Genomic DNA, 142,957 nt, shown 5'->3' with positions numbered 1-142,957 from the left:
ACCCCCTCCCGCCCCCAGGCCTGGTGCAAACTTAGGGGGATTGCCAGGCCCGGTCCTCTTTGGTGAACGGAATGGGCACTTACTGCGGTTCCCGCAGCCCGGAGGGGCGCCCTTAGGGGAAGAAGTGCTAACAGGCGAGCAGAGCGTGAAAGGTGGTATTATGTTCAGTGTTTTCTTCTTTATAACATAAGAGCAGTAAAGAAAAAAAGCAAGATTTATCTACACCATCCAAAAACACCACTTACCGCTTTGGTCTACCATTGTCCCTTTAAAAAAATGTTTTTCTGAACAGTTTGGTTTTCCTATAATTTAATTTTAACAAATCACATATTGCATCTTCAGACTGTGGTTTTTAACAGCAAACTGTTTCGTAGAGAGAAACTCCATTCCACTGGTTGGCTCTCTTATGGGACATTGGGCTAGTTTCAGGTGGAATGGCGTCGTTCAAGCCCTCATTAGTAGGTATGTGGATGGTCTTTACTAGAAATACATAATATTAAGTGGGAGGTTTTATCTTTTATCCAATTTGTGTTCTCTCCAGTGTTTTATTTACTTTTGTTTTGCACTCAGATCAAAGGGTATGATAGTCACTCCACAGCCTTAGGGAGACGTCCTGTTCGCCTGAGAGTCCCTCAGGGAGACTCACAGTGCAGGACGCTGCGTGTGGAACGCGCGTCACCCTGCGTCTCCTGAGTGCCAGCGCCTGGACGCTCGTAGGTCCCCCTCATCACGCCCCGGTCCTCCTCTGCCAGGTCAAGCTAGGCTCCGCGCTGGGGGGCCCTTACCTCGGCGTCCACCTGAGAAGGAAAGATTTCATCTGGGGCCACAGGGAGGACGTGCCCAGCCTGGACGGAGCTGTGAAGAAGATCCGCAGCCTCATGAAGACCCACGGGCTGGACAAAGTGTTTGTGGCCACAGACGCCGTCAGGACAGGTAAGCAGCCCTGGCAAGCAGCCCTGGCTTCTGTCCGTCTCTTCTTGCCCTGGGTGCGCTCTGGGCAGACCTGGGTGTGGACACGGACCCTCGGCCGCGCCGCTAGGAGGGGAACCCTGAGCTTTGTGGTTTTGTCTTCTTTGCCTCTTTAGTCAGTTCCTGAAGAATTAACGTGCCGCAGAGTATGCTTGCAAGCCTGGTAGGCAGGCGCCCGTTGGCACCTGCATATGCTGCCACTCAACGTCCTCTCCTTTTAACTTGCAGAATATGAGGAGCTGAAAAGGCTGTTACCCGAGATGGTGAGGTTTGAGCCCACGTGGGAGGAGCTGGAGCTCTACAAAGACGGGGGCGTGGCCATCATTGACCAGTGGATCTGCGCGCACGCCAGGTGCTCCGAGCTGAGGGCGCGCTTGGTTGTGTTTCACAAGGTTCATGAGTACCTGACAGTCAAAGCAGATAGAGTTCTGTGTACCTTTGGCCACTGCCCAGCATCCACTCCACTGTTAAGTCCCATGTGGCTTTGGGCTCGGTGGTCCTTGGGCGAGTTCAGTTCTTCATTTCATTCCTTTGGTCCGGGGTGTGCTGTCGCCATTGCTTCACCCAGAACCTCTGCTCCGCCGAATGTTGTCAAAGCTGGGCAAGCGTGGGCCAGTGAGGGCCCCTCCGTTCCCAGGCCCGCCTTCCAGCGGCAGCCCCCACCCTGGGTTCTGTCCTTGAAGAGTGGGCCTGGGGCGGGCTGAGTCTCAAAGCACGGGCCCTCTGTCTTGTCATTGTCCTGGCATTGCCCTTGTAGGAGGTGCCCAAGAAAGTGGGCCCTGGGCCCCCCGTGGGTCTCTCTCAGGACTCCTCTGCCCGTTGGTGCTGGGAGGAGATCAGGGAGAACACGCCAAGTAAAATGGAAAAGAAGAGTGGAGCGGGGCATTTCCCCTCTGTCCTCGGGACTCTCAGATTGCAGACCCCTGGGTGGCTGCGCGTGTTCGGCTTGCATGGGCCAGCATGTGCGTTTGTCTTTGTGTGCGCTGGCTGCTGTAGGAAAGGCCCAGGGGACAGCCTCCTCCTGGGTGAGAGGCCCTCCCCCGCAACAGCAGGCGGAGTTGGGGGCGAGCTCAGCCCCAGCAGCACGCAGGTGGGTTGGGGCTGAGAGGCTCCGCCAGTACCTTGGCTGGCCCCCTCCCCTTGGGCATCTCAGCCAGAGTCAGACAGCTCTGTCCCCTCAGCCCCCAGAGCTGTGTGGATGTTTAGAGCTTAGTGCTTCTGCCACCTGCATTCCACCGTCCCAAACCTGGCAGGCGTCTTGCGTGGGGTGGGAGGGGGCGGGGGGGGCCTCTGTGCCTTTATTCTAAGACCACCATCCTGGAGGGGGCTGGAGGCTGCAGGTGATTTCCTTCCCCACCACGGCCTTGTGTGCGGCCTTGCTTCAGGCTCCGAGCCCTTGCCTCTTGGAGCCAGAATCTGGCAGGCATCCGGAGTCTGCCCCCTGCAGGGCCGTCTGCCTCCTGAGCTCCCGACCCTCTCAGCCAGGCCCCAGCAGCCTGGCCTTTGGGCCCCTCCGGTTTCTGCTCCACCCCGCCAGCCTTGGCCATTCAGCCGTGATGGTGGCCACGGAGTGCCGGGCCCGGGGGGCTGGGCAGGCGTCTGGGGGCGTTTGAGCATGCCGCCGGTTCTGTGCGACTCTGGTGACCTCTGCTGTTGCTTTGCAGGTTCTTCATTGGCACTTCTGTCTCCACGTTCTCTTTCCGGATTCATGAAGAAAGAGAGATTCTAGGGTTGGACCCCAAGACTACATATAACCGATTTTGTGGGGACCAGGAGAAAGTGTGCGAGCAGCCCACGCACTGGAAGATTGCGTACTAAGCTGGCGTCTTGGGGGCCCCGTGCCCTGCAGCCATTTTACACGCAGTGGACTTGCTGGCTTCCCCCAATGACACATGTCACCACGGGGTCGTTCCTGCCCCTGGCCAGCAGCTAGACAGACACACCACCCTGTTTCAGGGCCTCGGGCCTGGAGGCCACACATGTGGGCATGGTGCGTCACCACGTGAGCCGCGGCGTGAGCCACGCTGCCCCTGGAGCTGGGCCTGCCCTCGGTGTCTCCTCCAGCTGTCACCGCCCACGAAAAGGCGCTGCCACTTTCTAGGGGCTCTCGTGTGCTTTCTGCCAGGACCCGAGGCCCTGTCTCAGCCGCCAGCAAGGCCCGTGGCATGTTCTCCTCAGCCGGGAGGGCTGTCCCCGGTGAGTGGGGCAGGCGCAGCGCGGGAGCAGCTCCCATTCTGGGGGGCGCTGCAGAGCTGGTGGGGCCCGCGGATCTGGTGCCATTTGGGCCTGTGGGTCACTCATTGTAACTCCTGCGTCGGCCCCAGAGCAGAGCCCTTGGTTCTGCCCTGTCGCCCTGAGGGAGCCCTCGTGCGACCTGGAGCAGAGGAGGACCATTGCCTCACAGAGCCAGGTCGGAGGGGGCCTCTGAAGCAGTCGCTCTCCTCTCTGGGTCAGAATGCCAGAAAGTTCCACTGCCGGTCTTCAGTGCTTAGGCCTGTTCCCATGGAAACTGGTCCATCCTCACACCAGTGTCCGGGTGGCTGCCTCTGCATTTGTGACTCGCTGCAGCGTGCCAGAGGCTCTGGCTGCAAGGGCCCGGCCGGCAAGCTGGAGCCCGGTGGCCGGGATGTGGCGGGGTCGAGGTCCAGGGCCCCGGGTGCTCCATCTCCTTCCCAAGCTTCTGAAACCCGCCCTGAACGCGCGCAGGGGTCTAGGGGTGTCACAGCTGTGCAGAATGAAATGATGAAATATTTATTCTATTTCCATTTGTACATTGAGATATTAATAAAATAAATTTTCTAGAAAGCTGGAATCCTGAGATACTCTGTCTGGGCTGCTCGAAGGACCCCATAATCTGTCCCCTTTTTCCTCTCCCATCTGCACCTTGCAACAACATCCCCTCTGGGCACCCTGCTCCCGTCCTCCCACCTGGGTGCTGGGTGCCAGGTGGGTCGCCCGCCGCGCTAGCAGAGGATTAACTTGTGGGAGCCTGGGAGCGAGCCTCCTGAGGGTGGGGACGTGAGGAAGCAAGTTAGAACCGAGAGCAGGGCCCCTGTGGGGGAAACCTGCGCTGCGGGGAGAAGCGGTCGCGAGCGCCGCTCTTCAGGCGGCGTCAGGGGGGACGTTTACGCACAAAGGACCAACTGCCTGCAGGGCCACCTGGTACAGGATGAAGGGCTGGTAGGGGGTGAGCGCATAGGCCCCTGCTCCGGGGTGGGGTGGGTGGTCAGAACTCCAAGGGGTTGGATGTGGTGGGTCACCGTGCACCTGTGTTGTGAGGTCGGCGGCAAGACAGCTGTGCCTGGGTCTGGCGGAGGAGCTTTGGAGAAGGAACAGCTGGGCAAACGCACACCTGACTGGTTCAAGCAACAGCATGGGGCAGGGGGCGGGGGGCGCGCGGGGCAGGGAGCCAGGACCCAAGATCATAGATCCTCAGGCCAACAGAAAGGGGGCCGGGCAGGAAGCAGAGGGAGGGGCCAGCAAGGGACAGGAAGGTCACCCAGGGCCCAGGCCAGGCTGGGCTCCGGTGAGAGACATTTGGCGAGATGAGCTGCTCCCTCTGCTGGAGGCTGTAGGAGGGGACGGCGGAGGCTCAGCTGCCCCCGGGTCCTAGGTCTTACCCGGGAGGGGGGCGGTTCCTGAGCTGGGGGTTGGGGGAGGAGCACACTGAGGGGCCATGTGAGACTCCAGCCCACAACCCCAGGTCCGCCCCTTCTCCTGGGGGACTTGGAGGCTGTGACTCAACACTGTGAGGAGGAGGCCTGGCCAAAGCGGCAGAGCCCTCCCCAGCTCCCCAGCGGCCCTCAGCAATGCCGCTGCCTCCAGCTGATTCTGATAAACCCACTAATCATCCATTTTCAGCCTTTTCCACTGAATCTTTTAAAATCAAAAGGGGGCCGTTGACTGCAGACATTCGGACTTTGGAGGACACATCTCCGCTGCCTTGGACCTGCTCCTGCTCCTGCTCCTGGGTGGAGTGACGTCACAGAGATGGGCCTGCACTTTGGGGTTTGCTGCTCCAATTATTTCATGACGCCGAAGGAAGGCAGGCGGCAGTTCTAGCCAGGGAACCTGAGCTCAGAGGTGAACGTTCCCTCTGCTCAGTGAGTGCCCCACCCTCCCCTCCAGGTTCTCTGTGATTAAACCAGGTCCTTTTTCGGGGAGGTGGTGACACACTTAGTTAACTCTGGATGCACCGTGACCAGCAATGAAAGAACCGCTGGCCCTCAGTCATCTGTACAAACAAGTAGGGGGCCAACGACTGAAGCTCACAGCCCTGGACCCTGAGGAGCCTCCTGTGTGCACAAGGACACAGTGCCCGGGCTGGGAGCTCCGGTCCTAGTGCCACCCCCACTAGACCTCCAGAAGCTCCATGGCAAGTGAAAGGGCTCTGCGGAAAGATTAAGACTCCGGCCCTCAAGATGCCCAAGAGGAGGCAAGACAACCACTCAGTTGGGGCTCTGGGCACCCATGCTGGGCCCTCTCCAGCGACAGCTTCTCTGGTTTTGAAAACCCAGCTCTTCTCAAAGCTGGGTGTCTGTCAAGAGAACAGAAACCCGACCAAGCCACTCAACAGTCAATGAGCACACATAGCTCCCACCGCTCAAAAGGCCGGGGTGACCGCCTTCAGGCACCGCTGGATCTAGGGGCACGCGCTGCATTGCTGGGATCGGCTCCATCCTCACCCTCTGCTCTGCTGTCTCCTGGTGACCCCTATTCTTTGAAGGTCCCTCATCCCAGTGACAAGGTGGACATCCTCAGCAAGAGCGATACCCTCTCATGTCGCATCTCTAAGTCCTGTAGGTGAGACTGTCACCTTCTGGACAAATAGTAGGAGTTGATCCAAACATGTCCTGGCCAGTGTCTGTGGATGAGCTTGGCCCCCATGTGTGGGCGAGGACCCCTCTCAGGCCAGGCAGGAGAGCGGGGGAGGGGAGCTCCCCCACCTGAGCACCTGAGCTCTATACCTCAGAATGTGGCACTCAGTTCTGTGCTCGCCTGTGGGGTCCCGATGACGTGTGTGATAATTCTGGCAGCTGTTTCCATGCCTCTGCACCCCACACAGGCACATTTGGGCTCTAACCAGACTGGAGAACTTTCAGGACCAAAATAACCCTTACACCCTATTTCCTACCTTCAACATCATTAAGGTGGGAATCATCCAGGCTTCAGTCCATGCTGACATCAAGCTGGGAGCAATTTAAAACAGTTTTGTGTCCCAAGCACTTCTGTTGGCATTAGGTACTCTCATGAGAAGTGTGAGAGCCCGCGGTATGCAAATCACCAGCAGAAAGGGAGGGCTGATTCAGGTACTGCTGTTTTAAAGAGCCAGCGATCCCCAAGACCATGGAAACATTCACCCCTTCCACCTCAAAACGCACCCTGGAACCTGCCCCGCGGGGTCAGTGGCGCCAGGAGCCTACAGCACCGTCTGGCCCACCGCCTCTCCCTGCACCTGCTCATGCACACGGGTTATTTGCTTTGCTTTCTCGTTTGGGAAAACAGGCTTTGAGAACTAAAATTAGATCGGTAATCCGTGTGCCTGGGTGAATAAGCTCACGCGGTATGACTCTGAGAAGCCACCTGAGGTCAGAGCACGCGGGCAGGTGCAGGACAGGTGCAAGGCCTTTGCACGCAGCTTGTGCGGCTGCAGGTAGTGCAGCAGATGGCACAGGCGGAGGGCAAGGCCTGAGCAAAGTCCGGCCAGGGTCTCAGCGTCTCCTGGCTGAGTGCCTTAGAGGGAAAATGCAGACCCCTGCGAGTAAACAGTGGCAAGAAAAACCTAACCAAGCAGGAGGTTACTCAGGTGACATTGTTTTCCTTTCCTTATTTCTGACGATGCATTTACAATGTAAGTAGTGCAGTAGATAACACAAAGAAGGAAAACAATGTCTTCTTGTGCATCAGAACAGGCCCTCCTGCTGGTGGACCCCGCCCCGCACAGTGGGCCAGTTGGCCTGGGCCCCCAGCCCCGTGGCTGGGCTCCCTTGCGCAGCGCATGGCCTGCTAAGGGCCCGTGGCCATCCTTCAGCACCGCGTGCTCAGGGCCGGGCCCAGGCTGCTGAAGCTGCATTTGAGTTCTTGTGGCTCCTACACTAACACTACAGATTATTTAAGATTTGTTTTATTTTTAGTTATACGACTTCATGTGCTTTAAAGACCTCAAAGAAGAGAAAGCAGCAGCTTTCCTGGTGTGTTCGCGACTCAGGTGGCACTTCTAAGGGGGGAGGAGGGGCAGGAGAAGTCTGCGTCACACCCCATGTGGGTTTGGTGACTGAGGTGTGGGCTTTGGGCCTCTGGCCAGGCCGTTGATGTTGTGTGAGGTGGGGACCTCAGATGACCCGTGACTGCTCTGCGGCCCAGCTGGCTTGGCAGCAACGAGATTCACGAGACTGCCCCCTGCCCACCGTGCTCAGCGGGGGAGCACTCAGGAAGGTGGCTTCACATTTTTGCATTACTTCTGAATGAGCTGATAGTCCCTTCTGCTGTCTCCCTGCTTCATGCGTCCCCTGCACTTGAGAGCGGGCTGGGTTGGGCCTCCCGCTGACAACAGGACCTTGTAAAAGACTTGGATCCCCAGCAACATCCACTGAGGGAACTGGGGCCAGATCCTGCCTTGGGGACCCTTGAGCTGAGGCAGCCCAGCCAAATGGACACCTCAAAGGCAGGCCCGATGCCCAGGTCCTGCCCTACAGACGCTGGGGTGACAAATGTTGGCTTGACTCCTAAATTTTTGGGGTGTGCAGCAATAGATACCAAACATACTGTGCTCACATTGCTGGACAAGAACAGTGACAGAATGTGAAAAAATGTGGGCGTCCTAGGCGACTGTGCCCAGGGCACTTCGGGGGTCCAGATCCGAGGGACATGCCAGCAGCAGGCCTCCAGCCTCTTCCCCGGCGCTCAGGTTGGGGTGCATAGGAGGCTGTGGGTGCAACCCCAGCGCTGCTGCTGGCCAACCAGCATGACCTGGGACCTATGTCCTGAGCCAGGTGACCATCCTCCGCCCCTCCCCCAAAAGCATGCATGAGGCTTGAGTTCACTGGGCTTGACCTGGAGATAAACAAGCTCCCTCCTGCAGGAGCGACAGCTGGCAGCCCTGCAGGCCTCGCCACGGGGAGCACAGTGTCATCCACCCTGGAGCCCAGAACATTCTCGGTGCCCCCACCCCAGTGAGCCGCAGGGAGCCCTCAGGAGCCCCAGGGGACCCCACTGCCCCGCGGCCAGAATCAGCCTGGGCCTGGCCAGCCTGGTGCTGTCCAGTTTGCTCATACTGTGCCCTGTCCCCTGTCCTGGGTGAGGCGGTGGGAGCCCTGGCTATGGAGCCTGAGGGTGACACAGAGGCCACTCTCATGGAGCAGAGTTTGGGCCACATGTGGAGGTATGTGAGAGAAACCACGGGAGGGAACAGAGGAGGGCCCACTGCCCACAAGGAGGAGGGACGGGGTCCCCTGGGAGGGCTGGCACCGCGCCCCCCAGAAGTCAGCAGACGGCCTGCGGACTCAGTAACCCGGTTTCTGTGTCCCGGGGGTGCGTAGCTGTGCAGTCACACTGCGCTGCTGGCTCCCGGCGCCATCTGCTCCCCAGGCCGCCCCAGTGCTCCTCGCGGCCACATTAGCTGCCTAATGAAGGCTGGTGCTGTGAGAAATGGCCCGTGACAAATTAAATCTCTCATTTCTATTAAGAGGCCTTTTTAGGACAAACCAGGGCGGCTTCGTGTCCCTCACGGCTGGGCCCTGGGCAGCCGAGGCTGTGTGCCCGGCGGACAAGTGCATGAACACCGCGGCGGCAGCGATGCCTTCTCCCGAGCGAGCAGGAGAGAGGCCCTGAAACAACCTCGCCCCCACTCTGGGCGGAGGCAGTGAGTCCTCATGTGTCCAGCGGCCGGCAGAGCAGGCCCCCCGATGGCAAACAGGCACCATGTCCCCTCACCAAGTCCCACAGTGGCTGGCACAGGCTGGACCAGGGGTCAGGGGCTGGCTTGAGTGCCCATCCCACTGCCCTCCTGGACCCTCAGCTTCCTGGGTGTGTCGAGGACCAACAAGGAAGCACAGGAGCGATGCAGCGTCGGCAACATGACACTAAGTCAGAGAAGCACTCAGAGGCCTCTGGGGACCGGGGTTTGCAGAACAAGTGATATTTTGCTGCCAGGACAATTGCAGAGTGGGGAAGACATCCCAGGGAGGAGATGGCTGTTTTGGGGGGACAATGGGGACACGGTCCATGCTGGGGGAGAAGAGGGTGGGCTTGGAAAGGGACGGCCACGCTGTTTGTGGTCAGCTGTGAGCACTGGGGGATGGGCTGGAAAGGGCCGGGGGTGAGGGGGGCTGTCCAAGACAGCTGCCAAAACCTGAGGGTGCCCAGCAACGGTCTGGGGGCTCTTCTGGACACAGGCCGAGGCTGGGAGAGGTTAAGGGGAACCCCAGAGGCCAGGGGTGGCAGAGAAGGATGAATCACGCAGGAATCATGCAGGAATCGCGCAGGACGCAGCTCTAATCCCTGTCGGCCAAGCCCTGGGCTTTACCGGGACAAAGTGCAGGCAGGGAGTCAAGACAGAAGCCCCAAGATGAGGTGCCCTGGTGTGAGCCAGGTCACCAGAAGGGGATAGGGGTGTGCATTCTGTGAGCCTTGCTCTGGGTGACGGGGCAAAGAGAAGAAAAACTCCACCCCACCCTGTCCTGCAGAATGTCTAACTGCGAGCCGCCCTCGTGCAGGTTTAGTTTTGAGCACACACACACCCTGTTTGCCCAGTGGTGCCTCAGGTCCTGGCAAAAGCACAGGCAGGCCCTCTGGGGGAACCCACCCATCTGCCCTCGGCCCTCCCAGAATTCCCACCCAGGGAGCCTGGGCTCATGCCTGGGATTCCATGGATGGGTGAGGAAGCAGCGCACGCGTGTGAGAGAGGCAGAAATGCCTCGGGCAGCACCACACTCTGCGGAGAAATGGAATCAGGCAATCTGAATAGAAAGCGACTCGACTGACATAGTTACAGAAATGAAAGAGGGTACTGAAGTATGACAAAGGACCAAGATACCATCAAAAGCGAAATACAACTTCTAGAAATGAAAAAATGATTGAAATTAGAAACGCACTACTTAGCAGATTCAACACACCTCAGAACACCACTGGTGAACTGAATGGTGAATGAGACGATATTACCGGCCTGGAGCACAGGAAACCAGAGAGCACAGGAAGGAACCATGAGGGACGTGGATGAGAGAACACTTGGGCCTCATCTCCACCTTGCAGATGCTCTAGAGGGACCAGGGAGCGCAGGCAGGTCACGCTGCAGACCGTGTTAGTGCTGGGGATTTTCCAGGGGTTGATCCTTGTATTCAGACAGCCCAGTGAGCCCCCACAGACTAAATCACAAGAGACCCTGAAGAGTGACAGGAAACTGCCGGAACACAAAGACAGAGGCAGTCCCGAGTCCCCGGGAGTCAGGGTGACTTTCCTGATGACCCACAGAAGCGCCTAAACAGGGCGGTAGCTGGCGTCTTCACAGCTGCAGAGGGTGGAGCGTGAGTGTGATCGTGATGAACCTGGAGACAATGACTCTTGGCCTGGACTTCTGTCACCAACAGAACTCTCTCTCAAAAATCAGAGCAAAGTATAGATTTTTCGAGGTAAAGGAAAACTGTAAGCGGATTTCACTGCAGGAGGTGGCAAACTTTATACAGACTGAAGACAAAATAATTGCAAAGATGCAGAAAGAGAAACAGAGGTGAGGAAACCATAAGCAATAGTGATGTTAAACAAACTAAGTAATAACAACATCTACTTTGAGGGGGTTGAAACGGGATGGGACAAGCAGGGGGCAGGGGTCGCCGGGCAGCCCGGGCAGGTGTGAGCAGAGACAAGGGCCGCAGGACATTAGGGAAGAATCAGGAAACTGAACTTCAGACCTTTTAAGGTAGATAGTGGATTAAAGATTTAGATCCCTCCCAAAATGATAGCAATAGAATCTAACTCTCCAAGTAGTTTGAAGGGCAGACAGTGGGATGAGAAAAAAAGAGTAAATTAAGCAAAAAAAAAAAGCAAAAAAGAAGAAAACACAGAAAAAAGACATGTGAGCAAACATAATATGGAAAGGTATAAGAAAACCAAAGTCTATCAGATCCCCATAAATGTGAGTAGACGAAGCTTCTGATTAAAAGACATGATTAGACTGATTTCCTAAAGTAGAGTCAGATGCTGCTCGGAGAGACTGAAAGCCAGCCGGGCAGAGTGAGCGCAGGGGGCCTGTCCTGCCCTGTCCTGCGTGGGAGCCCCCTTCTAGTCTCCAGGTCCCTCTGTGGACGGTGCCGTGAGCCCAGCACAGGGACACCTGTTTTCAGAAAAGGGGCTCCCTCAGGGCCCTCATGATGAGGGTGGAACCCCGGGCGCTGTGGACCATCACACAAGCAGGGCTGTAAGCAGCGTGGTTTCTGCAGGTCAGAAGCCCTCGTCACGGTGTCCACGGTGCTCACATCTTCCCGGCGACGGCGGGTGGGTCCCTGCGGTGTGTCGACTCTCCACCTCTCCTCCTGCCTCTGCGCTTAGGGACCCACGTGACTGCCCCAGGCCCACCCAGAGAACCCAGGACAGCCTCCTATTTTAGATCAGGTGCTTGCCTACTTACCTCTGCTCTGTCCCTTTTGCCACATAGGTCACATATTCACGGACATCTCACTCTGAGCCACAGATCTCGGACTGGACGCTGCCGGCCACACCTGGGAACCGAGGGGACGAGGGGTCCCTGTCGGTTTCCGGAGGACAGAGCTGGACCGTTGCCCAGTGTCAGCTTCTCACCCACAGGAGGAGTCATGGGCCTTCCCTGACAGGGGGGGGTGACACCAGGTTGGGGGTTTCGTCCTAAATATGTAGGGAAACAAGATTTCCAAGCAGAGTTACCCCTTCTGTCATTAAAGGTCACCCTGCTCAGAGGCACATGTTCTCGGGGCCACGCTGGTGGCCGGGGCCCTGAGGGGAGTGCGGCCCTCCTGCCCGTCTCCTGTTGCTGCTCCAGCGTCGCGTGCACACCACGGAAAAGTGGCTCCAGACGCCCGCCTGTCAGGCGAATGTCGGGCGATTTTCCGATGTCTGTCACAGCTCCCCGATGAAGAGACTAGCGCCGGACATGCTGCATGGGGTGCAGGGAACACCGGTGTCACCCCGATGGGGCACCCTGCTCGTGCCACCTGCACACCGGGGCTGCACGTGTCTCTTGGTTGTCACGAGGATGAGAAAGTGTGTAAGGCTCTTCCTTCGGTGCCAGGAGCTTAAGCAAGAGTTCAATAAATGCCAGCTAGTGGGTATTATCATCACGAATAATCAGGCACCTGAAGCTAAGCTTTGTAACAAGTCTGCTATGGTGAAAGGAAACACCGTGGTAACGTAGTGACTAAGGTGGCAGACCCAACAGATGACATTCGTCCTGTTCATCAGCACACGGATCTGTTCCTTTCTCTTATAAGATCTGTAATCCACCTATGAGGGGGGAATCTGTGTGGCTCCAAAGTCCTGATTCTTTTTGAACCAACTTGAACACAACCCCTTGGCAAATAGTACTTAATATTATTGTTACTATCAGTTTTGCTAAAATACCGCCAAAGTCACGAAGAGGCGACCCAGCTGTCCTGCAGGCAGGGACTTAGCTCAGGAAAACATCTTGCCCTAAATGAAGCCACGAACATGTTCGCGGCAGCGTCATCTACATAAAAAAGAGGGTTCGACTGAATGTGGGAGAATGGGGAGGTGTTGGGTAAATTACGGTGCTTCTCTTACCTAGACAGGTGGGCAGCATTGAAAATGTGATACGATTATGAGGCACAGAGACAAGAGTTTGACTTGAAATAAAGTGAAAGGGAACATGTCAGAATAGTGTAAACCATCTTCATAACGTGAGTCAGTGTGTGTAACACGTGGGTGGGTTATGAAAATGAGCTTATTTTTAGCTTGGTCTTCAATATTTCTGGTTTCTTATTTCGAAAAACTTCACGCTTTCCCACGATTCCATCATCATTTGTGGCGATACATCTGTGAGATAATTCTCAGCCCTAAAAAGCCTCACCCAGTCAGAGGGGCGAGGACTCTCCAGGACCCTGACTCTGACCACCACGACCCCAGGGGGCTCACCCGTAAGGGTCTGTGTGGCACAGGTGTCCCCTCCCCCAACAGCATGCTGGCTCCTGCCCACGCAGAGCAGGAGACTCGAGAAAGGCAAACTCGCAGCGTCGGCCTGAAAAAAAGCAGGAAGGCAGAAACGCTGCCACCTGCAGGGTCACACAATTAACTCCGGCTGCAGAGAGCAATAAGCGGGGCGCAGCCGCCCTGTCCGCCCCATTACCCTCACCATTAGGACTCACAGCCCATCCCAAGTCCCTTAAATAACAGATTCCCCCACAGCTAATCCACCGCGGGGTCCACTGAGCGCTGCAAGGAGTTTTCTCTGTGGTTTCACTCCCCCAAATTTCCTCTTGTCGGCCGGGCAGGACACCAAGGATGCCCACCTCACCCTGTTGACTTGTCATCTCAAAACGTCTCTGCAGTGAGGGTCAGCGGGTGCACGTGGGGCCTGAGGAGGAGCCTGGTTTTCTCCAGTTCCCACATCTCTGGCCGTCCCTCCTGCCCTCCGCACTCCAGCACACACACCTGAAGGGCATGTTGCTTCACCTGGACGCGGTCCTCCCGGGCCAGGGGAGGGGCAACCATCTGGCCACGCCGACCAAGTTCCGGTCCACGGGATGCTGGTTCCATGGCCCAGTGTGACCTCTTCGGCAACAGGCGTTATGAATACAGTGTGTGGGTGCCCTTTCTCCTGCTAACGACTGCTTGGTGTATTAGAGTGTTGGTGACCGGGTTGTGATGCAGGGAGGTCTGTGCAGGACTCGAGCAGGTTCCTGTGGCCCTTCACGGGCAGGGAGGGCACGCCCAGGGACGCCACCGAGTGCTACTGTGGAGGCCTGAGTTTTGCCCTGGAAGAACCAGGGTCAGGGAAGGTCTGAAAACCTGCTGAGAAGGTGCTGGTGTCGGGGCACTCATACGCCTGCCACCAAAGCCAGCTTCCTGCTGCTTCCTCTGAACTAAACGTACCCATCAGACCACAGGCTGTGGCTGAGGGCCGAGGGCCCCTACTCTCCAAGGGACAGAGCCTATTACCCCTCCTCTGCCCCATGACCTCCACCCAGAGCTTCACACGACTTGATCCTGGGATGCAGGGCCGGGGCTGGGAGGATGGGTGGGAGACTTCGGGGGAAGTAGGGGCCTGGCAGTTGGGAATGTAATCAGTTTATGCTGCTTCTAAAGATGTGAGGTTTTAGATCATCCAGAAATCAAGGACCCATAACGACATTGACCCCCAGTCCAGCAGCCGTGGCGTTGCGGTGGACAGGGCCAGCGCACAGCTCGGCATCAGCATGACTCCCCTGCACCGCCTGCTCCTCCTGCCCCTCTTCAGCCACCGTGGCTGCCAGGCAGACCAGCGTATGTCCCCCCTACCACGGCTGGAACTGAGTGAGACACCGCTCTGCGACACAGAGGACGTGGAACCCAGAGTGGCTGAGAAGAGGCCAGGCACACAACACAGGGCAGCCGATTCCGCGGGGCAAACTTTGGTCAGTGGCAAGTGGGCAGCAGGAAGGGGCCAGGCAGGCACATTTGCCCTCCCACACCCCCTGCTGGGCTGCCCCAGGGTGGTTTTCTCCAAGCAGCCTGTGCTGAGAAGTCTTATGTGCCCAGTGGATGTAGCCACCAGTCTGGGTTATTCCAGCTCCGCGAGGCCCCCTCTGCACCGAGCACATCTCTCCCGTGTGGCTTCCCCGTCCCTCGCTCTCTCATCCTGGCCTCAGGCTCTGTTTCCTAGGGAACCCTGGGTGAGATGCACTTCTACACCATAGGGACAGCGGACGTGAGGAGCAGCCGTGGGACTTCTGTTTCTTATGTGTGGCAGATTAGGTGCTCTGGACGACTCTTCTGAAGAAAATAATTGGGTAGCTGAATTAAAAGAAAACATAAAATACATCTCTGATCCATCATGAAAACAAAGGAATTGCAAAGCACTAAAAAGAGGAAAATCAGAACCCCGGGGTCAAAACCCACTTGCAGATGAGGGGTTTCTCCAGTGCCCTGCAGACCCGGAGCAACTCCGACAGCGCACAGCCTTGGAGAGAGGAAATGAGGGCAACGATCGTCCCAAGGTGGGAAACACACTTCAAAAAGCTGAGACGTCAAATAACGAAAGACAACCAGCACACGGAAGTTCACGGACGCATGCAAAATGTTCCTACCTCAGCCCTGACATAGAGGAAGGGAAAAAAACTCCTCAGAGAATTCATAAACTGAGGACAGACCTCAATGACGTTGATGATTTAAACTTGTGCTAACCATATGGTCCAAATTTCAAACTGATTGTTTACAAAAGCTGTCCCATATTGATGGCATCCCCCAGGTGACAGAAGCAAATGCAAATATTTTTGAGGAAAAAAAAATCAAGTCAAAAACTCAGAGAATTTCAACTCAAATACAATTCCAAAGCAAAAATGCTGTTGATGTTCAAAAGTCATATGAACAAAGACAACCAGTCACCATAAAATCCAATATCTAAACAATAGATTGGATATGGCTGAAGAGAGACACAGTGAACTGGAAAACAGATCCAAAGACATTATACCAGATCACAATCCTGAGAAACAAAGATATGGAAAACTTAAAAGAAGATTATAAACCATAGAGGATAGAAATAGAGGATCAACCATGTATATAATAATATTGTTGAAGGGAGTGATAGAACAGAGGAGAGTATTTCAAGAGACAATGGCTGAGAATTGTTCAGATAAAGATATCTGAAAGATCCAGTAAGCTCAATATATCCAAAGGAAAATAAATAAAAATAAATTTATATCTACATATATGATAGTGAAACCGAAGAAACCAAGGAAAAGAGGAGATCTTTTCAAAAAGCTAAAAAGAAAAAATACATTATTTACAAAGGAGTGACTGTCAACATCTCATCCATGTCAATAGAAGCCAGAAAATGGTATAATCATAGCATTCCAATGTGAGAAAAACCACAACCTAGAATTCTAGAATATCTTGCTCTAATGAGGGTACATTTTTTCAAATAAAACAGGAAATTTAAGAGTTTTATACCAAAATATGTTTATTAAATGTGAAAAGTACGCTTTAGAGCTGTATTGAGCTGTATTTAGAGCTGTAGCCATTAGCTACATGTTGTTCTTTAAATTTAAATTTGATTTAAGTAGAATAAAACATTCAGTTCCTCAGTGACACTAGCCACGTTTCGGCTGCTCCCTAGTCACGCATGGCTGGTAGCCACCTCCTTGGACAGCATAGGTAGGAACATGTTCATTGTCACTGAACGTTCTGTTGGACGAGTGCTACTTTAATAGAAGGGAAGTTATTCTGAATGGTAGGCTTGGTGGGTAAGGACAGCGGAAACTGTTGGGGAGGAAACAAATATCGGCTGTGTTAACAGCCAAAAAATGTCTAATTTCTGCTAAAATCTCATACAGGATAAGAGACCCCTAAACTGAGTGGTAGTGATTAGAGTTTCAGTGTTCTGTTTCTTGTGCTGTTCTGGAAGAGAAAAAGGTGTCCGTTTACTGTGGATTTTGTTAACTAAATACGTATTTATGATGAGGCAATTGCTGCAAGAATGGTCACAGAGAACACAACGTGCAAGTGGAGGAAAGAAAGAAATGACATAAAGGATCTCAAAGGCTTGTCAATCAATAGGGAAAAAAAGGCAAGAAAGAAGGGAGGGAAAAGCTATGAAGTGGACAAATTAGAAGCTTCTATGTCAGATCTGAAATGTTGTCTACTGTGAATCTTGCCATAATTTTGTGTACAATTAAGGAAGAAAAAGCACTGACAATTAAACCCTGATAATATTTTCTTATCATTTGTAAGACACATCCTGACTTCACATCTTTTAATATGTGAAAAGGTACAATTTGAATTGATGGAATAGGCAATAATATGAGAAAAATAAATCAAACTTGGTCAGCGGTTACAATGTATAAAAGTGGACTAAATAACACCATTAAAAGACAAATAGTCTCAGATTGGATAGCTTTAGAATTCCAGATATCTACTGTTCGTGAGCAGGGGAGTCGCATGCTCTATAATCCAAACCAGGGTGCTTTGGAGAGTAAAAGGAGTGTGAACCAGATAGCGTGCATAGGAGGCCGCATAAACCGTGGCTGTCCAGGGTAAACCAAGAGATACATTTTTTTTATAAGAGATTAATCTTATGAAGAAAGGCATGGAAAGATTGAAGGGCAAAAGTTAGAAAAAGACTAACCAATTGCTGCTGACCAGTAGAAGGTTGAACTTGCTAACAGTAATATCAGGTGAAATAGACTTAGGACTAAGACTATTAGTGGAAAAGAAGGTTACCACCAAGTGACCTTTTAAAAGTTCAATTCATCAGAAAATTTTGAATTTTGCATCATCATCATATAAACTTAAAATACATAAAGCAAAAATCTATAGATACGCAAAGAGAAATCTACCAAATCGTCAAAATAATAGAACTTTCTTCCTTTTTAATACAGGCATTTATAGCTATAAATTTCCACCTAAGAACAGTATTTTAGCAGCATCTCATGTTTCAGTATGTTGTGCCCACATTTTAATTCATCACAAAGTATTTTCTAATTTCCTCTTTAATTTCTTATTTGAATCATTGGTTATTTAGGAGCATATTATATAATTTTCACATACTTGTGAATCTCCCAAATTTCCTTCTGTTGTTAATTCCTTTTTTTTTTTTTAAAGATTTTATTTATTTATTTTTAGAGAGCGGGGAGAGAGAGGGAGAGAAACATCGATGTGTGAGAGAAACATGGATCCATTGCCTCTCGCACGCCCTCAGCTGGGGCCCCGGCCCACAACCCAGGCGCGTGCCCTGACTGGGAATCAAGTAGGTGACCCTTTTGCTTTCAGGCCAGCGCTCAACCCACTGAGCCACACCAGCCAGGGCTGTTCTTAATTCCTAATGTCATTCCTTTGTCACCCAAGAGCATATGTCAATATGCATTATGTCAATACTTGTACATTTGCTGTCTTATTTTATGGCCCAGCATATAATCTATCCTGAGAAATGATCCTCGTGCCTTTGGGGAGAATGTGTATTCGGCTTTCATGGGTAGAGTGTTCTATAGGTGAGTGTGGTAGGTTCAGTTAGTTTCAATGTTGTTCACATCTCTGATGTACTTGTGGGTGTTTGGTCCATTTGTTCTATCCAGTTTTGAAAGTAGCGTATTGAAGTCTCCCACTGTTACTGTTGAATTACCTGTTTCTTCCTTCAGCTCTGTCCTTTCCCGCTCATGTATCTGGGTGCTCTGTGGTTAGGTACATGTGTGTGACTGTAACGATCGTATCTTCCTAGTGTACTGGCCTGTTTCCATGATCTCTTTTTCCATCTTTATTTTCAGTCCCTTTGTGTCTTTGACCCTATAGTGTATCTCCTGTAGGCAGTGTATAGCAAAATTTTTTCGTCCGGATAATATATGCCTTTTGATTGTATTTAATCCATTCCTATTTTACGTTATTATTGATATAGCTGGATATTCATCTGCCATGTGACCTTTTACTTCTTTTATCCATTCCTACTTTGCTACTTTCTTTTGCACTTAGTGAATATTTTCTGAAGTTAACATTTTAATTTCTTTAATTACTTCTTCCCTATGTTTGGTTTTTTGTTTTTTGGTTATTTTCATCCTAGCGACTCTCAGGTTTACCAAATACATTGTATCAGAATCTACTTCAGATTTATACTAATTACTTCCAGTGAGAAACAGAGACACCACTCCTGCATGGCACTAGTCTCTCTTTCCCTTTTATGCTATTGTATGTGTGTGTGCATATGTATGTGTGTGTGTATATATATATCTCATATGTTACAAACTGATAATACATTGTTATCATTTTACTTGGTATAATTTTATGTTCTTTAAAGAACCTGAGATATGAAAACAGAGGAAGTGAACTGCCTCCCTGCAGTATGAAGCCTCTGGTGTCACTGCTCGAGGACATAGCCACCTGTGTCCCTCCCTTCTGCCCCCTTCCCTGAATTCCTGTCACTATCCAAGAGGCCGGTGGCCGGGCGGGTCCGGGGGCACGGCGCCTGGCATGACAGCACAGTCTTCAGGACAACCACCCCTGCTTGTCGGGGCGGGGGCCCCACCCAAGGGTCGCCGGAGGGCCCCTGGATTGGCAACGAATGGGGTGGGAGAGACAGTGATGAGGCAGGGAAAACGGGGGGCTCCTGGTGGCTGCAGTCACACCCACTGGTTGCTTCAGACACGCGACTGATTTAAGAGCAAAGTAGCCAGGGTTTTGACCTTTGCGATACAAACCAGTCCTGCTGTTCTTTTAACACGCAGGCAGGTCCGGCCCACTGAACAGTGTCTTCAGCAGAGCCCCCCCGCCCCACCCAGCACACTCTCTCTATATTTTCTAGTTTTATTGTGGGGAGGGGTGATGGCAGAATTGAGCACAGCAAACTGAGTGACAATAATGGATTTTGAAATGCAGCCTTATTCCTTTAATCGTCACGGGCCAGGCCACTCTTTGTCACCAGGAATGAGCTTTGGCCATACGACATTTCCAGTTTACCCACAGACAGGTAACCCTAAAGAGCTTACCGTCCCCTCGCTGCACCCAGCACAGGTGACGGGAGCTGATAGGGGCTGGCACGCCCCCAACACCAGTCGCCGGGCACGGTGGCAACGGGAGGGCTGGGGCTGGCAGCTCTGCCTGGCAGGTGACAATGTCCCACCCACAGTCAGCATTTCTGCTGAGAATAGTTAAGTATAAGACAACCTGACAACTCCAGCAGAGTGTCCCTACTTCAACTGTTTTGTGTCCAAGCGCAAGCTGTCTGCGAGGGAAGCTCTAGAATAAACAACAAGCACAAGTGAGAATGGACTTTTTTTTAAATATTAAAAAAAAATTATTTTAGATTTTTATTTATTTATTTTTAGAGCGAGGGGAAAGGAGGGAGAAAGAGAGGGAGAGAAACATCAGTGTGTGGTTGCCTCTCGTGCACCCCCAACTGGGGACCTGGCCTGCAACCCAGGCATGTGCCCTAAGAATCGAACTTTGTGACCTTTTGCTTCACAGGCTGGCGTTCAACGCACTGAGCCACACCAGCCAGGGCTGGACTGTTCCTTTAATAAAGAGTAAACTGGAGTGTCACGGATCCCAGCTTCCCGGGTCACCCAGGTACCTGCGCAAAGCAGATTAGTTCCGGGCAAAAGCAGAAAGACAAACACTGGTTTGAAGGTCACTCATCTGAATTCGCTTAAAAATATTCCAGCTCCATGTAAGCCTGTCCCGCTCAACTGCTCAGTTCTCTTGCTGAGAAGACACAGTTCTTTCTCCCCAAAATGAGGCCATGGGGAGTGGACCTGGCACACACAGCAGGGTGCCCCACCGACCCTGACAGAGGGCAGCCCAGGGAGGGCCCAGTGCCGGCCACATCCAGTGGCCTCTTAGTGCCCCACGGGCCTGCATGAGCCGGGGCAGGGGGCCCGGGGTCACTGGATTTGGTGGAAAGCCCACACCGGCCTCTCAGGTTTGAGGTGACCAACCTCTCTGCAGACAGAGCCTGAGCAAAGGCCCTGGGGCACCAGGAGAAGGCACAGGGCTGCCAAGGTCCCCAGCATCCCCATGCACCCGGGTCCCATGCCCCCCAAGATACATGTCCCCTATTACCACTCATACCACCTCCTCCTCTGCCCCCCCAAGCCCAGTGCCCTTGCACCCCACATGTCCTTCAAGCCTTCCAGCCCGTTTCTCTGGCTCCCCACCACACCCCCAACACTGGAGCCTCCTGAGCCTCCTCCTCAGGCTCTGTCATGTCAGGTCACCTGCTACCCGAGCATCCACTCCCTTGTTGCTTTTACCGTCTGAAACTCTCAGAGAAAATGAGAGCCAAGCCTCTCAAGGTGGGGTCGGGAAAGCCTCCAGAGACCAGTGCGGCCACAATCACGACCTACGCAGCAGTGTGGCCACGTGTGGCAGGGAGGAGCTGGGAACTCGCCGGGGTCTAGATGCGGAAGAGATGGTACCTCCACCATCCTCCTTCCACCGTCCGCCCCGTCTCCCGCCCTCCGCCCCCGCCCCTGTCTTCCGCCTTCCACCCCCAGCCTCCCCATTCACTCTGCACCTGGTACCATCGTCTGTCTCCCCACACCCCTCCCCCAGCGTTTCCCGTGAACAAAAGGCTTTAGCTGTTTTTAATAGTCTCTGGATTACATTAGTGTCTCAAATACTCTCAGGTCACAATTTCTGAAACAACATAAACGTGTTACAAACATGGATCGATATCTATCACACATGAAAGTGAAATCTTTGGGTAAACGCATCTTAATGAGACGAAGGGCTGTTTTCCAGCTGGATGGCCCGGTGTCAGGCAGGGACCGGGAGCTTCTGCTCCCCACAGGTGACACCAGCACCATGTTACAGGCATGAATGTTAGGACATGCTGCAGGGACACTGGAGAAGGGTGCATTATAGACTATCCCTGAATAGTTTTAGAATGCCTAAGTAATATCCCCCAAATCAGAGGTGATCTGAAATAATTGTAAAAATTGTAAAACTTATTTTAATGCTTTATCAACTGTCAACTCATTGAAGCTTTCATTCAAATGTTTTCAATGCAAAGGACTGGAAACTAGTTGACTATGAAAGTGTTTGCTAACTTGCCATTCTCAGTTTTTGGAACATTTACAGGACAGGCCTCATCTGGGCCTATCAAAGATTGTCCCTTATCCATGATTCTGTCACTTAGTGGTACCTTGTTTAACCTGATGTATTCTGAGGGGGTTAGGAACATTAAAAATGTTAATTTCATTGATTTTTTTTTTCACCAATTCAACATTTTCCAACAAAAGGCTTTGACTACATTGTTATTTCCAATGTATCTTCATCAAACCTTGAAGTTGCAGGTTTAGTCCATCCTGTTTATGGCCAAGGTCCTCCCTGTCATGGGAGTCTCCTCATCAAGCCAGTGAGTCACAGTGGACTTTTTCTGTCAGAAAAGGTCTGACTTGCTTTTTCAATTCAAATAAAAGTGTTAACATGCTTTTTAGGACATTCAAAAAGAAAACCCCTAAGAAATAAAATTATAGAACACAGCTGATAAGTAGAGGCAAGACTTAAACCATGTAGATTTAACATAACTAATAGACCCTCTTTATAATATGTCACTTTCCTCACTGTGTAACAATAGTGAAATATGCGGGTAAACTTTTAGGTTCATTGCTAAGTGAGGAGAATGATAAGGAATTTGTATATATGTGTGTATTGAACATTATTTCCAGCAGCTAAAGGTTAAATATGAAATTCATCTTACAAAATCCTCCTTCATTAACTCTGTTAAGCTTCATATTCAAAGTTTCCTTTGTGTTTAATGAAAAAGAAATGTATATATTGCTAAAAGCTAAGCAGCCTGTTAGTTGACACATTGCAATGTGTTTGCAATATTATTTAAGAATATTGACTCTATCTATAAAACATTAGAAATGGGTAGAGAAGCACGTAGCTTGTTTGATGCATGAAATTAAATGTCAGTCAGCTGACTTGGAGGGGCGTTCCAGGCAGGCACTCAATATTCATGAGGCGCTCAATATTCATGAGGCCAGAAACTGTCCACCAGTTCTTGGCATCCGTTTCTGCCTTACTGTTTTCTGCCAGAGACAAGCAGATAAAAGGTCAAATTCATTTAACCTAACAGAGTCAAATTCTCTATGGAATGGGTTTTAACATATTGCTACTCTCCTCATTAACTAGAATCAAATAAAATTTTTAACAGTGTTTATTATAAAAATAATGGATGCCTCTGTTTCCACCGCGATGAGACAAAAGCCTAAATATACTCTCAGATCCATCGAGTTCGCATCCCTGCAGCTTTCGCCACGCTGACGTTTCCCAGACTGCACATTCTGTGTTATTACGGGCGTGGGTTTTCTTTTACTTGGAGCTTCGCTTTTTAAAAGCCGCCACAGACTTGCCAACATACTGATTAGCAAACGTTGTTTCTCCACTGAAGCATCTCATCCAAGCTGCTTCCAGTGTGGGCCTCGGTGTGGCAAAGCTCCGAGGCGATGGGCTGATTTTATTTGTTCAGGACCCTTATTCGGAAACTGTCTGCAGCCGGGCGGGACCAGCCCTGAACAAACCAATGTCTCCGACCCCACGGAGTTTACATTTCACGAGGGACCGGTAAAAAAAAAATGCCAGTTATGTCAGAGTGACTAACACAGCGGGCAAAACCAGGCAGGGGAGCAAGGGCAGAAGTCAGCCGCTGCATGCGTGGCTCACCTGCACGAAGACCTGTTTCAGGTGACTCTCTAGGGAAGTAAACGATTGCAATTTAAAAACCTGCTGGATACTTCCTTTATTTTTTAAATTGGAAAGTTTACACTTCACAGCATTATATTGTGTGTGTGTGTGTGTGTGTGTGTGTGTGTGTACATTACCTGCTTTTGTGCTTTTAAAAAATCCCTGGGCACTTAGCATAACATAAAAATGATGTTTTAAAAAGTCTATGCTCGGACTTTTAAAATTCCTCATGAAAAGTTTTAAACACTTCAAAGTAGAGAGAACAGTATAATGAATTCCCATGTACCAGCTGCAACGATTATCTACAATTGGCCAAGACTGTCTTCTAGCCCTTTTCTCCATTTATCAAGGTTTTGTTTTTTTTTTTCTCTTAAGGAGTCCCAGGCTGGTCGTTCCACCCTCGAAGTCATGCGTTCTCGGTGCACGGATTTAACAGCGCCTGGGCGGGGGCCACAGTCATCCGGACACCCTCTTTCCAGGTGTCAGCTCTTCCGCGTCAGCGTCCAAATATTTGGGTATTTCTAGTAATTCCTTTTCCTCTGTCCCCTCCTTTTCCATCTGGCCTTCTGATTGTAAGTTCATTCTGTCATTCAGCTCACATATTGTGCTCATTATTTCAACTTCTGCCTGGTTCTCTTGTTTTCTTGCCTCTTAGAATGGGAGCCTCATTTTAAAATCTTAGACTGTCCTAAAATATTAGACTATGTTCTGATGGAATCGCTAATTCAATATTACCACTCTTTATTCCCATACCTGTACTCTCCAAATGTCTTATTTCTCGTTAGGAGGATTTTTCCCTGGTGTGTTGGCTACTTGCCCAGGTGGTGTGTCGGGGGAGGGTGAGACTTCAGTGCCCAGGGCTCCCAGCGTGGGAGCTCAGTCACTCCTCGTCCTTCAGGTCCGCGTTGCTCTCTGCCACTGTTGGAGGAGATGCATTCGCGCATCCTGGGTGGTGGGGACAGGTGGGGGCAGCAACTGCCAGAGGTCGACTAACCCCCAGACTCAGCCCCGCAGGGCCTTGGCAGTGCCCCGATCTTGCTCGGGAGGACACCCGCACCCAGTGGGTGCTGGTACCTGCTTAACCCCAGGTCCCCATCCCCCCATACGCATATGTCTGAGTACGCAAGGTTCTTGTCAATTTTACAGGTATGAAGGCGCAGAGCACACTTTATAAATAACAGTAAAACATACGATGTGCTATATCGCCAGTCCCACAGAGCTGCCAGGTCTCCGGGAGGCTTTGTAGTTCTGTGGGATGCAGCCAGTGCAGGGCCGAGCCCAATGAACCAGCGCGGCTCTCACAGCAATGCTGGGGCACGTTTCACCTGACGCAGGTGCTGGTGAAGCCACAGGACACATGTCAGAGCTGAGCTGGGTCCACGGGGGCTCTTTTCTCACAGGGGTGGTAGTTTTCAGATGTTGCAGGAACATCATCAAGTTTTTGTGCCATTCACGATGTCATCGGGGCATTTCAAATGTAATCTGTATTTTCTGCATCACTTCTTAGGTCAAGAGACAATCACAGCAACAGATCAGGCCCAAGTGGGCATCTGAAGGGTGCGGGGGCGGGTTCCCGGGCGCTGCCATGAGGGTGCCTCCGATTGGGGGGATCCAGCGTCGTGTGTCCCGCGCACAACTAGGGCACAGGTGGCAGGGAAATGCAGCAGACTAAGCAGAAGTGATGAGTTCTGAGCACTAACATTAACACTAACATTAACATTAGTTGTTAATATAATTGTGAGTTTATATAATGTGATTTTAAGCAATGGCTATGCCCAACTACAGTTCCCAAATTCCTGGAACTTCAGCCTCAGTGCCCGACGCCGCTGCTGGACAAAGCCCACAGCCCGCCAGCTCCCTCAACTGTTCCCTCTGCCTTTACTGATGCTTTTTAAAAATCTTCACCTGAGGACATGCTTATTGACTTTCAAGAGAGGGGAAGGGAAGGAGAGAAAGAGAGGGAAAGAAATATCAATGTAAGAAAGATTCATTGGCTGCCTCTCGCATGCACCCTGACTGGGGACCGAACCCGCAATGCAGGCATGTGCCCTGACAGGGAATCAAACCCACAACCTTTCAGTTTACAGGATGCGCTCAACCCGCTGAGCCTCACCAGCCGGGGCTGACATTATTAAATAATTAAAATTCACTGTTTAATTTTACATTTTAGTTAACAATTATTAAATAATTTAATGATTTATCATGCAATTGCTCTTTCAGCTCCAAACCTTCCCAGAGAAGCTGTTTCTTCTTTCCTGAGGTCCCACTGGGCATCAGTCTGTCCAGTGTGTTTATTTCAGTCCCTTCCCAGGAGAACAAGAGCTCCTTGAGGGCGGTGGTCTTTGTCGAGCTCAGAGGTCTGCTCCGGCACTGGATGGTTGCACCCCAGACATGTGGCCTTGATGCCACGCGATGCCACAGAGAACACCACGGGAACCTGGGCTGAGCTTGTAAGAAGATGCTGCCCTGCCCCCCCTGCTGCCGCCGTCTCTTCTCTGAAGCTTGTTTTTTTTAAAATGCAACATGTTTTCATTATACTGCTGCTTTTATTGTATGAGAAGGAAGAACAGGTTCAAAATCGATGCAATAGAGAGAATGATTTGTCTCTAACACGGCTGCTTTTTATTTGCATGGGGCTTTTGACTTCTCTAAACATTTCATGCTTGTTTTTCACTTAATTGTAGAAACACTGACAAATGTGTAAGAAAAAAAGAAAAAGAAACTAAAAATCACCTCAAACCCTGTCTTCCACACACTGTGAGCAGACTTGGTCCCTCCCACCCTCCCTGGCCAGAGCGCTTGCCCGGTGCCCCTGGGCTTCCGCATGACCACAGATGCTCTACACGGTTTGCCATGAATGTCTTTCTGGGATGTTAGTCCTAACTTAGTTCTACCTCGTCACTTGGTAGCTGTGTTGTCTCACTGGGCCCGAGCGTCCCATCTATCTGGGCCCCCCTGGACCCAAAGACCTTGTCTGTCTGGTCCTTGCTGAGTCCGAACAGCCTGTCTACATGGTTCATGGCCTGTTTTTGGTGTCCACGTTTTTCCTGTGCCCCCCTCCCCCATCCATGTCACCCTCACATGTCCTATAGGTAACTGGGCTTATGTCATCATCCCTCTTTGTGGAGGGGACCCAGAGGGGGCAGCTCAAGCTGTTCTCCGCACACCTTATATGTGGAAGCTGCTAACATGCTCAGGAAAATGGTGAAAAAGCCAAGAATGTGAGGGGGGCAGGTGCCCAGAGAGCCTGTCCCCACATGGGGAGGAACCGGGCGCAGCACAGCTCACTTGCACCAGACGGTGACTGACCCCGGACCTGGCCTGTCAGCGGACCAAGGAGAGAAAGGACTGGGAAGGAAACTCTCAGCAACACTGTGGTAGTGAAACGCTTTGTTTTATTGAGGACATTGCAAATCCTTTGTCTACGTGACAGCGTCTCATGCTCGGTCCCACTGGTCTTGGTGCGTGAGGAGCTCATGCAGGTGGTAACGTGTGGTATATACATCAATATACATACGAGAACACTGAAGAGTGTATCTTAGAGACGGTTTCTTGGCTGAATGGTGTTCATATAAAGTGTCCAAATTCTAAAGTCAAATTAAAAGCATACAACTTCAAGTCTGGAGAAGCTTTCAGGGCTCTCTCCATGAACATTCCACGGATCGTGCCTTTAGCTGCTCACGGTCATGTCCAGAAGGACGCCCCAGTCCCTCATGCACTATCAGCCCACACTGGAGCCCAAACAGGTGTTCTTGGGGCTGGGGGCTTGACCCCCCAAATGGTGAACAGGGAAGTATAGCCAACGTTGCCAGAACAGGCTGCCAAGTCACGATTGGGTCAGACCCTGACCCCTCCCCACCCTCCCATTGTGTGGACATACTGTGTGCTGCGGGCCGGCCTCGGGCCACGGAGAGGTGGTCACAGGACACGCCAGGGACAAGGACACACAAAGCTGGACATGCATGATCACAAGGACTCTGCCCTTCCCCATTTATACAGTTGGGGCGGTAAAAAGACATCTTTTGAGAAATTTCACAGAATTTAGAGGTGGAAAAGCCAGCTGATTTTATTTCTCTTCCTTGGTCAAATGTATGCCCAGGGCAGACCTTATATTTGGTGTATTTTAGGATTGAGAAGATCCGCCTGTGTTGCATTTTTGGGTTTGGTTCTCGTGAGGAAAGGAGCACGCGGCCTCCACACAGCAGCCACCGTCCCATTCTCAGACCTCACGGGGGGAGTGGGGGACGAGAGCCGGGGCTGCTTGGTGAGACGACTTGACGTTACTGTACAAGGAGCACTGTCTTTACAAAGTGATTCTAGAGTCTGGAGACCAATGAAAGTACTTGAGTAAAAAGATTCCAGAGAAATCAATACCTTGTGAGATGTTGGCTTGGACGTTTTAAAACAATTGTTTTTGATTACAATAAAAATCTTCAAAATAGGAAAAGATGATGAAAAGTTAAATTAAGACCCAGAATCAAAACTGCAGTTCTTTGGTGTCCCTTGCCTGAGAGGAGGCGGAAGCTGACCCTGAGCGGGGGGGCAGGGCTGAGCCGTGTGGCGAGGACGACCTGGCCTCGGCCGGACCTGGCGGCGCCTGGCTCATGTCACGCCCGTGCCCCCCACCCCCGAGACTTCTCTTCACCCAACCTTCCCGCCAGCAGGATGGCTGCCCGGCAGCCTGGAGCGGATGACGACCAGGGCCCTCGCAGAGCCAGCACTTCAGGTGCCGCTAACAGAGCAGGACAGGAGCCCTCCTGGCCCCCTCTCATCAGGAGTCCTCAGAACCTAACATGTTTCTCAAAAAACGAAGTCCTTGGTTATTGCAACTTTACTGTGAAGTCTCTAAGGTCCAGGCTGAGGACATTGGATGCAAATTAACGCCTCAAGGAAACCGCTGAGTGTCTGCTGCACTGTGGGCTCAGGAGGGAGGGGCGATTTAAAGTGCTAAGTTTCCTGCTTTGTCTCAGGCTTTGTTCACCGCCCCCCCCATCCTGCTCACAGATGAGTGGCTCCGGCTGTCTGTCCTAGAGGATGCCCGGCAGGCCTCCTGACTCCCCACCCCCCAACCTCCCACCTTTCTCCCCGGCAACCGCGGGTCAGGCCTGAGGGCTCTCAGAGCCGAGCCCTGCATGGGGCCTGCCCTGGAGGGTCACACAACCCGGCCCGGGAGAGGTGCACAGCTCGGGTGCCACGGGGACCGCACACAGTAGGGCATCGTTCACCTGGGGCTGGAGGGAGACTCACACTGACTTCAACCATCACCTGATGCGAGGGAAGGCCAGACACACGGGACAGTGCATGTCTATGGAATGTATTTCCTCTGGGCTTTGTCGTCAAAATCCACATCTTTTTTAAAAACTAAGTCCATCTCCCAACCCCCATTAGAAAAAATACCACTTTCAGAGAGAAGAATAAAAACGCAGGGCCTCTCAGGATGTTCTTCTGGGCCAGGGGAGCCTGCGCTGCGGAGGGCCCAGCACCCCCAGACCCTGTCCTGTAACAGGGGCCCGAGCCCGCCCTCTGACGGACTCAGGATGAGCAACCGCCCTACACAAGGCAGAGGCCGGTGTGGGCGACGCTCATCCCGGAACCTGGGCAGTTCTGGCCCTGTGTGTCCTGGGCGGCAGCTCCCCTGGACATGACCACTACAGGGCTCCATGCTCTGCTCCTGTTCCTCACGTTCTCAGCCAGCAAGGACGCAGGACATCGGGCGCACAGGTCGATGCCACACAGGTGACGCTCTGGATTCCGCTGCAGGGTGGGGAGTGCCCGTCTCCGCCCCTGGCACCACAGGAGCCCCCGGCACTACAAGCCGGCCAAGGGCAGGGGGCGGCGCTCCCTCCGTCCACTCCGCTCTGACCCTGATGGCAGCCACGGGTGGCTGGCGTGGGCCTCCGAGCACAGGTCGGGGCGCCGGGCCTTGACCTGCCCAACCCCCTCGCTCAGCTGCCCTGGGCCATCCTGGGTGCCATACGGTGTTGGGCAAAGCCCCTGGCTCCCCACAGATGCCAGCAGCACCCCCGTCCCTGCCACGACTATGCGTGCGGCCCGCTGTGTGGCCAGCTATCATCCTGAATACTTATTTTTCAAACATGTCTTTGATAAACCTGGAAAGAATAGTTTAAAAATATGCCTTAAGTGGTGTTTTTCAAAATGAACATCTACGACCTTAATTCTCCTTCGGTCCCACGAGGCCCTCTGGCTGGCCGCCTGCCCCATGGGCCCCGAGGAAGGAGCGGGGTCAGGCTGGTTACAGTGCGGCAGCCCTGAAGCACACCGCTCGTCCTAACGGCTAAACACTGTTTCAAACCCCACAGGGATGGCCACGTTTACATCTGGTTGATTAGAAGTAAACCAAGAAAAGTTTTCTGTGATGTGATCCTGCGAGGAGCACAGGAGCTTCTGGAGGAGCTGAGGCTGCAGGGACGTGGCCGGACGCTGCGGGCCCTCTCGGCCGCAGGCCGGGCGCCGCCTGCGGGCAGCTGGTGTGGGGACATGTGGGCGCGGGAACTCTCTTTAGGCTACTACTTCCTACCTCTACTTTCTCTTTTCCTGCATATATATATATATATATATATAATGCTTTTTTTTGCAATTAAAATAATGTGGCATAAGAGTGACCTGACATAATTACTTCTTATTTTATAAACCACATTCCTAGCTCTGAATAAATTATTTATTCAAGAATTTCACACGAAGTAACCGCTAAGTCCTAAGCTTAAGGAAGCCCTACTCAGTAGAACTCAATTTCTATCGTAAACTGAGATGGAAAGCAGTCGCTGGGCAACTGGGCGGGGAGAGGGCGCTGCAGAGGCGCCAGAGGTCGGCACCAGACCCAGCCACCCCACCCCGCCTTCCGCTGCATGCTGTCCCCAGGGCAGATGGGGGGTTCTGGGGACACGGCCGGACACCAGGCACCTCCACGTCCCCACCGACGGTCAGGGTGTGAGAGCAAACTGGTCCTGCTCAGTGGGCTTCTCCACCCAGGCGCCCAGCCCCGCCTTGATGAACGCGCGGAACAGGCAGGCCTTGGCTGCCTGGTATTCCTTCGCCACCAGCTTGGACTCATGGTACATGTTGGGCTTGGTGATCTTGGAGCGCAGTAAGTGGGAGGGAACCTGTGTGAAGATAAAAAACAAGTACGACCATTTAAGAAGTAACAGGAGAAGCTAAAACCCAAGATGATGTTCAAAAAATGATATTTAGTACTGTGCTGACTTAGGGGGGGTCGCCAAGTGCAGGGGCTTCCCACAGAAGGACTATTCTCCCATAGAACGGAGCCTGGGAGCCCCGTCCCGGGGTCCGCACTGCCCACCCAGGGCAGCCTGCGGGGAAACAGGCAGTGCTATTGGCCACCCCTGGACAGTGGGTCCAAATGTCCATTTTCAACATCGTAGCTGTTCAGAAACCACGGTGACACTACGCTTGACCACTGGAGCCCCACCCCCACCCCGGCTGGCTACCTCCTGTGTGAGCTGCTGCAAACTCTGCTCCTCCACATCAGGGTCAACGCCAGCTCCGTAACAAACACACACTACTGACTTGCGAATCAATGAAAAATAGTGACACACTGATTTACTCTGTAAGGGTTTATTTGGTGGAAAAAGGGCCCTGCTGCTGCTACTGCAGAAAAAGGGTCCAAAACCCTTCCCGGCAGGGGTAACTGAGCCCAGCAATGCTGGTCCTTCCGGGCGCCTGCTCCTTCCTCTGAGGTGACAGAAGGTTCCTGGCGGGAGGGGTGGGGAAGGAAAAGCTGCCTCTGAGGCTGAGCTGCTTTAAATTTGAAGAGCCCGGGCCAGGGTTTAGGCTGAGTGCCACCAGCCGGGACAGGTTGGGAAGGGCCGTGAGGATGGTGGCGGGCTGCAACAGGGAGGAGCGGTGGGGAGAGGGGCGGGCGTTGCCATGGGAGCGCCTCAGTACCTTGCCGTGCACACGCATCCAGCGACAGTACAACGCGTGCTTACACAGGCGCGACGCTCGGCCCAGCTCGTCCTTGCCGGTCGTGGCGTTGATGACCTCGATGGCCGAGTCGCCCACTGTCCAGTTGACGCTGAAGTTGGGTGCCTTCCCCGGCTGCCGCGCTTCTGCGTTGCTGATGCCTGCAGGGGAGAGACAGGCGAGGTGACATAGAGCCCCTCAGGGCAGGTGTGGGGGGCCTGGTGGACTCACACCAGTGCAGCGCCACCTCCTGCTGCCCAGAAATGCACTGTCCGCTGGGGGTGGGCAGAAGGGCCACAGCACCGAAAATCACGTGACCTCACAGCGCTTCGGAGCCGCTCGGGCAGCAGAGCTGGAAGGTGGGGCAGCCCGTGCGTGGACAGCAAACCCCGTCTTATCTCAGGTCCTGATACTGGGCCACCCCGCCTCATGTGCCCAATGCCAAGATAAAAACAAGTACGACCAAGATCCGACTTCTTAACATGTTTTCTTCCTACATTTGAACAGTTTCTGGGACCAAATGCTTCATTCATTTTCACACATCTGCTCAAGACCATGATTCTGCTAAGTGTACCTGTGGCTCCGCTTGTCTCTTCTGACGCGTGTATTCTAAGAAACCAGCTTAGCCTGGTTCCCTCTCTCCTCTGAGAGTTACTGATGAGTCCCGCTTCACGTGGCCAAGGCACCTGGCCTTTTATACTCTCCCTTTGTAGCCAATGTTCAGTTTTAGTGCAGTGCAGGCAAAGTACCCTGTACAGGTGACGAGTTTGGATTCAACTACTCAGGACCACGTGATGCACTTCAGAGCCGAGTCGCGTGACAGACTTGAGAGAACAAAGTGTTCATTCATTATCAAGTCTGTCACTGAAGGGAGACCACTGAGAGACCCCGCAGCGAATGGAGTCTCTGTCTCAACTTTCAGCAACTGCTCTAAATCACATCTGTAATCAGGCAGGGCCCCCTGCGAGACAGAACCGTAGGGTGTGTGGAGAGTTCCGATGAGGGACGGGCTCCCAAGGTGGCGGAGGCTGAGAGGTCCCACAACCTGCCACCTGCGAGCTGCAGACACAGGACAGCTGGTGGTGGAGCGCCGTCTGAGCCCAGAGGCAGAGACCCAGCGGGCCAATGGTGTGAGTCCCAGCCAACCGGGGACGGTGAGACGAGATGGCCCAGCTCCATCAGCCAGGCAGGAAAAAGGGACGAGCGCCTTGCATGCAGGCCTCGGTGGATCCACTGTGGCTGGGCCCCGCCCTGGGGGGGCGGTTTGCTTACTGAGTCCACTCATCAATGCTGACCCCCCGCAAACACCCTCCCCGAGTGCCCCAGAAAGAAAGCATATTCTAGGTGTCCGTGGCCAGTCAGGGCGACGCAGAAAACTAACCATCATGGACCCTAGGCTTCCGTGGTTTACACTGAACCTCTGCTTTCCCGAACAGCTCTTTGGGTGTCCAGGAGTTTCCGTCTCCTTGGTGTTTTGTTGTGCTTTCACCGTTTAAAGACCAGCAGCTTCTCAGGTTACTTGTGAGAACACACTCACTCTCTCCCGAGTTGTCCTGTCATCAGGCTGCTGACACGCAAGGTATTGTTCCTGGGATCCCCAGGCTTGCTTCCTGAGGCATTGCTAGAGTATGCAGACTCCTTTTGTTTTTTTCCTCCAAAAATAAACACTGGAGATAGAGCCTCTGAATCCTTGAATAAAACCTGATCATTATCACTTTATCCAAATGCCTGATTACTATTTGATTAAATAAAAAATGCTACAATAAACGTATTTTCTCCTCAGAACTGGAAGGCATTTCATCACTCAGGGTGGCCCCTGGTGCATGGACGAGTGTCATGTTCTGAGATCCCGTAAGATGGGCCAGGGATGGACCCTCGGAAAGTTAATTCTGCTCAGTACTTAGTGCTCCTTCTCAGTTTCAGGGCTTGTGGCTCCCTCAGTAGCAAGACATTTTCTCCTAGTATTGCTTCCAGCTTCTCTTCTGAAAGGCTGCTGGGCAGACGTCAGGTCCGTTGCATGAGTGCCGTGCCCTTCCCAACGCTTTTGGGTTTTACATCTTTCTGCTCGAGCTGCTGGAGAGTCACTTGACTCACTGCCCCTCCCCTCACGGGAACGGGGCTCCGTGAGGAGGGTGGCGTCTTCCATCCCAACACCCAGCGCTGCGCCAACGGCTTGCTCAGGTGACATGAGCCGAGCTATTTTCTAGACCTTCAAACTGGTATTTGATTTCTGCTCTTACTAAATGCTCTACACATATTAATAAGGTTTATTATTGATAGACCATTCTTTTCTCTGAATTATTTTTATTTTCTCTCAGTTGTTCTGTTTTCTCATATAGATCATTCTCTTTTCTGTTTATTTTCCTGAAGAGTTTGATGAAGGTTATTCATTCATGTTTGAGAGTAAAAATCTCAGTGGATGAATAGAGGCAGCTGACACGGTTTCTTCTGCTGCAATGGATTTCGGGGAGAGCCTGGAGGGAAGGTCACACCCAGCCAGGACCCACGTCCCCTTCTAGACAGAGTCCAGAGGTCCCGCCAGGTCCTTGCCTGGCTGTTGGGACAGTCGGGGGCCTTAACCACACAGGGTGAGACTCCCGCCAAGGGAGCGGCTGGCCTCTCCCCAGGGTCACGAGGCCCTGAGACGCCACCACACAGTTAGGGGTCAGTCACAGTCTTGACGTCACCATCTCCCCACTTCGTTGATTCTTTGTGGCCAGTATACTCTCCCTTGTGCTATGGTTTCTGTCAGTGCGGTTAGTCCAGGGCGGGGGGAGTCTTCAGTGGCTGCTTCCTCATCCGCTCCATCTCCAACACCTGCCTGGCCTGCAGGGAGTTCCCACAGGTCACCATGCTGTCACTGAGCTTATTTAAGCCACAGCCTCTCAAGGAGTCAGGGAGGAGTTTTGGGGGGTAGGCAGGTGGGGGTCTGTGAGGGCACAACTGGCAGGGAATCTTGAGCACGGCGGAACTGCATCACTCGTGAGTAAGTGGGCAGTGCTTGTACTGTGTCATTGTCCTCCCACGTCTGCTACTCCTGTGCGATCAGGTTCCAGTCAAGGGCTACTACTGAACGATACTTAAACCTCAGAGCTACAACATTTTGCATTAAAACTAGAAATGGTCAATTAACTACCTAATTAGTAAGTAAAAGTAAGAAAAAGAAAGACCGTAACAGTACAAATATTTTTTATGTTTTAAGCTAAACAAACAAACAAAAAAAGAAAAAAGAAAATGAGGCAAAAGGAAAACAGCTAGCTTGAGCTTCCAATTCTAACCATATGCTTTTTCTGGGACAGAATATCCCCAAAGGTCACGAGGACACGGTTCTCCAAGTCCCAGGGGCCAACACTCGCGAGAGGCCCGACACCAGGGAGAGCTGATCTTTCTGGGGCTGCAAAGCGGGAACCAGGGTCGTGAGTTAATCACAGGCTGCTCTGCAGAAACCGGGGACAGCAGGACCCGCCAGGCTGGAAACGAGAGTCTCTGTTATAAATTACGTGAGTCAAAACTTCTAGAACAAAAATACAGAGAAACTAAACTGGCCTAGTAACAAATACAAAACCCAAAGAGCTGACATTTATTCGTTCTTCCCTCTTACAGGTATTCTCTGAGTTCCTCATCTACTGATGAGTGATCAAAGAGAATGACATGCATAATGGTTACCCACAGGTATTTAGGTCACTGTGGGTTTCTGCTCCCGAAGCTCTCTGTCATGTGGTAATCGACTTGGAAAATGTGTCGTTTACAATCTCGATTGAAAGTGACCCTTACTCTGCAGAGAGAGACCTGGGAGGGAGTGAAGTGTAAGGAACCTGGCGTGCAGCGCCTGACAGTGACAGTGACACCGGCCACCTACCTGGGGTCCCAGCCCCTCCGTGTCGCTGACCCCTAGGGTCCCAAAAGCTGTGAAACAACATGTCATTGAAGCCAGGAGCAGAGCACCTTCCAGACTTCCATCCTGGTTTTCACTAAAATCGGCATGCCCGGGGCTGAAGGGAAAAGTGACGGAACCCAGGCCAGCGGTGAGCAGCTGCCGGACCCGGCGGCAGGCGCCTGCCGCTCTCACGGCCTCCCCACCGGGCTTCTCTTTCCAGACCAGACGCTCAGCTCCTTCCCGACACTGCGTTTCAGAACCCTGGGCTTCCCACCCGGAAGGCAGTCTCATTGGGCCAGTGGTCCTCTGTGCAGAGCCCTCCGCACCTGGCTGGGCCTAGTGAAGCAGCGAGACGGGGTGGCGATCTGGGGGTGCCAAATGTGGTTTTAACATACAGAATGTTAAAAAAAACAACCACCCAAAAGACAGGCCAAGCACATCTCATAGAATCTGGAGTCTACAGGCAGTTTAAGGTCATTTGGGTCAGTCTGTCACACAGAACCCATGTGGCCACATCCACAAGAGGCGCTGGCCATCCTCCCCAGGTGGACCGCTTCCTTCTGCTCATGATGCTCAGTCCCTCTCAGGAAACTACTGGGCTGGTCACAAAGTCCATTTAGTTTTTTTCAAAGAAGCATTTTTCATTTTCACCAATAAGTTGAGTGATTTGGGTATTCTGAGGACGTCGGCTGTCTCCATGTCTCAATTTGATCGCCAACTTCAACTGGTCTACCCGACCGTGGAGCATTGTCCAGTGAGAAATCTCCAGCATGAAACTTTGTAAACCACTTTTGACACATTCAGTCAGCCATAGTACCTTCTCCAGACACTGCACAAATCTTTTTTTTTTTGCCTTTCAGTTGCGTTTTTACCTTTCTTGAAATAATAAAGCATAATATGCCAAAAATTTTCTTCCACCTTCAATATTAAAATGGCTACACAAAAATTCACCAATTTTGATAATTTTTTAAAAAATGCACACTGATATAACAGCTGTCACAACACAATCTACTATATATATATTTTTTAATAAAGTTGAGTCACCTTACAGAAAAAAACAAACAAACTTTTTGGCCAACTCAATATATTCTAGAGAGTTCCAGTCACCAGGAAGTTTTTCACTTGGGCACAGAAGGAGACGTGAAAGCCCAGATGGCGGGTTCTTGCAGAACAGAGACGCCCGAGCAGGTGGGGACTGAGAATGTGTGGCCGTGGGACACACCCGGAGGGCAGGTCTTGGACACTGGCTAACCCCGTATGGCAACTCGTCCCTGTGAGCAGAACGCCTCTGCACACCTGTGACTGGGCAAGCCAGGTTCCTCAGAGGGCAGGGCAGACAGAAGGGACAGCGAAGGACAGCGAAGGACAGCGTGCCACAGGAGGAACTGGACCAAGACTTTCAGAGAAGATGGTGCAAAAGCAACAGCACGAGACAAAAATGGGAGAATGTCTCTCAGCCTAGAGACGTCTGGGCAGAAGTGTTCAGAGGAGTAAGGCGGCGGGGTCGGGGGGGGTGGGGAAGAAACATAGCCATACTCCTGCGGCAATGTCTGAGTTTTAAGGGGAAAAAATAAATGTAATGCTACCAGAGAGAAAACAAAACCGGAACCTCTAGGAAGGTGAGAAAATTGAGGTGGCTCTGATCCCAGGAGGCCACGGAGGGTGCCGGCAGCGTTTGGGGAGCACCTGGCCCAAGTGCTGCAGACTCTGAGGCGGTGCCGGACGAGGGCAGAGCAGCGGTGGAGGCACCACCCGGCGGGCACCTTCCCGAGTCCTCCAAAGCCGTGCAACCCCACCCTGTCCCAGCAAAACAGACTAGGCCTGAACAAACAGTGGCCAGAGGAGGGACTGTGGCCCCTGTATGTCTGTCCCACGATCGCCGTTAATACGGCTGAGGGACCTCCGAGGAAAGGCTTCTGGAAAGACTGTCTAAACCTCAGGTTGACACCATCACAGTCTACAAGGATGAGGGTGGAAAGGAAGTAGAGTGGAACCTGCCTGTGCTTCCAGCTCCTCTCGGGCTGGGATCGTAAGGAATACCAGTTAATTCTTGATGCTGATTTTCTTAAGTGCTCATTTGTTTAAAAATTAAGGGGCAACACTGAGTAAAAAAAGGAGTAAGATTTAGAACTTCCAAACCACCAGTACAGAAAAAGAGAAAAAGCCACTGTAATCCAGCCAGCAAAAGGGCAGGGGAAAATTAACAGGAAGGTAACACAGAAGACAGGCGCGCTGAACGGAGGGACGGTTTCGCAGTGTGGGCCGGCCCCAGTCCGCCCGCCCGCCCGCCCGCCCGCCCGCGGGGCCGCTCTGTTCAGCAAGGGCCCGTGGCATGGCTCCCACTTCTAGACACAGGAGAAGAAGGGCCTCTGCCATTCGGGGTCCCACTGCTGCCTGGAAAACACACACCCTCTGTCACCCTCATTCACAGTTACAGTCTCTCCCTCCCATGCCAGGTGTTGTGATCCGGACACAGAGCCCGCTTGTTACCAACTACTGTGAGTGGAGGCACGGCTTTGCCTGGCAGGGGGCTTGCGGCTTTCTCTCTGGCATGTCAGCAGCATCCCCCACCCCGCCCCGTCTTCCCAGCGATCCCCCAACTCAGACTGCACCATCGGTGCTCGTCCCCCGTGCTGCCTTGCTGGTTAGGGTTTTGTGACCACAGTTAGCAGTAAAACCAGCACTGAGGGGGCCACCCCCTGTGGCCTCAGGGCAGCCTGCCTGTCACCAGGCCCTGGAGCCCTGGCACTAGGACAGGCGAGACCACTGGTCTTCCTCCTGGTCTTCACTCCAGGGCCTGGACAGCAGACAGGGCCAGTCCAGAAACAGGCTCAGGGGGCCAATGGAGGGAACAGTTTGGATTCAGTGTGCACTTCAAAACAGGCTGTGAAGCCAGGAGGCCGCTGCCCTGGCTCAGCGATTGAGAAACACTCTGCTTCCTGGAACCTGAGTGCTGTCCCTGTCCCTGTCCTTTACAGAATTCTAATACTCGTCTGGAGGCCCATGGAGGGCGCCTGGTCTGTCCCCATCACTAGGCGCAGGGAGAAACCGAGGCACAAATCTGTTGGCTCTGGCTTAGGCTCTGGCTGCCCGCCAGGTGGGCTCAGTGTGGCCCAAAGAGTAGGGCTGGGGGCTCAGGCTTTGGGGTTTGAGGTGATACAGGGGACAGGGGAATGAAGAGCGGATTCTTCTATTTTGTTATTTACTTTCTATTTTTAACAAACTCGAAGAATGCATCAATGACTTTGAGGTCTCTGTCTTGCAAAGGCTACTTTTCAGTATCTTTTTATAGCCATCTGTGCACTTCGTGTGCATTGGGATATGATAAAAATAATCTGACTTTTATAAATGGACTCGCGTTCCAGTGTCTTAGAAAATTCCCTTAGCAAGACGGTCCTGTCTTCTCAGCTTCCATTATGGACGTGGTCCTGCTTAGACAACACTCATCAGGGTGCGAACAGCTACTCTGAGCGGCTCCTGTGCGCAATGTTTTAAGTGACTATGAACCGAAGAGACAAGTGACAGCTGAAATTAACAAAGCACGCACGTGTAGAAAACTAAGAGTGAACAGGGAAAACCATTTTCTGACTCACGAGACAACCCTACGCCAACACACAATGGAACACGGACACTCGCTCCGTGGCTTCCAGGAGGTTCGGTGGGTGTGGGCACTACAGTTTCAACTTGCCCACAATCAAGTTTTATTGGACCCTGTTCTTCTTAGAAAAGCGGTTAAGGTTAGGGAGCTGTAAGATTTCACCCGAGACGCCCTCTGTTTTCTCCACATGAGTGCCACTGAGGTGCTCGCAGGGCCATGCGTTCAGCAACCCCACCCTGCCCCGTCGGGCTGCGCCGCACTGCAGCCGGAGCACACGTGTGCCGGCGCATGCTGTTAGCGTGGGGTTATGGGTTTAGCTCTGAGCTTAAAAAATAAGGGAAACGATATTTTCAACAGGATAAAAATACTTCACTTGTGTCTTTTAAAATATGGGTGAACTGAGAAGTTAGGACCCTTGAATTCAAAAGCTCTTCTTCGCTTTGCTGTTAGCCACTAAAATTCTTAAAGAAAAACAACAAACTAGTAACAATGGGTGCACAGGGCAAGTGCAAGACACACGGCTTGTCACGGTCCACACGGTTGTCACGGTCCACAAGGTCACATCCCTGACACACAGCTTGTCACGGTCCACACGGTCACATTCGACACATGGCTTCTCATGGTCCACACGGTCACATCCCTGGCACACAGCTTGTCACGGTCCACACGGTCACATCTGACACGCAGCTTCTCATGGTCCACACGGTCACATCCCTGACCCACGGCTTGTCATGGTCCACACGGTCACAGCCCTGACACATGGCTTGTCACGGTCCACACGGTCACATCCCTGACACACCCACTTGTCAAGTGCATATTTCATTTACATGACCAACCTCCTAAGAGCAAACTGGGTGCAAGGACCCAGGGCAGGCCGCCACCTGCACAGGGGCTGGCTCTGCAGTGGCAGTTTGTTACTGCGCCCACATATCCTGGTGGCCCGGCCCGGCTTGACGTCAGACAGCTGATGCGTGTATACAATTTCCACGGTATCTGTTAGTCTCTCCGCAGAGACAGGGCTTGAATACACATGCATGAAAGGCACACCCAGGCTGCCGACCCTTGACGAATGATGAGCGATGGGCCTTGCAGCGTGACTCACACAGCAGCCCTCACAGGCCCTGGAACAGGCCCCCTCCCCGCCCCCCCCGCCCCCGCAGTGGGCCTGGCTGTCCCCTGAGGGAAAGCTCCTGCACAAGCAGCCTCCCTGGGGTGTTTTTATTCAGTCATGGACACTGCACAAGAGGTTTATCTGAAAGAGAAGAGCTCGCACTCTGGGGATACTTGCCGCTGAGCAGAGGCTTGTTGAGGGTGTACAGAGGGGGCAGGTCTTCTATGTTTGAGATCCGCTGGTACATGGCTCTGGAGAGGTGGTCCCCGTGGTAGAGGCTGCCCAAGATGATGCTCGAGAAGTAAATCGGCTCCACGAAGATGCTGAGCAGGGAGCCCTGGACGCCCACCACGTTCCACCTGCAGGCAGAGGGACGCCTCAGCAGGAGCTCCGCGCCTGTCGCGGCCTTGGCACCCACCTGCCAGATGCCCCGTTAATTCTGCACAAGTGCTGGCCAATGACAATGAGAGCAGCTAGGAATACCTGACTTGGCAGCTCAGAATTTTAAAGAGAAAAATCGACTTAAACATCACTTTAGGTGTGGAGTGACCTTTTGCCGGAACACACTTCCTGAAGGTTAGTTTTAACAGTATCCCTGAGGCACATTTTTTTGTGAGAAAAATCAACAGGTAAAGTTAAATATTTTAGTACTTCCAATAAAAACGATCGCGCTGGAGCCCTTGAAAACATTAAACCGTCATTTTCCTGTTCCTTGGTGACAACTGGGAGTCAGGCTCCCTTTAACACTCACAGGCAAGAGTCAGCCACGCCCAGGAGGGCAGGGCACACTCCCCACCACCAGCCAGTCACCAGACCTGGCCTGCCAGGCACAGCAGCAGCGACCCTCCAGGCGGCACTGGGAGAGGGAGCGGCTGCGTAGCTTCTGTTAAAGCGGTCATTCCTGTCGCTGACAATCCAGGTGTCCATCTGAGCTCCACATGCACCACCCCCCAAACACGCTGCTGCTCTCTGAGCCCCACAAACAGAGGAGAAACACCACATGGCCTGGGGAGCCTGCGTCCCAGCACCCTTGGTGCTGGGCACTAAGTCCACAGGGGCACAGATGACACAGCCCGCGTGTTCCTGGAACCCGTGGGCTGCCTCGATGGGGACAAGTGGTAAAGAGGTAAACACGTGAACCAAGAAATAAAAGTTGAGATGAAATCAACTCGAGGGAGAGCAGGGTTCCACGAAAAAGCAGAAGAGGGGGCTCATTTCAGGGAAGGCTCTGCGAGGGTGGCCCTGGACTCAGCACCAGAGGAGGACAGGGGGCAGAGGGAGGAAGGCACACCCAGACCCAGCGCAGCGGGTGGGCCGGGGACAGGGCGGGGACAGGCCGGGGAGCGGGCAGGGCCAGGCTGCCCCTCGGGGCACACGAGTCCCTGAAGGCCCTTCAGGGAGGCAGTGGCACCACCTGATTTAAGGGAAGGGTTTTCCTGAGAGGCTCTGACCCAGTGTGTTTGGGGAAGTGACCTGCCAGCAGTGTGGGGCAGGTTTGGTGGGACGTCAGGTGGGTGGCCGCAGGGAGCCGCCCCTGCAGCGCAGGTTGGAGGGGAGCGAGGGCAGTGCAACGGGGCCGATTCACGAACATTCGCGCTCCCCCCTCGGTCCTGCCCTCCCTGTGTCCCCCGGCGCTGGCCACCAGCTCTGCCCAACCCCCGGCCTGCGTGGGCAGTGGGAGGCGGTGCCGGGTGGTCAGAGCTGTGAATGAACAGCGTCCACAGGAGCCCTGCCTGAACTCCCAGCCCACCCAGCTCAAGTCCGACTCAGTCACACTTGCTTCCTCGTCCCTGCCACCAGCCAGTGGCCAGCAAACCTGCAAGAAACCTCCTTTCGGAACAGTCCCAGGGGCCATCTGCTGCTTCATCTTCTCCTACAGCGCCCACCCTGACCCCTCCCCGACAGCAGCTGCCTGACCTGTAAAAACGCAGGCCAGACAAGGCCGCTCCTTTGCACAGTACCCCCCAACACTTCCCCCTTCGTTCCCACAGCTGCCAACCTGCCTGACCCTGCCCCTCCTCCCTTCCCCCCCGCCTCCCCCTTTGGGCCTCCCACGCCAGGGCCACCAGGGTCTTTGATGCTCCTGTGAGTCATATCCTCAGGTCCTTCATCCCAGAACACAGTCCCCTGACAGCCCCCGACCACAGTCTCCCTGTCTTTGTCTTGGCAGAAGGTCCCTCTTGGTGCCCTGTCCCAGCCCCCTCCTACGCTAACTTCCTGCATTCCTTGTGGGTCTACTTTTGATTATCTGTTGCTCCAACCACCCGGCCAGCACGCTAGCTCCCCGAGGGGCAGACTGTTGGTTTTACACGCGGATCTGCTCCAGCACTTACGCCATGTACCTCGTACATACAGGTCAATAAACATGTGCTGAGCCGACACGCCCTCTGAAACAAAAACGAAAATGCAGCTTTCCTGTCTTACAAGAAAAAGCCCGACATGGTTAGACGCCTACCAAATCCACATGGCACCCTTTCTATGTAAATTCGGAGAGTGTGTGTGTGGATGTAGGCCACCTTTAGGCTGAGTTTGGCCTCCTGGGGCCCCCTTCAAAACAGTGATTTTGCAGAAAGCTCCGTTTGTTTCAAGTCGTTAGTTCTGAACACATGCTCCGTAAGAGAATCCCAGGAGCTACTGCGTGCTCTGCAGAGGCCCGGGTGGGCAGTGGAGTGCACACCGGCCACTTCGGCTGACGCCCTCCCGCCAAAAGGCCTGACAAAGGACAACGAGGACTGGGCTTCACCAGGAGTAAAAATGCCCAGCGATGGCCAGGGGCTCTGGCATGGCTGGGGGACAAGTATCGCTGCAGCCAGCCTCCAAGCTGTCAAATGGCCCCAGCGAACCTGTGCGAAGACAGGAAATTTGGCACAGACGGCTGCCAAGTGGTGAGGCCTCCTCCCTGCTGGCCCCCACCCCGGGGGGGATGCAAGGTCCACAGCAGTCTGCCAGTGACACTTTCTGGGGTGACACTGAAAAGAACTGCACAGGCACCGGGAAGGGCTCCCTCGGCCCCGCTGGGCCAGCTGTCCGGGCTGCTTCCTCCTTCACCTTCCTTCCGTCGTCTCTTACAGGAACAGGGCTCAGAGTGCTGCCAGGAGGGTATGTCCCTGGATCCGTAAAGAGCTCTGACCCACCACAGCCTCCACAGCCACCGGCCCAGGACAGTCAGGACTTGGTCAGCGCCCTAACTGTCGCTCCTGCCCCCAACCTGGGACCACCCAGAGAAAGCCCGGCCCCCCACCCCCCTGCTACCTGAGGAGGCCTCACTGCTAGCCGGACGACCCACGGCCTCAGTGGAACATGCCTGAGCCACACCCTGTCCACCAGAGCTGCCCGCCCCTCCCCAACCTGGGCTGCCGCAGAGAAGGGGCGGACCCCCTGCCACAGCAGCTCTGAATAAACAAGCCGCCTGCCCTCTGGCGGGGGTGATCTCCGCTTCCTCTCTCCCAGACAAGGGAGCCAAGGTCATCAAGTCCGAGACCCTGGCGCCTTCCCACAGCCCAGCTGACGCAACTCACCACGAGAGGATCAACCCACTCTCATCACTGTGACCCGTGAAGCCCTGAGGGGCTGGTGGCTGCCTTCAGCCAAACTGCCCACCGACCCGTGGACGGACAGCACCCGGGGACCCCAGCAGCAGTGCTGCCCCTCCCCGAGCCCATCCTGCCCTCTGCCCTGCCCATTTCCTGCCCCTCAGGCCAGGCCATACGGGACACTGCTCTGTCCCTCTGTAAGAGACACAGGACGCCTTGCCTCGCACCTGCCCACCAGCTCTCATCCATGACGGCCACGCAGGAGGCCATCCATTTCACTCCCGCAGGACAGGACAGGAGGACCGCAGCCAGTGGGCAGCGTTGTGGCCGCCAGCGCTGTCCCTGGGCCCGGCTGTTCTGTCTGCCGCGGCCATCTGTCGGCGTGGTGGTGAGTGTTAAGCCCTTTCAACCACACCTGAGTTCATGCAAATGAGGTGACTCCAGGAGGATGGGGGTCCGTTGCCAGGGGAACTGACCATATTATTAGTGGAGGGGGAGAGGAACTGGGGATCAAGTTAATCATTAATGACCGATGATTTAATCAGTCGTGGCTACGTGAGGGAAATCTGCGTAAAACCTGACCCTGGGGGCTCGGGGAGCTCCCGGGCGGGCGAACACCCCCGGCGCTGGAGCAGACGGAGGGCTCTGCCCCCGGCCCCCACCAGGCCTCTCCTCCAGGGGCCTGTTCCTCACCCGCATCCTTTACGATAAAATGGCAAATTAAGTAACTATATTCCCTGAGTCCTATGAGCTAGTCTAGCAAGTTATTGAGCCTGGAGAGGGGGACAAGGGAACCCCAACTTGCAGCCAAGTCAGACAGACTGTCCTGTAGCCCATGGAGCTGCACTGACCAAGCCCATCAGAATCGGCGTGGCTTGTAGGACTGGGGAGCTGCGTGGTGCGGGACCCACACGCCAGGTGACAGAGCTGCTGGGCGGCGCAGGCTGCGGCCGTGGTCCCTTGTTGTCTCTTCCAGGAGCATCTCTCCTCCTTCCCTCCTGGCTTGTCCTGGCTTCTTCCTGTGATGAGGCGCCATCAGTACAGTGGGAGGCGCAGCTCGCAGAGGTGCCCGTCTGTGAGTTTTGACTCTTACATGCACATGTGTGACTCTCGTTTCCAAAGCGACATAAGACATTCACGTGACCCCCAGCCAAGACCCTTCCAGCAACACCCATACCACTGAGCTGTGGGGTTTGCTTTATAATCTGGGTTCTCACTCACTGCTTATGGAAATCCAAAACTCTTCCCAACACATGACTTTTCTTTCAACTGTATCTACAGGGGTTTTGGTAAATAAGTTTTAAAATTTCAGTCAAATTTTCAATTTTCAAATTTTCAATTCAGTCAAATTTACTCATGTTTTCTGTATAGCTTGGGCTTTCTGTGCCTGCAAAGCGGAAGCCATGAACACTGCCAGGCGCCGGCCCTCAGCCCAGGCCCTTACTGACTGGGAGCGCGCCTTTGCGTCCGCATGGAGGGCTTCTTGCTGTTCAGACGGACAGGCTGTTGGCCCGCTCATCTCCGAGCCCCGCCTGCAGCAGAGGCTGCAGCTGCCACTCCACAGCCTGGGTCCCTTCTTCTGAGCAAGGGCCTTGATCCCCCATTCCAGATGACACCCTGGGCGCAGGCTGGGGCCCGCCCAGCTGCCTCTCAGCCCCCCGCCACCTGTCCTGTTTTATAATAGAAGACAGCTCATCACCTTATCTTTTTTACCGTCTTTGTCTGGTTCGGAGATAGATGTGTTAGTGACCCCACCACTTGAGCACCTTTCCCTGCCGTTCTAACCTTTAGAAAAGACGAGAGAAAGCGGGATGACTGGCCCCCAAGGACGTGGAGACCTCACGTAAGGCCCACCTGGGCAACAGGTTCCCCCCTACACCTGCCTCCTTTCTCCGGAGTCCTTCAACATTTCCTGGGGCTGTGGGGTGACCGGTTTAATTTTTTAATGACTATAATTCTATTCCAAATTTCTATCTACGCTTGAGTAAGTTTCAGAAATGGACGCTTTTCTTTAAACTTAAAATTTCATCTCAGTGTTGTGCTATTGGCGATGAAGTCGTCTGACCCTCCATTGCAAGCGCCTGCAGCACGTTTCGGCCTCCGCCGGTCTGGCCGTCCTCCTACGGCTCTTCTTGGTCAAAGCTGCCAGGGCTCTGCTGATTTCACTTTCCTGTTGAGACCTGACCCTGGGTGGTCGCTACCTGCTGGGTAACTGTTTCCTTCTCTCTCCTCAGTTGGGTTTGTTCTGATGTTCTCTTTCTAACCCACTGCTGTGGTGCTTTTGTCATTAACTTATGGTCATTTTCTAGTTGCCACTGTGATTTCTTCTTCTGTGAGCTCCTGAGGTATAACCGACATGCAATATATTGCACATACTGAAGCACAGAATTCGGTAAGTCTGACATTTGTATATGCCCGGGGGACCATCACCCCCCAAGCTTTCCTCACACCTTGAAGATTCCTCCGTTATTGTCCCTTCTTACTCTGGTCCCCGCCCTCACCCTGGGCAATCACCGATCTGTTTTCTGCACACTGGATGCACAGTTTGCATTTTCTGGAAATTTACACAAATGGAATCACAGAGTGAGCACTTCTTTTTTAGCCTGGTTTCTTTTACTCTGAATAATGATTTCGAGATTTGTCCATGTTGTATGTGTATCAGACGATGAGGAGGAGGAGGAGGAGGAGGAGGAGGAAGATGCGCCTGAGCGCGGTGCCACTGCATGGAGAAACCCTCGTCTGTTCATCCCCGCTCTAGTGGTGCCACTGGGATTGCTTCCAGTTTTTGACAATTACAAAGAAAGTCAGACACATGTCATTCTACATTTGTCCAAATCCACAGAATGTACACCACCAACGGTGCTCCTAATGTAAACTGAGGATTTGGGGTGATCATCATGCGTCAGTGTAAGTTCATCAACTGTAACCAACGGACCATCGGTGGGGGCGGGCAGCTGGGGGAGGTTGTGCGTGGGGCCGGGTGGAGAGCGTACGTGAATCCCTGTGCCTGCGTCTGAATTGTGTTGTGAATCTCAAACTGGTCATAAGAAAAGAAATCTTAAAAAAAAATGTGTAACGTGGTAATTTTATATCATGTTTTACCACAATAAAAAGAAATCAATGGTGTTTGTCTACACCAACAATAATTACACAGACTACATAGCAGATAACAAGATAATCATCACATTAACACAGAAAGTATAAAGTTCTAGGAATTAATCTGTTAAAAATTGCCTAACATCTTTGTGACAAACTACAGATGACATAAAGGAAAATTTAAATATGGAGAGAGATACACAATAGTCATGGATGGACTGATTTAACTTTATGTCAATTCTTTCCAAATCAATCCATAATTTCCATGCAATTCCATATAAAATCTCAGCTAGACATCTGGAGACATCTGACAAGCTGATTCTAAAACACGTACAGAAGAACAGAGGTTCACAAAAATCTACCAAAAGTTTGAAAAAACAAAAAAAAAAGAGTAAAGAATGAGAGTCTTATCTGACCAGAACTTTAAATATATTAAAATGTCAGAAAAATAACTATAAAATTTGTGCACTCACAGCTAACTATAGACGAAGGCAGAGTTGAGAGTCTGGAAGGAGACCCATCCTCATGAGGGAGCTCAGTACGTCAGAGAGGGGCCTGCGCAGGTCAGGGGGACAATACAGGTTATTCGACAGAAGGTACTGGGAGAACTGGCCCACTAAAGCTAAATGTGGTAAAGGTCTACATGTGAGAGTAAAATGATAAAGGCCTTTGAAAGAAGTACAGGAGAATATTTTTATGCCCTTAATTTCAGAGGGTATGTCTTAAGTAAGATCCTAAAAGTAAAAATCACAAGGTGACAAATTAATGGATAAATTTACATCAGAATTAGCGGTTTCTATTCCATAAGAGATGGCACGAAGTTAAGAAAGACTTGGAGAAGACACTGCGTCACCTCCAACTGTTAAGGATTATGGCACAAACTATAAAAGGAACTTCTGCAAATAAGGGTGAAATGGGTATGAGATCTGAAAGGCAGAAGGCAGGGTGTTCACAGGAAGTTTACAGGAGCAAGACGGGCGGCTGCGGGGACGCCCAGCGTTCCCAGTGGGGAGAGAGACTCACACTGAAACTGTGAGAGTCCAGCTAGAGACGTGGGGGCGCTGGCCTCCCGACCGCCTGGGCACGCCCGATAGCGCTGTGTGAGGTCGCCGTGTGTGACGGTCCACCCGCGTACGACCCCTGGGGAGCGAGGCCTCCAATAAGCTGCGTTTTCGGGACTTCCAGGCTGCACCGGGAAGGGGGTTTGAGGAGATCCATGTTTCCATCGGGAGGGAACGGACGTGATGTGGCCGTGGCTGTGATGTATTAGTGATCCACGGCCGCATATGACAGCATCGGCAAGAGTCCCCCAAACACTGGGGCGAGTGAAAATGCAAGGTGCAGAATGGGATCTGAAGCACACTATGATTTCTGTCAAATAACCATATACACATAAATGCCCCCAAATAACACTACTGCATATTTTTCAAGGACACGCACACACATGGAAAATGAACGCAAAGGGCATGTAATAAATGAACACACAATGTGGGCACCTGTGTTGGGTGGGAGTGGGCTCTGTGGTCCCCTGACAAGACCCACGAGAGAAAGTGAAGACAAAGGCTTCCAAACAGCTGACGAGGTGTGCGGCACACACATGTGCCAGCTCTGACCGCGGCCGGGAGGGCGGCCAGGGGCCCGTTCCCAACGGGCCACGGAGAACTCGGACGCAGGGGAGATTGTCATTTTATGTGCTTTTCTACCATAAAACTTTTTGCCATTTGCCCACGTTAGTTTTTTTCCAATAAACGTTTGTTAAAAGATAAAGAACTGCTGGAACGGAGGCCGGCATCTGAAGAAACAGTGCTCTCTAAACAGGGGGTAAAGGCCCCTGAAAGAACAGCACTTCGGGGGAGGCAAGCACGATGCGCGTTTGCAGCACCCCACCCTCAGCCTGCTCACCAGCAGGTGCTCTCCGTGTTCACGGCGAAACCCCTGGGCTGGGTGTCACATTATTACTAACATGTAAATACCACCTCCTCCAATACTAACTGAGCAGTGAGTGTGGCCATTAAAGCTGCATCTATGAGGCGTGAGGAGCTGCGTATCTATCTATATGCGTCCGAAGCCACATACAGAAGTAACAACAAAGGGCAATGGATAGCCTGGAGCCTCCCGGTTAAAGGCCCCCCTTCATCCCCTCCAAGGGCCCCGGATCCCCTCCAGAGCCTCAGTCATTCTGAGAATGCGGGGACCACTGGGGTGGGGAGTGGGGACAGACCTGACTGTTTTGAGCGCCAGCAGGGGTGGCTGGCGCAGCGGGGAGGGGTGAGGGAGCCCGGGGCCCCTACCGTGCCATCTTGTCACTGCAGGACATGGTGAGCAGCCTCTCCCCCTGCAGCACGCCGTCCCACGTCTGGATGCTCGCGTTCGAGCGCACCGGGATGGTCCCCTCCCCAGACTCTATTTTTGTCCGCAGCTGCCCTCGGGCTTTGCGATTCGGGTGCCTGTCCGCGGGTTCTGAGAAAGAGATGGGAGAAGGAGACCGTCTATTTCACTCACGGAGAAACACACCCAACTACAGCCTATAAATTTACACACAGTGTATGCCTGTATGTGCAGTGGTTATAGTCTGTACCTATAGGACACACGTAAGTAAAAGCACATTAAATTGGATAGGAAGGATATAATACAAGCGGAATTCACGGCAGGGGCCTCCTTAGGGGTTGGGGACAAAGAGGGCTTCTTTTTTAACCAAAGTGATCGATTTCTATCATTAAAAAGAAGTTAAAGTAAATAGGACAAAATGTTAATATTTGTTAATGCTAGGTGTTGGATATTGGAGTGTTTATTATATTTCCCCCATATATTTTTTAAATTTATTAAGTTATTAAATTTACTAAATTAAAAAAAAAATCCCCAGGGAGGCAGAAATAAGCACGCAGGAAGCATGTGCAAATGTCCACAGTGTCCACAGTGACCACCTCTGGGTCACGTGAACCAGGTGACTTAGATTTTCTTTCTTATTTTAAAAATATTTAGGAATTTCCCACAGTGGGTATGTGTTGCTTTCATAATCAAGGAGCATAATATAATCAAATGTTCTATTCAGAATAAGTAATGTTTAAGCTTGGGAGAAGAGACGTGGATACAAATTCATATAAAACAAAAGAACTAGAACTAGTAGACAGAGAAGAGCAGAAAAATACAATAGAACAATTCCTCCTTTTTCATTCGTCTGGACCTGCTTCTGGAATTTCAGCCAAATACTCGAAGTACACATTGATTAAGTTAAAATTCATCAGAAATATGGAAGAGGATGTACATCTCTGATTTAGAGACACATAATATCCAAATTTAAGTGCCAAAAGCAATTCCTATCTGACATCCTCTCTCTATGCCAATTACTTAGGTTATTAGAATCAACACTTTCATTCATTCAAGTTTTCTAACTAGTTATTCATTAAAAAGTAAAACCTCATGCTTTTATACATTCCTCAAATATACAATCAAGGCTGACACTAAAAAAAAAAAAGGATATTAATATAAGTTTATTCTTTTGTCTGTTACTATGTGGCCATAAATTTTGAAAAGCTGCTCACTGTCAAGAACCTTGTCGTACCTTCCAGGATTGGTTCATGTGGTGAGAAAATTCTGGCGTCCCCACAGGGAGAGGTGCTGATGTAAAGATGGAACTGGACACTGTCCTTCAGCTTAAAGCCTCCCCGCTCAGACTTCTGGAAGATGGACTTTTTTTGATCGTCTTTGTTACTGAAAGGAAACAAGTCGCAATATAAACTTTCTGGCTGCATGCAGTCAAAATCCAGTGTATCCCAGCTCATTGCGGTTTCAAAGGCCCGTGCTTTCAATGGGGTAAAGAGAGGCTTGAGCTGGGCTCTTTATTTTACATGTTTACAGTAATTCGCACAGTTCCTGTCCATTCAACAATGGACATGTCATTGACATTGTGAATATATCTTCTTTCCTTCTCATTGCTGACTTCGAACAGAATGACCATGTGTAGAGATGGCTTTATAAAAAAAGCAGTATAGACACATGGTGGGTTGAGTTTAGGCCCAGTGACCAGAATAAAATGACCATGTGTACCAGGCAGTAGAGCTCTATGGATATCAGGCTGTGTGAAACAAAAGCACAGGGTCATACACAGACCTGACATCTGCAGTGCTTCTATGTATGTGTGCATATGTGTACGTTTGTATATACGCATGTGAGCTGTAATTTAGCCAACTCTATCTGTAGCTGGAGCATCATGGGAAAATGGGATCCAAGCTTGCTGTTGCTGACAAAGTTACTATTTTGAGAATTTTCTCCGTGAAAGTTTTGCACTGTTGTCTGACGGGAGGGGGGTGAATACTTTTTAAAACAGCTTCCTTTACTTACTTACTTACTAGACTTACTTTAGGTAAAGCTCAAGCTGTGTATAAAGGAATCTAAGCAAGGACCTCCGAGATATGATCTCTGCGTGGCAGTCATTCAAAGCAAGGCCACGGTCACTCATGTACTCGCCGTTAATACATTTCGTTCCTGTGGAAACACATATCACCTTGGCATCTTTAACATCGGTGCCTGGAAAACAAGAGAGACCATTCCTCTAAGTCACAGCCATGTGCCTACCTGTGCCCCCAAGGGCTGACCGCGTATAACCTTGCAGAGCGCTCAGCTCGTGCTCACGTCCCCCGGGCCCCACCCCCGCCGACCGCCGGCCTCCCAGGGTCTAGCTCTGCAGAGACCCCCGGAAGTGAACTCTCCTCACGATTCAGTGTGAAGGCTCTAAACTCGGAAGTTGTTTCCTTCGGAATGTAACAGTTTTTTCTTGAACAGTCCGTGTTGGATACAAATAGGAAGTACCACGTGAAAGTAGACTAAGGGGTGTAGTTATTAATATTGAAAGTAATATCAGAGCACTAAAGAGGCAATAAGGAAGGGGCAAGAAGGAAAACAAGCCACTCACAGTGGGCCGTTTGGAGTCCCTGTCCCCATCTAACTGTGCTGCAGGGAAGCCCTCAGCCCCCGGGAACCTCCAGAAGAGTGACCACCACCCTGATGGTAAATCTGTTGGCGGACCACGTACTGCAGACTCGCTGAGAAGGCCCTGAACTGGGTATAAACTGTGTCACCATGAGCTACAGAATGGCGGCCACCCCGAGGCGGGCACTGAGCTGGTCTACCAGGTAAGGTATTCACGCTTCGCTCTCATGAGCTTAAGGTACATACGACCGCGGCCTCCATTTTACAGACCAGGACACTGAGGCACAGAAGGGTCAATAACCCTCCCAAGGTCATTCAACGGGTGGAGGCCACCTGAGGCCAGAACCACGAGCCCCCGGCTGCGCAGTCCTGCCTGCAGATGTCCATTGTGGCTCCGAGCAGCCGTCCAAAGGGGTGTCACTCGGAGGTGCAAACACTGCCATGAGGTCAGCTGCCTCTCCTTAAGTGGCTGAGCAGGGCTGCGGGACAGACGCCCACCCTGGCCTGCGCCTGCGCCTCTATCTGCGGAGGAGCCACAGGGCCTGCTCGGGAGCTGCTGTCAGCCGCTGAAACGTCCCCCTTTCAGCTGTTTAAACTTACACGTGAAGAGAGAAAAGGGAGGGGAAGACAGGCACCAAACATCACAGAAAACCTGAAACCCACGTCCCTGGTCAGAGTTCCGTACTGCACCCCTCAGACACAAGCTCAGCAGTGCCACAGCGCACCCATCATGGTAGAGGGCGCTTGTGATTCAAGACTTGTCACGCTAGGACACCGGGGACCAATGCTGAGGATTACAGAATCGCGCCCTCTCCCCACGGGGACAGAGAACTACCCCGGGGGCGGGGCGGGGGGAGGGCAGCACAGCCGCCCCGCCGAGCCGAGCCGCAGGCGTTGTCTCCTGGCCAGCAGAGGCAGTCCCGCCGGTTGCGACCCTTCGCTCCCTGTCCTGCAGGGCCTACTTCCTAAACACGCCGTGGGTGCCGCCAGTGGAGGGGGCCCGCGTGACAGAAAGCGGGGGTTCTTTCTCCAATGACCAGAATCCCCTTGCCTCACTACGGTGTCTGGGCACTGGTCAGGCTGTGGCTCCTGTTCCTAGGAGTCGCTGTGGAGATGCAGCAGGAGGCCCCGCTCCTGGGTGCGGGAAGAGGGCCTGGGGATGGGCTCCTTCCACGACCAGGAGCTTCTAACAAATTCAATGGGCTCCTCTTCCTGTGCCAAACCATGCTTTTCCCCCAGCAATTTCTGACTCTTGCTGGAGAGTCCTCTCTCCCCCACAGTCACACAGAAACCTGCCCACAGCAGGGATGCTGACTGATAACTCAGACACGCCCTGCTTTCCAGTGAAGCAGGAATTAACATCTCCTGCAGCTTTCTGAGCAGCTCCATTCCACGCACACATGACCACGGGAATCCAGTGTAAACAGAGTGCTTCTCCAAATAAAAACAACTTAGGTTAGAAGATGGACATTTGAGAAAAAAATGTAAGTACAGTTCCCACGTTTGCAGGTGGCAGACATTCTGAAGAAGGACAAGACAATTTTCCTGTTAGAGTGAGAGCTCTTTACAGGGCAAGATGTTTACCTGTCGTCATGACGATTCCAGCAAGAACCTTCCTGCGTGCGTGGGGGGAGGAGAAGTTATCCGTCAGGTCCCCGAACTTATCCAGAACCAGGCGGGCCACAGCGTCAGCTAACACCTGAGGACCACAGCAGGGGGTTAGGCACCTGCACCTGCCTGCAAACACCAGCACACTCTCCCTTCAAAGGGTGATGGCACAGGTGGCTCCTCTCCTAGAGAATCCCACAGTAAATCTGTCAAACAAGTGCAAGCGTGTGTGCGTGTGTATTTCCTCCAAAATACTCAATGGAAACACACATCCCAAGAAGCGCGCAAAGGCCATGGCTGGAGCCTTTCATCGGGGTCTGGAGGACAAGGGTAGCCCAGAACCTGGCCCCGGGGAGCCTGGGCTAGTGCACGAGAGGCATGCCCTGCCGCCCCTCTGATCCCCACAATGCACCAGCCTGCCTTCCAATGAGGACACCGAGGTGTGGGTGGCCACAGTGCCTTCCCCCTTCCATGTTCTGCGAGTGTCCAGCTCAGGCCGGCAAGTCCAGGAGCACGCCCTTGGTTGTGCTACCCGATGTCGCCGGCGGGAGAAAGGGGCAGTTAGGAGCAAGATCAAATTAAAGAATCGTAAGCTTTGCACAGCACCTCCCCCTCACAGGCCCCTGCCCATCAGATGTCTCCATTGTTTCAGCACCTGAAACAAAGTGCCCAGGCTCAGCCAGGTTCTCAGAGTCCGGCACTGATTGGAGCCTGAAGGGCCAGGGTCGCTCAGACCGAGTGACAGCAGGGTGTGCTCGAGGGAAGGTGTCCGCTGAGGCTCGGACACGTCAGCTGGCGTGAGACCAGACCCGACAGCACTTGTCCTGCAGGGAGTGCTTCTTAGAAGCTAACATATCTGTTAGATTTGGGACACATCTCATTCTTATGACTCGATTTATCGTGGTAAAGTGAGCCCTTGGTGCTCTGGGAAACAGTGCATAACGGTGTGCGTGTGTGAAGAGGCACGTTGGGCCTACACCCCCCCTCCCCCATCTCACACTTGTCTTGATAATCAAATGGCCAAATCTAGTGTCCCCACCGTGGCTCCTAATAAAACACTCCCAAAATGAATAGAAAAGCCACTCGTCCTAAATAATGACTTATTTGGAAAAAGCATAGATGTCAGGAAATTTTACTCCCGCCACTGCACCAGCAGATCCCGGCGAGCCCCAGGGGAGAGTGGGCAGGAGGCCCAGGCGGGGCCCAGGGGCCTCACCTGGCACCTGGCACCTGGCAGGGGCCCCGAGGCAACAGATGGGAGCACAGAGGAGACCACAGACAGAAACAGATGTCCAACCACACAGGGGCGAGGGTACCAAAGATGAAGGACAACACATTCCAACTTACACGGAAGGAGAAAAATAACGAGAGCTTAAAGACAGAGATGAAACTCCCTTTGCATAGAGGGTTAGGCGTATCTGCACATGTTCAGAGGAAAGCACAAGAGTTTCACCTGAATTCAGATGGAGGCCGGGCACTTCTGCGCACGCTCACTTGTTCGATGCTGGCGTTTGCACACACGGGCGGTTCTTCCACCCCTTAAAGAGGTTACTACCTCATTTGCTACAGGTAATGAAGCGCCTCTCCCTCTGAATGTGGGGGCGGTATAGCGACGAGGTAATGTGCTCCTAAACGGCACCCCCACACCCCCCGCCAGGCCCCCAGCACCGCCTCCTACAACGACGCTTGGGGCGGAGAGACGCTGAGGCTCTGCTGGGCCACTTCAACAGGCTCTGCTCACGGGGTGCTTCACACTCGTCATGTGGTCAACGTTGCCTAGTTTTTAAACTCTCTAGTGCCACTGCGAACACCAGGAAGGCAAAGAATCAGAAACCAGGGTCATTTGACGTAAGCAGCTCCACTCCCTCAGGCCTCACTGGGCCAGCGGCCACAGAAGTCTCAAAACTGCCACCAGTGGAACCGTAAGTGGTGTGGGCGGGGCTGGGGCGGCCCCTCCAGCCCACGCCCTCCCAGGCCCGGGGCTCCGGTCACTGCTCCACTGAGCCCAGCCTGGCGACGGGGCTGAAGGGCACATGCATGCACACGTGCACACACAGACCCCCTCTGCCTCCCCTCTGCCGTGTTACCCATCTGCACTGCAAAACCTGGCACCTGGGAGGTGCCATTCTCTTACACACGACCCTGTTCACCTTCAGGGAAAACAGGTCAAGTCAGATGTTTTGAACTCAAGCTGACATAGTTTAGCAAACAGTAAACCTGAAAATAAAATATATCACTTGGGAACTAGTGCCAACAATCTGTAAAACTGTAAATGGACTAACAGGAAGAGGTTAACATTGGAAACAATTATTTGGTTCATGAAAAAATCAGTACATCACTTTGAGCATGTTGTGTTATACTGATGTATTAGGTTGCTTTAAACAAAATAAAATAAATTTCCTTCTTTTAAAACTGAGGACCTTGGTCAGCTCTGAGGACATCTGCACACAGGTTACCTGGACTGGTTCAAAGGCGAAACACAGGCTGACATTCGCGTCCTTCTAAGGGAATGCAGGCCGTTCTGCCTATCAACATTGAGTCCTTCGTTTTTCTGGTCAAAACACTATGTTTTATCTTCAAACTGAATAATATGTTGACAAGAAGGAATACACACACCAGAAGTCTCCCTAAAAGACTGATTTTTACAGTGGGCCAGAGAAATTTGAATCCTAAGAAGCAATACATAAGTAATCAGAGCTGTAGGATTTGGAGGTGACACTGTCCCTTCTCCTCTAGTCTTCCTCCTTCACAGATGCTGATCTGAGCCCCCGTGAACGCTTCCCTCTGTTCACCCTGATATGAGGGGATGTGGGGGCCCAAGGCCAAATGTAAGAGTGGCTGCCCACTCTGGCCAGGCAGGAGGGAGTCTATGTGAATCCCACGTCGGGAATCCCAGGTGCAGGAGACCCAGATGCCTGGTGGGCCCTGGAGCACTTGCCCCCAGCGCCCCTTGTCCCTCTGCCATGTGCTCCCTACCGCCGTGGGCTCAGAGATGCAGCCGCCAGCCAGGCCGGCTGGAGCCCAGAGCCCTGCTGCCCGTGGGTTTCAGCAGCTGACCGGCAGACTCACTCCCCTTGTGCCCCAAATCCCAGTGAGACTGAGGAAAACTCCCTGGGCTGGGGCAGGTTCCGGGGTCCAGCTCCCTCCTCTCCTCAAAGGCTGCAACAGGATGCCCCCCACCTCTGCAGGGGCAGCTACACAGGGAGGGGACCACGGTCTGTCTTTCAAGGCGAGGCCCCGCACGGACAGCACGGACAGCACTACTCTGGGGTCCCCACCCTGTGCTGTGACGGCCCCGGGCTGGCTCCCCTGGGATCACGTGGCCAGCATGATCTAGGAAAGCCTCCCCAGGAGCCACAGGCATTGGCAACGGTGGCAAGGACAGAGTGACAAAAGATGGAAAGTCGATAGTGATAATGGAGCCAAGTTCTGTCTAAAAGCAGGACTGAGCCACGACCCGACGGTTCCTCACCTGGGGTAAGTGTAACTGGAGGCCCTCGCTGAGGATAGGCTGGCGAGACGGCGTTTGATCCAAGTGCAAATTAAAAATGGTGGCCAGGGCAGACTGCGCGGCCCGGGCCTTGGCAAGCTTTTTGTTCCTTCCCGAGCCTTCGAAGAACTGGCCATCCACGACCACCGACATGACGAAGTTCTTGGCGTGGCTCTCCCCGCTCTCCGAGAGGAAGTCGTACTTCAGGCCCGGACGCAGCTCGTTCAAGATCATCACGGGGTTCTTCCCGCTGGGCAGAGGGAACGGTGGGGGGACTGGGAGCGGGGGCTGGACGAGGCTGGCAGGCACTGGGGATGCGGACAAGCTGAGGTCCCCGCTGGAGCTGAAGGAGTCGTCACCATTGGAGCCCATGTAAAATGGCACTTCCGACCTGTCCGGCGTCTCAAAGCCATTAAAGAGCGTGTCAGGGAAGTCGGCCTGGTCAGACGTGAAGTCCGTGTTGGCGGACAGGCCCCTCCCCATGGCCAGGTGGGCCTCGGACGCGTTGGGGAACTGGACAAACGACCGCAAAGCCTTCTCGGCTGCGTGCAGCTTGGCCTTCTTCTTCGTGGGCCCAGAGCCCTCAAACGCCTGCCCGTTCACCTCGACAGACATGACGAAGAGCGGTGCGTGCACGGGCCCCGTCTGGGACAGCAGCGTGTACTGCAGGCCGGGCTTGATCTCGTTCAGCTGCATCAGCGCGTTCTTGGGCAGGGCTGGCCCCGGCGCCCTCCTCCTCTTCTTCAGGCGGAACTTGGCGTGCCCGTTGCTGCCCTCGTCCAGGGGCCGCTTCCTGCTGACGACGCTGCCGCCCCCGTTGGGGAGCAGGCAGCCGTCGGCCAGCCCCGGAGCGCCGCCGTCCCCGGGGGGCCCGTGGTCGGCACTGCAGCTGTCCTTAGCCTCTGTGCTGCTCGAACCTGCGGTGCCCAGAAAGAGCAACTTACAACGCCTTCGTTGCAGGATCTTGTAAATGCAAAATTTATAGATTCCTTTATCTCTCTTTGTAACTGGGTAAGTGATGTGTGTCCTACCTTACTCCCTGCTGCCCCTCCAGGAGGGACGGCTCATCTACCACCCACTCAGGGCCTCAGCTGACCTGGGCCATCGGACGTTTTGCTGACTAACAGCTCCTGCCATTTCTATTTAGTATCACCAACTACTTTTGCATTAAGAGGTGAATTTTTAAATCATTTTTATGAGAATATTCTGAAGCATCAAAGTGTGGGACAATAAAGTCTCAGGGCAGCACTGACAAGTGCCGTGTGGTTTGGCATTTCCCCCTCGCCAGGGGCGTTTACTCTCATGGTTGGCTCCGACCTGCAGCATCTCCCAGAAGAGGTGACATGTTTAAAAGCAGCACTTACAGGCTGATTCGTTCTCCGGGCTCAAAATATTCGATCAATGTGGGCAGTTATTTGATTCAGTTCATGAATCAATCTTACAAATGTGCTTACGCAATCATGTAAAGTATTCTGACTGTTTAAAAATGATTTTTGAAGGATACAGCTTCATTTCTAGTATTCATTTAAAATTTTTCACTACATGTGGGGATTGATTTACCTCTGAATCCTTAATACATTATACAATAGAAAAAATATATATATATGAGGAAGATATAAAATTGAAGCTGCAGGGAGGCTATAACTTCCTAACTAAAGCTGGAAATTTTGACTTTAAAAAAATGTTTTAAAACAAGTATTTGATGGATTTACAAATAATTTGGTTATTCTACCTTTTAAAGGCAGCTTATATTTATGATTAATAAAGATAATTTTTGGATTCTATAAGTTCATGACCAAATAAATATGATTTTAATTTCAAAATGGGGTATGAAAGCATTTACCCTTCCCTTCATGTCTATCAAGCTTTTTATAAAAGGGAGCAATAAACGACTCCCGTTTCCCTGGCTCGTACCCACAGGCCACCTGGCGCGTGAAGCGCAGGGGTCATGGCTACCAGGCGTCTGGATGTTGATGTCACTGAATTTAAAGACCTGCCACTAGCTTTTGAAAATCCACAATATATCCTGTAAGTAATCAAAGTAGTTCTTACAACATAAACCCATTTATAGGCGCCCAGTACGGTGCCTTGGGTCCCTTTGCACAACGTAATATAAAAGCAGACCCTCATCATGCTGAGAAACTTCATGGGCTCTACCCGTGGGAGGGCTTAATGTGACAGAAAGTCTGTGTCACTGGCTGCCAATGCCACAGCAGAAGTCCTCGCAGTCCCCGGCTGTCAGCATTCAGCTGTGTAAGGAATGACCGTGGTTTAAGCACAGCCCATGGGAGGATGGCCTCCAGCCTGCGGCAGAGATCAGAGACAGCGACACCTTTCCTGCAGACGGTGCTCCCCCGGGGCCTGACACACACACACCACTTGTCCCAGTTGACAAAGCCGATGGAATAGACACTAAATTTTCATTTATAACATCCTCCAGCAAAAGCTCGATAGGTTACTCCTTTCGGTGCTCAAGGGAACAAAAGGTGAAAAAGGCAGAGCAAGACAGGTTAGACGAGCAAACAGCAAGGACGTCACACAGGTGGCCGCGGACACGCTGGCGGTTCTGCCAAATGGAACTAGCCGCACAGACACTCAGATCATCATAAATATATTCTGACATGCATTTAATCAAATATTTATAACCTCCAACAACCAAATGCTTTCCTTTAAGAGATTGAAATAATCAGTATTGGACTGACAATCTTGAGATTATAGGAAAAGTACACTTTTTTATAACAGTTCACATATATTCTAAGTTCTTATTTGCTTCAGAAGCACTGAAATACTACTCAAATTCCATCTTATTAAAAATGCTACTAGGTAAAGAGAAAATATTAAAAGTGGAGGAAGCTACCCCTACTATCACAATTCTTCTTAGTCCCTTTCTCTTTGCATACCATGCTACTTTGTTTCTTTCTCTTCCCATTATCATGCTACTTTGTTTCATGAAGCTAACTGTTAATCACGATAACATTTTTTGTTGCTTTCAAAATGATAGAAAACACAGGACTGGCATCGCTAAATTTCAGCACTTGAACCAGCAGCTTATGTTTCCAGAAAAATTATTCAGGATTCTTTATCTACATTACCACAGGATCAGTCTGGGGATAATTATACAATCAACACTTGGTGACATTTTCACCCAAACCAGATAGCCACTGCCATGGACAAGAGCCCACAGTCCTAAGAGAAAGGAGGCCGGGGCACAGCCGCATGCACACTCTTCGCAGGGAATAGTGCGTGGGCTAAACTGGAGACAGTGAGTGGAGCCGGCCAGTAAATGCGTGGGGAGGCTTCTAAGAGGAGCTAAGGAGCGGGCTGTCACGGGGCCCAGCCAGCTAGAGGCCACGCACAGGTCAGCAGGAGGAAGGGCACAGAGCCATGTGCTTTTCCAACTGCGCCTGGTCAGTTGCTCGTGCTGGCGCCCATCCCACGGGGACAGACTTCAGCCAGAGACAGTGTCTCCTGTGCAGTCCACACAATGCAGGCCCAGCCCGCCCCATGCCATCCACCACCAAACTCACGGAGCAGCCTGCGCGGGAGGCAGGCCGTTCTGCCGCGTGAACTTCTGGGTTGTCTGTGTGATCACACCCACTCCGAGGCCTTAGCTGGTCAGTTTGGGTGAAGTCACAGATAAATGGACTGAACTGTGCTATGGTCATGGATGACTACTCTTAACAAAATGTCACTCATCATTTAGACCTGCACGTTCTTTCTCAGCAGCAACTAAACACAACAAGTAAGAATGTACATATATACATGTACTAGAAAAAGGATGGCTTTGGAGCAATTTCCCTACTACAAGCTCCCAACTTCTGTGGGAACATGTAAGCCTTATTTAAATGCTCTGCTCCCCGGGATTAAAGATAAAATGGAAGAAAAGTGTGTTTACTGGACTTTTCGTAGAGAGCAGTGGAGAGAGGGGATGCTGGCACAGCGCGGCGTCTCTCCGTCCCCTGGGGAGGACAGTGTGGGAAGGAGAAGGGCCCCGAGGTGCTCCAGGCCACACCTTGAAAGTCTGGAAACTTATAGTCAGCAGATTCACGTGAACCCTTTCCTTCACAATATGGGAGAATCCACTGTATTTGAACAGAAAACGTATATGCTGTTAATTCGAATGGCCAGGTATTTAAATCCACCTCAAAGGTTATCTCAGATTTGCAGAGATGGAAATCTGACCATCACCGTGGTAACCAGGCTGTGACTGAGCACAAAGCGTGCAGCTTCAGGAGATATATGCCCAGAGGCACGCTCTCCTCCCAGACAAGGGCGTCGGGCCAGGATGATGACAGGGGTGACAACCCTACACACGTGGCTGCGGGGGACATGCCCACTGTAAATAGAGAATGTTTCGAAAACTAAAAACATGCCACTGCTTGGAGCCTGTGCCATAGGAAGATCATTCCCCCTACACTGGAGTCATGAAATGAAGTTCCAGAAACACTAAGACTAATGGAAAGCCAGCTACTCGAGACTACACGGCAGGCCTAGGTCTTACTCAGGTTTTCTTCATCTTCTAGATCCATGGCAAGGTACTTTGGAGGGTTTCTTGACTGGCGGAGACTGTTTCTGTCTGAAAGAGAGCAAGAAAACCACCGTGAGTGTGTCCATCCCATGAGCAACACAAGGTAAGTCTCCTCTGCAGAAATAATGCCAACACGGCTAAAAACTAAAAAAGGACACGTGAAACCAGGACAGCTTGGTCTGCCACCCAGGCAGAATGTTCAGGTGCCCCCGACTCGTTGGCGTGGTCCACTGCAGGACCCCTAGGCCTCTTCTGCAGGGAGGGATGGCTGAGCTGGGGTGAGGTCCCAGCAAGGAAGATGAGGGGCCACTCTGGAGAGTGTGGCCTTGTTCCAGGGGTGGGGACTCTGGGAAGCTGCAAACCAGGGAGAAAAGTGACAGTATTTACATCTTTGATCTCTCCTGTATGAGAGACCAAAGATGCACCACATCGCGGCAGATGACCACAGGACCCAAACAGGACTCCAACCTGTCTGCCACTCGATCTTTGCTCTGGCAGCCTTCTGGCTGGGGCAGTAAAACAAAGCTGCAAAGGAAAGAGAAGTGCCCATGGCATTTCACTTCATCACTCCTTTTCCTTCTCGAGTCGCCTCTCACATGGATGAGTCTAAAAGGCACGGAACTGTTAAAATCTGACTGAATTTCTTAGCCATGTATAACATTGTTTTATTGGCAGGAAAAAGCACAGGAAATCCTCAAAGAACAATTATTCCAATTATCTAATTCTTAACAAACTTAGGAAGAGTTTTCTCTTCCTAAACAGTTCGGCTATACTTTGCAAAATCTAATACACAATCTGTAATTAATGGTCCCATCAAATTGTAATTGAGGAAAAAGAAGATCTGCCAGTTTTGTAGCCACATGTTGCTTTGTATACAAATAAAATTGATATTATAAATCACTAAAAGGCAAATTCATTAATTTTAAGAAAATGGTGACTAAAATGTGCTAAAGCATGCATGTATCTTACAAACATCTCTCATACATCAAATGTCTAAAATATATGTAGTTCCTGTGACAACCATTTGTTAATAATGCTGAATCTCACCGTATATCTGGTAAATTTGTTGCTGAAATTTCAGTGAGTGTCTATTTAGAATCCTTTATTCAACAGAGTGTTCCAGATAGTTTTAAAAACATTACAGCTTTATATTCATTAACTACATCTAGATGTGGTTTCTGGAAACCTATTCTGTGCAAAGCACAGTGCGGAACATGACAAGGGCCTGAAATGAATCGGACAGACCCTCCGATGGAGAAGTTCAAGTATAAATACCATCCAGAAAGCTGATTATATCTAGTAATTCTTATTAATCATTTTAGGTGTGGAACCAGTACTTACCTTTCAGCGATACTGAAGTATTTAAAGATGAAATAGCAGCATCGGGATTTATTATTATAAAATAACCCAGGTGGGGAAAAAGCAGGTGGCACAGAATGGAAACCGACGGGCAGGTGGCTTCACCATTTGTATTTGCAATTCTGCATGTGTGTGTGTTTCGCAATTTCCACTACTAAACATTTGTATTTATTTATTTATTTATTTTTAGAGGGGAAGTGGGGGAGAAAGAGAGGGAGAGAAACATTGATAAACGAGAGAACCATCGATGGGTTGCCTCTCATACATGCCCGGTCCGGGGACTGAACCCGCAACCCAGGCACATGCCTTGATTAGCAGGATGATGCCCGACCTGCTGAGCCACACTTGTCAGGGCCCGTTACGTGGAGCTTTAATAAGGAGGGATGTTCTTGAGGTCTGGAGTGGGAGACAAGGTGTGGCAGGGGCGCAAGACCACCGCTCGCCTGGCCAGAGGCAGGTGCCCCGAGGGCCTCCGGGCTGCCGGGCAGGTAGGAAGGTGGGCACGTGGTGGTGCCACTGAGCCTGGAGGGCAGGAGGGCAGCTGGACACACCATGAAGGCCAGAGGCAGGCGGAAATCGTGGAGGCTGTGTGAGAAAGCTGATCACCAGCGCTTCGAGGAAACCCAGACCATCAATTCTGGAAACAACACACAACCATCCACACCATTCTGCTCTGATGCGCTGACCTCCGGTTCTGAAACAGGCAGCAGGGACTTGCGCGGTGGGAGGGTGGGGTGGACGTCCTTCTCCCTTTCCTCCCCTCAGCGCCACTGAAAACCCTGTTGCCACATGGAAAGGTGGAGAAAGGAGGGTGGGCCTGTCGCGACCCGAGGGACGACACCGCATGCGTCCCCTGGACTTCATCCAGACCTGGACCTGAAGAAGCCAGCAGCTTGGAAACACCAATGGGCACATACCAAAACACCCCAACAAATGCTGCTCGCTCTGACAAAGGCCCAGGGGAGGTCCCGCCCACAGGACAGGAAGTGGTAGGACCATCCTATCCCAGCCGGGCCCCACCCTTCCACCCAGCAAGGATGGGAGGGTGGCCTCACTCCCCTTCCCTCCCACCAGCAAGGCAGCATCGGGGAAAACACAGGGGGAGGCTGGACTCCCTCCCCGCCCAGCTGTAATGGGGCAGCGAGGCGCCCGTTCCTGCCCCGCCGGGGTATCAGAGGCGGCCCAGTGGAGTCAGGACTGTCACCTCCCCCACCCAGCAGTGTCCGTGGAGCCAGGGAGGGGCAGCAGAGGCCTGGTGGGGCACCTGAGGGGGCGTCCCCCTTCCCCTAACATAGTAGCGTGGGTGAAAACCATCTAACACAGAGGTGTAAGTAAGGTGTCAAGTCTTGTAACATAGTATGTCCAGGTTTCAATCAAAAATCGCACCAGCAGCCAGGAAGATCTCAGACTGAATGAAAAAAGGCAACCAAGGGACGCCAACCCAGAGACGCCAGGACTGCCCGAGTGGGGCTGTAAGGCAGCCACCGCGAAGGAGGGGCACTCCGCCCACCTGACCTCCACACTCACTAGGGAGGTTGTCGTCAAGACAGCACGGTATCGTGAGGGACACACAAACGGAGCACGTGGAACAGACAGCACCCAGAGACAGGCCCGCATGTGCCCTGCTGGTCGCAGTTCTGAGGAGCAGGGGTGGCCGGTCCACAGACGGTGCTGTAGCCGCCTGGCAGCTGAGTCTCACGCCGACGCAGGCCCGCACTTGAGGTGGACCAGGGGCACGAGTGGGACACACACACATGCTGTAAACCTTGCAGGGGGATCACAGGACAAAGCCCTGGGGACCTGGGGCCCGGCAGAGCTCACTTAGGCAGAGTGGACACCCGAAGCACAACCCGTAGTACAAACTGGCTGTTTTGATATATTGGCCATGGTCAAAAGGAAGCATTCGTGCCTGCTAAAGACCCTGTTAAGGAGATGAAAAGACAAGCTACAGACTTGTCAGAGGGAAAATATCTGAAAACCATACATTTAACAAATGGAACACACAAATTCCCAAAACTCAACAATAAAACAAAGAATCCACTTAGAAAATGGGCAAAAGACAGGAGGAGACAGTTCACTGAAGAGGATATTCAGATGGAAGAAAAAAGCATGAAAAATGTTCAATATCGTTAGCCAGCAGGGAAATACAACCCAAATCCGCGGGAGATGCCACTGTGCACCGTGAGAGCGGCCAGGATGAAAACTGAGGCAGCCCCAGACGCTGGCCAGGACGCAGGAACCTGGGTCTCCCCCACTGCTGGTGGTGGGGTAAACGGTGTGGCCTCTCCGGAAACAGTTTGGGAGCTTCTTAAAAACCAAATGCGGGCATTTATCCCAGAGAAATGAAGACTTAAGTTCACTTAAAATACATACACAAATGTTTACAGCAACTTCACTCATAATAGCCCCAAACTGGACACACCCCAGGCGCCCTTCAACAGGCGAGCGGTCGAACATGCTGTCACGCATCCACATCAGGGAATGCTACGTGGAAGCTGAAGGACTGAACTCCTGATATGCACAGCCACTTGGACGACTCTCCGGAGAATTAGGCTGAGGGAAAAAAGCCAGTCCCAGAGGTTACATACCGCATGGTCCTTTCACATAACATTCCTGAAATGAGATAACTAGAACTGGAGAACAGACCGGTGGCTGCCAGGTGTCAGGAGCGTAACAGTATGGCTATACATGCACATGGGAGCGATCCAGGTGGCAATGGAATGTTCTGGACACTGACTGGATCCGGGTCAGCATCCTGACCGTGCCAGTGCACTGGGTAAAGTAAACATGGTTCTCTTTGTATTATTTCTTATGGCTACATGTGAATCGATATGATCCCCAAATAAAAAGTTTAATTAGAAGTGGGCAGAAGGCACAACTATGCTACGGCTCATCAGCGAGGGCTGTGCCGGGCAGGCTGACTTGCCTGGAGGTCAGGGGCAAAGAAGAACACGCCGCCAATGACAAGGACAGTGAGTCCGAGCCACGGGCAGGGCCTGGCCCTAACTGCGCTCACCTACTCGCAGAGCGCCTTGTTTTCCTGCTCTTACATATTAAAATTCTTAAAAAGGACACAGAAATGTCTCACAGTGGAAAATGATCAGCTGTGCACAGCGGCGGGTGGGCTGTGCGCACTGAGAATGGAGGCCTTAGAGTTCTCGCTAAGCAGGAGCCAACATCTGCACTTCCTGCAAATGCCAACTCTTGTACCAAAGGTTATAAAACAAAGCAAAACAGCAAGCGCAAGCACTTTAGAGCATTTCATACACCACTTTCATTCTGAAAGCACCTCTTACGGCCTGAACTATAAACACATAGGAATTAAAACCCCATCAAAAATCCCACCTGGAACAAAATTCCAGGAACGACCAATTAAAGGAAAGCTTTATTTGGTAGCAATATTCAAACGATTTCTTCACTTCTCAGGATGCTGCTAAAGTGGGAAGAAGTAAGCTAAACTTGGGCGGCAGCCAGGTGTGAAAAAAACTGTTAAACTTGGCATCAAAAGACCTGGGATTGATGTTTAACTCAACTCCAGTTACAATTCCAACTTTTCTTTTTTTTAATGGGACTAAACAAGCTGATTCTAAGGTTTATGTGGAAGAACAGATCAGGTTTGAATATTCGGGGAAAATGCCGGATTAAAGGGGCAACGAGGTGGGACCAGCGCTCCGGACCAGAGCCAACAGGGCCCTGACCCCCGAAACAGCACAAGGACGCGTGGCCCGAGGATGCAAAGGCCCAGCCTGGACCAGAGCACGTCCAGAGGCGCACTGTTCGGTTGACGGCAGCAGCCCAGGCCGGTGATACTGGAGGCACTCGCAATGAACCGGACTGGGTACGTGGGACCACACGGAAGACAAGGCTGGTCACAGGGTCACTCAGCACGTCCCTTCAGTTCTCCATGGCTCACTTTCCAAGTAACAGGATTCACTGGCAATGCTTTTTTTCCTTTAAGTAGGTGGTGGGTAAATGTCATCTGTTGTATTATTTTTTATACCTTTGCAGGTGCTTACGTTGTAAAGCAAAGTATAAGATTTATACAAACATCACGTTCCCCTGACTTATGACAGCATCCCCTAGGTCTAGGGAAGAGGGGCTGCACCCAGTCCCGCCCCTGCTCTCCCCTCCCCTTCCCTCAGGGAAAACAGAGATTCTGGAACACAACACAAAGAGCAGGACTTATTTATGTTACAGATGCACCAGAACTTGAACATTCTCTATTTTGCTGGTGAAAAGTACTATCTTTAGGAATTCACTAAAAATTTATAGCTTAAAAAATGTTTGAGACAGTTACCTTGATTAAAATTACTAGTAATTATTACTGGATTTAATCCATTTTAGTCTCAAAAAATGGTACTGAGAAATGTTTTACATATTCTTATGATTGTTATAGGTTTTCATTTTAAGAGCCAACACTGCAAATTTTTAAAAAGAAAAGTGCTAAATGGAGACCATTCCTGTTGATTCTTTAGTGTAAATCAAGTGACATGCTAAAGGCTAGATTAACCCTGTAGCTGTAGCAAAAAATTGAGTGATGATGTGATTATTTATTTAGCAAAGGCAACTGAAGTATAAAATCCTTACATTATTTGAAGGAAAATAATCAAATTCAGTATTATCTAAACAAAATATCACTAAAATGTTCACACCTGTCAATTTATTATATTTTACAATGAAGTAATTTCTTTTTGAGGAAACCATCTAAGTAATGGATGTTCAGTTCATTTATCCATAAGAGATTTTGTGCACATGGAACAAACTAGAGCAGACTATGCATAGCAAATAAGGTTCACACATTATGTTAACCAAACATGTTTCTTCTAGTAAAATGCAACATAGGATAATTAAAATAAGCATAGCTATCAACAAGAAACTCTTGGAACTAATAAGCAATTATAGCAATATTGCAGAACACAAGATTAATATAAAAAAGTCAATTGCTTTCCTACATGAGAGCAATGAACAAGTGGAATTTGAAAGAAAAACACAAGACTGCTTATCTTAGCACCCTGAAAATTAAATACTTAGATATAAATCAAACAAAATATATACAAGACCTACATGAGGAAAACTACAAAACACTGATGGAAGAAATCAAAGAAGAACTAAATAAATGTAGAGATAGACCATGTTCATGGATAGGAAGACTCAACATTGTCAAGACATCAGTTCTTCCCAACTGGATCTATAGATTCAGTGCAGCCTCAATCAAAATCCCAGCTGGTTATTCTGCGGCTGTCAATAAGTGGATTCTAAAGGACATATGGGGAGGCAAAGACCCAGACTAGCCAATGCTGTATTTGTGACAGTTACCTGCTGAGTGCAATTCTGACTGAGAAATGTCTCCCCAGAGGCTATGGCTGCCCCCCTTTTATGTGGGTTATGGAGGCCTTGCTGGGACTCTGCCTGTCCCTGCAGCCCACAGGACGGCTGGTGTCAGGACGGGAGACAGGGGCCGGGGAACAGTCCTGCGTGAGCCGGCTTCAGCTTCTAGCTATGTGGCCCTGGGCACAGTGCCCAAGGGTGCTGAGCCATGCTTTCATCAGCAACACAGGTCTCAGAGGTCGGTGGGTCTGCCGGGCTGCAGGGGGTGGGGGGATTGTGGGAGGTGGGTTAGCACCTGCACACAGCAAGCGCTCCTGAGCATCAGCTGTCCTCATGACCACCGCACAGAGCAGGGCCAGCACGGACAGAGCCACATGCTTCTTGATGTCCCTAGTCATGTGTGGCTGTTCTTGATAAATCAGAAACTCCAGGCTCATTTGACAGGACAAAAAAACTGATACTGGTTGAAATACTATAGGGTGTGGCCACAGGCAACAAATGCAGGCTAACTCATTCTGCCCAGTCGTTTGCAGCTAAAGTCCCACAGCAGATATCAGAAACTTTGGTATTTATACTATTAGGAGAATTAAAATAATTCTTAAAGAAATACATTTTCAAAGTTATGTTTCAACTTGTGCTCTAGCCATTACCCTTTCAGGTGTACATGGCTGGTGGGCTCTGCACTTAACAACACAATGATCACAAGGAAGATGGGATACTGAACCAGAATTCCGTCTGTGGAAATAAATATGACAGGAAGGAAGACCCAACTGAGCATGCACTCTCCAGGCCAAACATCTATGGAACCAAATGATTAGGTGACAAACAAAAGTCTTCTTACTTATGATAAAAGCCCATAATACTATGAGTTCGTCACATCCAGGAATATATTGAATAAATGAGGTTCTAGACACATAAAATCTAGAATCTTCTGCATATATTTAATTAACTACACTGAGCATTGAGATAACTAAACAGAACTGAGCTACTTGGAATGTTCATAAAGCATGATCAGCACAACACACACACACACACACACACACACACACACACACACACACACGGCGGCTGTAAGGCATGGAGCCAGGGTCTGGATGTGCCCGTAAGTGGCACAAATTTGGATAAAACATGAATAGACTGATACAGCAACAGGGAGAGTGAAAACACAAAAAGCAACTTCTTTCGGTTAAAACAATCAACAAAATTGGACTTTGTGCCCAAGCTCCCTCCTTCACGCCTGCCCCCTCGCTCTGCTCCTGTGAACCCATGGAAACGACACAGGTCTCAAAGAGGAGGAGAGCCCCCTACCCAGGATGATGTGTTCAGTCAGCTCTGACCCAGTCCACTGCATAAAGGACCATGTGTCCCCCTGAACGTCTCGGGCTCTGGATGCCCCCTTGCCAGAAAGCAGCACCTTCCAGACAAGCCCGGCCCCCCACACCCGGTGACCTCCTTGTGCCCAGTCTATCTGAATATAAGCCATGTTTCTTTAGTCGACCTTTCAACAGCCAACTATAGTCAGCAACAGAAAGATTAGTATCCAACTTAAAAAATGGTAGACGAATGTGAACAAAATTGCTAAAAAAATAAATACAAATCGGCTTTAATAAGCTTACTTTTTAAAGCTTTGCTGGCTGGTAAGCAAAGAGAAGTGTCAGCTGTCAGACTGACAGCACAGGCACAGGTTTTGAAGCGATGGAAGTTTGTCTCCCACGGAAGGCACTGTGTTTCTCCTGGTGCGGACACTGCTTCCAGGCCTGGCCATGCAGCCTCCTGCGAGCCTCTCACCTTCCTACCGCTGGACAGGTTGGGTGACCGCGGGGCGACTCCAGAACAAAAGACCTGGGCCTGCTATGCCAGAGCACCGGGCTTGCTTCTTGCCCAGTCATGGCCCGTCTTGTCCCATCCTCTCCTCCCTCCCCGTGTGTGTGCACGTGTGGCTGCTCACACCCACAAACCCAAGCGTGTGCACACATTCTCTCTCCTCTTGCTGCACCTCCTGCCCCAGCACAGCAGGCCTGGGCAATACTGACCTTCAGAACTGGATACAGGTTTGCTTATAATTCCAACTGTCGATCTAGAGGGGCTCTGCCTCCCCTGGAACACACTCTCCAGCTGAAGGAGCTCATCCCAGGGAGCAAGGTCCTCATTTGTGCTGAGAGGCCCGAATGCAATGAAACTCACCCAAAACCTGGGCCTTCTGTCCATAACCTGTTGTACTTGTTGCATACTTGTTGGATGGATGGATGGATGGATGGATGAATGCTGGATGGTTGGATGGGTGAAAGGGCGCATGGAAGTCGGGGGTGGATGAACAAATGGGTGGGGAGGTGATGGATGGACGGATGGAGGGAGGGCTAGGGAGATGCAGGACATCCCCTCCCGCACCTCTGGCATGGAGCCATGCTCTGCACCTCCCAAAGAGGCATTCCCTCCGCCAGGTGCAACAGGGAGAGGGCTGGCATGACAGCCGCCTGCTCCCTCCGGCGCTGCCCGCCCCGCCCCACGGCCAGCGGCATCTTCTCGCTCCCTGAAGAACCAACCACACGCCATCCTCCAGCGGTTCTCAGAGGTGGCACACCTCTGTGGGTCTCCACTGCCACAAAGGGTCCCCCCAGCACATTCACTTCCCCACCCTGGAAACTAGGGGATCCCAGCCTCAGACCTCAGCCCCGTTCAGAGTCGGTGCCCACACACAAAGGCGGTCTCCACAAGGCGTGCAGAATGACTGGGCACAGATAAGGGTGTTACCACACTTGGGACAAAGCACTCAGTGAGAAAGCCCTTCCTGTGAAAATGCAGGGCCTTAGTCATACAACAGTGGCTGGGGTTGGGGGTGCCTTTGCATTTTATCTGCCCACCCCCTTCCTCCGTGCCTTTAGCCACGGCAGTGCCATGGCGGAGAGGTGGGCAGCAGCTACTGGCACAGCTGGACCAGGAAGGCGGGTGTGCGGTGTCCAGTCAGCCCCGGGAGTGTGACCTGGCCCACCTCCAGGCCTGCCTCAGGCCTTGGGCCGGCAGTCTCCGCCTGGGCAGCACCATCGGCTTGGCCATCGGACGGCCTGGCCAACACGTAACCGGGACGTTATTCTCTCTCACCCGTAATTTTCTGATGACTCGGCTGATCTGCCTGAGCCTTAAGCACAATCAGTGGCCAAGGGCCCACCCGTGGAAGGGAGTGACTGCCTGGATCACGCAGGAGTGATGGAAATCACTGACAGGGAGCGGCTACTTAAGCTCACGGCAACCTGCGGCTACGTGGCCCTCGGCAAGTAAAGAACTCAGAAGGCTCCCACCACCCCAGCCATAGAAAAGCTCAAAACACATGATTTGGAGCACCTTAAAGTTATGCAATTAGAAGGCTGCATTTCACATCTTGTAAAACTTTGCCAAGCTGGTATAAACAGGATGGCCAGTCTTAATAAAAACTAATTTTTGTCCATTTTAAAGGCATTTTTATTGAGCTCATATCATAGATAAGAACAGGTACTAGCATACAACGTGCTGTTCAGTAACAGTCACCCTGACCTTAAACACACACAGGACTGTCCAGTGAGCATGACATTTAATACATGGGCTTAACTGCTACATCTTGTAACACCTTCAATTTATCAAGATGTTATAAAAATGCAACATATTTGAGAAAGGTTTACTTACGGAAGCAGTGATTTTCAACCTTTTTCATCTCATGGCACACATAAACTAATTGCTGACATTCTGCAGCACACCACAAAGCATACTTCTTGCCTATCTGACAAAATATAGGTATAACTTAGATTCATTCACGCTGGATGGCTATCGTTGTGTTGGCTCTTGTCATTTTTTTTTTGCTTGATAATCTAAGGGAAAAGAGGCCAGTGGCCCTGACTAAATAGTCAGGTATTGCATGTTTTAAAAATGCTTGTGGCTCACCGGTTGAAAGTCGCTGTTCTGGAATGCATGGCAATGTTCTGAGTCTGTACACAGTGGGACCGACACGAACCATGTGATTTACAGTAAGTTCCAAAAGGATGATGACAGAATTTTCCTTGTACTTCTCAATATTTTCTCTAACTTAAATGTTCAGTGGTGAGCGGCCAAGTTCAAAGCAAACAAACAAACAAAAAAACCAGTGGCCATTCTAAATTTAGGATATTTGATCAAAATTTCTTGCCATTTTGCTTTTGCCTTGGTCTTGCTCCTCTGCTGCTTGTCCTAATGACATCTGGCTTTCTAACGCTTAACTGTGGAAACAAAACACATCCACGCTGTAACCTGAGCTGAGGGTTGAGAGAACCGTAGGTCGCACAGGAGGCTCTCGGGGAGCTAGGCCCCAAACACCCAGGCCCCTCTGGACAGCGCCCTTTGTCCTGGACCCACAGTGAGCAGGTGCCCCCAAAGGTCTACAGGTTATGATGCTGTCACCATTCCCAGTCACAGGTCCCACCTGGCACAATCCTCTTTGTTGTATTGAGCAAGATGCTGTTTTCCTAGGATTGCTGGCTCTGAAACGGATTTCTTTTTAGGAAGCCCCACTAAAAGCTGCGGCTCGTTTTATTTCCTGAGGGATGACAGTCTCCTGCCACGGAACATCCCAAGGATGCTGTCGTGGTGGACGGCTGTCTAGTCCTATCAGCTGGAGGGTAAGGCGACGCCCCAGGAAACGAGGCTCGCTCCCTGCACCCCCCCCTGCCCCCTCAGTCAGGCATCTCTGCCCGAGACAGTATCCGCGAGTTCATGCACTTCGTACGAAGACAGCACCCTCAAAACGCCTTTTAAAGCAACAATTCACCTCCCAAAACCAATAGTTTGTAATTTTCATAGTCATGGACAACTTTTGAGTCTAGTGTTAAGAAAAATAATAGATTTTGATGTCTCAAAATACCAAGTTGAATTAAAGTCTGAAATTACCTAAAGTGTTGAGTGTAAAGAATTTGCTGTCCATGTTTTTTAAAGGAAAATATTTTAACAATAGTTGCCACAGTCTTATTTTCTTCTGCAGGAGAAGTATTTTTAATGTTAGAGAAGTCACTAATGCACAGTGGGAGCCAAGGGTGAACCATTATAAAGCAAAGCTACAAACTTTTATGGTTTTACCACTATCTCTAAAACATACTTTAAACATTGAAGCTAAAAATGATTTCTATACATGTTTATAGACATGTTTTTAAATCTGCCTTTTCAAGCCAGCCCCTGTCTAAAATTCTACAAAATGCCAACAGAGGAGAGCCCTTTACAAGGAAAATATACAGTTAACTGGCGGCTACATTAATTCACAAAGCTGCAATCCCACAAAAATGGTCCTACACAGCATTTAAAGTCCAACACTTTACATTTTAGAATAAAAGTGAATGCATCACCTCTCCTCTCACAGCGTTTCCTGCGCCTCCTCTTACACCGGCGTCCCGTGGTGCTGAAGGGGGCCCCCATGGAGGAAGTCCCAGGGCCGAGCGAGGCCATGCAGCCGAGCCACGGCCAGCAGCCAGCCCCGGCTCATCCCGCGCCCCTCTCCCTGCGAACGCCTCAGCCGTGCTGCTGAGGCGACAGCGGCCAGCCCTCTGCCAGCACGTGGGGCCGCTCCTCCTCAGCCGGGGCTCATTCATCAGACCGCAGACTCGGGGCTCTCTCGCCAGCACCACAGTGCCGCCCAGAGTGACATGTGACAGTTAACCCTTCAGGGCTATCACGGACACAACACTGTGAGCAGGGAGGAAAGATGTGCCAGGGATGCTTTCCAGGGAAATGGGGGTCCCCCAAGTCCTGTTAAGTGAAACATTTCTGTCATCCTTATAAGAGACAGTGCCTGAAATAAGGGCACAAAAGTGTAAGAGGGCACACTTCACAAAACAGCCTGTGCAGTTGCAGCTGCCACACCCCCGCACAGAGCCAGCCAGAGTCCAGAGGCACCACTGACCACGGGGCACTGAGGCGGACTCACACAGGCCTGTGCCCACTGGCCCGCCTGCCCCTGGATCACTCTCCCACCTCTGTTCCCAGGTGCCGGTCCCGTTGCTGGCCCTTCGCCACAGTGCCGGACACGGCCCCCACCCCAAACCAAGCTCCTGACGAGGAAGCAGACCCGACCCCCTCACCCTGGCTACCCGGCCTGGGGGGTGGCAGCATAGCTGGTGCGACTAGCCCGGCAGCGGGGCCCACATGCCATGTGCACACACGCACACGTGCACTCATGAAGGTGTGCACATGCACACACCTCACAGCACATGGTGCCTATAGCTTTGGCTCCTCACATCCTCTGGTCCAGGCAGATGCTCTCCCTGTGGATCAGGGGCCAGGTCAGTATTGTAGACTTTGTAGCCATATGTCCCAACGGCTGTCCTGTCGCTTACAAATTCAACGAGGCTAGCGTGGCCTTGGGTTGAGAGGGGAGACAAGCTTCTGGCAAAGGCCGCCATTGTGTCCAGATGGATTCCTTCAGCAAGCAAAAAACACCTTTTTTCTTACAGCATCTAAGCTTGTGACCTAGGCTCAGGGGCAACAGTGACGCCCCACAGTGCTGGGACAGGCCTGTGCCGCGAGCCCCGCAGACCACCCCATGAAGCCCCCAGGGGCTCGGCCCTTGTGGGACCGAGCCTATGGCCACCCTCAGGGAGGAGGAGGAGGAGAAGGTGGGGCCGAGCGGAGCCCGGAACCAGGCTCCTATGAGACCCCGGGGGGACCCGGGAGCAGAACAAAGAAACAGAGGCCTACAGAGGTGGGGAGAGGGGCCGGTGTGTAGCCCTGGGGCGTCAGGTCCTGCTGGTACCTGCACGGCCAGTGCCACGGCGGGTGGAGCTCCCTCAGCCCCGCGGCCATGGGCTGGATGCCTTCTCCTGCTGCTGCTGCTGTGCTTTTACTGCGCCCCCAAAGGCTTGGCCTGAGGTGTCCATGATGCCCCATTTTGGTAAAAGCAGCACCTGAACAACACCAAATAACGCCTTCTCTCTGCAGTCTGACATGCTACACTTTGCCATAGGTCTCTAACACAGGATTTCAAAGGCAACCACAGGAGTCAGAATCAAAAGACCACGAAGGAGACTATCGAAAAGGAAAACATAAACATTCTCACTTATTTCAAGTAAGATACAAGAAAACCTGTTTTAGAATGCAGTCACTTACTGCATTTAAAAACTGTGTTTGGGGATTTCCGTGGGTTTCTTTATTACATATTCCCTTGTCATGCACCAAAGCAAGTTATATGCTTAACCATGAACATGGCCACGCACTGTGCCTAACCAGGCTGAAGTCAAAGGGTGAGCCGGGAGCTCAGTTCTGCAGCGGGGAGCTAGCTCACTGGGAAGAGCCTGCGACATCAGGGTCTCCAGCCTCTGAGACGATGAGACTGGAGCATGCAGCTGCCAAGACTGGTCCCAGGGGTCTCCTCACAGGGACCGAACCAAGGAAGAAACAATTTGAGGAATGGATGCAGAACTTCCAGAGCATTCTTCTCCAGGCGAAAGAGTTTAATACCTCCAGAGTCCTGTGCAGTTCAGAGCAAAACAAACATGGATTTAAAAAAAATAGGGTAGATGCTGAAAAGTTGTCTGGATTCCAGATCCGCCCCCCCCCCTTTTTTTTAACCACTCAGACCACATTCCCTTCCTCTTACTCTTCCAGCGGAAGAGAAGAATGATTGTCAATGGTTATTGGCAATTACAAAAGCAACACCAAAAGCCAGCCTCACGCTCAGGAGAGAATGCTGCACCTCTTCCTCACAGTTTTGCATGCTCCACACGTTCAACGAAACTTCTCTAGTAACGAACTATAGAAATGATCCCTGAAAGTATAGTCTTGGATTCTACATTCTTTATGATGAAATTATTCTGGGGAAAATAATGCTTAAATAAGTCAGAGAAAAATAAGGAACATTCCCAGCTGCTGGAGACACTCACATTTAAGAAAAAAAAATAAACCTCCATGATCTCTCTGCATGAGAACTTCATTTGGGTTTGGCTCCACCAGGAAGCTGAGCGCAGTTTCTCGTTTACCCTCCACTTGGGAAGAGGTGGCCAAGAGGCCAGGCCACTCTTGGGAGCTGGCTGTGCTCTCTGCACCCCCGGCCCCACAGGGATGGTCCTCGGCGAGGCCACCACCAGCTGAGACCACGTTGCCATGGGTGACATCACAGCTTTCCTGTCCACTTCTTTGAAATGAGAAGATTATAATTTCTCCACCTCCTTCATAACCCTGAACTAAAAGGTACGAAACAGTTGACATCAAGACATATCACAATTTATAACCAGTGTATTCGTAAAAAGAAAACTTGGCAAAGCACACGTAAACCTGATGGCCAGGGAGTGGTGACAATGGCTGCCTGGCCCGACTCAAGGGCCCGCCCGCCCCGGCACGGGCAGAGAGTCGGCCACACCAGCACCCGGGCAGAGAGTCGGCCACACCAGCACCCGTGCAGGCCCGACACGACCAACACCCGCTGACCCTGCGCAGCTTCTCAGGAACCCATCAAAGAAGATGCTGCTTGCAGTGAAGTTAACACTTCGCAAGAGAGGTGCTGTCAGTAAAAATTAACCTGGGGGGTTACAGCTGATGTTGCAAAAGATGTAAAGATGATAGGAGGCCCTCTGCTGGGTCATCCTGCCATCTGTGCGTCTGTCCTGGGGTAGGTGCACCATGTCATCGGTGGAGGCAGCTGCTCCAGCTGTGCCTCCTTAGAGTCTGTATTTGCCTATTTGGCATCCAATCCTCACAGGCAGACTATATTAACGATGTTTTCTTTTTCTAGGTGCTCTGCCACCCCGGGGCCTTACAGACCTGGAGAGACCACACTTCCCAGGGCTAACCATTCCTAGGGGCCACAGCGGGCTCAGCCAGGAGGGGCCGCGGGCCCTTCTTATCCAACTCCCATGTGCCACGCCCATGTTTCCCCTGCCCTAAATCAAGCTGGGCCAGGTAGGTACCAGGCACCTAGGGACCACCTTTATAGCTCAAAGACCACCAGGATTATTCAAGCTGCCCAACCCCACGCTTTTACGTGGCCCTGCCTCTCCCGTAGAGGCCCCAGTGAACATCTCCGGTCCAGGCCTTCCCCATCATTCTGTTCTGCTTCCTGACCAAACCCAGTGCTCCTGTGTGTGCAGGGAAATGTAAGTGATCAAGGCTTCTTTCAGTGGCCTTGGCCTCTCCCTGGTGTCACTCAGGCACCTCCATGAGAGCTGCAGCTCCCAGGGTACAAATGAGACCTCAGTACAGTTCTTTAGACTTGTTAGGCTTGATAATGCCAAGTCTACTTAGGTTGCATGTAATCGTCTGTATACAGAGGCGAGCGAGTGTCCTATCACGCTATGCAATCCTACTTGACATTTGCTCTACCCTAATAAGTTAGATAAAAATGCCAGTTACATATACTTTGCTTTCATTTCATAAAGTGATCGTTTCTTTTTCCCTCATCAAATGACACCCCCCCAATGCACAGTAAATCTTCCAAACATAATAAATGCCGTATTTTTTGCTTTCTTGACAATCGGAGTAATTCAGACCCCGCAGCAGGATGAGGCGCGCTTGTGCACCGTGGCCTGGAGACAGCCCTGCCGCAGCATCCGCTCTGACTGCAGACATTTATTTTAGTCATTGCCCAGAAAGTCACCAGAGCTAAAGTAATGTCCTAACTCTGCATCTATCATTTTCCTCTTCCCCCCCTTCCCGAGCCTTGCTTCTACCTCCAGGACTATTTCAGAGGAACGTAAAAATAGAAGCCTGCGTTCGGGAGGGTCGAGAGATTCACAGCAGAGCAGCGATAATTTAACACAGCAGATCTGGTTTCTGTGACCATTAAATTGACAGTTTATAATTGAAAAAAATACTTTAACGCTCTTTTTTCCCACTTTAGAAGTATATCAATTTCCGACTTCAGCTGTCATGTCTTTGCAAGTTAATAACTACTGAATTCTAGGAGAATGTCATAAATAGCCACACGCCATTTAGCATCTGACAATCCTGGTATCTAATTAATTTTATTTTTATCTATGTCCTCAGAGTAAAGTCTCCAAAATTTAATGTTCCTAGAATATTAATTTAGGATAAAACTCTTAAAAACTATTTTTCCACTCTTACCAGAAGAGAAAAAAAAAGTTTATTCCATTAAAATTCTGAACTCTCTAAACGAGTCATTCATTAATTATTTACATATAATCAACACATGGGAAATTATAACATTATTTAATTTAATATTAAAGTACCCCAGCTCTGGCCGGGTGGCTCAGTTCGTTGGCGTGTCATCCTGCACACCAAAAGGTTGCAGGTTCAATCCCCAGTCAGGGCTCATGCCTAGGTGGTGGGTTTGATCCTTGGTTGGGGTACGTCCAGGGGGCAACCAATTGATGTTTCTCTCTCACATCAATGTTTCTCTCTCCCTCTCTCCCTTCCTCTCTCTCTAAATCAATAAACATATCCTCAGGTGAGGATTAAAAATAATAATAATAACACAAAGTACCCCATAAATACCTGTTAATAAGAAACACAGCCAACACTCATTCATTCATGTCACTAACAGCGGGTGGACCCCTCTGCATGCCAGGCTGGTTCCCAGTGCCTGGGGCGTGTCGGGGAGCAAAAGGGCAGTGAGGCCTCTCTTCAGGAGCCTACATTCTAAGGAGGACAAGAAGGATGACCAACAGCGCACCTACGCAACGAAATGACCTGGGGCGCATGTCTGAGGAGACAGGTGCCGCCAGGGAGAATGGTGGGCAGGAGGCAGTGGAGGTGGGTTTCGCATTTTGAGGGAAGCCACAAGGAAACGGACATGAAGGCAGTACGGCCACAGATGGGACACCGGGAAGAGCATCCTTAGAACCCAGGAGGGCCACGCCCCTGAGCAGCGCAGCCATCCCAGGAACAGCCAGGAGCCGGGGTGGAAAAGGCGAAGGCTGAGAGGTCCTGGAGGGTCAGTTCATGGAGCCTCCTGGGCCAGCACAGGATGTGGCAGTCACTCTGCCCTGGAGTTTTAAATTGCTTCTGGCCTTGGGTCCCTGGGGAAGAAGAGCGTCCCCATGGGGACAGGGCTGACTGGTTGGGAGCTCCGTACAGACAGGGCCGGTGGCTCAGAGCACTGAAGGCGGTGGAGAAGGTGAGAAATAACCTGACTCTGGATGTATGCTGACAACTTCCCCGGTGGCTTAGGTGAGTGGCGGGAGAGAAAGCGTGGCCCTGGCTTAGGGGCTGAGAGGCTGAAGGATGGGGCCGCCGAGACAGGAACGGCCAGGGGCTGCGGGACCAGGAGCTGGGTTTTCCATCTGAGTTTGGAGGTATCTGTGAATCCCCAAAAGAAGAGGCTGTGGACCCAGGTCTGAGTCTGGACAAAATGAGGACTCTCTGGGCATGGGGACTCACCGATGCAGAGGTGAGAGGGATGGGATTCCCGAGTCATGAGTCACCGAGTCACGGGCACAGACAGTGCCAGGAGGTGCGCCAGGAGGTGCACCGGGAAGTGCGCCACTGCTGGGAGGTTAGGAGGGGAGGGATGGGCAGGGAGCTGGTGAGGGAGCCGCCACGGGGCACAGCGTGCGGTGTGAGTTTAAAGTGGCCTGCCAATCACGACACACATATTAGCTTACTCAGACTTCACCGAGTCTCAGTAAAGGAGACACTGAGGTGACTGCACCACAGGCAGACCGGACACGGCCACTGCGTCTTACCACATTCCAGCCTCCAGGAGTGGAGCCGTGCCATGCACCACCGTGGGCATGACTGTGCAGCGGGGCACCAGCACTGACCCCAGGCAGGTCCCCCTGGTGCAACGTCTGCTCGGCCTCCACCGAGAAAGTTCCTACCGTCATGGCTCCTCAGAGTCCTGATCTGTACAACACGGATGGTGGTCACAGCACAGATCCTAGCCTTGCGGGACAGTCGGGTGACAACACGGTCGCCACCTGGGCTTTAGCTGCTGTCATATCATCAGCACCATCACTTTATGAGGGTGAGTCCGGCAGCTAGCGAGGCTGGGTAGCTTGTCCAAGGTCACACCCCGGGGAAGCAGCAGAATCTGGGACCCTCCACACTCTTCCCTCTCCTACATGGCTGCCCAATGAAAGCAAATACGCGACTACTCAGGTTTACTTTTTTTAGTATGTTAAGATTCCTCAAAACTTTTTAAAGTCAAAATAACATGTGCATTTCTTTAACACAGTTCTGTTTTCCATATTAAGATGGTTTCAAATAGACTAGGATGAGTCTAGTCTTCAGTCTACTTGCAACATTCCTCCACTCAAGGTCATGAAATTCAATTAAGCTTCTTTCATTCTTAAGGTGACTTTATCAAGGAATTTTGGATTACAATCAAAATCTACATTTCTCAAATAAGTATTGCAGGTATTAGGTTTAGGAAACAAAAAGAAGGAGGGGGGGGGGGAAGGCCCTTAATTTGAAGGCCCTTTAATTAGTTCCAATAGCCTAAAGTGACCAGAAATGAGAAAGCAGTCACAGACCGTGGCAGGCAGATGGCTCAGGTGGCCCACAGACAGCTATGGTGGCCCACAGATGGCTCAGGGGCCCACAGATGGCTCAGGGGCCCACAGATAGCTCGGGTGGCCCACAGATGGCTCGGGTGGCCCACAGATGGCTTGGGTGGCCCACAGATGGCTCAGGGGCCCACAGATGGCTCAGGGGCCCAGGGATGGCTCGGTTGGCCCACAGATGGCTCAGGGGCTCACAGATGGTTCGAGTGGCCCACAGATGGCTATGGTGGCCCACAGATGGCTCAGGTGGCCCACAGACGGCTCAGGTGGCCCACAGACAGCTATGGTGGCCCACAGATAGCTATGGTGGCCCACAGATGGCTCAGGTGGCCCAGAGATGGCTCAGGTGGCCCACAGACAGCTATGGTGGCCCAGAGATGGCTCAAGGGGCCCACAGATGGCTCAGGTGGCCCACAGATGGCTCAGGGGCCCACAGATGGCTCAGGTGGCCCACAGATGGCTCAGGGGCCCACAGATGGCTCAGGTGGCCCACAGACAGCTATGGTGGCCCACAGACAGCTATGGTGGCCCACAGACGGCTCAGGTGGCCCACAGATGGCTCAGGGGCCCACAGATGGCTCAGGTGGCCCACAGATGGCTCAGGTGGCATGCAGATAAACGCAGGCAGCAGAGGACAGCTCAGATCTGTGAGGCCTGGACCTACACAGGGAGAGCACTGGGTCCTACTTACAGCCTGGGGGAAAGGTTGAAAAGATGCTGTTTTAAGTCTGAACATAGTTAGGGGGCAAAGTGTAAAGGGGAAAAAAAAAGTCTGAATATAAATTTTGAACTAAACTAAATTGATGGGTATTTCTTTAAGGATTAGTTTTGAATCATCCTTTAAAAACAACACTTACTATAACTGATTATTAAAAACAAAATAGAACACAAACCTTTTGAAACATAAAGTAAAACCAGATGGTCCTTCAAAGACGACAAAGAAATTTTGCCCATTCTAGAGCAGAAAACCTTTGGGTGAGTTTATCTACTGTAAATAATTCCAGTGTTGTTTTTTTTTTTTAATGAAAAATATGTAGATTAGAGAAATAGCATGAACATATGTCTGTACAAGGATGTACAAAAAGGACAAGATGATCAGGTCCAAACGAAAACCGAAACAAGGCTAAATGGAGAAAAAAAGAGTTAGCCAGGGAGCAGAGACAGCGCAGCTGGGCAGGCATGGTGGAGACAAAGGCCACTGTGAGCCTAAGGCCAGGACATGCCAACAGGGAACAGGGAGGAAGAAACTCCCCAACAATCAAGGTCTGAATGTGCCACCAACCACACACCCGTGTGCACCAAAAAGGTGACAAAAAGCATGAAAACGCAGGTTTCTCAGCAATATCACCAAAATGCATGAATAAAGAATCCTAAGGGTGTCGAGACTGAAGCACGACAGACCAAGGAGTCAAGTCGGGCCGGAGGGCAGCAATGGTCTACAGCCAAGCTCTAAGGAAAGGAGAGTGTGACGACCAACCAGGCCCCCCAGGCCGCCCTTCAATTCTGGGGAGCGCATCAGCACCCCCACCAGGAAGTGCAGAGTCCTGGTGCACTGTGTCCCACCTCTACAGACTCAACAGCCTAACCTTGAGCTCCACCCCATTCCCAGACCTCTATCCCCCAAGCTGCCCAGAGCCTGGGGGGATAGGGGAACAGGGTGGGGCGGGGGGCAATCACTCTGAGGCTCCTGGGAGAGCTGGGTCTGGCCCTGAGCCGCTCCTGAAAAGGGGGGGTCTGAGGCAGGTCCCTCTCTCGCTCTGGCCAGAGAGGCCCGCTGGCTGTTGTCTCCCTTCCCTCTCAACTGCCAGCCTCCCAGGACTTGGCGGCAGGATCTGAGCAAAGGCTTTTAGCCCCTGGCTCACATCGTGGGTCTGGGCAGCTGCTTGGGGAGACCCAGCCATCTGGGCCCTGTCCCCACACAGCTGCTCACTCAGGCTGAGAAGAGCAGGTGGGGGAGGGGCGGGCAGGAGACAGAAGTGGGGATGTGGTTCACTGGACAAGGCTGGTAAGGGATGACAGAGGCAGGGTGAGGGTTTATGGAAGACAGAGTTTAAAACTTCAATATTTATATCATTCCTTTGCTTCATACTGGCAACAAAGACCAAACACACACACACACAAATGTTGGTTAATTTACAAACTGTACACTTAAAACTGACAACCTTATTATACACTAATTAAAATTGACAATCTGTCACCGCACATTTATAACTTGACAGTATAGGCTATTTTTTTTTTTTTTGCTTTTTATCTTAATTATTTTTTATTTGAAATAGTAAGCTGAAATAGTAGAACCATAAAATGTTACACGTAAACTATATAAGCAAAATAACATTTTTTTCCTTTTTATTGGACTATTTTGGGTGACACTGGTTAACAAAATCACAGGTTTCAGGTGTGCAGTTCCACAACACACCTGCCGTATGCCGTGCTGTGTGTTCACCAGCCCAAGTCAAAGCAAACATTTTTTAAAAACTGGAACAGACGTATGAACTGTTCTTTTCAGTTCCATAATGCAGTCAGGCCCCTCCAGAGACTCAATTTATTGTAATTAAATTTAGCAATTATTTGATAAAATTTCATTTACAAATGAGATCACTCATTGAACTAAACCAGCTGCAAGTATTCCACATACTGTCTCATGGGTCCTTTAAAATGGTTAAAATAAAGCCAGTGAACAGAAAGTTTTCCGAAGGAAACTGGTATCGGGGCTCACAGAGGGCAGGCATGGAAAAATGTCCCAATGCCCTGAAAATGGGAGTTTTTTTTCTTAGTAGCCGCTTCCCCACCCTCTTAACGCGGTCCTACAGCACCACCTACTGCCTGAAGCTGTCCACTGCAGTGACCCAAAGACAGGCTCTTCTCGCTGGGCCTGCCGTGGGCACCGGCCTGCCCCCATCACGGGGCCTTGGCGTTCTGTCAGACACACACTATGTCACCGGACACCGACGTCAGGCGGGCCACTCCGGACGTGGATCCAGACATCTGCGTGGGCAAGAGGGCACCTCTGGGATGAAGGAAACGTGCGCTAACTGCACTCATCTGTCACAACACATCACTCTGTACATTTAAAATGGGTGAGTTTTACTGTATGTACATTATACCACAATAAATCCAGCTTGAAAACACAAATCCCAGGAAAAAACTGTATAAGAAAGTCATAGACTCAATTCGAAATAAACTAGACCAACACAGAGCTCTCAAGAAAAATGAAGGAATGAATGTATATTCCAAAAGCAGTATGAAAAAGCTGTAAAAGACTTTAGTTTCATACTGAAAGTAAAGAAAGCAGGTGGTCCTCTCTCAATGAGAAAATAAAGGCTTAGCACTAATACTCGCTGACACAGGTCAAGGCGATTCATGCTCCTTGTCACCGTGGCCGCTGTCACTGCACAGGCGAGAGGACTGGCAGCTGGCCCACTACAGGACGCTCGCAGGGACGGCCAGGTCTGCAGCCGTTCTCACCCTCGGCCCCAGCGCCCGGGCATCGCGAGGCGGCAGGAGGGGATAAAAGCGAAGCAAAAGGCATGATCCAATGACAACGAAAACCAAATGCGGTGACTCGTGGCCATCGGAGGGTGGTAGAAGGGAAGTTGGGCTGATGTCTTCCTTTGCCCGCAGGGAAGTCCCAGGGTGGGACATGGAAGAGGAACTGCGATCGCATGCGTTTCACTCGGTTCTGTGAACATTTGCAGATCATAATAGACTGCACAAATGCCGTTTGTGGATCTGAGACTGACTGAACTGTGGGTATAGAATAAAATGAAGTTTCCTACTTCAATAATGCGAAAAGAAACAGAAAAGCAAACCTGGCAGAAGCTGACCAGTACAGGATGGGAAGAGGTGACAAGCGTGGTAGTGTAAGCGCTTCTACATGTTCAACGGGGGGCAGGGGGGAGCCAGATGTCTGAGGTCCAGACAACAAGGACAAGTAGGCAGCACGAAAAGTTCTGAGATGACCAGCAGAGGAACGAGGCTGCCCATCCTGGCTGGCTAACCCAGTGATCCTCCTCCTTTATGACTACAGCTGAATGCCCTACACAGTTCTGGCCAATGAGATATAAGTAAAAATATGCTGGAGGCTTCTTGAATGCACCAATAGAAAGGACAAACATGGGCTGTACTGCCTGTTCCTTCCCACTTGTTCCTGCCTTGAATGTAGATGTGAAGACTGGAGCTGTGGCAGCAACATTGCAACCATGAGGGAAAAGTGCAGTTCAGAAAAGTGCAGACACTGGCCCAGACTCCTAATGTGGTTGTGCTCTAATTTAACACTAGTAAAAATCTACTTGTGCATTACCTATAATGAAACAAATAAATAAATCCCCAATTGTTTAAGCCACTGTAGGTCATGTTTTCCATTACTTTCAGCCAAAAGCACTCCCAACTGACACAGGAGCAGATGGGAAGGCAGAAGAAGGATAAATGAGCTAAATCCTCCTCTATGTGAACTGAAAGTCAACAGATAATGCCTAAAACTTATAAATCAAAAAAGAGCAAGTATATTATTTAGAAATGAGAAGTATGCCAGGGGTTGCCACCTGTGAACCAACATCCATTCCTCCCTTCTTTGGTGAGGCAGAGCACCCACGTTTCCAGTCACCTAACTGCCATGGTCACCCGACTAAAGGCAAGTCCGCTGGGATGAAAATACAAGTGTCACATGACGGCTCCTGGGAACCTTCTCAAGAATAGCAATCACGTGGCTTTGTGATACTTTCTCTGGCACACATTGCAGGTCGAACACCGGGACAGAAAGAGCACCGGGAGCTGACAGCTAGAACGCCACTCCATCCCTGTCTGCCTGTGAGGGGCAGCCTCTGCTCTCCCCGAGGCTGTGCCTCTGACACCTGCAGCCAGTGCCAACGCAGGACAATCCAGAAACACGAAGAGCCACAATCCTTTAAGACAAATCAGTGCAGCCTCTAAGGGAGGTGAGGACTTTGGACCATTGCTTTTTATCAAAGGCCCTTCTAAATTATGGTATTTGTCTGACTTTGAAGGCATCACTTTGATAAAAATTAAAACAAAACACAGGTCTGGTCTCTCCCCTCACCCCCACATGCATCCACCCAAGGCCCCTCCCGCCACGCCCCCTCCCACAGCCACAGCCTCTCTGGCCCACCAGGCTACTGCTGCTGTCTGCTGCCCCTGCTCCGCAGCCCCTCCTGCCCCGTGCTCCCCTCCCCCTGCGACCGCCTGGGTGACACAAGCTCCCCTCTCAAGGCTGGGCTCCCCCTCACCCCATGAAGTTCCCCACCCCTGCCTCCAGGACAGGCCACCTCTCTCCCCACCGCTGTCACAGCACCAGCTGACACCACGACCCTAAGCCCACCAGACTGTCCGTGTTGAGCCCAAAGACCATGTCTGCCTGGGAAATGCCAGTGGAAGAAGAGAACCCTGCCCCTTCCTCTAGCAGCTTCTGGAATGGGGCCCATGGATCTCTCGCCACAATGTGAGGGCGTGGTGGAGAGGCCACACTGAATGCCCTCGCCCACGTCTGCCAGTCATCTGAGCTGTAACACCAGGCAGGTGTGCCTGTAGCCAGCGGTGGTGCAGGTCTGGTGCTGGGCACAGCTGGGCTGGGGTGATGGTGTAGTCAGGGCCATCTTCCAGAACTCTCTACCGCACGCCAGGAGCGTGGGAGCTGTCCACAAGAGGGCACTACTGCGTTCCCACAAGCCCCTGCTGCAGAGGGGGCCTTTGGAGAAACTGGAAAGCAGCAAGGGCGGGAGGATGCCCGCCTCCCTGCGTCCACGAACCAGTCTCGTTGTTTTTCACACATCAGCCTGAAGGTTTCTGCTCCCGTTATTTTATTTTTAGTCATGACCGGACACAAAACAGCTAGAAGAAAATGACCAATAGGCTCCTAAGAACAACATATGTATGATTTGCACCCAACACTGTAGAGGTGACGGAGTTTCTGTGCTCCCTGTTGTTCCTTGCCAACTAGTTTCCCCGGCCCGCGGCCACCAGCGGGCCCCCCCGCGCCCTTACACCTGCTGCCACGCAGGGGTCTGGGGAAGAGGAGGCAGGCCAGGCCCGCGCCTCCTCATGGCGTCGGGGTCCCTCCCACGTCCTCGCTCCAATGCCGCCCCCTCGGAGGGCCGCCATCCCTCCTCTGCTGATCTCTCTCATGGGCGACCTCGCCTGGTGGTGACAGTTTGGCTGTTCTCTGTCCCACCAGCTGCTCTGTCCATCTGGTCCCGAGGCCTGGGTCGGTCCTGCCCACAGGTGCTCAGCACATGTGTCAGGCAAAGCGAGAAGTGGGTCCAGGGTACAGCACAGGCCTTTCCTGAACATTGCCCCAGGCTCTGTGAACTGCGGGTCCTAAAGTAACAGACTCCGAAGCTCTGAACCCGCTTTGGGAGACGTGCCTCCGCCTACCAGCAGCACCCCCATCACTTTCCCTGAATCGGCACGTCAGCAGCTCGACGTGCCCCCCGCCCCCATCTCAGCCTGGGCAGAGGCCTCCAGCTGGGCAGAAGGAGTGTTCGGGGCCCACGCTGGAAAGACAGGGGCCCCCCACGTACACAGAACACACCAGGAGACTGTGCCACCTGCTCCGCGGTCCTTACCTGGGCACCGGCGCAGGGCAAATAAAAGGAGGCCGGAGCAGGACCACAGGGGCCCTGGCGCGGACCGCCCTGCCAAGAGCCCTCCGCCCGCTGCCCTCTCAGCGGCCCTGCTGTCGGCGCGGGTTCAGGAGGAGACGTGACTCATAATGTCCCAACTGCAGCCCGCGTCTTGGCTTTCTCAGCACGGGCTTCCTTTGGCCTGATTATTTCTTCTATGGCTTTAAGGACAATTTATTTGTGTAAAAGAATATGAACACTTCATTTCTCTAATGCATGTTTACACTGGATAAAAGTACTTGCTCTTCCACGTCACTAATGTGACCGTCCACACCCGAGGCCTGTTACTCGCAGGTGGTCACACTTCAGTCAGCAGCGCGAAACACAATGTCCCCTTCCGACCCCATGCCAGCCCTGGGATCCTACCTTTCAGCGAATAAAGTCACAGAAAAGCTGCTTTCATGTGGCAGATGAGGCTGCAAGGGGATTTGTGGCTGAAAATCAGCTCCACTCTGGGCACAAGCCATGGACAAAGCAACCGCAAAGGCGCCCCTCACAGCCTCGCTGCCTGGGTGCCAAAGACAGAGCGTTAGCTGAGGGCCAAGCCAACTTCTTTTACAGGTCTCCCTGGGAACCAGTTCCCCCACATTCCTGACACTTACAGACTCAGAAATGACCGGCGGCGGGGCCTTTCCAGGCACACACTCAGTGGTCAGATGTGGGCGCAGCTTTGCTCCCCAAAGACCTGTCTCAGCTTCTCTCAAAAGCGGATGCTGAATCACATAACAGCCACCAAAAATAAGTAAAGAAACTTCTAATCATCTCAAAGGAAATGATTTATGGTAAAAGGCTGGAAGGAGGCACCAACCCTCCCACGATGACCTGAGACCAGAGGCAGCCCCCGGCTGCAGAGCTGCCGGAGGGTCGCACAGCTCCTGCCTGCAGGGCGCCTGGGGACTTGTGGGCGATCTCAGAGGAATCCACAGCAACAGTAACCTCTGCTGGGGGAGACTCGATAAAACTCACTTTGGAGGGCATGATAGGCTTAAATCAAACAGAATTCATTTTTCACCAGGCAAATGTTAGCAATGTTTACAGGTTCTAGCCTACCTTGGAATCAGTTCAGTTCCTGTGCCTGCTCTGATCTGAGGGCCAGGCCTCTGTCCGTGTGTGTGGGGCTGAGATCATCAGAACGTACACTTGGCCAGTGCGTTTCGTCAGCTGCTTCTCAAGGTCTCCACGCCCAACTTGAAAGACTTCACTCTGTGTAATAAAAAGATTAAATTATTTATATTAATTTAACTCAGTATTAGATGCTTTTCACCCTTTCAGATGTGAACTCGAATAATAAATAATTAAAAGTCTTCTTCCTACAAGTTTAAGTTCTTTTTAATGTATTCTTATGATTTGTTTAAAGCTGACACACGCTAATGGATCATGTCTTTATCCCTCCTGCCAGGACAGGCAGATGCACAGGGAATACGCACAATCCATTTCTGCTCCCAACACACGAGAGCCAACAGGCACCAAGCACAGGCCAAGGAATGTGGCCTCAGGCCAGGCCTGTGTGAGCTTCCCTTCTGCAAGGTGAGCATGTGTGTTAGCGCGGACAGAACCGCACAGGCCCAGGCTCCTCCCCACCCCTGCTGTCCGGGCTGAGGAGCCCCGGGCCACCTGTGCACAGGCATGGGGCTGTGAAAGGACGTCTGAACGTCATTCCCTCTCTGCACAAGGATGGTTTCAACCAGCAAGTCACTGAAGAGAGCAATCCCACATGCTCATATAGTTCCAAAACCTGTATAATATCAATATTTTTCTTGTTGATAAACAAACCACCATCCAAATGAAGGGAAGTCCTCGGGCAGAGCTGTACGCTAACCCCCACAGCAGGAACCAGAGGGTCCCTGAGTGATCTGGGAGACTGAGGCTGGAGTGCAGACAAGGTGCGTCTGAGTGTGCAGGAGCCCGTCCTGTGCAGTCAGCAGGACGTTCCCCCAGGCCACCGGAGGCCCTGTCACAGCCACTGGTACTCATGGGTGAGAACTGACCAGTTTCAAGGCCCTCGCACATCTCCCAGTTGTGACGGCTCAGATTCCCCTGTGCTGCATGTTGGGGCTCTGCTAGGACCACCCCAGTAGTGACAGGACCAAGGAGTTGCTATACGATTAACCACATGACTGCTGACCAGGGCCACCTGCCAGCCATCTGCGGTTGACAAGAGGAGAGCTAACACTCCGCAGGTGCAGAGGGTGACAAGAGCGTGAGAAAAGTCAGGACAGCGGAGGCTTTATCTTTCCTGCTTAAGAGAATCAGAGGGAAACTGAGGAGGAAGTGGCACAGGAGCTGTGGCCTGGGGACAGGAAGCAAGTCAGTAAACAGGCTGAGAGCCACGATCCTGCCTCCTCAACTTGCCTGGATCCACCAGGTGAAATGAGCAGACGTGGGGCCACCTAAAAACCTGAAAGCGGGGAAGCAGAGGGATGGAATGGCGAAGAGAAAGCCGAGCAGCTGGGCAGCTCTGTGCCCTCCAGCTCCTGACGCACTCAGGTGGGCAACCCAGCCCCACGCCTTTCCGGAGCCTTCTTCTGCTGAATGCGCCCAGGCTTAGGACATCCCTACCCCCAAAAATAGCAATGACCCCCAACTTAGTCAAGCTGGAGGGGCTTCTACAATAGGTTCCTATCCAACTGGCTCTTGACACGAGGAAATTCAAATGCCATAGCTATGCTGGTTAAAATAGGGGCTGTGCAAGGCTGAACGTGCCTAGCACCAATAGCAAGTACAGAACTAGTTGTGCTAAAATAAATATATCACTCAGCATTGGATGGATTGGCTATGCCAGTAACAATCATATTGATTAAATGAAGTAATTGTGTTCCCTTTTAAATGATATTTATCATTATAATTTAATTAGATTGAAAATTAAGGCTTCACTCTGCCAAAAAATAAGTACTCTCATATTCTACCTCGCAGCTGCATAAATCCATTACATGAGTGTACAGTTAAACAAAGATTTCAAAGGAGCAGATTCTCTGATGTTTAGCGAAACCAATTATTCCAAGATACAAAGGCTTGATAGGCTCAAGACAAGTGAACGACAGGTAAATAATCAATGGATCGAAGGAAGCTAAGACAAAGAAACCTTCTTCCTATTCTCATAGTGGCTTCTACTTTAAGCGCCTAGTTAGTCCTGAGCACAGGCACCTACCACAGAAGGATGGACGCCAGTGGGCACCAGCGAGGGGATGCGAGAGGGGCCAGGGTTACTGAGCCGGGGGCACAGGAAGGTAGGGAGATGCCCTTGGCTGAGCTGCTGGAGAGAGGGAGGGTGGAAGGCCTCTCTGCTAAGGCGCCTTGGACAAACTTTGCGTAAGAAAGAAAATCCAGTCTGTTTTCAGAAAGGCCGCTCTGACGGCTAGAGGGCTGGGGCCAGGGGCAGGGCAGACGTCTGGGGGCAGCGGCGTGGCAGAGCCTGGCAGCATTGGACATGTCTCGGAGGTGTGACGGGCAGAACCTGGCAGCTAACAGTCCAGACGGAGAAAGGAAACGAAGCCTGGGTGGCTCCAAGGATCCTGGCTCCGTGCGGGGGGACGACGGAATCTGACCAACGTGAGAAAACCAAAAGAGGAAATTGCAGAAGAGGGTGGTTTTCAGCTGTCCTGACTGGGAAGGCCTCCAAAGCACCTTAGCTGTCATCACTGCTACTTCAACTTCAACAATGACAGCAGCTTCCCTGGCTAACTGAAGGGACAACTGAGAGAAGTCAGCAGCGGGCGCTGAGATCCTAACTGTGCAGAGAGAAAAAGCTGCCGACCTGGAATTCTGGACCCAACAAAAGTCTCTTTGCAATGACAACAAATAAGATGATTTCAAACAAATAACAGCAACAGACCCTCACTAGGAGAAATCCTAAAAGATGCAAAAGGAAAGTAATCTTGGAGAATCGGAACAAAAGAGAAGGAAGGTAAGAGCAAGTGGGCCAGGGGAACGCAGCTCACAGATGGTACAGAGAGGAACACTTCAGAACCCCTCTCCTGGGGCCAGGACCACCTGGAGAGGAAGCCTGCCAAACGGTGTTGCAGGGATTAAAGTTAGTGGTCAGCGTCTCTTATGAGCAGAGACATAAAAACTTAAATCTAATGATATATAAAAGATAGTACATCACAGCCAAGTTAAATATGTATATACTGAGATTGCACAGTTGGCTGAATATTTGGAAATAAATCAATGCACCGTATCAACAGGGGCATTTCCATTCAAGAGTGCTTTACCTTAGACTCCTCAATAATTCAAGTTGCTATTTTCCCTAAATCTCCATTTGTACGATGAAACTGACACTCTTCTTTTAAAAAAAAAAAATACATTCAACCTTTGGGAGATAACTGAAAATGGGGGCAGAATAACTGAAAAATGAAGGCGCTGAGAGGATGAAAACAAATGTTTTTGCCAATCACAGAAATAAAGACCAAGTGCATAAGTCGCGAGCCCTTCCTTCCCTTGGGGGAAGGAAAGGCAGTCGAGTGCAGAAATGCACCAGTGCGTGGGGGCAACCGGGGATGGTGTCCTTAGAAGGTTCTAGTATGTCCCTCATGATGTTTCCATGAGTAGAGCCAAAGGATTCTGAGTTTGTTGTCCGCACATGGGAAGGCCACGTGGTGAGCGCCACGAGGACAGAAACAGCTGCTGCCCAGCTGAACCCGGAGCAGGTGTTTATCGAGGGGTCGCAAAGTCCATGGAAACAGTAAAATTATATACAAAACGGTGTTGATACACCCAGGGCATCTTTTTAGTGAAAATGCAACAGCTTTAATCAGATGCTCAGAAAAGCCTTTGGCCTGCGCACAGGTTTAGCAGAGAAGTCCAAAGTCAGCCCCCCCCCCCGCCCAGGGCTGTGACATAACCCCAAACCAGTCCTTTCCCTGGCGCCTAACCAACCCAATTTCTCCGCCTTTCTTTTTCCAATGCAGCTATGACTAGTCAATGGTGACCTATAAAGTGAATCATTAAAGGGCACTAAAATTCAGAATTCATAGCCTAAAGCTGGGGTGTTACTAGAGTTGACAGAGGTCTAAGTCAATCCCAAGAAATGTGGCTTCCACGGACACCAGCAGAGTTAGCTCCATGGCACCCTCGTATGGAGGGGCCACGTGCCCACGGCTTCCAAAAGGGCAGTTCCTTATCAACGATCCCTTTTGTTTATCATGGGTTTCAGCTGCCACCACTCTTACTTGTATAATTACATTAGTTTTGTTTCATCATTTGACACTAGTTTAATATGGGCTGCTTGTGTGCACAGTAATGAAAATTTCATCTTTTTTTGAACCATAGTTTTTCAATAAGTAAACTTAACAGTATCATAAATCATCTCCAACCTTATCGCAAAACAGATAAACAGAACCGCCTCCCCCTGCCAAAGTTTCCTTGAGGCACTGACATTTCATTTATTGGCAATGAGCTGGCTCAGAGAATGTGTAATTTAACTAACTTGCAACACATTGTCATGGGAAGTGTAACAAAGTTACCCACGCTCTTTCTGAGTTCACAGAGCACTCTGACATACTAGAAAATGAAGTTCCCTGAGGACTTGACACATGCTGCTGACAACTTCGCTGTAACTGGCTCAATTAATTTATTCTCAATTGTTTGATAATGTTGAGCAATGTTTTCACTGGAAAGAAAGAACCACATGGTTAGAAATGTTCAAGGTACAGAATCCTGTGGCTAAGAGTGAGCTAAAAAGGCATTTAATTGAAAATGGTGATGAAGTACATATCCTCATTCTTTTCTTCCCAAGACCCCATCCAAGTGGCAGAAAAGGTCATTTTTGGCAATGAACGAATGACAACAGTGCTGAAAACTCACAAAGGGGCCTGAGCAGCAAACAAGGGCGCTGGCCTGAGTGGGAGAGGCTTAAAGCGGACGACGCCAGGGTAACCCAGGGCGACCCGAAGGAAGAGCGGGGGAACAGCAGTGCAGGGCGTGGCGGGCAGGGGTCACTGCCGGAGCCCAGGCCGCGGCAGGACTTTTCCCAGGCTGGGGCCTGAGAACAGACTCTCCGCGGCGGTCTGGGGGGACCCCAGCATGGGCGCTTGGGCCTGGAGGAGAAGCATGTGGGGCACAGGGTAATGCCTGATCAGGCCACTGGCCACGGGAAGAAGCGGGCAAAGCAGAGACGGACCCGAGAGAGAGCAGGATAAAGCGGGTGTGCGGCTTCTCCTTAGCAATGGAGACTCCGGAAGACAAGAGAAAATGCTCCCTGAGTACCCAGGGGGAATTACAGGATCCTAAAATTCTCGATCCAGCAGAATGATCAGGCAGGTGCAGGGACAAAATGCCTGCAGGTCTGACCGCTGCACGAGGAGCCCGAGAAGTCTGTGAGCCACGCACTCCGTGAGGACGTGGCTACGGAGGCGCTCCAGCAAAGCAAAACCAGAACCCAAGAAACAGACCCAGCGGGACAGGAGACACCATAGCAGCCGGAGCAACCAGGGGCAGCAGGGAAACCTGAAAAGAAACTGCGAGGTTCCAGTCGGATGTCCCCTTTTCCTGCGTGAGGGTTCTGTGACACGGGATTGCATGTCCACCTTCTCCAGTCACACCACTAGGTTCTGCAGTGAAAGCAATGTACGTTATCCTGACACCATAAATATTACTTCCCATGTGTTATCATCTTTAAAGCTGTGAAAAAAAAAAAAAAAAGCTCAGAAAGCCTAATGATAGATGAGAAACAGGCTACAAATGTTCTCAACCTTGTCAATATAAATCGCAAAATACAACTCATAATGACCGAGAGCTGGAGAGGCAGTGTTTTTTAAATCCCCACATGAACTAACAAATCGAAGGGTGACTTGAAGTTACAGCGACAACGACGAGGAGAACAAGGACCAAGGCGGAGAAGACACAGACTGAAACCCGTTCACACTGCGGGAAAGGAGAGAAGAGGTAGCCTTCGCCCTAACCCGCACTCCCCGACAGCCAGGATGCGCTGCCTGCCTCATACAGCGTTCCCTCCGGCGCTGCTTTAAACAGTGGGACTCGGGGCTCCCTCATCCAGCAGGGCTTTCAGTGGGGCTGCCGTGTGCTCCCAGGGCAGACTAAGAGGCACTCGTTGTGACTAGCGAGGTGGTTAGGCACGCTATACTGCTCCTATAAAGTCAGAATTTTTTTAATCTTCGCCTGAGAATAAATATGTCTATTGGTTTTAGAGAGAGAATGGGAGAGAGAGGGAAACGTTGGCCGGTTGCTTCTTGTACGCGCCCCAACTGGGGATCGAACCCACAACGCAGGTGTGTGCCCTGACCGAAACGGCCACCTTTTGGAGCACAAGACGATGCTCTGGTCAACGGAGCTACCCGGCCAGGGATGAAATCAGAATTTTTAACAAAACTATTTTTCCACTCTAAAGGGAAAAACATAAAATGCATCAGTCCCATGACAAGGGAGGTGCCATCTGTACGAGTGTCCACGTGTGATGAAAAGGGTTTGTCACAGAGTAGTGAGAGGTTAGACCCGTGTGCGACACAGGAGTCCCAGATAGGAACCCGACGTCCCACGTATGTACCAGAAACCCCACCGCCATCACACCTGTCCCACTCACAGAGCATGAGCGGTTTAGTTCACACTCGTCCGCAGTTCTATGCGTTCCACACACCACACCGCACTGCCATGGGCCCAACAACTGGCCTGGAAAGGGCACACAGATGCCACAAGAACAAGCCAGGGAGCCCGGAGACGGCCCCCTGGAGCTCAGGAGGGCGGCCGGCGCACTCCTGTCTGGTGGAGGGCTGGCAGCGGGGCCGCAGAGCGTGCTCCCTCCGTCCTTGCCCTGAGGAAGGAACCCGGGAGCTACAGCAACGCCGCCTGCTCCCCGGGGTGTCCTCAGAGAATGCGCAGAAAACGCCGTCCGGTCTGTAAAGCCTGGGCTCAAATGTGTGTCAAGCAGTTTGACATTAAATGCAAACTGCTTCTCCACGTGCCGTTGTTTGGGTTCCTTTGCGCCACGTCTGTTCCAATGACCTGGAGAAGCCTGCAGAAGTACCGAGAGGAACAGCACTCTGTTGGGTGGGGTAACATGTGAGGGGGGCCCCCCAACACTGGAATTATCTTCCGGAGGGCGGGCCCCTGGCAGAGCAGGCTTCCCCGCCTGGTGAGCGCGCTCGGAACCCGTGTGTGTCAGCGCACTAGCGGGCCTGCTGGGAGAGGCTGCGTTCAGCTTCAGTGAATATTTTTGAAGGCTCTCTTGATGCATTTGCCCATCTTAGGACGGGTGATTTACGAGTGCATCTGCCCACACCCGTGTTTAGCAGTTTTTGACCAAAAACGGCAAGACCCCTGTGCCCCCACCATTCACCCGATCTCTCCCTGAGCAACGTTTTTTTGCTTCCCCAGATAAAAAAGTCCTCAAAGGGAAACGGTTTGCTAACAGCAGAAGCACTAAAAGGCATTAAAGTCAACAAGTGCAAAAACTCTTTTGTGCAGTGGAAAAAACCTCTCGATAGGTGTGCTGCATCAAATGGAGAGCACTTTTAAGGTGACTGAAGTTAAACATGTAAGAATAAATACACAGTTTTTTATAGATAAATTCCATTCTAGGGGGTCCTCCCTCACATATAGAAAAAGACACAAAGGAAGCACACAAAATGTTACCAACGCAGGCCGTGAGGCAATGGAATCAACAGCCCCTCCTTCTTCCTAGTTGTGTATCTCTGTCAGGTATACATAGTCCACACCGAGCCTATTTTGTTTTTGAATAGAATGTAAACTTTCTTAAAAGAAACTCAGAAACGTAAGAAGCATTCTTGAAAGACTTAGAGTCGAGGCAAAGGGCAGATGCGGCGGAGACAGTCCCGGCCACAGAGCTCAGACGCGGGCCTGCCGGGTGCACCCACCAGCCCCCTCAGACGAGGCTGGTTCCCAGGCTGATCCCATTTCTAGGATAAAACTAGCTCAAACAGCAGCTGTGCCTGTGCCGACGCCCCAGGAGCTCTGTCCTGGGGACACTGACTGATGAGGGAGGGGACACCTCAACCAGCACCCTCAAAGCATTCGCCTTCCCCTCCAGTGCCCACCTCACACAAAGCGTTTGGTCTCCACCAGCAAAAATGCACATTCCTCATGAAAAGAGGCGATAAAGGTGAAATCATTTAATGACCAAATACGTATCTCTTCAGCGTTGGGCTTTGCAGAAAAGAATAAAATAAAGCCCCCGGAAGGATCAGTCGGTGTCCCCAGTGTTTAATTGGGTGGACATCCATGGCCCGGATCGAGGCGAGACACAGGCCACAGCTCGCCACCCCACGGCCGCGCTACGTAACACACGGCGGACTACACGGCGGCCTTTTACAGTGAGCGAGTAATTCCTCCTGTGCGTTATGGGCAAAGGCAGAAAAAGCGCATGGCTTCTGCCAGAATTCTTGGGTTCAACTTATAAAAACTTGGAAAAATGTCTCAACCATTAAACTTACATAGTAAGTGCTCAAAACCCAAGATGCAGGATGGGGTGGTAGGGATCACACCGTAAGGGTCCTCCCAGGGCATCCGGACCTTAACAGTGACGTGACTAAGGGGTAAATGGCGCATGAGAGCACCAGCAACCGATGGGGAACCGCGAGAGGAGCCTGGTTCGTGCTGGTCAGGGGCCGGTTGGATGACGCTGGGCTACGGCAAAGCTGCGAACCACCCTGGCTGGCGAAGGCCCGACAGCTTTAATGCGCGACAAAGGGCACCCGCCCACCACTTGCGCTGCCTCCTGACCACCAACCGATGAGATCAATCCAAAAGCCTGTGTTTTTGCATTTCTGGGATGAAGGAATGGAACTGAGTTCCCAATACTGTTTGCCCCCAGATGCCGGGTCACTGAACTCTCTTGTGGAGCCTTTATGAAGCCTGCCTGGGCGTTGGCAGAGGACTTTGCGGGTGGGAGAAGTGCACCTCCCTAATGACCACCCTGCTCTGTTGTTTTCCACAAACGCTCACAGACCCACCCCCTGGTGAGCCAGCGCACGGCCTCTGTACAGAACAGTGTGACCGCCTGCCCGGGTTAGGGACAATGCCCCCTGAGCTGAACACTGTGTCCGAGGCCTCCTCCTGGAAACCAGGGTTAGCCGCAGAGCCGCCCGCACGGGGCTGCACTGAGGACTGAAGAGAAGAGTCCAGACGATGAAGTCCAAATCGAGCCCAGCACAGAGGAAGAGCCCAGGAAAGGCTGGCTGCGCTGGGCGGCGGCGGGAACGACAATGTGAGGAGAGCAGCTCCAACGTTAACGCGGCCACGTCAGCGAGCCGGCCAGAGAACCCAGGTACGCTCTTAGTCAACAAAGATTAAGTGATGCTGAAGAGTTGGTCAGTTATTTATTTATTTCTAGAGAGGGGAAAGGAGGGAGAGAGAGAGGGAGAGAAACACTGATTGGTTGGCTCCGTACCTGCCCCCATCGGGGATCACATCCGCAACCCAGGCAGGAGCCCTGACCAGGAAATGAACCAGCAACCTTTCACTGAGCCACACCAGTCAGGGCCTGAGAGTCTTTTCTTTTTAAGATTTTATTTGCTTTTAGAGAGGGGGGAAGGAGGGAGTAAAAGAGGGTGAGAAATAAGAGCCATCAGTTGGCTGCCTCCTGCACGCCCTCAACCGAGGTCCTGGCCCACAACCCAGGCAAGTGCCCTGACTGGGAACCAACCCATGACCTTCTGGTTCGGAAAGGTGCCCAGCCCACTGAGCCACACCAGCAGGCCTTGAATAGGCTTAATGTTTTTTTCAGCACAAAGTTCTACTCAAGTTCTATCTTCCCATTGTTATTCTTGTTTTATCTGTGTTTCATCTCCACTAGGAAGACCTTGCAAATGCAAAGTGTGGACTCCCCACCCACAGACTGCCCTCTGCCTGGTGAGGAGAGAGGGCCACATCCTCTCACCTCTGAATAAAACAAGGGCCACCCAGAGATGCATCCTGGGGTCATCTGTCACCTCCACGGAAAAGTGTCAACAATGATCATATCTGCCATGGGTCCAGCGATGCAAGCGGTGACACTCTTGTTCTCCTCCTGACATACCTGATAAGTGACGCTTCCTTCCCGTGTTATTCTTGCTTTATCTTTGTATTTGATCTCGAAGGCTGTCAGCCTTTTAAGGGCAGGAACCAAGAAGGCCTCCGAGTGTTCTCAGGCCCAGCAGCTGCCTGGGGAGGAGGAGCCCAGGCGGCACCTCTGGCTGCTGGAGTCACCTGACCCCCGCGTTCACTAAAAGAGCACTTCGTGCCACCGCTGTGTGAGGCCATGGTCCTCCTCAATTTATAAAAAAAAAATTCTGGTGTTTAAACTTTTAACTAACTATTTGTCTTCCTTTATGCGGTATGTGTATATGACTGACTAATCATAACAATGGATTGCTTACAAAAGCAAAAGCCAGCTGTGACTTCCAACTTGAAATCCTAGAGTGGCTCAGCCAACTTCTTCGCACGTGTTGAGGAAGGGCTATCCGGGCCGCAGGCCGGTCGGCGGCAGGGGGCTCGCTTACACAGTGTCTGGCGTTGCAGGCGGGACCCTCTGCGTCAGCGCCGAGCGCTGCCTGACACATCCCACCGTCCTGGCGGCTTCCTTGGCAGAATTCGGAGAATGGCCAGCTGTAAGAGACAAGTGCGGAAAGCACTCCCCGCCCCCTGCCCCGGCGCCCACTGAAGAGCCGACAGGGAAGAGCTGAGGGCACCGCGAACAACATTCCACAAAGTATTTTTAAGTTTCATCATCCCATTTTACTCCCCGTAAAAGCCCCAGGGAAGGCACTGGAGCAAGACAAGTAGATTCCGTTTCTTCACGGATGAATAAAACTAAACGGAGTCAAAAGATGAGGCGTGAAATACTTAGACATTCTGCCTCCACCTCCAGCCATCTTCCCACGCCCTGGTGAGCCCCAGCTGGCAGTGCCACGGGGGACACGCACGTGACCCTGCAGGGCCCTCTGCACTGTGGCCCAGGGGGCACCCTCAGCCCCTTACAACTCACAGGCCATCGTTCACTCTCCTGGGGACGCTCTCAGACTTTGGGATCAGAACACTGGGGTCGTGACCCGGTCTGCCCAGGACACGCAGTTTATCTTGTCGTCTGACAGTAACTACTGATCACAGACCCTTCCGTGCTCAAAAGTGTCCCCCTTCAAGCAGTAATTGCATGGTCACCAACTTTAACACAGCCTGTGTCCCCAAACTGGAGGAGAGAGGGTCTGCCGAGGCTGCTGGCTCATCTCACGCCAGGCGGGTCGCCCTGAGGAACGTGGGCCACCCAGGACCCAGCTCTTATCTCCCTGGCTGCTCTTAGAGCGGAGCCCTCACTGGCCGGGCAGCTCTACCCAGGGAGGAACGGGGAGAGAGGAGCTGGATTCCCAGCACTGCCCCTGGCCGCCGCCCAGAGGCGCGGAGCCAGCCGAGAAGAGCCTGGGGGGTGGGGGGCAGGGGTAGCGACTGGGCAGGAAGAAGCTGCCCGAAGCTTCCGCGTGTCTCCGGGATAACTTGCCACACACATCAATTAAGGTTATGAAGTATTTATGCCTTTTTAAAAACAAAACGAAAGAGGTAACTCCAGAAAAGTCACCGTGATAGAATCCAGGAATGAGCCAATTTCTTTAACTTGTAAGGGGAAACGGTTTTTTCAAAAATGGAAAGATGTAGGTACCGCATGAGCTACGGCAGACAGCGCTGCCCCTATACCCATTTTGTTCCCCGGTGACCGGGGTTTTACCTGGGCACTTTAAAAGGCGTTTCCAAAGAGGAAGCCCAAGCGGTCACTAAGTGTATAGAGCAAGTGCTTGATCAGCAGCAGTGGGGGAAACGAAAATTGGAACTGCGGGGAAGCACCAGGAGCACCGCAAAACGGTAAAGCTTGGGAAGCCAATCGGAGCCCGTGCTGAGGGGCGCCGGAGCACTCACTGGCCATGGTCTAGCGCCGTCCACCGGCGTGGAGATACACGCACCTGCAGCCCACCCTGCGGGGCCTGCACTTAGTCCAGAATTGTGTGTCAGAATGGTCATGGCAGTTTTACTCATAATTGCCCTAAATGCCTAGATATCCATCAGCAGATTGAATAAATGCATGATATGGTCGAACAATGGACTATTACACAGCAGTGACATAAACTCCAAGCCTCTGGGGAGCCTCACAGATACAATGTTAACAAAAGAAAATAGATACCAAAAAACCGCATTCTTCAAAGGCATGTATATTCAGTTCAAACACACGGAGCAGGCATGGAGGCCCACCGCCCCTGGCGCACCACAGGCGGGGGCTCGGAGGACACGCCTGTGGGCTCCACGCCCTGCCCCTGTGCGGGGCCAGGGACAGCGGCGCTGTTTCCAGCCTGGGCGGAGGTCCCACAGAAGTTGGCTTTGTGTTGATTCACTGCACAGCACATCTATGCTCCGTGCACTTCCCTGTGCCTGAGGCTTCTCAACAATGGTTAAAACACAAATGTTGACGAGTCACTGCTGCTGAGCTGGGAGAGGGAAGAGTAAGAGCAGGAGGGGCCCAGGGAGGCATTAGCATGGCGCCTCCAGAGGCTACTGGGGAGGGAGTGCCTCAAGAGCCTCGATGGGGACTCTTCCAGAAGCTCCCAGACAAAACCTGGGAGGCGCACAGCTTGCTGTGGTGGATGGGGCAGGATGGGAATCTGTTGTCCTAACACCATCCATGAGATCCGATTTAATATGCATATTGCCTTTTAAACTAATGGCAAAAAATTACCTACTCAGAGTAAGTGAATCCTGATAGCAACTGTAACTAGAAACATTAAAGGTGCAATACATGCCAGCACCTCCTGGACCATTAGGCCTACCAGAGGGACGGGTAGGTGCTTACATGTACCCAAATCAGTCCTCAAACTGCAAGAGGTGAGCAGTTTAACCTTCTAGAAATTGAAGGAGATTCCTGTCAGTAACGAGCATTTTGTTCAGTTACTGAAGGAAAAAAAAACATCAAATAGTAAACAAATCCCCCACCCCCACTCTTGCCTCATCTGGCTCTTCGACAAAATGTTCTGCACAGGCACCCGGCCCCTTGCCCCTGCCCTGGAAGCCTGCCGGGCTGTCTGGAAAACACAGCCGTTCCTTGGGACAAATATGTACTGTTTTCTAGAGCTGCTGAAAAGGGAATTAATAGGTATTTCATAGAATAAACAGATTAACATTTTAAAGTTCGTTTCATGAGCAGAAAATGCTGGCCACGCTTCCCTGAGGTTAATTCCCCCTCTTTCAGAGAGTCTGTTATTAAAAGTGGCTTCTTGTTAAGGAGGAAAATTATGCAAAGAAAAAAAAAGAATCTCACATTTTCCTCTCAAAATTTGGAATAGAAAAGGTCAAGTAAAAATAAACACAAAGCAAACTAATTTGAGCTTCTCTTCCCCCTGCATCAGCTAATAGAGCTGAAAGTTAAAAATAAGAGGCCTGAACTTTTCAGAAAAAGGGTTGCAGGAGAGAAATATATGCTCACATTTGACTTCCAAGCAACTAATTATAACCGTCTACAGCTACTCCCAATGTCCCACTAAATATTATCTATAGAGACAGGAAAATAGAGAGAAAAACTGCTCACAGTACATCTGGACACTACATATTGACAGACAACTTCATACATGGCATGACCTATGGCAGACTTCCAACGGTATCTGCATGAATAAACTATTTTTGCGTAAGCCAGTTTGAGTTGGCTTTTCTGTCACTCGCAGCCAAAGGCACACTAAGAGTTATCCCAAAACATGGGTCTGCACCGCGAACTTGGCAACAAACAAAAGGTGCACTATCAGGTTAAAAATACTGTGTTCGCCAGTGACTCTTCGTCAGCGTGTGTCCCTGCCAGGAGGGAGCCCGGTCCAGCAGGGAGCAGGAGCGCAGCCCTCACGTGTGCGCACACATGCCCACGCCCACACCTGTGTGCATGCACACGTGCACAGTGGGAGCAGTGCAGACCGGCGACTCACACGTGAACGCCAGAGCCCACGTGACTGGCCAGTCCCAGCGAGGGCTGTGCCATGCCAGGGAGCTGCTCAGTCGCTCTGCCCCAGCTCACTCGGCTGTAGACCAGAGCAGGAGACCAGCAATGCCCAGTCCCTGTGGCTGGGGAGTGAACGAGCTCATCGGCAGGAAGTACACCTGTGAGCCCTCAAATGCCAGCCTGTGTGCCAGCTGCACGCGTGCGCGTGTGCAAAGTTTCCACCCCAAGACCGTTACAGAGGTTATCAGACTGCTGAGATGGCTTCTGTTTTTTCTTGTGTCTGTTGTCTGAATTTCCTACACTGATTCGCACAATTTCGTAACAGAAAGAGTTAGAGTGGTGGGAGGAGGGGCGCTGGGGAGCCGTGGCGCCCTGCCCTGGGCCTGTGCTCTCGCCCCCACCGGTGCCCCCGCCCGCTTCCTCCTGGCCCTGGGCGGCCCCCACCGCAGCCACCACTGCAGCCTGCAGCTGAGCGAGTGGGCTTCCATTTCAACGTAAATAGCCATGAGTGGCTAATGGCACCGCTTTACATGTTACTTTAATTCTTCAAGAAGGTCAGGGGTGGCCGTGGTCTCAGGGCGCCAGCACAGGCCCGCAGTTTCCTCGCAGGGCCCCCTCACAGTGAGGCGATCTCTCCTTGAGCTCCACATCATCCCCCAAATTGAGTGAAGCGTGAAGGCCTCACACACACAGCGAGAACAGGCTTGTCAAGGAGAGAACGACCCTTCTGGTCAACCCTGACTGGCTTGTGCCAGCACAGCGTTTAAATGAAGGGCTACTCACACGAGGATGGCACAGCCTGTGAGCCTACATGACCAGAGCCGACGCAGCCCCAGGCCCAGGGTGCCAGGCCCTGTCCAGGGCAGCCCCGGCTGCCGGGGGAGCGCCGCACCGGGCGGGGTGTCTCTGCAATGGTGTGAGAGCCGCAGCGGAGGGAGGAGGGCTGCAGGTGTGCGCCCGCCGGGTCCCTCATACAATGGCGGGCTTTCTCTCATACAGAAGTGCTCCTAACGGGCTGGTCAGCAGAAGAGGGGCGCGGGGCAATCGGCGGGGGGCCGAACACGTGGAACTCCACAGGAGAAAGGGGCCCCGGCCATCAGCGGGGGCACACCTCCTGCAGCGTGGCATCAGGCCCCACCGCGGCTGGGCGCTGGCGGCACCTGATGCTGCCTCCCCGGGCCGGGCTGCTGCTGCTCCCTCTGCCGGGGCCTGCCCGAGGCAGAGCTGCCCCCGCCCAAGCGAGAACCAAGGCCTCGGGAGCCCACTGGCACTGGCAGGACCGACACTGGGCCTCCTGCCCAACGCCTGGCAGTAGCACCAGCTCGTTCTGTTTCATCGTCCCCTGTGCTGTTGTCGTCTCTGTGTAGAAGCCACTCAGGCATAGGAAAGGCCGTGTATTCTTAAGTGCACATTAGAAACCATAAGACATCAGTTTGTAAATCAAATCAAGTCAGCCTCTACCAGAACCCAGGCCGAGAGAACACTGTGTACTGTTATCAGAGGGTGTCTGCTGTGATATGGCGGCTGGGGGCCAGGCCTGCGGCTCCGGAACGGAAGGTTCTGGCACAGTCCCGAGCATGAGGTTGGCCCTGCACGCAGCTCCGCCGTCTCCGTCTCCTCGTCTGTGTATTTCCTCATCTCCGTCTGACTCCTTCAGTTCAAATTCCATAGACAGACTCGGCCCAGCGAGGCCAACATTCTACAAGCCGTGTGCACAGCTCATCCTCCGCTGAGGGCCAGCCGGCCGGCTGACCCAGCCCAAGGACGGCCTGGTGACCGTGATCAGGTGGCCAGTGCAGGCAGAGCACTGCCCTTCCCCTGAACGTCCTCCCCTCTCAGACCCCGCGTGTCGGAGTGTGAGATCCATAGTGACCCCCCAGCTGCCCGAAGAGAAGAGGCAGCAGAGGAGAAACCCCTCGATCCGACAGCCCTGGTGCGGGTGGGGCGTGGGTTTTGGAGGGAAGAGAAGCAGCCTGGGGTGTCCCCGGGAGCCCGTGGGCTCCAAGGACACCTGCCCCTGTGTACACAGGTTCCCAAGTGCCACTGATGCCATGGGATTAGCACCAGGGACCTAGGAGGAGGAGGGGCACAGAGGTGACATTCCATCATTACATGCCCCTATCAGTGCACGGCAAGTGAGCTCAGAAGTGAGCCACCAAACTTCAGTGGCCGGGAGAGCTGAAAAAGCCCCCCCACTTGCCTCTAATGCACCTTTTCCAACTGAGCACGTGCCATAGGGACAGCGCCTAAAAGAGCTCCAGAGTTCCTGCCAGTCTGGTGTGTCGAGGAAGGGCCATGTGCACGTGCGTGTGTCTGCGTGCATGCTTACCGTCTGTTCATATCCTTTGCCTATTTTCCTACAGGATCTTGGTCTTCACAACTCTCCCCCGCCACACACATGCCCTCAATTTTTAAAGTATTTATGGTATGTTGCCAAAAATCTTTTTCTCACAATTAATCTTTCTCTCTTATGACCCTTCTTATCCTCTTTTGTTGTTTTGGTTTTGCTGAGACCGTAGTTTTCTGAACGAGTTTGTTAAGGCAGTCAAATGTGACCATTTTTCCTTTTGTTGAACCTGACTGTTGAGTTACACTTTTAAAAGCCTTCCCCGGCACCCGCACAGTCCCATCTTTTACACTGAGCTCTCTGGCCTATCTGGAGCACATGACCGTATGTGCTAGAAGGTGGCAATTCAATGGCCGCTACAGCATGATTCTGTTGTCCCAAACCCTTATTAAGAAGCCCATCTTGACCCGGCGATTTGAGGCACCACCTGCGTCACATACTAGAAGTCCACCTGATTTGGGCTCGTTCTGAACTCCCTGCTCATTCCACGTGTCTGTCCGCACGTCGTTAATGCGCCTCCCTACTGCAGACTTTATTTACTATGAGTTTCACGGTCTGCAGGCTGCCTCCTCTTCTCAGCCCTTCCTCTTCCGAGTCTCCTAGGGATCCATGTATGCTTGTTTTCTGTGTCAATTTTATAATCAACATATCCGGCCCAAGGGGAAAAAAATGACTCATGCGTTCGTTTTAAGGAATCACATTAAATTTGTGAGTTAACTTACAGAAAACCGCCACCTGAATGATGCTACCACATCCTAACCAAGAATAAGCACATCCGTCTGCTCAAGGCTACCTTTGTGTCCTCCTCAAGAATTTCTTTAGCATGTTCTTCGCTTAAGTTTTGAACAGCCCTTACTACGTTTATCCTAAGTGCGTTATCTCTAGTGTTGTTATTGTGAGGCCGTCTCCTTCAGAGGATCTTCGGGTTATTTGCAGTGTCCGTGATCGTTATTCATGACGTTTACATATTCATTTTGTATTTCTCCTGTGATCTGAGCTGTTTTCATCACTGACCCTCGGGGGCGGCGACCTCCCACAGGGTGGCCGCTGTCGGGTGGCCCCAATGTGGAGCACCCCCACGGTGGACAGGCCTCCTGGACTGCCCCACTCGGGGGCTTCCGGGTCGACTGCAAATGGATCATTGACCTCTTATGGTCAAATTGTGTGCCTTTGTTTTCGCTTGTTCTTTTCCCAGCCTGGCCGGTGGGAACATGAGGGTCCCCGTTACCGCTTTTAATCAAACTGCACACCTGCGTTCTGTGCACCCTCTGCTCCCTGCCCTCCCCTGAGTTCCTCACGTCTAGCACCGGCTCCTGCTGTGAGAGTCCGGGCTGGGGCAGGAGGGCAAACAGCGCCCAGAAACGTATTCTGCTACATTCATTTTCAACGAAGCCTCCTCCGCCTTTCTGGCTCTTGTTTGAACCTTTGATAAGACTTCTCCCACAGCGAAAAACAAAACTCTGTCCAGGACAAACTGAGTGACTGACATTTATGGGTCCTAGAAAAAAGATATCTAGATATCTAAATGTTACTTTTTATTAAAATTTGAAGTGAATAGAAAACACATTTCCAAATCCTATTTCACCACGTTCGTATCCCAACAACCACCCACCCTACCCATTATACCTCAGCCGCGTGCATAACCGCCATTCACATGGGGCTCCTGTCACCTTGCTAATCTCTGGCTTGGTGTACCTTCCCCTGGAAGGGGCCTAACCCCCGCAGACAACGCCAAGCACCTCTTGTTAACGTGAACTAGGCTTAAACTATTTTTATGTTGCTAGGGAAATTTATTTTTTATTAATCATTGTTTTGACTAATTCTCAAGCCACTCATTTTTAGGAGGATAAAAGACAAGGGGAACAGCAAAGACACCAGAGGCCTGCGGCTTCGCTGCTGCTGTTCTGGGGTGTCCCCACATCCGGGAAACTCCACTCAGGCGTCTTAGTGCTCACATCAGTGCAGCCTTCCTGTCTCCAGTTCACGTCGTTAGGATGGCTTCAGAGATCGGCAATGAACACACTTGGAATAAGAAGTTAATTTGACTATATTCGTACTTAATATACTAGTCTAAGTTGTAACATTAAACATGACCACAAACCACACTGAACACAGAGAGCTTTGTTAAGTATCATGAAAGGGCTTTAAACCCAGCAGGCATCATAGCCGAGCAGAGAAAAGAACCTATAAAAACCTCCCAAGGAATTTAATAAGCCCGTTGTTACAGGATACAATTGCAATAAAGATAAAGAAAGGAATTAATACCACTGTGGAAAAGGAAAAAAACACAAAAGCAAATAGCTTTGAAAGCCTGAAATCCTATTGATAACACTTGAGAATCTAAGGACAACTTCATCAACAAGTTGAGAAGCAGAGAACCCTCACACGCGAAACGGTGTCAAGGCAGCACTTTCTCACAGACGTATTTCTGCTCCTGCTTGCCGAGAGTCCTCCACAGTTGCTTCATAGGACAAAGACAACAGTGTCACTAGAGAAGCAGACTAAAAAAGCAAAGAAGCTGACTTGAGCCAACATTCCTAGACAGGGCCATACTATACAAAGGAAGCTCACTCAACAAGTTCAGAAGCCCTGGAAGTGGTGAGCTTGTAGCACTTCTCAGGACAAGTGAACCCTATTTTCAGGTCCCATGTCTTCCCACGACCCTCTATGTTTTCATTGAAAAAGGCCGGCTCTTGCCCTGGCCAAAAGGCTCAGTTGGTTGGATCATCGTCCTGTACACCAAAGGGTTGCGGGTTCAATGCCTGGTCAGGGCCTACACCTAGGTTGTGGGTTTGATCCCCAGTTGGACATGTACAGGAGGAACGGATCCATGTTTCTCTCTCTTTCCCACTCTGTCCCCCTTCCTCTGTCTCTAAAATCAACAAATATATCTTTGGATGAGGTTTTGTTTTTGTTTTTTAAAAAAGGCCAACTCTTGGAACACTTAGACATATTGGAAGGAATGAAGTTTTAATCTGCACAATGTTCAAAATAATTCAGTATTTCCTTAAGGCTGACCCTCTAGGTTGTCTCATTTCATTTGCCCTGATCAGTGTGGCTCAGTGGGTTGGTCATCGTCTTGCAAAGCTAAAGGTCACTGGTTCAATTCCTGGTGAGGGCACATGCCTGGGCTCGGTCCCTGGTGGAAGCATGTACGACAGGTAGCTGATGGATGCCTCTCTCCTACATCGATGTTTCTCTCCCTCTTTCTCCCTCCCTTCCTCTCTCTCTAAAAATAAAAATAAATAAAATCTTTTAAAAATTTAAAAATAATATATATTCAATTTATTGTGATCTGAGAACTGCCAACGCTGCAAGCCAGCAGACGGGCGACCAGCCAGGAGCACTGATGCTAAAGGAGGAACCAGGCCGTCCGTCTCTTATCCTACTTAAAAGGCCAAAGTGAAACCAAACACTCTAAAACAAATCGCAGTGACGCAGTCAAATATTAGAAATGCGAAGGGTCGATGACGCATCTAAAACCTAACAGAAAAACCACTTAGGAAGGCAGCCCAGCCTCGCCCACCTCGCTTTGTCCTCGTACTGGCCCTGTTAGGAAAGTCTCTTCAGCTCAACCCTGTTACCCGACTCCATACTCATAATGTGGGCGTTTCACGGGGGCGTGTTTCCCCTGAGGGAAAAGCGCCAGCTGCGTGTTCATGTCACAAAAACCGAGACTCCTTCAGGCCAGCAGTCGCCCCAGAAAGACCCACAGGAGCGTGTGTGGAGCAGGGCTCTGAGAGAAGCCTCCCAGGATACTCGCCAGGACAGCAGGTGGCATCTGTGGCTCTGCCCCCCCCCCCCCCGGCAGAGTCCCTGCTCCCCACAGCACCCACTCGTCACTCTGACACTTGCCCTGCTTTGAGCCCTTTGCAGCGTTTCCCGCCACCTGTACGGGACCTGGCCAAAACAAGCACCTCGACTTCCCTAGAGTTAACTGTCGGCCAGTGCAGCAGGAATGTCATCGCTAAGCTCTGGGAGGATCCTTTCCCCGGAAACAGCTCCCTTCCCGGCCCACCCCTCCACACTCGCTCGTGTCCCCGGATGGCAGTCAGGCCGGTCCCTGCCCTGACCCAGCCGTGCCTTCACTGTCTCACCTTCCCTCCCCTTTCTGGAGCCTGACTCTGCCCGGGGTCCCGAGGTAAACAGGGGCAGTGGGCAACGGCCCCTCTCCTCTGGCCTGGTCCCTACGCCCCAGGCTGCACGGCATGACTCCAGAGCCCAAGCTTACACCCCCCGAGCGGCTCCTACCTCGTCACAGAGGGGGCTGCACCCACATGCAGGATCCCATTAAACCCCAACTAAGTTGCCCCCCAGTGCAGTTTCCTCTCGGCTGGATCGCTAAGATGGCCCCAGGCCTCCCGGCACAGGAGACGGGCGAGCGGGAGGCATGGAAGGTGACGGCGGCAGCCCTCACTGACTGGAGTTAAAAGCCCTCCCTCTGAAAAAGTGGAAAAGCACGTGTGACCTGGGAAGACGCTGCCCAGGAGGGACCCTTGCCGGGGGAGTCCTTGGGGACCCACGGTCGCTGAGCCCCGGCCTCGCCCAGGAGGGCCTGCTGGCAACGGGAGCCTTCCCTGCCGAGCAAGGCCAAAGGGCGCACACTCTGCAGGGCGACGTACAAAGGCGGCGAATCCACAAAGAGAACCAAGGGAACAGCTAACAGGGAGGGCAGGACGGCGCTCAGGGCAGAGGACGAGGGTGCCAAAGGGGCTTCTGAGGGATTGTTAGCTTTTCAATAACACTATTGTTTCAAGTACTTTATTCTTGAGAACCACTTTAGATGTTTTTAGAAAACTGAAATGGCAGTACAGAGATTGCCCACACGCCTGCACATGGCTCGCCCCGTTAGGAACACCTTACATTAGCAGGGCACGTCCGTTACTGTTAACGAATGCAGTATTATTAAGTGAGCTGACGAGCTACAGTGTAATCCGATTCCCTCAGATTTTACTTAATGTCCCTTTTCTATCCCCGGATCCCATCCCGGGACATGACATTTGGTCATCACATCCCCTTTGATCTCCTCTGGGCTGTGACAGTTTCACACTTTCCCCGGTGAGCGGGCAGTTTTGAGGGCCGGTCAGGCGTTTTGCAGCATGACCCTCCATCAGGATTAGCACGGTGGCTTCTCATGATGGCCTGGGGACATGGGGTGCTGGGAGGGGGCCCGCAGAGACACATGCCATCTCATCACATATCAAGAGTACGTTTTACCAACAGGACGTGTCACTGTTGGCAATGGCCGTGGTCCCCTGGAGGTCTGTCACGCTTCTTCGCTCCACCTCTCTCTCCCCTCCGACGCTGTCCTCTGTGGAAGGAGATGGCGCCAGGACAGCCCACCCCTCAGGAGTGTGCTAAGCTTCCTGCCCTGAGGACGTGGCGCCCACAGAAACCACCTGGACTGTCTGCACGGGAGAGTCACGCTTCTCCCCGTCCACATATCAATCATTTCTTCATGTCAGCACGCACTCACGGATATTCATCTTAGACTCCGGGCTGTAATCCAACGTGCCTGTGTCCTGTGGCTGAAATCGCTCCAGCTCTGGCCACCGGGAACTCCCACAGGCTCCCATCTCCCGCTCACACAGCGCTCGATGTGAGGGTGCTGCGGTTTGGTCTCCAGCACATCCCACCTGGCTGGCACGACCGGGTGCCTCCAGGCTCAGGTGGGCACTTCAGGCGGCCCTGGACGGGAGTCCTCGCCCTTTATTTTTTATGTGCCCTTTCACGGAGCATGCAGCCACAGTTCAACGCGGTGAGCTTGGGCAGACGGCTGGCTTTTGCCTGCCATGAGCCCGTCCTGCGCCTCCTGATAACCACGCCCCAGATGTGTGCTGCAGAAAGGGACTCCTCCCGCTGGTGCTGCCAGGTGGTCCTTGGGGGGGCCGCCTGCCGTGAGGGGCATGGGGGAAGAAGCCTGGACTCTCCGTTTTAAACTGCTTGCAAAAGTATGTCTGAGGATACGCTGTAAAATTATTTTAAACCCTTGTGTTGATAACAAGTAGGGATCAAGCCCAAGTAAGAAAGATCGTACAATTGTGATTTAGAATAAAAATAAGCACAAATGCTCACTTCGTGCTTAGAAATGAATAAACCATGCCTGGCACAGTGTGTGCACAGCTGTGATGACTCCTTCCCCTCACACAGTGCTAAGTTGCTCTCCTTCCCCATTAACAATCGCAAAGATTCTCGCTTGCCCACATAATAGGCATCCAGAAAAACTCAAACGTCTGTGTAGTAAATGTACTTGGAAACATTCACAGTTCTACTTGGGGAGAAAAATGTTATGGCTGTGAAGATGGTGAGGTTCATCCTAACTTCCAAAAGCAGAAGGTTCCTGATTTACTTGAGAAATAAGTTGCCCTTTGAAGTCCAGCACAGGAAGTGTTACACATTTGCAAAACCTCAGAGAAACAGTAACAAAAAATGTTTCAGTCATGTCCCAGGTATACTTAAGAAAAACTTCTCACAATTTCTAGGTTTTTGAAGCAAAAACTCCAGGCGTGTAATTCAGAAGGACACACAGAACCTGGGGTTTGGGGACGGATGGGAATCGGTGCCCACGTGAGCCCAGGGCCCCTGGGCAGGTACTGAGGGAGTAGTACTTGTGTGGTTGGGGACACGGTGTCCCTGTGTGGGGGTCCATCATTTGTGCCCTAACACAGAAGACGCCCAGCCTGACCTTCCAGCCTACAACCCTAAGAATCACCTGGCCCCGCCCCCAATTCCCGGGGAAAGACAGCGAGGCTCAAGGGCAAAGAGCCAGCTCCAGGCTCCCTGAGACCCGCCCTGTAGGAGGCGCTCAGGCAGGAACCAGCCCACTGCATCCCAGCACTTGGTGTCCACAGACTCTGTCACAAAGGCTGCACACAATCAGTCCTCATGGTGATGAGGTAGGTTATCGGGTACCCAGTTTGCAGGTGGGGAGACCGAGGCCCGGGTTCATCACAGTTGCAAAGAGGCAGGGCTGGAATAACTGAAACCCAACAACCTCGTTCCAGAGACCAAATAGGCACATCCCTCGGCCGCCTCCCCACAGAAAACTGGAGGCCCCCTCCACAAGCTGGGGGCTGGAGCCCTCTCAGGTCTGACGGACGAAGAGCAGCACAGGGAAGCACGAGGCAGAAACAAGTGCGCAGGCGCATGGAGCTGAGGGGGTCGGGCACTGTGCCCACGCAGGCAGGGGTCAGAGGGCGGAGGCGGCAGCCTGGGGCTCCAGCGGGGAGCGGTCCAGGGAGGCTGGAGGCGGGTGAGCGACCTCCTCGATCCTTAGCGGTAGCAGTTCCATGGCGCGCGGACGCAAGGTGAGTAGGCACGGGGTGAAACGACGACCTCTGGTGCGGTGTGCAGGGCGCTGAGGCGGCACGGAGACGTGGGGGAGCAGGCATCCCAGGGGGCGGGGACTCACGTGGGACAGCAGACACACAGTGTGCTGGGGACTGGATGTGACAGCCATGACCACCAGGTTCCCAGCAGATGGGAGGTGCTGGCGACATTCATGCCGGGAGAAAGGGCATAAAACTTAGGAAATAAAGTGGTTGGTTCCAGATGTGCAGTTTGGGACGCAGTGAAACGCTGGCCCAGAGAGGGAGGTGCCGCGCGACCTGGCGGCCCGGCCAGGAGCCCAGCAGGGGCCGGGGCTGGGAAGGCAGCAGCGGGGACCCGTGCAAATGCCTGCGCTGCCACAGTCCGCACGGGGACTCAGGCGAAGGTCCGCAGCGCCCCTCCTGCCACCTGCTGGCTCCCTGCAAAGCTCCGCCCCCATCCCACTGCTCAGGCCACCACCTAGGCCAGCTGTGCGGCCCTCCTTGACCTGCCCTCCTCGACCTGCCCTCCAAGGTCTCCGCCTGCCCTCGCCTTCCACTCACCACCTGACTCCCCACCTGCCCTCGCCCTTCACCTCCTGGGTCTCGCTCCCCTGTGCCCTGTGCACAGAATCCAGCTCGGTCACTCTTCCCTGCAGAGGGAGCACAGGTCACCGCTGAAGGCAGAGCAGGGCCTGCCCAGCAGGCCTCCCGCTCTCCTTGTCCCCCTCGGGCCGACCCACAGCAACCATGCACTCAGATCTCTGCGCAAAAGAGGCTTGTCCCTGTCAAGGCCTGTCCCCAGCTGTGCTTGTCCCCAGGGGGGTAAGCCTAGTTTGGGATAAGACTAGCAGGTCCATACGGCCACAGGCAGCCCGTTCCCTAATTGTTTGTATGTAAAACGGCATGCACCTGCTCTGCGCTCACCTGTCTGTGCTCTGTGGGGCTCTCTCAGGTGCTCCAGAACTTGGGACAGTAAGAAGTGGCTGCTAAATAAAGACTCCAACACTGTTAAAGCCTCCAGCAGTCACACACAAGAGCTCCTGCTGATGTGCCGTGGGGGACCCGATTCGGCACTGCCCGCCACGCACTTCCCCCCCGCCCCACAGCCTGATGTTGGGGGCCACAGACTCTGTCGATGTCCTGGTGACCAGAGGTGGCCGTGTCGCATGCGTCCAGCCAATGAGACAGAAGCTGGGGGTTTCCTGAAATGCTTTCCTGACAGAAACACCGCCCCTTCCTGCTTCCCTTCCTTTCTGCTGGCACATCGGGCTGGAGTCAGAACAGCCGCCACCAGACCCTAGGGGACAAGCACAAGGAGGGCTAGCAGAGTAGATGCGGAAGGGTCTGGAAACCACTGTCCTAGCCCCAGATGCCCACTTCATAGCACGAGGGATCTGGGAGTTCAAAGCCAGCCACTGCAGCCAGATTTCCGGCTACAAGTCAACCCTGAGGCAAACCCAGACAAGGGAAGGCCTGGGCACAGGTCCCAGGGAGAGCCCACCTCAGGCCCGGGGCACCCCAGTGACCAGGCTGCCCCAGCTTCCAAAAGCTGAGGTCCCGGGGAAGAGGGACAGGCAACACAGGGCCGCCCAAGGGCTCCTTAACCGGCAGACACAGACAAGAACGACACAGGCCAGCAGGGCGAGAGTCTCTCCAAGGAGACAGCATCCGAAATGAGGGCCGAATGGTGACCACCTAAGGGTGACTGTCCCCCCGGGGACCGGTAGACACCGGGCCCTGGGGTGGGGGCGGGTTTGTACAGAGCAGCAGAGAGGGAAAATGGCGGGCACAGGCCCAGGAGGAGCCACGAGCTTTCTCCTGAGGAAACTCACTTCTCCCATTGTGATGGGAAGTCTCTGGAGGGCTCCAGCCAGGGTGTGCCCTAGAAAGATGACTCAGGGACCACGTGAACAGGGGACTGCCCGGGAGCGAGTCCGGATCCGGGAAGGCCGGTGAGGAGCCCTGTGGCTTCCAGTGGGTTCTAGAGAGAAAGCAAGAGCCCATGAGGAAGGAGGCACTGGCAGGCCTCGCAGACACTGGAGCGAGGGCAAGGGACGAGGGACGAGAGTGCCCGCGGCCGTGTGGGAAGCAGCATGCAGTGATGGGCTGGGGGCTGTGCAAGCAGCTCTGAGCTGGCACTCACTGTACCGCGTCCGGGGCGGGGGCTGGAGGACGACCGGCGGGAGGGGCCTGGGCACCCAAAGCCGGACGGGAGGCAGCCTTTGGGCTAAGAACAGGCAGGAGGGGAGGAGGAGGAAGACGAAGCCCAGCGCTGAGGGGCCTAACAGGGCAGGTAAATTGTATGCCCCAGCTTAGAGCCTGGCGGCAGGGACTCATTAAGTCTGGACAGTCATGTAGAAACCAGGAGGCCTTGCCAGCAGCCTCCCCAGCGGGGCCTCACCGCCCTGCCCAGAGCCCTGGGGCCGGAGCAGGGCCATCCATACCCTGCAGACCAGCTGCCTGGTCTCCCCCAGGGGCAGTCTCTCTGGGACACGGCTGTGTACACACAATGACAGAATCCAGCCTCAGGCTGTGAACACCCTGAACCATCACACCCGGGGCAGGAACTTACTCCAGAACTGCAGAACGGAATGCAAGAGGTGGCAGGGAGATGCCACCGAATCAGAGAGCCACAGCACATGGCTCTGAGGGCTCAGCACCCGGGATGCCAGCTTCTCTCTTCCCATCATCAGGGATGTCGGTGGGCACTTCCCAAAACCTCTCAACAGGGGCACTGAGCTGACCTGGAGCAGCCACAGCTGGTGCCGGGGCCTAGAGCTGCGAGGGACAGCTGCCCTGGGACCTAGAGCTGCGAGGGACAGCTGCCCGGAACGTGCCCTGGGGAGCCAGGAGAGCAGAGCCCCCTGGTGGCCCCTCAGCGCCCTCCCCCCAGGGTGGTGCGTGTGGCCCCCGAGGGGCAGTGCTGCGCTGCTTCCTTCCTCCTGAGATTCGCTTATCTTGGAGCCTTGATTTCCTGGTTTTCACGGTGCCTATTGTGTAAATGGTGTGGCGGGGGTGGGGGGGGTGTCTGAGATTCATCCAAAGGGTTTCAACAGCCTCCACCGCCCTGCTGGCCCCCAGAGAAAAGGACAAAGATTTCCTTGGCTTTCGAAAACTAGACACGATGCTACTGTTGACGTCTTTAGGACCTAGCACCAGTCTTCAAGAAGGAGTAAAAAATACAAATGTGTGATGATGCGTTATGCCTACTTTATAGGAGGCTCTACCTTTTAAAACAACTTTTAATTATTCAGGTAAAGAGTTAGGTTGAAGCTGTTAGGAGCTTCACTGATTTCCTCCGCCTTCTCCGCTCTACACTTTGGTGTGATCCCTAATTTGTTTCATTACTTTCATATCTGCAGGAAGATGTTTTGCTCTTTCCTCTTTGTGATACCATCAGCATCAGTCTGACTTACAAATTTAAGTGCAGATAAATAAGGTGTACCGATTTTTTTTTAATCCAGCAGAAGCACAACCATGGAAAAATGACCTTGACAGGGCTCCTGAATTCTAAGATGTAAAGATAATTTACAAGGAGTCAGCCCTCGAACTGACTTGATCCCATCATTATTACTTCCAATGGTTAAGTTCCAAAGTATAACTATACTATATAAAAAAAGAGAATGTTTACTCCCGTTAAATATCTTTGATGCTGTTGTTTACATCCCTCTATCAGCCAGTTGTGACATGGCCGGAAGAGCGAGGGGCCAGCTCAGGCGAATTCATTCAGGAGAGGGCAGAAGTTGCCTGATAAACAAATGGCCCTAGAAGTTTCTCTCCATCCTTAGGGTCTACAGGGACCCAGCTGGTAAAAAGGGAGCCGTGCAGGATCAGGGCAAGGAAAGGGAGTGTGCTGGTGGCTTCGGATCTCGGCTGAGGGCCAGGGCACACCTTCTGGACCGACGGCCCCCAGCAGAGCGACCCGTGCTTGCTCGGAAGGCTCCTCTCTGCAGACAGGCTGTTCCGGGACCGGGAGCCAAGCCCCACCCGGCTGCTTTTCACACACTGTTCTTCCACATCCTCCTCAAAGAATGAGGAAAGCTGATCTCTAAGGCCTTTTCAATTGTCTGAATAAATCAGAACTATTTTCTCTTATTAAAATAAGATACTGACTTTTAAATTAAAGACGTTAATTTTGCACAGGATTTAAAGAGCAGAAATCCAAGTCTGTTTGGCAGAAAGATGAGCAGATGGGTTTCTGAGGCCCACTGGCTTGCATCCACATTTCCCAGGCTACCCGCCATGACACTCAGCTCCGGTGTGTCCTTTAGCTCTTCCTCCCCCAGGCAGACCTGCCACTCTCCCGGGACTGGGACACGCTGGAGAATGGGGACCTGTGTCCCGATCTCTTCCACCTGATTCCAAAGCACACAGCAAACATGCAACTGTGCTGTTCAGCACTTGGGGACCCGGCTCCTGCTGCTCGGAGCCACCAAGCTGTCAGAAGGCAGAGCCCCATGAGTCCTAATGTCCTCGGGTGCCAGACGGATACACTCTGGTGGGGAATAAGCCCACCGACGTCTAGAACTGCCACGGAAGACCGTAAGCTTGCCGCCAGCTCCTCCTAGGACCACAGTCCACGCGTCAGAAAGAGTGTCACTTGGCTAAATGTTTCCAGTTACTCTGCTGTCATTAACCTTTCTGAACGTAAAAATCACCGGTCACAATGCCTTTGCCTTTCCTCATGAAAATTTGGTCAAAGCAGAAATGCAGTTAAGCGAAACACGAGCTAGTATGGGAGCAGGGAATTTCAGAATTGAAGCAGTGGGAAAACTGGATTAATTTCAGTTGGTTTCAGAGATCACCAGGGGCAAGGACAAGTGGACGTCTGAGCAGGAGAGTGGGCAGGAACAGTCAGATGGGGAAAACACACAACTTAAAGATGTATCAGAACCCGTGCTCCATGAAGAAAGGGGCTACTTTATTCACTGCTGTACCTTGGGGACCCAAAGTACCTGGCACACAGCGGCTACTCAGACAATGTTTGGCAAATGACTGCATATGTAATGAATGAGAAATTGTTTAACTGATATTAGAGAAGACAGAGTGCTACGTGAATATAAGACGCTAGCAACCCCTCAGGTTTAAGGACTCACTATCACAGAATCTACACTGCTTTTTTTGGCACACAGTTGTGGGTCTTGTACACAGGGGTCAGATACCCGGTTTGTCACTTAACATCACTCCGTGCCCTGTATTTACTGTCTACAATGTAAATGAAGTGACCAAGGTAGCTCTTAGTGGAAAATGAACAGCTGTCAATGCACAGAGTAGAAAACGAGCATGACTTGATTCTAAATAAATAAACGAGGTCTTCAAGCCTGGAGCCCACGGTGGCCCTGGGGAGGACAGGGCGCTGACTTGGGACAGGCATGATGAAGCCTCCAGGGCACATGGGAGACAGTGACATGAAGTGCACAGACGTGGAAGCGACTGGGCTGCACACCAGGGCCAGCGGTAGCTGGCACCAGGTCAGGGGAAAGGACTGATACATTTTTCGGGAGTCTTGTGAAGCAGCTGTCAGCTCATTGGTAATTGAAAACAGGCAAGAATGAGAATATTTTTGCCACGAAAATTGACAAGAGCTACAAACCAGGGCTTTTACACCTCCACCCCCAAGAAAGGCAGCCCTCGCTCTACCGGCCCGCTGCTGGGGACACCGCACAGTATGCTAACGGGGGGGGGGGAAGAAAAATTTTTTAGTGTGTTACAAGTATAGGGAAGTTTTTCCTGAGAATGAAAAAATGTTTAGCAACAAGAAATGTACTAATGAAATTTACTATATTAACACATTGGAGGGGGTAAAAACCTAGGGTCATTTCTACAGATTGAATGCAGATAAGTATACAGTGAAATGCTACTGCTATTCATAATAAAATTTATTTTAAAACTCTCGGCACACTGGGAAGGTATCTTGCTCAACTAGACAAAGGGTGTGTTCAATCAACCACAGTCACTGTTATACTTGGTGAGGAAACTTAGAGGCATTTACATTCAAGTTAGAACAAGAGAAGCACCGTTTAAACATTGCTGCTACTGCTACTGTTTAAACATTGCACTCAGCCGGACAAAAATCTCTAGCCAATGAATAAGGGGAAAGGTACAAACAATTTGATCTTCTGCCTGAACATGTGAGACACATGACAAGCTCTGGACATAAGCAACATACAAAATCAATAGTTTTCCTACGCAGCAATGATAAGCAATAAGAATGTAAATGAAGAAGGAATTTACTGTATGATAAAAGTGGCATTTCCGACCGCTGGGCAAAGCGCAGACCACACAATGAGAGCGGCAACTGGTTAGCCAGTGGGAAAAATATTAGATCCCGACCTCGGACTGTATAAAAACAGATTCACAGAGGTCAATAAGCTAAATTTGGAATACAGAATGTGAAACTGCCAGAAGGAATTAAAGAAGAACGACCCCGGAGGCCGGGAAATGTCCTTAGACCAGACTCAGACACAAAGTCTTTACAGAAAACACTGATCAATCTGAAGATATAAAAATTAGAGATTTCTCTTTTGAAAAAATAAAATCGAATCAAAAGGCCACGACAACCTAGGGAGACGTCGGTCGCCACAGGAGAGGTCCCCAGTCTGGAGCCTCCAGGTCACAGCGCCCCGCTGCAGGGGAACCAGGTCTTCCTGGGCCCCGTATTAAGAGCGTGCCCCCAACTCACACAGGGCTCCACTGTGGGGATCCGGGTAGCCAGAAGGTCCAGCGGGAACACAGGGACGGGCTCTCCCTGCGGGCAGCGGAGGCCTCCCTCAGACTGTGAGGGGGCGGAGGCCGTGGCCCCGCCCTCACCTCCATTCCACCGGCGCCCGCCAGGCTCTGGCGCACTTTCTTTTTCAACTCTTTGTTCTAAAGCCGAGACTAGCAGAGAGGAAACTAGCACAGGGTCCCCATTACCCGTCCCCGAGCTCCTCCCAGCACCACGTCTCACAGAATCACTGACCGGTTATCCAAGTCAAGAAACGAGCACCTGGCCCAACAGTCAGTGTCAGCTCAAGGTCAGACGGGAGTTCACCGACTTCCCAGTAATGTCCTGTGTGTCCCAGGACCCTGCCCAGAGTCCATGCTGCATTTCGAGGCCCTGTCTCCTTAGGCTCCTCCAGGCTGAGACTGTCCCTCTGTCCTGTCCCGGCTCGCTGCTGGGAGAGCAGGGGCCAGGCGTTTCACAGGATGTCCTCTCCTGCAGCCTGGCAGCTTTTTCCCGGATAACACTGTGCGAGTGAATCTGTGACAAGGATACCAGGGAGATGACGTGCCATGTGGTATAGGGAGCACAGGACGGCGACCTGTCTTATCACAGGTGTTGTTAACCTGGGTCGCCTGGGGAAGGTAGTGTCTGCTGGCTTTCTCCACTCTAAAGTTACTGTTTTTCCCCTTTTAATAAATAAATAACTCGGGGAAGAGATACTATGAGACTAGGCAAATATCCTGTTTCTCCCCAAACTTGCGCTCACTGATCTTAGCATCGGTGCCTGGGTCTCGCCTGAAGTGACTTTGTGCAGTGCTGCCCTGACGGTGATTTGCTGTTTCCTCATTTCCTTCTACACCAATCAACCGAGACTCTTCTGTCAGGAAGAGCCGTCCCTCCTCCCCCATTTACTTACTGATGTATCCACCTATTTACTTTCACCAGCCCGGAGTGATGGATGTTCACTTATTCCATGGCTTACAAACCAATACTGTCATTATTTACTTCTGTGCTGAGACTGGTCCAGCATGGCCATCTCTCCTCCTTCCAGCTGGCCCGCTGCCTTCCACCCGCCCCATCCTTTCCTGCACTTCCTTCCTCTCGGCACCAGCAGGTACCCCAACTGCACGTTCTTCCAGGAGCCTGGCGTCTCTCCACTGGAGAATGATGTCGGGTGTACTGGCTGCTGCCAGGCCCGTGCAGGGGCACAGCCAGGAGACGTGGCTGCTGCACACTCCCATCCTCCCTTCTCTCCGTGCCCACCACCCGCACGTGCGTGTCTGAGCCCCAGGCTCAGCCGGCGCCTGGCTGCAGGCCCCCCCCAGGCCTGTGAGTCTCCTTTTCTTATCGTAAGCTCTCCTGGGCTCTCGCACCCACTGGTATCTGCTGTTTGTCAGCCCTCATGCACACGGCGGGCTCACACTGCTGCCCACACGCTGGGGAGCACAGTATGTGTACCATCCTTTTGTCTTCAGTCTTCAGAATCTAGTCAAAATATTCTTTTCAAAGACATCGTTCCCACCCCTCAGCTGTGGCTCTGTTACTGTTTTCTCCAATGCTGGGGCCTGTTTTTGTTTCTATTCCATTCTGGCCCCCCCCCATCCTGATCAATGCTAACTTATTTCATTTGGGGGTCTGTGAAACACTGCTGAGGCTCCCAGAGTCAGACTGCACAGGTCTACTCAGAGAAGTGCTGCATCTGCGATCTCCCTCCAGCCACGCAGACCCCGCCCCGTGCACAGCCCACCCAGGGCGTATCCATTCTCTTTAGTTCTGGCTCATCCTGCCTGTGTCCCTTTTGCAGGGCCGTGCAGGCATGCGTGCATTCTCACACACCTTCACACGTGAAGGGCTGCACACCTGATACTCCCAGGCGCTCCGCCTCTCCCACATCCCTGTGCTGGGAATCACTTCGCGTGGGTTCCCAACCTCCTCTGCACAGCACTCCGCTGTGTGGTCCACCAGAGCAGACTCACCCTCTGCTGTACACACAGTGAGGTTACTGACACAGGTGTTTTCGGGGTGCCAGAGGTATGTCCTCAGGTAGATCCCCAGAAGTGGAACTGCTGGGTCACCACGTAAGTACGTGTGTGGTTCTGCAGGTTGGACGTGGTTTCTAATATGCTTCATTGATTTCCTCCTCCGATGAGTGAAAGAAAAACCAAATATCGGGAAATAGTTCATCTGTTGGGGACCTAACAGTGTGCACCACATGCAGGGAGTTGTCATAAGAGACCCCAACAGCCTACATGTAACATTATGGCCATGACATTTCATTCTGGAGGTGGGAAGTTCACACCATTCAGGAAGCTCCACTCACATCCCAGAGACCCACCTGAGGCCTAACAAACACTTTATACCAGCATTATCAATACCAAAGGAACATTTTTATCCTAAACCCCATTCAAAGCTCACAGCCACACAAGAACATGTCCACGCAAAGATGTGTTTGCTAATGGCCAAAGCACCATTATTCCTAACAATCATAACGTAGAAACAACTCAAATGTCCATCTCCGGTGAGGGCACAAACAAGAGGCGCCATATGCGTGCCTGGCGCGCTCTCAGCAGCTAACGGGAACACGGGACTGACCCCTGCTGCAACGTGGGCATGTCCCAAACACGCGAAGTGAAAGAAGCCTGACTCCAGCGGCTGCATGCTGCCTCATTCCACTTACATGAAAGGCCTAGAAAAGGCAAACACATAGAGACAGAGACGGAGGCGGCTGCCGCCGGCTGCGACGGGAATGGGTGTTAACCACACACGAGCACAGGAACACTGTGGGGTGACGGAAAGCCTTCCGCACTGGGCTGTGGTGATGGCTGCACAGCTTTGAGATTCATGACAGTCTCTGACTTGTCTACTCACAGCAGGTGAATCCATGGTAGCTGTTTAAAACACAAGAAACAAAACCTCCTTACAGTACCGTTCCCACCTCGTTCTCTGCCTGCAGCGTCCCGAGCACCGGGAAGATGAACACCCAGGCCGTAATCGATCGTTACCTGCATTGTTTCTTTCAACTCTCGGTAAGACTGGAAAACACGCGATGGACTGTTCTATGCGACTGCACGCGGGGCAGCTGGTGTGTCGCCCGGCGCTGCCCTTTCCTGGTGCAATTCACAGTGTTGCTCCGTCTGGCATATCCCGTGCACCTTTCCCAGACTATGTCATGGCTCGAGGCTCGGCGACTGAAAGGAAAGCCTTTCCTTCCTGCTGCGAGGGCTTTCGGTGAGAAACACGGCCATTCATCAAGCGCCCTCTTCCTGCCTGTGCCCTGCCCGCCCAGAGCTGACCTACACGGGGTGACTTTAAGGGAGGCTGAGGGGGGCAAGGGGCACAGCACACGATGCTTTGGGCTCAGGAATATCCTGGAGATTTACAAAGCACCTGCCTATTCTATGGAAATACCATCAGTTCCCTCACAGTTTCATTAGAGGCATAAAATTAAAGATTAGAAAGCTTCCTTGTGAAATCATCAAATATGCCACTCACTCATGTGCACGTGGGCAGAAACCATCTACTACGTGACACCAAGAATATACAAAGAAAGAAAACCCCAGAGTAGGAATCAAAAGGTGCAGATTTAACCCTGCTCTACAGTTGGGTGACGCTGCGCCTCACAGTGAACGGACACAAGCTCGCGGCCTTGACACAGAGGTTCTCATCTCTTCACTTCCCCAAACCAGCTGAGACTCGATGGAAGCAGCTTTCTCCACAGTGTGAATTCCACGTCCTCCTGCCTCAGCCCCCAACCCGCTTCTGCCTGCAGCAAGTGATTCTTACTGTTTATGGCACATGCCGCTACTTTCCTGGAACTGTTAATTTAAAAAATTGTTACATGGGGCTCTTTAAACATTTAGATGGCTTTATAATGAAATAAAGTTTTAATATAGTAGGAAAGGAAAGGTAACCCTTTAGAATAGCCAGCCAAAGAACACTGCATTGTAAGAGGTGTACTGCAAAACCTAAGGCCGACGGCGGGCCCAGGGTAACTCTGGCTGCTATTTTGGGGAGATTCTTCTTCTGAAAAGGAATCCAATCCAAATGATCAAGACTAATAACTGTTCATGTGATGTGATTAATTTCATTCCTATCTACAGGGTGTGGATATAAACACGTTTCTATTTAAGCTGTGGCCCAAGCATGTCTCAAAACTACTTCCTGGATTTAGATCTGACGCCAGGCTGCTTGCACTCAGGCCTGAATCCGGTGAAGTGTCTGAATGAAGTCTATTTTCCATCATTCCTGCATGGTGGCCACCCAGTATCCCCTGACTCCCCTCCTCTACTTGGGGACATCCCCCTGGATGAGTCTCCCTCCCTAAGGCAGAGGCCGGAAACGGAATCCCTGTCCTCTCTCAGCCAGGGCATGCGTGAGGCACACATGAGACTGCACCTCCAAAGAGAAACCTCAGAAAGCAGTGCCTGGCAGAATCAATTCCTGAAAAGGGAGGAAACTGATGCAACAGAGACCTGGGCACCGGGCGGTGGCAGTGGGCAGGGGACTCGCAGCACCCGTGCCCGGTGCACGGGGTCCGCCGCAGGGCAACAGCAGTTGTGGCTGGCTCTTGGCCTCACGGACAGGAAGAGAAGCTTCCTGACATCCTTGGGTAAATTCCTGTCCTCAAAGAAGTCAACTCACCCTGAGTTGACACTTGGAGAGGGAAATAACTTGTGTGCACAGTTACTAACCAAAAAAAAAACAAAAAAAAAATAAAAACAAAAAAAAACACACAAGGAAGGAAGGCCCAGAATACAATGTAACTTTCAAACTTATTCTCCAGCCTGACTGATTTGTATGTTAACCACCTGTTTCTAACTCTGTAATGTTACAGGAGGGGGCTAATGAAACGTCATTTACCACTGAATGATCTTTAGTCAGTTATGATCCAGGGGTGTCCAACCTGCAGCCCGCAGGCCACATGCAGCCCAACACAAAATCATAAATTCACTTAAAACACTGTGAGGTTTTTTTTGTGATTACGTGTCGCAATGTCTTTAATGCGTGGCCCAAAACAACTCTTCTTCCAGTGTGGCCCAGAGACAGAGAAAGGTTGGACACCCCTGCCAGACTTACAGATGGAAATCTGTTCTTGCCTTGTGCAGTTCATGCGAACACAGTCTACTGCCCTAAGCCTGAGCCAACGCAGCAGGGTCACCCAGACTCCCCCAGGTTCCCCATTCTCACAGGGTCAGGCCCATCACTCCTGCCCCAGACCCTCCATGGCCACCTCACCTCTTCCAGCAGGGCCTCTGGGTCCACGGGGAGGCGACGGGATGCGTGGCGCCAAGGGCTGGTCTCTCATGGATCGTAAGCAGCCACGCTCTGCGGCGGCCCCACTGCACTGAGCCCGGGACACAGGTGCTATGATAAAATCTTCTGAACAACTGACCGCATGACCCTTGAAACCCTTAGAATGCGCTGTAAACTGTTTTTCTCCTATGTACAGCGGTCTTCTAGAAACGCAAGGAGACTTGGAGACCACCAACCCGACAGCCTGCAGTTACACTGCAGGAACCATGGCATAGCCGGGGAGCGAGCTGTCGGCAAGTTCCGGGCAGGGCTGGGATTGTATCTCCAGGTTCCTAAACATGGGAAATTCTTGGGTTTGCTCCTCTACCACAGCATATAAAGCCACAAGGTTTAAATCCTGTAAGCCTCTACAGTGGAATCAAGTATTTTTTCATTTATTTGGCTGCTTTTCTGAAACTTCCCAGAATTATTTAAAGTGTTCTCATTTTTGTCAAGATGCAGTTATAACGGCTACTTCTGACTATTACAGACACTGTTACTACATAGGAGAATGTGTTTTAATGACATGTCACCCGAAAGGGGTTAAAACAATAATGGCAGAACTGTTTTCGAGAGATTCATTTACTATGCTGCACTTTATGGTTTTAGAACAATTCTGAGTGTTTAGTAAATGTTTCTAGTCTACAAAGAAAAGCATGGAACTTTAGAGACAACACAGACACGTGGACGTAAATATATGGCTGACGCTCCAAGCACAATAGAAGGGGGAGGTGCTGAGGCAGGAAAGCACACATTTTCAGGGACAGACGGCCCCTATTTGGGTTCCACCATTTATTACCAACATAAAAAGTAAGAAAACGTTATTCATTCAACAAACATTGCCAAGTACCTGCTACCTGCCAGGTCTTGCTCTGAGCCCTGAGGTCAGAGAGAGAGCAAGGCCCCTGCCTCCTGGAGCTTCTCCTCTGCCACCTGGCAGGGTGACATGGGGCAGGGAAGGAGATGGTAGAGACAGCAGGGCACACAGGGGTGAGCAGGTGAGGGTCGAGGAGACAGCTGAGGGGGTGCAGGAGAGGAAGCCCCTGGGAGGACTCTGACACGGGGCATTTATAGGGTTCTGGCCCGAAGGGTGACTGACCTACCCTCCATTTAAGCTGCTGCTCCGGCCGTTGGTCCAAAACAGGCAGGAGGAGGGGAAACCCGTGGCCAGGCGACTCAGGAGGGCCCGGCAGGTCTCCTTGTCAGTAAGAGCCGATGATGGTGATCCCAAGTAAAGTGACCTCCTAAGGTCAGCAGGGGAAACAAACTAGAATACACAGGTCCGCCTTGCCAGACACAGAGTCAGAGCTTAATAAATGTAGCTAAATATTTTCCAGCTCTCCCAGGAAGTTCCTGAACCTCTAACATCAGTTCCGGATCACAAAAGCAGGAGTAACGGAACCTCCACATAAGACTTGCAAGGAATAAGTGATGTCAGTACAAGGACTCCCTGCTGGTGCCAGTTGTACCTAATAGAAGTTTAAACATTTTTATCCGTCTGTGTTTTACAAACAATATGTTATCAATTTTATAGATCATATACAGGTATAGATAAATATTCTGCACATTACACACTGGGAATGAGTGATGTGCAGATCCAAACAGGGCCCAGTATAAAATGATAGCATCCATCACTGAAGAATTGCCCTTGGATCCTCTGGTCCTCAGCGGGGGCCCAGTTCCGAGTCCTAAGTGCTCACTTCTGTCCCCTTCCTCCCCTCCCCAGCCCTGGGGACTCGGCCACAAGGAGCGGAGCTCGCTCGCTCAGAGCTCGTGGCTCTCCGTTCTCCAGCTTCTCCGACCTGCTCCCCAACCCGCCTCGTCCTTTGTTTCAAACTCTTCCTGGGACCCACAAGAGCCGGCACAGCCAGGCCTCTCATTGTCACCTTACACCACACTCCTGGTTCACGGCGGACTGGACAAAGGCTACCGGCCCGCCCTCAGCGACTCCAACCAGCGGGGCTCCTGCAGGCTGCCCCTTCCACCTGAAACGTCCTTGTCTCCTGTCCTGACAGGAAGAGCCCGCTCTGCCCTCAGGCCCCAGCCCAGCGCCCTCGCCCGAGAGGCCTTCTGGGCACATCAGGCCTCCAGCAGGAGCAGCCAGGCACCACCCACCACAAACAGGTTAACTGTGAGGTACGATGCCCGCCTCTGTCCTTGCCTAGCGTCCCCAGCTGGATGGAACGTTGGCTCCAAGGGGCAAATTCCCTGCGTCCTTCCTTCCGCAGTGACACAGGGAGAAGGCCCTCGGTGAGACCGGGCACTGCAGCCCCGGGCGAGGTAAAAGTGTGCCCAGAGCGACGGACTGAAGGCGAGGACGAGGAAGGGCCGACATTTCATCACATTTGTGGCACTAGTGAGGAAACTCATTATTCCTATTTCGAAACTCCAAACCTAAAAAAATCGAATAACCGCAAACAATGCAAAGGGACATACAAGGAAGGCATTTTATCATTTCAACAGACAACTTAGAGTGAACGTTGTGGCCCCGGGCACACCTGCCTTGGCAACAGCACCTGTCCTCCCCTCTCCAGAGGCGGGGAGCGGTCCAGGATGCAATGCCGGAGTTTCCTGCTGGATCTTTAAGACAAATTAAGCGCAAATCACCAGCCAAGTCTCGCTAGTCCTCCCGTACAAGTGCCAACTTCTGGTTAAATTAATGATACTTTCAGAGGCATGTGAATTTTTTTTAATTAATACCATTTATTAAATACCATTTTTTAAATAAATACCATTTATAAATACCATTTTTTAAGAAAATGCCATTTCCGGGGGTATCTTTCTGTAAGGGTGCCCTGAGGTGTGTTTAGCACCATAAGCCACTAAGACACTAGACCCTAAGTCCTAGAGCACAACGCCCAAGTTTCCTGGACTGAACACAAATTACATTCCGTGTTGTACCCTCTTTCCGGAAGGCAGTATGTCTTCAGGAATGCTTTCTAAGTGAATGAAGGTGCCCACGTGCACAGACCTGCCTGGTGCCTGGGGCTTCGAGTCTCTGCTCCTCCAGCTGTCTCCTCTCACCTTCTCAAGGACTTTGCTCTGCAATTGCCACCTTTAGAAAGGTGCATATTAGAAATTTGTCCTTCTCTACGGTAGTGTTCCTATTAGCCCATAAACACCCTATAATGGCTCTCATTTTAAAACATTAAAAAAAAAAAATCCCCTGAGCCCCCTCCCCCACCTACTGTCCCATTACTCTGCCCCCTCTCAACGAAGCCCTCCTGGATGCTCTCACTTCCTCACCCCTTTTCCCCACCGCAAGGCCCCCTGCCTCTTGCAAGAGCTGGAACCAACTGGCCCTCAGCCCTGGGCTCCTGGCTACTAGACCCTCCAGGTGTCCTTCTTCTTCAACAGACGCCTTTCCGTGGGTGTTGCTCAACCCTCTCGTCTTGTGAGCCCCTGGCCCAAGCCCCCCACTCAGACCTCATCCTTTCGCTCTCTCGTCTTAGACCCACCGTCCAGCTTCCAGTTTCAAACAGCAGCGATAAACAAATCACTGCCATATTTATATATGAGGCCCCAACATCTTCTTGAAGTCAACCTCAAATTATCCAAACACCTGTACTTGGGTGACTCAGCCTAAAAGTAACCAGCAAAGTGAAACCTCAGAAGTCCTGCTGGTGAGATGCATTTTAGGCACTTTACCTGACCTCAGTTTACCCAGCCAGCAACCGGAGGAGCCCAGCTGCCGGTCTTCTCCCTAATTCATGGACGGGAAGACCAAAGCCAGAAAGATTATACAGCCTGTTCGAGATCACCCATCGGGGGCGCCGTGGGACAAGGATGCGACCGCACCGCACGCTCCAAGTGCGGTCTGTGGGGACAACCGAGGAACTGCCTCCCGAGCCTGAAGCTCAGGCAGCCACCCGGCTCCCCATCTCCACCAGAGACGGCCCCACTGCACAGTAGCCAGCCCCCGTCCTGCCAGAGTCCTTCTGGAATGTTCTCTCCCAGAGGGACTATTGGCAATCCTGATGGGCTCGCCTGTTAAACAGGTCACATTCCTCAGTGCTAAGGGTGTACCCCCCCCCCCCCATTCTAACAACGGAGAGATTGGAGTGCCTGGCGTTGGAGGTGTGTCACAAGGCTGTCGGCCACGGTGAGTGCTGTCACTCTGCTCTTGCACAAACTCAGCTGTTCCTTTTGGAGGCATGACAGGACAGCACAGCTGTCAAGAGCCAGTCAGCAAGTCACTTCAGGAGCGGAAACCTCTCCTTAACACCCACTAGTAAGATCCAGAAAGCATCCAGGCTTGTGACTGGGCACGGGAGCTGGGACAACCCCCCAGGGACAGCAGGGCCACAGGCTCAGCAGCCCTGAGTCATCGCACAGGGGACTGCACCGTAGGGCCGCGTGGCATCACATCCAGGGTGGCTTGGAAGAGTCAAACTCTAAACGTGAAGACATTTTGGAATTACTTTATTGCACTCATATTTTCCTCTTTTATGAAAGCACAACAGAAGTGTGACTTTGAACGTCTGTACTGCGAGCCCTGGTCGGTGCGGCTCAGTGGACTGAGCACCGGCCTGTGAAGTGAAAGGTCGCCTGCTCGTTTCCCCGCGCAGGGCACATGCCTGGGTTTGCTGCCAGGTCCCCTGCTGGGGACGTGCAAGAGGCAACCAATCAACGTTTCTCTCCCTCTCTCTCTCCCTCTCTTCAAAAAAAAATAAAATCTTTTTAAAAAAAGTCTGTACTTCCAGTGAGTATAAGTAAAAGCTAAGTGATAAGAAAGCATGTGCCAGTCTAACTGGCAGCACATTCCTGCTAATAGTACCAACAGTAATGCTACAATTTACCAACAATGTCAGCTCACAGCTGCTGACACACAGCAAGCGGATCTGACCACCTCTGCCCTGGTCTGAGCCCTGCATGGTCATGGTCGCCAACGCCCCTGCTGTCCTCTCTGGCCTGTGGCAGGGAGGTGAGAAGAGCCCCCGGGAAAGGTGCCCTGGGCAGTCCTGCCTTTGCCACTTATCTGGCCTCTCTGTGCCTAGCTTTACCCACAGAAGACAAACAATAATGCCTACCGATTGGACTACCATGAGAATTACATTAATCAATATATGTGAAGTACTTAAGTGGCCTGGCATGTCACAAGCTCCTAACAAATGTTAGCTACATAACAGCCAGAGCGATTCTTTTTAAAGATAAATCAGATCATGTCACTCCCTCATTCAAAACTCTTTAATGTCAACTAGGAAGGAATGGAGGAAGGGAGGGAAGGAGGGAAGCAGAGAGGAAGGCAGCGCTCCTAAGGTTTCGCTTCCCAAAGAGATGAGCATCTAAACTCCTAGCCTCAGCCCTCCTCGCCACCACCCCCCAGCTCACTTCCTGCCGCCCACCTCCCTGCTAGCACCAGCAAGGGACAATACCTTGGACCCAACGCTTTGGCTGCAGAGTTCCTGCTGCCTGCGCCAGCCAGAGGGCAGCACCCAGCTCCCTCCATCTTTTGAGCTCCCGCTCAGATGCCTGCCCCCACACACACTGCCCAGCCTAATGTGAGGACTTCATGTGGGGCTTCATGTCCCCTCCTCCGCCATAATATGAACCCAACAAGGCAGAGACTCTGCATGTTGCGCTAGCTCCCAGGTCTCCACACCCAGAACAATACCTGGCACTGGGTACATACCTGTGGGGTGATCCTGCAAATGAAACAAAGCCAACCTAGCGGCAAGCAGGGCTTCGCTGCGCTGCCAGTGAAGACACCAGGCACATCAGAGCAACTTCCACCCCCTTCCTGCTTGTCTTCCTCTTAAATCCATCACAAAGGCGGGAGGCCTAAAACCAAAGCCGGTCCTCTTCGTACACTCCTAGATCACCTCGCATACGTACAGGTGGAGAAGAGCACCCAGCACACTAACCAGCCTACGCAAAGAGGCGAGGGTACTGATGGTCTGGGCTCAACAGCAAGCGCTGCAGCGAGGCCACGTGGAGACCTCCGCTGGCCACGGCTCTGCCCTCTCCACCCTCCATGCAGAGTGGACATGGGGAAGAAAAGCCACGTAGGGAGTGAGGAAATCGAATGCCTCCAATGGACAATTTGTAAAGGAAATTCTTACAACCAGCCTTTCCTACCTCACATACTATGAATACATTTTTAATAGGTTTTTTTTAAACCACCATGTCCATCACCAAATTACAGATTTAGAAATTCACATTTTAGAAAATTGACACCAAATAACCCCCATTAAGTTCCCAATAAAATTGGACCTCTCTAAGCTTTCCAGATTCATACTAAAGACCAATGATTTTTCTTCAAGTTTTTAGTAAGATGGGAGGTGTATAAGTTCACCTATTAATCTCCAAAGTGTAGTTTCTAGCTATCTTCTACCTATTTAATTAAGAGGCCTTGGCCCTAAGAACTGACATAGCTTGTCACAACATTCGACGGAAAAAAAAAGCCCAGCTCTTAATAAGCCTTATAGCAAAGGAGTTTTGGCGCTTAATAAAAAAAAAAAAATACGATTAGCAGGTTTTGCTACACCCATCCATAAACCTGTCCACTGCAGCACTGTTTGTTATAGGAAATACTAAAAACGACATTAAAACACATAACTGACTGTGTGTCCACTATTCTGACTCTGCGGGAAGAACGCCCTTCGTCACAGCAGCAGGGGAAAGGAGCGACTTGGGGCGGGGCGAAAGCAGGTTTTCTTATCTTTTTGTGCCTTCAGAATGGACTGTGTGCATGCTTATATTTTTAAATCTACAAAAATATTTTAATGCTATACATTTAAAATTTTTATAACTAAAATTCTAAATTTTATTTGAAAACTGCAGTACCCACAAAAGTGCTTCATAAAACAAATTGCGAGCTTCTGAACTCTTTTGATCCCTGCCTATCTGGCCCACAACTGTGTTCCGTGGCTGAAGTCAGGGAGGGCATAGCATGGGGCAGGCCAAGGATAAGTATTTATCAAATGGATTCAGTTTGCTTGATTCACTCTGTTTAAACCTACCTTTAAGCAGACCCGCGTAAGTTTAAAGAACTTTCTTATTCCAAAAATCAAAAAGCACTGGGGCTTCTATTAGGATGTATAAATTCATAGAGGAATGAATTACCCTTCAGGGCACAGAAGTTTCTGTCTATGTTGTCATTAGCTAATTCTCTCTTCGCTCCTAGTGCTGACTTCCTCAGCACATCACACCTCCAGACACATGCGGACTGAATTTCTCAGAGCTGGACCCATTTTCTTTTCCCCACTGCCCCCTGCAGAAAGGCCTCCTGTCTTTCCTCCCAAATGTATTTTTGAATTTGTTGAAGATGTAGCTTGAATGCATTTAGTCTTGGGAACCCTCAGACACCTAACAGGCATTGCTCAAAAACTATGCATTCCTTTCAAAGCAGGTAGGAGTCCTTGGCCTCCACCTCTGGGCAGAATGGGGGACCCAGCTCAGTGCAGTCTCATCAAATATTTACCAGGCCCCTGTTGCGGGTGCCCATGAGAAAGAAGGACCCTGCCCTCTGAAAGAACCCTGCCCAGAGGGGCACCTAATTCTCTTACCCCCGGGCTAAGCAGTATCACACAACCTTTTGCCTTTTTTTTTTTTTTTTTTTTTTTCCTTCTCCCTTTCCCCTCTGGGAAACCCTCAGCGAGCAGAGGAAAAAGTAGCCTCAGCCCCAAAGAAAAGATGGTAATCAAAGACATTGCCCGGAACTGCTCTGAAGACAACCCAGTGTCTTGGAAAACGTAGCTCTGGATGGCACCTTTCAAAGACATCACACACATGAGTAAATTTAAAAGGGAACAAAAATGATTAAATATTTCTAGCCCCAAAACATAATGATGACTGGATCCTCTTAATCAGAGTACTAAGAGTAAAGAGGCAAGTTTAATATCCAGCCACTCTTCCTCATACCTCGAGACTGGAACGCTAACCACTACGGTCTGTGTAGGAAACAAAATGCCTTTATCATAAGTAAAACCAAAACGGGTTGGCTAAAAATATAACTGCGAACCAAACAAAACGATAAGGGTCTCCCACGTATATACCGGAGCTGAAACACATTTTATGTTATCTGGCATGTAAATCGGAACTCCAACACGTTTTAGCGCCCACAGCCCAATTTGACACCTTCCTTCGGACAGATCCACAGCCCGGTATTTTTCCTACTGCAGATGTGAACACGTCAGAAGTCATCTCGGGCCCCCAATCGCCCCAGATTGTTCCGGATCGCTCCAGACGTCCGGCACCAGTGGGAACTTCCCCGCCCCGGGCCGCCCGCTGCTCAGAGCATCCCGCTCGGACACGGCGCCCTGCGGAGCGCGCAACCTTACCCTGGACGCAGCGTCCCCTCCCCGGGGGCTCCCTCTCCTCTCCCGGCAGCTCAGAGCATCCCGCGCAGACACGGCGCCCTCGGGAGGGGACGCGGGGCCAACCGCGGCGCAGCTTCATCCTGGGGGCGCAGCCTCATCCTAGGACGCAGCCTTATCCCGGAGATAGAGCCTCCCCTCACACCGGACGCAGCCTCATCCCCGAGCGAAGCCTCCCCTCCCCGGGGCAGAGAATCCGGAGCCGACGCGGCACTCCCAGGGTGGGGACGGGGCTGTCCCCGGCGCAGTCTTCCCTCCACGGGGGCGCAGCTTCATCCCGGGGCATAGCCTCATCCAGGGATGCAGCCCCCAAACCCTAAGGCGCAGCCGCATCCCAGGGCGCAGTCTCCCCTTCATTCCGGGGGCGCAGATTCCCCTTCTCGGGACGCAGCCTCGTCCGGAGGCACAGACCCCCTCCATGCCGGGGCGCAGCCTCCTCTCTCGCGGCGCAGAGCATCCGGCGCAGACGCGGCTCCCCGGAGAGGAGAGGCGGGCCGTCCCGGGCGCAGCCTCATCCTCGGGTGCCGTCTCCCTACCCGGGTGACCCGGCCTGCAGCCCCTTCGGACACCCAGCCGGCAGCACTGGGTCCGGCTGGAGCAGCACTCCCAGCCTGGCCTCCCCACCTGCCCCGCGGCGCTTACAGAAACACGGCTACGGCGGCTTGTGTCCGCTCTAGGTGTCCGACCCCCGCCCGCCCCCGCCTCACCTCAGTCGCTGGCTGCTCTGCTCCGCGCGCAGCGCCGGGGCTCGCACCGCTCAGCCGCCCGGGGCTGCGGCGCGCGGGCCATGGCCTGGCGCGGCCCCGAGCGCGCCCCCGTGCGCGGCCCGATAGGGCCGCCGCAACAGCCTCCGCGTCCGCGCACTCGCCTCAGCCGCGCGCACGCCGGGGGGCGACGCCGCGACGCAGGACGTGCGTTTGCGCGCGCACACGCCGCGCCGAGCCGAGCCGAATTCTGCCAGTGGTCGTCAGGGGCTGTGGAGCGCAAGACAAGGCTGGAGCAGGGAAAGGGGTGACCTACGGGGATGACAGTGACCTAGCTTGGGAGGCTGGGAGGTCCCGCTGTGAACTGGAAGTTCACATGCATTCTGGCCGGTCCACATTCCCGAGAGCTCTGGGTGTGCAGTGAGAAATCGGGGTCCCCACGTTCCAGGGGTCTCCCCGGTTTCCCTGTATCACTCTCAGTGACACCGAATTAACGAAGTTAATGTGGTTGTTGAGTTGGCTGGTTTTGACAGTAAAGGCATTTTAAAGCCTTTTTACAGTGATGCAATAAACTTACTCCTGCATCTATGCTATACGGTTATACACCAAGAAATGTTTACATGCAACAAGCATATGGGGAAATGCACTTCTGAAGACCAGAATAACTCAAGGGTGCAGTTCTGTTCAGAACAGAAAATAAAGTTTAATAAAGAAAAACTTGAGCACAAATGCTGAGAGCAGAAGAGCAAGTAATAAGCCACAAGCAGTTCGTTTTTGGATGATTTACTAGGAGAACTCGAGGAAGTCAACCTTAAAAATAAAATGGCCAGTTATTTTACCAGGAAAATTGATTTACTTGGGAATATTAGAGGTGTTGCATTTTGGGAATGCAAACTGTGGGGAACCACAAGCAAGTCTGGAGAACAGAGGCAGGGAGTGTTACTTTACAGAGAAAAAGGAGGAAGTTCGGAGCAGTTATGAGCAGAAGTTCATTGGACGAGAGTGAGAGTTCAGGGTGGTGGTGGCTCCTCATTGGCTGAGTGTGGCAGTCTCTCATTGGCTGGACTATTGCTGAGTAAAGAGAAAACCTTCCTTCTGCCTCCATAGTAAAGTGGGCTTTTCCTGCTGGGGGCTATGAGGAAACTTCTTTCTGCTGGAGTCTGCAGAGGGCACTAAGTACTCTATGAGGGCCCCCACTTCAGGGCTTCCCACCTCTATTTTAATGAGGTTTTCTTTATTCATTTTCATGAAGGATGGAGAGAGGGTTGGGGCACGGCGAGCCTGGGGCAGGGTGGGGGGAGGGGGTGTAGAGGCTATACTCCCAGTCCAGCCCAGCTGCTGCCCCTTGTCACCGAGGGGCCTTAGGCATCTCTCAGGACCTCTGCCCCTTTCCTCGAGTGTGCCATGGAGAAGACTCAGAGGTAGAGAGGCCGGGACGTGGTCAGCACTCCATCAGTGTGAGCTACTCCTCTTATTCAGGAGTCGTGTGACAACTGAACGTGACATAGAAACTCAGTGACCAGGAGCATAAATTAACCACAGGGGAAAGTGTTACAGAAGGCCAGTCACTTGCTTCAGGTTGCTGTCTGAGGGAAAGGAAAAACCTGTCTTTGGGGTCAGCCAGTGAAAGAGCCCATGACCCTGCCTGAAAGCCAAGTGCCAGCTACAGTATCCAAGGGCCACTGGTTGCCAATTAAGTAAATGTCAAGACTCCTGGGACACCCACTGGGGAGTCATCCTGAATAAGGGAGTATATGCTTGAGGACCTTATTTGTGTGTAACACACACGCCAAAACTAAGTGGCTTAAAGCAGTCATTGGATTGCTCACGATCTCGTGGGCCAGCAGCTGGAGCAGCTCAGCTCTGCTATTTTGGGGTGTGGGCCGGACCTTCTCATATGAGCCACCGTCAGGGACCAGGTGGACCATGTGTCACCCGCCATCAGCAGGCTGGCTAGGGTTTTTCTCACTGCAAAGCTCAGTGCACAAGGCTTTTCCAGCCTCTTCACCACGTTTACTAAAGTCCCTTTGGCCCAAGCAAGTCACAACGGGACACGTGACTCACAAGAGTCTATCCCTGTGGCCATTTTCCACGGTCTTCATTTAATGTCGTTTAACTCAGGGAGAGCCACGTGACCGCCCTTCAGTTGGAGCTGGAGGTGTGACTCTCATCCTCTCCTCCAGCAGCAGTGAAGAACAGGTACAGTGTGACCAGGCCCTTCATGCTGCTCCTGTCAGCTGCTCTAGGGACTGGCAAGGAGCCCAGGACAGCCTCTTGTTATTATACTTCCTCAGACCCCTCACCTCCACAAACAAGCTTATCATGGCCTTCCCCGACTTGGATGAATGGCACACAAAACATGCCTCCATATGCTGATCTTGCAGTAACATGGAAATGGAAAGAGGATGTTTTAGGAAATAGATTGAGTAAGACCTGGTGACAGATTGAGTGAAGGGGTATGGAGAGGAAAGGATCAAGACTCACCCAGGAATCTGGCTGCGTGTGTTGGAGGTGATGGTGTTATATAATGAGGTGGGAAAACGCTGAGAGACGACTGGGAGAAGCCAGGATATCCTTCTGGCTGTGTTGGGTTTACCATGCCAACCAATGGCTGTGTTAGGAAGAGAGCTGGATGTGAAAGATGGGTGTGCAGGAAAGAGAACAGTGCTGGGGATGCATGTTTGAGAGCCATGAAAATAGAAATAATTACCTAAATAGAGAGGAGGAAGAAGAGAGGAGAACTTGGGCCCAGACCTGAAGAACGTCAACCATTAGAGTGCCGGACACACTGTGAGTGAGCAGAGGAGACTGGGGGAACCCAGGGAAGTACAAGGGACACAACAGGAGAGAGTGTTTTAAGAATAAAAGATAAGTCAGTAAAATGATAAGAGTACAAATTAAAGTGAGGGCAGAAAATCCATTGGATGTGGCAGAAGTCATTGTGACTTTGAAAATTCAGTGGAGCATCAGGGACAGGATTGACTGGAAGAGGCAACACTCCCCATCACATATTATGATGCTAACATAACCTTGACTTCAGAATCTAAAGGGGAAAAAATATGAACCAACCGCTCATAAACAAAATCTAAATAAGTTATCATAAAACCCTAAACAGAGAATGCAGCAAAACAAGATCAGTAACATATAAAATTATATCGACCAAGATATTGAAAAGAATATACGACCAAGAATATAAATAAATAAAAATCTTTTTTTAAAAAAAGAATATATGACCAAGACTATAACTCTGGTTTAACACTTAAAAATCTGTGAATGTGAATCACCTCATCAGCAGATCAAAGAATACCCGTGTGATCCTCAAGAGCTGCAAAAAAAAAAAAAAAAAAAAAAAAGCTTTCAACAAAACCCAGCACCACTCATATTGAGAAAAACAAGCCCTTAGGAAACCAGGAATAGAAGGAAACTTCCTTAGCCTGATTAAGGGTGCCTACTGACACCTAAAACAAACATCAAACCAATGGTGACATGTTAGAAACATTCCCTTGAAGTTAGGAACAGAAGAAGGATGTTCCTCATTACGATAGAGCCTAAACAACAGCCCCACACAGCAATGGGATAAAATGTAGAAAGCGTGGAAGGGGAAAAAGAAAAATCACAGGTAATATGATTACATATGCAGGAAATTAAAAGTAATTTAGTGCTAAATTGTTAGATTTAATAAAAATCTAGCAAGATTACTGAGTATAAAATGAACACACACACAAACCAATTTCTATACATCAGCAACAAACAACATGTAATTTAGAAAAATCCTGTTGACAAAATTGCAACAAAAGTATGAGTTAAGAATACATCTAACAAAAGAAGTACATGATCAGTAAGGAGAAAAGTATTTTTAAAAAATTGTTGAAAGAGCAAGAGAATGTAGAGATGCATCATTTTAATAAATAAGAAGACCTCACAGTCACAGAGAGGTCACATCTCCCTCAAATTACCTGTAAAGTCAATGGAATTCTGACAGACTTTCCAGCAGGGATTTTTGTGCATGTTGACTGATTCTGAAATATATAACAGGAAGGCAAAGGACCTAGAGGAGCCAAGATACTCAATCCTAGAGAAGAAGGGATGGGACTTGCACCAGCAAACATTAAGACAGACTTTAAGTGATAGCCGATTGAGCCATTTGTTACCGGCCCAAGGATGGACAAATTGACCAATGAAACACAACAGGAGTCCAGAACAGACCACACATATTTTTATGTATGACTGATGAGGTACTGCAGATCAGTAGGGGGGAAAAATAACTTTAGTAAATGACGCTGGGACACCTGTTTCTCTATTTGTGGGGGGAATGGAATTAGGTATGTACCTTGCACCCTACTCAAGACTCAGTCCCGATGAATTAAGGAAGACAAAACTTTTAAACTTTTAAAATATAGGCAAATATCTTTATGACTTTGAGGAAAGAAGATTTCTTAAGGTTTAAAAAAAGTGCTAACGATATAAGATTAAGACTGATAAATTTGCTCATAGTAAAATTAAGAACATCTGTTCATTATAAGATATAATAAAGTAAAATGACACAGTAAATAGGGAGAAGGTATTTACAATACAAATAGCTGTCAGAAGATTTGTACCCAGGATATGTGAAGAACTAGATACCTAGTAAGAAAAGGCAAACAACTTAATGAAAAAATGGACAAAAGACTCGAACAGCAGAGGATGTATGAATGGCCAATCAGCACATGAAAAGATGTTCAACCTCATCAGTAATGGGAAAATGCAAGCTCGGGTCACAATAATACTCTTTTACACCTACCATGTCGGCAAAAACTTAAAAGACTGACAGTATCAAGTGTTGGAGAGGATGTGGGTCACCAGAATTCTTAAACCTTGCCAGGAAGAGCTTAAATTGCAGCCACTTTGGAAAACACTTTGTCTCATAGAATCAAATATTTGTGTAACTTCTTAGCCAATGATCTCTCTCCTAAGTACACACCCAGGTAAAATACTTCCACATGCGGTCAGAAGACAGGCAGCAGCTGTGTGTAATGGCTGTGTTCACAATATCCAGCTACCCATTTACTGGGGAAAGACAAACTCATCAGGGTAAATCCATGCACTGTACACATTGTGTAATGGCGATTAACGTTCAATGACTCAACTACAGCCAACACCCAACAAGGGTGATTCTGGGAAGTAAAATGTTGGCTGAAAAATATGCCATTTTATAGAACCTAGAAACAAGGAGAACTAAGCATAAGAAAGAAGGCTTAGGAACACATGCAAGCCATGTATATAGGTTTGTCTACATATATAATTTATTTTGTGTACACATGTATATAGTACATAGATATAAACACATCTCTGCACACATAATACAATAACAAGTAAGGGAGTGATAAGCCGAGTTTCGGGTGGAGACCTTCGCCAGCAGAAGACAGCAGGGGATGGGTTGGGGAGGAGTCTGCAGACCAAGGCTACAGAAGATGGCCTCCGTCCTGAGGAAGAGGAGGCCGCGCATGATGCTTTATAAGTTACATACATTTATGTATAGCCTTTTGGTAAGTCAAATGGCATATTAAGTATATTTTTTAAATGTAAGTTATCAGAGAAGAAGAAATACTGGCAAGACAAGCATCAGGCAGGGAGAAGTCCCTGGGCAGGCATCGAGATTGATAACACTGTAGTTTTGGCACAAGAACTCCTAAGCAGCGTGCGGGAACCTGGGGGTTTGAGCGTCACTGAGAGGGTGAGTTTGCTGTCTCGGGCTGGTTGGCCAAAGCCCCTTTGCTCCACATTCTCTCCATCAAACACCTAGAGAGACTCCACAGGGCCCCATGCACAGGTGTAGTGTTCTGGGATGAGGCTTCTTTTGGTGGCAGAACTCCCCAGAGAAGTGGCATCTGAACCACTGCCTAGGGCCTGGCGTCTCCCTGCCTACATGCCTCTGAGCCCTGTGTGCCCAATGCTTTCTGGGGACACCAAGATCCTTCCAGCTTCCCTCCAGGAACCCCTCTCTGCTCTGCCCCTCCCCCACCGTGTCACTGCAGGGGCCCTGCGCAAGGCCAAGCAGAGGAAGACACTGAAGAAGGTAGGAGAAGCAAGTCTCTTTTCAGAGAGAAGGTTTAAGTGACAAAAAAAAAAAAAAACCAACTCAGGAAAGAATTTCATGTTTGTCATGGTCCCCTGAGGGATATAGGCTGAGGAGGACACATCAGGGAGGGTGCAGCGTCACCGCGGCCCCATACGGATGGACGGAGGAAGCCAGGGCGCAGAGTCGAGTGGCAGGTTGGGGGAGAACAGGAAGGCTTGGTGAGGGGTCTGGGCGGCCCAGCTGATGCAGACCCAAAGCCGGTCCCAGGGTCCCTCCCGTCCAGGGCCAGAACCTCAGGAGAAACATAGGCACGCATTCCAGAAAGATGAGAGCATTCGCAGTCCATGCGGGTTCATTTGAATGGCAGACATGCTTAAGCCCAGCTAGTTTTGCTTTCTAGAATTCCACTTCTATTTTTGGTGGAATATAAAAGCTTTGACTATTTCCCAAAATGGAAAAGCATATTTTTTTTCCCTGACTGACATAATATCTTGGTTGCCCATTAAATAAGCCCATTCAGTCTGTGGGCGCAGGGTGAGCCCCCATCCCGGTTCCCTTAGCGGGGGCTGGCTGAGCATACGCACAGGCAGCTTTCCCACGCCAGACTTTATTTCATTTCGGTTTTTCATGCTCAGTATTGAGCACGTATACCAATAGGCGGCTTCGGAGGAGGACAGCAGACATGCCCACCATTCTGTTACTGAGGATTCCAGGGAAGCCCCTCTGTGAGGATTCCAGGCCTCAGGTGTCCGGTCTGCCCCCACCCCAGGAAGAAGGGAGAAGAGGAGGGGGGCAAGCAGAGGGGAGCAGGAGGGGAGGCAGTCTGCCCTCTCACTGCACCGCCCTCAACGTGTGTGGTGGGCACTGGGTGCTGCTGTCATGAATGGTGATGGGGAGTTAATGGGCTATTTCGGGAAACTGCGAGCGAATGCGCCCGGCTTGGCTCACTCACACTGACGCGTCTGCTTCCATCACAACTGGTTGATTGACAGGAGGATTTGAGCTTAATTATTTTTTTAAAAATTTCTAGAAAGTCACAGAAACTTGTTAACACATTTGTTAAAATAGCAATTACTCTGGGTCCGACCCAAAAAGTGCCTGGAGCAAGTTTTCCAGAAAAGCTGCCACCCCCCACCGCGGTTTCTCAGCAACACCTAGGCATCCTAACCCAGCCCCATCAGACCCTCTCGTGGTCATTATTAATCCATTGCACTGGCAGACAGTTTACACACAATAAAGTGCAAGTACCTCAGCAGCCCAGCGGGATGACTTGTGACCAAATACACACACTGTAACCGGAACCCCAATCACATTAGAGCAACTACCGCCCCCCGCCCAGAAAGTCCCTTTCAAGTCAAGCCAAGAGGAAACCATTCTTGTGATTTCCGACCTGTAGCGGGTCTATTTCTGGACTCCATTCTGTCCCAGCGACCGGTTGTCTTCGTGGCTGCCTCGATCCCTGTAGCTTTGCAGTGGACGGAGCTGTTGTCTGTCAGTCCTCCAGGCTCTTCGTCAGCACTGGCAGGAGCCGCAGGGCCCTTTGTGTCTCCCTCCCTCTTTTAGAATCAGCTCCTCCATGTCTACAAAAAAAGCCTGTTGGGGTTTTGATGAGGACCGTTGGTCGGGTAGGTCATTTTGGGAAGGATAGATGTTGAAATGGGCTGAGTCTCCCCTCCCTGGCTGTGGCATGCATCGCTGTTCCTTCACTGCTTTCACTTCTCTCGGCAGCATCCTTTGGAGTTTTTACAGTCGAGGTCTTGCTTCTCTTTTTGTTAAATTTATTCCAGGTAGCTTATATTTTTTGCTACTGCTGTAAATAGTGTTTTTCAATTTAATTTTCCTGTTGTGTCTCGCAGGCATGATTGGGTTTGGATGTTGATTTTTGTATCTTTGCCCTTGCTATGTTCAGTTACTAATTCCATTGCATTTTGTGGGCTCTTTAGGATTTTCTACATCTATGTCTATAACCGTATTGTTTATGAACAGACGCAGGTTTACTTCCTCCTCTACACTCTGTATGCTTCCTATTCTTTTTCTTGCCTTATCACACTGGCCAAGACCGTGATACAAAGTTGCAGATGGCACTCTCACTGAGCCCTCATGACTGAGCTAATGGGGTGGCAGAGCAGATGGTGCAGAAGCCCCAGAAAACCACAAGAGGAAGGTAACACACCATTTTTCTTTTGGGGTCTGGCTGCCTTCTCAATTTTCATTAAAGAGCAAACCCTTGAAAGATAACACCTGTCCATATAATTCATGAGACCCAGACCAGCTATGTAAAACGCAGGCCCAGCGAAAAATGAAAATGTGGGCACTGTTTTCAAAACCCAGGACAAAGGGCCTTTCCTTTCTTTGGAAGTCTGTGTCTGTGCCTCTCCTCCTCTCCTTCTCCCTCTTCTTCCCTCCCTCTATCTCTCTGTCTCTCTGTGCAGGTCATGGTGTCTTCAATTTGCTATGTGTAGTCATGCTCCCTGGGGCATGGGAATATGAGCTTGTAGGGCAAATACAGACCCTCGCAGGCACCAGGGATCCCACTCTACCACTCAGCATTCTGGGTTCCTGTGCCCAGGCCTCCCACAGAGCAGAGGTGGCAGTGCCGACTGAGCGGGGGCGGGCAGGTGGTGAGGGATGTGGCCCCGTTTGCATTGAGGCGCCAAACCCAGAGCATGCTCCATTTTCAGAACATAAATTCAATAAAATTATTAAAATTTCAAGATAGTAACCACAGAGCATCAACATTGCAAGCAGGGTCCTCCTAGCGGGGCCCTCCTGAACATCCCCCCTAGAATGGACCCTCCTGGGTGTGGATCTCCCTGAACATGACCCCCCTGAAATGTCACCTTTATCATACACTAACTTCTCTATATGCGTGGGCCTGTTTCCGGCTTTCTCTCCTGTCCCAGGTCTGTCTGTTCATGCACCTGACTGGGGACATTGTGCCATGCGGAAGGCTGGTCTCAACCCAGAACCTTTGTTTTCAGGGTGTTACAGCTATCTTTGAGGGATCATTCAGAAACCATTTCTTGCGACAAAGATTGATTTATGTAACATTTAGCAGTCCTCCAATTCACGCCATTTCTTTTTCTTCTGCTTTGTTCAAGGACAATCCTTACTTCCTTTCCCTCTCCCTTTGTTGTCCCTCCGGGCAAGTGCACGAGCCTGCCCCGCCCAAAACAACTGAGGAGTTTTTCTGGCCATGCAGTTGGCAGTGAATTATTTTGTTCATTATTGCTTTCCCTTTTGTAACTTTTGGAATTGTCTGAGTCTGCGTGTGCTTGTACCCCTCCTATGGAGAACAACCCAGTCATTATTCTAAAAGAGGATTTAAAAGGAAGGAGCCACACGTTCAGACAGTTTTGGTGGGGGAGGGGCAGAAGTAAGTGGCAGTCTTCTGGTGCTCAGTCCATCAAAAGTGCCTAGAAATATGTCTGATTTGCATCTATGACAAGCAAATGTTTTATGGGAAAACCATTTTTATTTCAGGATTTCTGGGACAGCTGGTGGCCCCGCTCTGCCGAGCCCGCCCGTTTGTCCTGCGTTTCCTTTCATTCAGCTGCAGGCCAATTCTGTCCTTCCCCAAATAGAAGAAACTAGAAGAAACCAAAAGGTGCAGGAAGAGAGATAAACGTCAACAAATGGAGCAGCCTCTGCCCCATATGGCAGCTTTTGAGTTCTGTCTTCCTTTTTGCAACAAAGAAATGGCCTTGTGTTTTGTTCTGTTTTGTTTTGCTTTGTTTTTCTCATGACTAATTTGAGATCCTGGTTATTGAAGAGATGGAAGAGGATGACTTAAAGCTGGATTGGAGAGTGGTTTTCTCAACAGGCCTCTCGGCGGCGGGGAGCGCGGTTCTGGTGCCACCGTATGCCCAGTGGGCTTCTCACGCCTGGCCATGCTAATCCCACTCCAGCCACTTGGCAGAAAATTGTCTAAAAATACCCTCCCCATCATGGTGGCTCCTGTTCGGGAGTGCCCTTCGGCTGACGGCATCTGGTTAAGGAAGGGCAGGCACCTACACCACTGTGGTGTGGCGACTGCTGGGCCCGTAGCCCAGGATGCCCGACACGCCTAGGCAGCATGGCATCCCTTGCTCCTTCGCTGGTGGCTCATACCCGGAAGCAGGGCCCCCTTGCACTGCCCCCTGCTCCTGGAATTCATCCCCAGTTCCGTCTCAGCTCTGCAGCAGCTTCCGTTTCCCAAGTCATGGGCACCGTTTCTATGTGGTGCCTCCCCCACAGCTCCCCCGGAGCTCAGGACCCCACATTGCTGAGAAGGACTCTCTGGGGCATTTCTGACAGGTGTACTTTCCTGCCTTACCTGAGAGCCAGCTTGGGTTCATGGCACTTCCTGAGCATTGTGCCCTCGCCACAACCCACTGACGAGGTGTGACTGAAGAGGGGACAAGAGCAGCCTCCCTTCCTGCACTGCCAGTCCTGTCAGCTTCCCAGGCGGCAACCCTTTTGGAATTGTCCTTCCTACCAACCATGTTCACCCTTTCCTGTGCTGGAACCCGAG

The 142,957-nt window shown here is 51.6% G+C and overlaps 2 protein-coding genes and 1 non-coding gene across 6 annotated transcripts in view; 1 reads left to right on the top strand and 2 right to left on the bottom strand.

Moving 5' to 3' along the window:
• Positions 1-3,710, top strand: part of POFUT2 (protein O-fucosyltransferase 2) — a 14,504-nt gene extending 10,794 nt beyond the window's left edge. The window contains exons 7-9 of the mRNA XM_054579162.1: positions 753-933; positions 1,198-1,321; positions 2,634-3,710. Of these exons, the coding sequence (XP_054435137.1) occupies positions 753-933; positions 1,198-1,321; positions 2,634-2,787 (459 nt within the window). The 3' untranslated portion in view covers positions 2,788-3,710. The remainder of the gene's footprint in view (positions 1-752; positions 934-1,197; positions 1,322-2,633) is intronic.
• A 24,613-nt stretch (positions 3,711-28,323) lies between these two features.
• ADARB1 (adenosine deaminase RNA specific B1) lies at positions 28,324-132,493 on the bottom strand. Of its 4 annotated transcripts, none has more exons than XM_054579126.1 (11): positions 132,390-132,493; positions 87,849-88,001; positions 61,007-61,081; positions 56,488-57,422; positions 52,992-53,106; positions 50,837-51,005; positions 50,041-50,189; positions 48,770-48,938; positions 40,027-40,208; positions 31,246-31,424; positions 30,125-30,443 (listed from the first exon to the last, which is right to left on the bottom strand). In XM_054579126.1, the coding sequence occupies exons 3-11, from the start codon at positions 61,032-61,034 to the stop codon at positions 30,264-30,266; spliced, it is 2,106 nt and encodes a 701-aa protein (XP_054435101.1). In that variant the 5' UTR covers positions 61,035-61,081; positions 87,849-88,001; positions 132,390-132,493; the 3' UTR covers positions 30,125-30,263. The 4 variants fall into 4 exon arrangements, with proteins under 4 accessions (XP_054435109.1, XP_054435101.1, XP_054435117.1 ...); XM_054579142.1 differs by having other exon boundaries at positions 30,251-30,443; positions 31,290-31,424; XM_054579134.1 differs by lacking the exon at positions 40,027-40,208 and having other exon boundaries at positions 28,324-30,443; positions 31,290-31,424.
• Positions 75,276-75,489, bottom strand: LOC129077228 (small nucleolar RNA U3). The gene has a single exon (XR_008529794.1). It is a non-coding gene; the product is annotated as a small nucleolar RNA U3 (small nucleolar RNA).
• Positions 132,494-142,957: the final 10,464 nt, after the last annotated feature.

The sequence above is a fragment of the Pteronotus mesoamericanus genome, unplaced genomic scaffold (genome assembly GCF_021234165.1).
Source record: "Pteronotus mesoamericanus isolate MK-2021 breed Mesoamerican mustached bat unplaced genomic scaffold, CSHL_Meso_final contig_116, whole genome shotgun sequence".
Taxonomy (NCBI): Eukaryota; Metazoa; Chordata; class Mammalia; order Chiroptera; family Mormoopidae; genus Pteronotus; species Pteronotus mesoamericanus.
This window is presented reverse-complemented; position numbering and strand designations above follow the sequence as displayed.

Bases quoted from the DNA above. Each gene is read 5' to 3' on its own strand.
- ADARB1 (XM_054579126.1), bottom strand. From the start codon at position 61,034: ATGGATCTAGAAGATGAAGAAAACCTGA. The intron at 48,939-50,040 runs GTACGACAAGGT...TCTCTTTCTCAG, and splicing joins ACATGAACCAATCCTGGAAG to AACCCGCGGACAGGCACCCG. The intron at 31,425-40,026 runs GCAAGTATCCCC...TCTCCCCTGCAG, and splicing joins CAACAAGCCTCTGCTCAGCG to GCATCAGCAACGCAGAAGCG.